General features: G+C 42.6%; 1 protein-coding gene across 2 annotated transcripts; it reads right to left on the bottom strand.

The window, feature by feature from the left end:
* Positions 1-32,486: 32,486 nt before the first annotated feature.
* On the bottom strand, positions 32,487-109,967 carry RAB30 (RAB30, member RAS oncogene family). Of its 2 annotated transcripts, none has more exons than XM_075266222.1 (5): positions 109,784-109,967; positions 43,298-43,398; positions 41,532-41,615; positions 35,027-35,210; positions 32,487-33,428 (listed from the first exon to the last, which is right to left on the bottom strand). In XM_075266222.1, the coding sequence occupies exons 2-5, from the start codon at positions 43,388-43,390 to the stop codon at positions 33,178-33,180; spliced, it is 612 nt and encodes a 203-aa protein (XP_075122323.1). In that variant the 5' UTR covers positions 43,391-43,398; positions 109,784-109,967; the 3' UTR covers positions 32,487-33,177. The 2 variants fall into 2 exon arrangements, with proteins under 2 accessions (XP_075122323.1, XP_075122324.1); XM_075266223.1 differs by lacking the exon at positions 109,784-109,967 and adding an exon at positions 62,812-62,963.
* Between the last annotated feature and the right edge of the window lie 34,212 nt (positions 109,968-144,179).

Below are 144,179 nucleotides of genomic sequence, written 5' to 3'. Positions count from 1 at the left end.
ATTATCAACGCCCATGACCAACATTATCTCCTTTTTGCCCCTGGTACCAGCCCCCACCCCTCCACTATCTTTAGTGGAGGTAGTAGTATAAGTAAAGGTAGTGGAGGGATGTGGGCTGGAAACGGGGTCATAAAGAAGGCCTTAACAAGAAAGAATGCCAGGACGACTCCTACGCAACTAAATTGCAGGAACCATCTCTTTTTGAAAGCTGGGAGCCCTGTAAAGGCCTCAATAGTTAAAGGGGTTTTCCCACGAAAGCAAGTTAATATGGAATACCTTGTGGATCATTAGGTGTCTGACCGCTCAAACCCCCCGATCAGTATCACTTCTTCCACCAATCCAAGTTCTTAGCATCTGTTATTAGTCAACCCTCCACTGATTCCAGCACAGTTGGCATTTTCTATCTAGCCCCCACCATTCCTGAGCAACAAGTACAGGTAGTTTTTGTGCCTGATGTACTATTTAAGCTCTGTAATGTGAGGTGGGCGGTGTCAGGCAGGGGGTGTGATTCAAAGCTCCAATCAGAGGCTGCTAGTGTCAGAGCTCAGAATCACACCCCTTGTCTGCTCCTGCCTGACACCAGCCCCTGACAGAACAGAGACTAAATAGTACATCAGGCACCAAAACTAACAGCAATGATTGCTCTGGAATGGCGGGGAGAAAAAAATCCAACTGTTCCAGAAATCAGAGGAGAGGCTGCTATTAACTTATGTAAAGAGCTGGACTTGTTGGAGATGGTGAAAAGTATTTACTTTTATTTTTGTGTTTCTTTTGCAGATTCCTGAAACTTTTGACAGAAGTGATTTCATTTCATACAGAAATTTGCAACAGAACGTCGTTGCGTGTCAGATTATTCTCCTTCACGAAGACCCAATGAGCTGCACTGTTCTAAGCTGTTATAATCAGATGGTGGAGTCCATAGTGGGCGGCGCCGTACAAACGAAAACTAATGTATCCGCCGCAGACACCACAAACCAAGATTTGAGTGATCTGGGGTTTTCTGAGAGCAGCCTTCACCAGAGCTGGAATCATTATGCTGACTACTGGCAGAAATCCCTTGGCTTGGTGTCTTCACCCGTGAGCGATACAATATCTCAAAGTGACTGTGGCATGGACGGGCAGGAACCGTCTCTGGAAGCTGTGACGCCTCCAAATACTACACTATGTATTCAGGGTACACTAAATAGTACAGAGGTAGTCACCCCTTCCTCCAGCATCAGTACTCCAAGTGTTAAATGTTCCACCTCGAAACCTATCCCCACTAATACCCGCAGTCCTCCTCGCTCCCCACACTTCCATAGTTTCCCTTCCAAAATAAAATCGGCTCTTGGACAAGAATCGTATTTGCTGAACGTTTGTAAGTCAGGAAGTCGTCGGAGCCAAAGCTGTTCAGAACTCACTATACAGCTCCCTCCCCAGACAGCTGAAATCCATCAAGCCAAGGAGGAAATTTGGGAAGATTTCCCGTTCTCTGAAAGCCTGAGCGAGTTTATTGCAAAAATTGAAGGTATGAGGCCGGACTGTACTGCTATAGAAAGCAAAACGGTTAGCAGTAAAGAGGAGAACTGCAAAAGATCATGCGATTTGATGAATTTTCCAGCTATACGGCGATCCCAGAATTATACAGACTTGAAAGAAGCGTCACACTGCAGCTTTGACAAAAACTATGAGAATGAATCCAATATGTGTGTCTCTAACCTTCCTTGTAATGTTACCAGAAGGGATGACACTGGTATAATTCATCTGAAAGAAGCGTCACACTGCAGCTTTGACAATAAATCCAAGATGTGCATCTCTAACCACCCCTGTAAAACTGCCAGAAGGGAAGACACTGGTTTAATTGATCTGAATGAAGCGGCGCACTGCAGTTTTGACAAGTACTCCAGCAATGAATCAAATACACCTGTCTTTAACCAACCCTGTAGAGTTACCAGAACGGATAACACTAGTATAATTGATATGAAAGAAACGTCACACTGCAGCTTTAACAATGAATCCAACATGTGCGTCGCTAACCTTCCCTGTAAAGTTAGCAAAAGGGATAACACTGGTATAATTAATCTGAGAGAAGCGTCACACTGCAGCTTTGAATCAAATACACCTGTTTTTAACCATCCCTGTAAAGTTACCAGAGGACATAGCAGGAGTATAATTGATCAGAGAGAAACGTCACACTGCAGATTTGACAAATGCTCAAAGAATAATCTGAATACTTGCGTTTTTACTCAGTCCTGTAAAGTTACCAAAAGGGCCAATAGAGATTTAATGGATCAGAAAGAAGTGTCACACTGCGACTTTCATCAGTTCTCTGGCAATGAATTAAACAGAGACATCTTTAACAATTCCCGTAAAGTTGCCAGAAGGGATGGTAGGGGTTTAATTGCTCGGAAAGAAGCGTCACACTGCAGCTTTGACAATTGCTTCAGCAATGAATTGACTACGTGCATCTTTAACCACCCCTGTAAATTTACCAGTAGGGATAGCAGGGGTATAACTGATCAGAAAGAAGCGTCACACTGCAGCTTTGACAAATTATTCAAGAATATATCCAGGAGCTGCACCTTTACCTCTAAAGTTACCAGTCAGGATGACACCAGTTTAGTTTTTCAGGCCTTCCCTCCTGAGGATTTAAGTGGTTCCCAAAAGTCTTCCAAGAACAGTCATCTAAATGAAGTTCTTTCAAGAGTCTCTACCAAAGATCAACAAAGTTCAACATATCTGAAGGTGCTTTCGAATGGCACATCCTTCGATGATAGTTTAGACTTGGGTAGTATGTTAGAAGATCTAGACAAGTCTGCAGTGTCATGGGGAAGGAAATTTTTGATTCATGGAGGTGAAGTATTTGTCAACGATGAACCAAAAAGTTCCAAATTGGACATGGCAAAAGTAACAAGTGAGGTAAAATCCGTCATAACTGGGGACATCTACAATGCATCTGCCGATCTCTTCGAAGCTAGCAATAATCCAGAAGATGATGGGACCTTCCAATCTCAACACATTGGACCTCAGAATAGAGGTCAACGAAGACTCCTGGTTTCTATAACCGATTCTCCCTGTTCAGTCATCCTTCCATATCAGCATCGAGAGTCCTTGTCTGAGAATTATGAAACCCAGAATAACTTGTCTACAAGAGACTTTTTTCCTTTCTTACAATCCACCCCAGTGCTAGGAAGAATTTCAGAAGCCAGGAGACTTAGCGTTGACTTCTTCAGTATGACTTCCAATGCCAAGTCTTCCACTGTTTCCATAAGAACTAGATCGAGTAGCACAATTAGACCTATGTTCTTCAAAAACATGAGGAAACGAAAATCGGGCATGTTTTATGGACTCTCTGAGAACGACCTGCTTTGTTCCCCAAATTTGTCCCCTTTTTTCGGTCATGAAGGGTCAACCACTGTGATCTCGAGAAGCAGAAGGACATTGTTGGCCCACCAGGCTCGGAAGGGAAGGACAGTTTTGGAAAATACAGAAAATTGTGATAACACAACACAAGGATGTAACCACCTCGTAGAGAGAAGTGACTGTAGGAACACTGGAGGGGAAGGATCGATCAAACATGGCGGTGACACCATGGATAACATGGAGAATCTGTCCCCCGTAAAAGGGGAAGATCAACTTTTTCTAGGTGACTGGTCACCAGAACTGTTCTCGGGAACGTCCAATATTTCACAGCCAAGTGACAGTATACAGAGGCGTTTATTTTAACTAAAATGGCTTAATATAGTCTATTTATTCCCATAAAATAAGTGAGGCCTCTAACCTGAAAATGTTAAATCCAGAGACTTTATATTATATCTTCATCACCTTTAAAAATAAATTTAAAAAATGAAATAAACTCGGAATATGAAAAAAAAAGCATACCGACTTACCTGACCCATTGTGAAAATCCTATCAAGCATCCTATTCTAGTTAGGACGCCATCATGCAACTTTGACTTGTAACCGTATTGAATTGTACAAGAAAACACAGTCTTAAAATTTAGGCTTGTGGCTACAATTCAGACCTAACTAAACTCCAAGATGCTCCATACCCCCTGAAAATAAAAATTCAAGATGTTTAAACAGCTGATCTGAGAGGGTGCCGTGTCTCAGAAATTCACAATCACATATAGATGATCTCTACTAAAGATAAGTCATCGATATATAGGTTTAGTAAATTATTTAATGCCTGTTTCTGGTAAAACCAGAAAGTGAAATCTCACTTTTTTCTAACCTGATTTTATTTTCTGCTTGTAGATTTTTTTTTTAAATTCTATTTTCTGTCCATGACTATGGGGGCGGCCATCTTGCCTGAGCTTCTTCTCTGCTCTGTTAACAGCATTTAGTGATCTTCTTTACAGCACAGTCACCGTCCCCAATGATTATGGGAGCGGCCATCTTGCCTGGGCTTCTTCTCTGCTCTGCTAAGAGCATTTAGTGATCTGCTTTACAGCACAATCACCGTCCCCAATGATTATGGGGGCGGCCATCTTGCCTGAGCTTCTTCTCTGCTCTGTTAACAGCATTTAGTGATCTGCTTTACAGCACAGTCATAGCAATGGGCAGCAATAGACTCCCTGAGTCAGAAAAAGAATGGGCCCCATAGCAAGCTTTTGACTGGGGCCTACCACCCAATTCCACCCAGTATAATACCAACTTTACTGGCCTACACACAGTATACCCCCCCCCTCCTTTACTGACCTACACACCCTATAATGCCCTCTTTACTCATGCCCCTGATGTTGCAGACATGGGTGTTATCTTCTATTGTAATCCTGTCTGTCATGTAAACGAGTTGACTGCTGCAAAGAAAACTAAACTGTTAGACAACTTATGATTTTCTTCCATTAATATACTTTATCAACAAATTTTGTCTCCTTGCTGTGAAATACACAGGGGGTGTTAAAACGTAGGGTTTGACACTGATTTGGGGGGCGGATTCTGTCCAATATTTTCATTGGGAGGCAAAGATCGCAGCAGGATGCTCAAAATTAATGTTCCTGCTCCGTCTTCTTTCATCTGGGCCTAATCAGTCTAAAAATATGATTAACATAAAAATAAATTAAAAAAAATAGGTCTGTTATTTGGAGCTCCCCCTAGTGGTGGCTGCAGACAGCTAGAATTCTATCATTTAACTCTATGATAGCAGAAGATCCAGCGCTCATGTCATAGAATTTGTGCTCTGACCCTTCCTAGAGCTTTATAGACAATCTAATTGTTTCCTTGCGTCGTTTCTCGGTACCGCCGCCGCGTCCCTGCTGCTTACATTCATTTCTAAAAATGAATTGATCCTCGTAAGCCAGATTCACAATGCTGCAGCGATTGTAGAGTGTTCGGGGATAGGAGGAACGTACGTCAGCCCTCCTATACTCTGCTGCCAATTTCTTGGTTTCTGCAAGCAGAACAATGCGGCTGGCGACTCCCCAAAAGAGGAATCCAGGGAGGTCCCTGAAACATGCTGGATGGGTATCATGCCAGGCGGCCTCGCCAAAAATCTACCCAGGCCCTATTATATAGAGTGATATAGAAGAGGAGCTGGAGCCCGCAGATGTCTGCACGTCAGAGCCATGAATTGGATCCATCTATCTATTAGAGCTTGTCGTATGTTTGGCGGGATGAGCTGCAGGTTCGTGAAGGGTTGGGCCAATTCTGTACGCGCTACTCTGTTGTTCCTCTTTGCCTGATACTTGAGACGTTCCTGGAGGTCTGTGGTCAGTGCAGACTGATAAGCCACACTTCAGATGCTTGGTACTTATCCACCCTCTAGACTTTGCACCTTCAGCTGATATATAGAATGCCAGGACTGCAGTGAAGACTGACTGGTGCTAATTCAGGTTCTTAAAGGGGCTGTCCAGGATCTGAAGATAACTGATACTAATGACCAATCCAAAGGCTAATTCATCAGCATCAGATTAGTCGTGGTCTGACCCCCGGGCCCCCACTGATCAGCTAATGCGGCCATCAGAAGCCATATGCCCTGTTCCTATGCAAGTGAATGAGAGCAGGGCTGCAATTCCCCAGTGCCACCACTACATTGTACGGCGCTCCGTGCACTATATACGGCTTCTGGTCTTGTACACTGTAGTGGTGGTGTCTGGAACTGCAACTCCCAGCTACATACATTGTATATGGGTTCCAGAGGCAACATGAGGTGTTGGCGTGGGATCTGGGTGTCAGACCTTGACCAATCTCATCCTGTGGATAGGTCAGCAATATAAATTATCTTCAGATCCTGGACAACCCCTTTAAGAACTTCTTGATAATACACATGGCAATCGGAGACTTTATTAAAGATATTCTATCATATTCTAGCATTCCCTTCGTTCAACGAAGATGCTCCCACGACGCCTCTGTCTTCTTCTGCCGACACCTCTCCACTGTGTCATCAGCCGGCGAGTCTGCGTTCAGGATCCAAATCCCACGCATCCTCAAGTTGCATTGGAAGAGCCGACTGCGCATGTCCATTCGGCTATTTTCCCGTGGCCAAACGAATGCTTGTGTAAGAGGCCACAGAAAAATGGCCGAACAGACATGCACAGTCGGCTCTGCCCAGGGCACCATGGCAAAACTGACTGAGCATGCACGGGATTTGGATCCAAACGCAGACTCGCCGGCTGATGACGCGGTGGAGAGGCATCGGCAGAAGAATACAGAGGCATCATTGGGGCATCTTCATTGACCACAGGGGACGCCCCCTGAACTTTCTGAAGACTCATCCTGTGGGGAGCATAAAAAGAGCTACTTGGCTCTCCATCAGTTCCCTATGGCTGGCAGACAGGTAGTGACAAGGGACATCACCAGGTTTGCCCTTCCATCTCATTCAGTTGCCTGGACGAAGTTTACCCACTGCCCTTATACGTTGGTGCAAATGCCGAAATAAGATCGACAACTCCTTTACCTTTTTTTCTTTTTCAATAGTTTGTGGCTGTGTCCCTGGAAATGGTCATTGAATCTCACAGGTAGACCTTGGATGGTGAAAAGTCGGCTGCTCAGTAGATAAATCCATTAGTTTTCTGGTCCATTGCTGCTACCACTTTGAAAAAACAAGTCTGATGTCTCCATCTATGCTGATGTGTCAGGGGCGTACTGTATATTAATGTCTGGATGCTGAAAATACATTTACAGCATTATCTCCTGATGCATCATGGCCAAGGCAGCCGATAGGTTGACATTATTGCATTGTGTTCTCACGCTGACCTTCAAACCGCATGAGTCAGACATAGACGTAGGATTCCTGGAGGCACCATGATGCTTTATGTGACATAGAAAGCAACCCAGAAAGGTTAATAGAATTTCACTTCAGATGCAACTATAAGGGAATTGATTATGAGGGGGAAGGTATTAGCTGTTAACACATTCATCCCCACCGCTCCGATATACAGAACCGCAATAATGAGACAGTGGGTGCTATAAAGAGAGAACTTTCTGCTTCATACTACATCATAAGATTATATATGATTATAACTATGATACTGCCTCCTATGTACAAGAATAAAACTACTATAATACTACTCCTATGTACAAGAATATAACAACTATAACACTTACCCCTATGTACAAGAATATAACTACTATAATACTGCCCCCTATGTACAAGAATATAACTACTATAATATTACTCCTATGTACAAGAATATAACTACTATAATACTACTCCTATGTACAAGAATATAACTGCTATAATACTGCCCCCTATGTACAAGAATATAACTACTATAATACTACTCCTATGTACAAGAATATAACTACTATAATACTACCCCTATGTACAAGAATATAACTACTATAATACTACTCCTATGTACAAGAATATAACTACTATAATACTACCCCTATGTACAAGAATATAACTACTATAATACTACTCCTATGTACAAGAATATAACTACTATAATACTGCTCCTATGTACAAGAATATAACTACTATAATACTGCCCCCTATGTATAAGAATATAACTACTATAATACTACTCCTATGTACAAGAATATAACTACTATAATACTACTCCTATGTACAAGAATATAACTACTATAATACTACCTCCTATGTACAAGAATATAACTACTATAATACTACCTCCTATGTACAAGAATATAACTACTATAATACTGCTCCTATGTACAAGAATATAACTACTATAATACTACTCCTATGTACAAGAATATAACTACTATAATACTACTCCTATGTACAAGACTATAACTACTATAATACTACTCCTATGTACAAGAATATAACTACTATAATACTGCTCCTATGTACAAGAATATAACTACTATAATACTGCTCCTATGTACAAGAATATAACTACTATAATACTGCCCCCTATGTACAAGAATATACCACTATAATACTGCTCCCTATGTATAAGAATATAATTACTATAATACTGCCCCTATGTACAAGAATATAACTACTATAATACTACCGCCTATGTACAAGAATATAACTACTATAATACTGCTCCTATGTACAAGAATATAACTACTATAATACTGCCCCCTATGTACAAGAATATTAGTACTATAATACTGCTCCCTATGTATAAGAATATAATTACTATAATACTGCCCCTATGTACAAGAATATAACTACTATAATACTACCGCCTATGTACTAGAATATAACTACTATAATACTACTCCTATGTACAAGAATATAACTACTATAATACTGCTCCTATGTACAAGAATATAACTACTATAATACTGCTCCCTATGTATAAGAATATAACTACTATAATACTACTCCTATGTACAAGAATATAACTACTATAATACTGCTCCCTATGTACAAGAATATAACTACTATAATACTGCTCCTATGTACAAGAATATAACTACTATAATACTGCCCACTATGTACAAGAATATAACTACTATAATACTGCTCCTATAAACAAGAATATAACTACTATAATACCGCTCCTATGTACAAGAATATAACTACTATAATACTGCTCCTATGTACAAGAATATAACTACTATAATACTACTCCTATGTACAAGAATATAACTACTATAATACTACTCCTATGTACAAGAATATAACTACTATAATACTACTCCTATGTACAAGAATATAACTACTATAATACTGCCCACTATGTACAAGAATATAACTACTATAATACTGCTCCTATGTACAAGAATATAACTACTATAATACTCCTATGTACAAGAATATAACTACTATAATACTACTCCTATGTACAAGAATATAACTACTATAATACTGCTCCTATGTACAAGAATATAACTACTATAATACTGCTCCCATGTACAAGGATATAACTACTATAATACTACCTCCTATGTACAAGAATATTACTACTATAATACTGCTCCTATGTACAAGAATATAACTACTATAATACTACTCCTATGTACAAGAATATAACTACTATAATACTACTCCTATGTACAAGAATATAACTACTATAATACTGCTCCTATGTACAAGAATATAACTAATATAATACTACTCCTATGTACAAGAATATAGCTACTATAATACTGCTCCCTATGTATAAGAATATAACTACTATAATACTGCCCCCTATGTATAAGTATATAACTACTATAATACTGCTCCTATGTACAAGAATATAACTACTATAATACTACCTCCTATGTACAAGAATATAACTACTATAATACTGCTCCTATGTACAAGGATATAACTACTATAATACTACCTCCTATGTACAAGAATATAACTACTATAATACTGCTCCTATGTACAAGAATATAACTACTATAATACTACTCCTATGTACAAGAATATAACTACTATAATACTGCTCCCTATGTATAAGAATATAACTACTATAATACTGCCCCCTATGTATAAGTATATAACTACTATAATACTGCTCCTATGTACAAGAATATAACTACTATAATACTACCTCCTATGTACAAGAATATAACTACTATAATACTACCCCTATGTACAAGAATATAACTACTATAATACTGCTCCTATGTACAAGAATATAACTACTATAATACTACTCCTATGTACAAGAATATAACTACTATAATACTGCTCCCTATGTATAAGAATATAACTACTATAATACTGCCCCCTATGTATAAGTATATAACTACTATAATACTGCTCCTATGTACAAGAATATAACTACTATAATACTACCTCCTATGCACAAGAATATAACTACTATAATACTGCTCCTATGTACAAGGATATAACTACTATAATACTACCTCCTATGTACAAGAATATAACTACTATAATACTGCTCCTATGTACAAGAATATAACTACTATAATACTACTCCTATGTACAAGAATATAACTACTATAATACTGCTCCCTATGTATAAGAATATAACTACTATAATACTGCCCCCTATGTATAAGTATATAACTACTATAATACTGCTCCTATGTACAAGAATATAACTACTATAATACTACCTCCTATGCACAAGAATATAACTACTATAATACTGCCCCCTATGTATAAGTATATAACTACTATAATACTGCTCCTATGTACAAGAATATAACTACTATAATACTACCTCCTATGTACAAGAATATAACTACTATAATACTGCTCCTATGTACAAGGATATAACTACTATAATACTACCTCCTATGTACAAGAATATAACTACTATAATACTGCTCCTATGTACAAGAATATAACTACTATAATACTACTCCTATGTACAAGAATATAACTACTATAATACTGCTCCCTATGTATAAGAATATAACTACTATAATACTGCCCCCTATGTATAAGTATATAACTACTATAATACTGCTCCCATGTACAAGGATATAACTACTATAATACTACCTCCTATGTACAAGAATATAACTACTATAATACTGCTCCTATGTACAAGAATATAACTACTATAATACTACCTCCTATGTACAAGAATATAACTACTATAATACTACTCCTATGTACAAGAATATAACTACTATAATACCGCTCCTATGTACAAGAATATAACTACTATAATACTACCTCCTATGTACAAGAATATAACTACTATAATACTGCCCCCTATGTATAAGTATATAACTACTATAATACTGCTCCTATGTACAAGAATATAACTACTATAATACTACCTCCTATGTACAAGAATATAACTACTATAATACTGCTCCCATGTACAAGGATATAACTACTATAATACTACCTCCTATGTACAAGAATATTACTACTATAATACTGCTCCTATGTACAAGAATATAACTACTATAATACTACTCCTATGTACAAGAATATAATTACTATAATACTACTCCTATGTACAAGAATATAACTACTATAATACTGCTCCTATGTACAAGAATATAACTACTATAATACTACTCCTATGTACAAGAATATAGCTACTATAATACTGCTCCCTATGTATAAGAATATAACTACTATAATACTGCCCCCTATGTATAAGTATATAACTACTATAATACTGCTCCTATGTACAAGAATATAACTACTATAATACTACCTCCTATGTACAAGAATATAACTACTATAATACTGCTCCTATGTACAAGGATATAACTACTATAATACTACCTCCTATGTACAAGAATATAACTACTATAATACTGCTCCTATGTACAAGAATATAACTACTATAATACTACTCCTATGTACAAGAATATAACTACTATAATACTGCTCCCTATGTATAAGAATATAACTACTATAATACTGCCCCCTATGTATAAGTATATAACTACTATAATACTGCTCCTATGTACAAGAATATAACTACTATAATACTACCTCCTATGTACAAGAATATAACTACTATAATACTGCTCCTATGTACAAGGATATAACTACTATAATACTACCTCCTATGTACAAGAATATAACTACTATAATACTGCTCCTATGTACAAGAATATAACTACTATAATACTACTCCTATGTACAAGAATATAACTACTATAATACCGCTCCTATGTACAAGAATATAACTACTATAATACTACTCCTATGTACAAGAATATAACTACTATAATACTGCTCCCTATGTATAAGTATATAACTACTATAATACTGCTCCTATGTACAAGAATATAACTACTATAATACTACTCCTATGTACAAGAATATAACTACTATATTACTGCTCCTATGTACAAGAATATAACTACTATAATACTGCCCCTATGTACAAGAATATAACTACTATAATACTACTCCTATGTACAAGAATATAACTACTATAATACTGCCCCTATGTACAAGAATATAACTACTATAATACCGCTCCTATGTACAAGAATATAACTACTATAATACTACCTCCTATGTACAAGAATATAACTACTATAATACTGCCCCCTATGTATAAGTATATAACTACTATAATACTGCTCCTATGTACAAGAATATAACTACTATAATACTACTCCTATGTACAAGAATATAACTACTATAATACCGCTCCTATGTACAAGAATATAACTACTATAATACTGCTCCTATGTACAAGAATATAACTACTATAATACTACTCCTATGTACAAGAATATAACTACTATAATACTGCTCCCTATGTATAAGAATATAACTACTATAATACTGCCCCCTATGTATAAGTATATAACTACTATAATACTGCTCCTATGTACAAGAATATAAATACTATAATACTACCTCCTATGTACAAGAATATAACTACTATAATACTGCTCCTGTGTACAAGAATATAACTACTATAATACTACTCCTAAGTACAAGAATATAACTACTATAATACTGCTCCCTATGTATAAGAATATAACTACTATAATACTGCCCCCTATGTATAAGTATATAACTACTATAATACTGCTCCTATGTACAAGAATATAACTACTATAATACTACTCCTATGTACAAGAATATAACTACTATAATACTACCTCCTATGTACAAGAATATAACTACTATAATATTACCTCCTATGTACAAGAATATAACTACTATAATACTGCTCCTATGTACAAGGATATAACTACTATAATACTGCTCCTATGTACAAGAATATAACTACTATAATACTACTCCTATGTACAAGAATATAACTACTATAATACTGCTCCCTATGTATAAGAATATAACTACTATAATACTGCCCCCTATGTATAAGTATATAACTACTATAATACTGCTCCTATGTACAAGAATATAACTACTATAATACTACCTCCTATGTACAAGAATATAACTACTATAATACTGCTCCCTATGTATAAGAATATAACTACTATAATACTGCCCCCTATGTATAAGTATATAACTACTATAATACTGCTCCTATGTACAAGAATATAACTACTATAATACTACCTCCTATGTACAAGAATATAACTACTATAATACTGCTCCTATGTACAAGGATATAACTACTATAATACTACCTCCTATGTACAAGAATATAACTACTATAATACTGCTCCTATGTACAAGAATATAACTACTATAATACTACTCCTATGTACAAGAATATAACTACTATAATACTGCCCCTATGTACAAGAATATAACTACTATAATACCGCTCCTATGTACAAGAATATAACTACTATAATACTACCTCCTATGTACAAGAATATAACTACTATAATACTGCCCCCTATGTATAAGTATATAACTACTATAATACTGCTCCTATGTACAAGAATATAACTACTATAATACTACCTCCTATGTACAAGAATATAACTACTATAATACTGCTCCTATGTATAAGTATATAACTACTATAATACTGCTCCTATGTATAAGAATATAACTACTATAATACTACTCCTATGTACAAGAATATAACTACTATAATACCGCTCCTATGTACAAGAATATAACTACTATAATACTGCTCCTATGTACAAGAATATAACTACTATAATACTACTCCTATGTACAAGAATATAACTACTATAATACCGCTCCTATGTACAAGAATATAACTACTATAATACTGCTCCTATGTACAAGAATATAACTACTATAATACTACTCCTATGTACAAGAATATAACTACTATAATACCGCTCCTATGTACAAGAATATAACTACTATAATACCGCTCCTATGTACAAGAATATAACTACTATAATACTTCTCCTATGTACAAGAATATAACTACTATAATACTGCTCCTATGTACAAGAATATAACTACTATAATACTGCTCCTATGTACAAGGATATAACTACTATAATACTACCTCCTATGTACAAGAATATAACTACTATAATACTGCTCCTATGTACAAGAATATAACTACTATAATACTGCTCCTATGTACAAGAATATAACTACTATAATACCGCTCCTATGTACAAGAATATAACTACTATAATACTACTCCTATGTACAAGAATATAACTACTATAATACCGCTCCTATGTACAAGAATATAACTACTATAATACTGCTCCTATGTACAAGAATATAACTACTATAATACCGCTCCTATGTACAAGAATATAACTACTATAATACCGCTCCCTATGTACAAGAATATAACTACTATAATACTGCTCCTATGTACAAGGATATAACTACTATAATATGTAAGTACTATGGTGAATTTCTCTTGTACGAGTATTTGGTTTGGTATTATATAGCACTGTAAATAATATATCTTAGCTGCAGTTATATGTTGCCTAGGATGAGTGAATAGTCTATCTTCTAGGTCTCATTTAAGTTCAGGTTACAATAAGTTCATTAAGGGTGGGAGGAGACATCTCGGAGATCTCTTCTATTTCCATAATCTAAACCGAATTGGTCACTCTTGGTCTCGGATCTCGGTCTCATTCTGTCTGCCAGTTTCCTGCAGTAAATGGAAATCACATATGGAATACTCTGTCATAAGACCAAGCAGTGCAGACATTGGAGGCCGTGGTTTTGCAGGCGATTGTCCTGGCTGAGGTTGTGCAGTGTCTGCATTTTGGGTTGTTTAATGAAGCTTTTCTAGAGGGAGTAAGGTCTGCATATTGGAGGATTTAGATTCTGCTGACGTGCTAAGCTCAGGAGGCTGCCTGCTGTCTTGCCTACATAGCAGGTGAACGGAGGGTCGGAGCTAAATCGAAGCCTGGAGGATATTTGATTTATATACTCTTCACTCATATGTTGGTCACCCCCAAGTCTTGCTCATCTATCTACAACTCTAATTCCATTTCTACAACCCTAATTCCATTGAAAATCTGATCTAACCATATTTTATTCACCATACAACACATATTAGAAGGTGAAAGTTACATAATAGAACTTAGAATAGAAATCTAGTCTAACTTTTACCTTTTGACATGTGTTCTACCCTGTTTCCCCGAAAATAAGTCATCTCCTGAAAGTAAGACATAGCAGAGGTTTTGTTGAATTGCCTAATATAAGGCACCCCCACGAAAGTAAGACATCCCCCAATAATAATAATCCTTCTGTGAAAAGTTTGTATGAAGAAAACATTGCAGCCGGCTGAACACTGTGTGCGGGTAGCTGGCTGCTGACACCGCTGCGATACGTTGTATCCACTGTTCCTGCTGCTGTAGGATGAGCTGGGAGATTCCCGCTGTGCATATACTAAGCATCATATGCGGTAGGCAGGGTCCACTCTCCCAGCTCATCCCACAGCAGCAGGAACAGTGGATACAACATACGGTATTACAGCAGCGGCAGACGACTTTCTTGTGCACACGGAGCACCGCACACAGCGTTCAGCCAGCTGCTATGTTTTTCTTCAGTCTTTGCACAGCAAACACATCTCAGTGTAGCACAGTGGTGGCAGCAGAAAAAAATAAAGTAAGACATCCCCTGAAAATAAGACATGGCATATCTTTTGGACCAAAATGTAATATAAGACACTGTCTTATTTTCAGGGAAACACAGTATTATATAACTTTCACCTTCTGATAGTTATTCCATGTTCTATTGTGTAACTTTCACCTTCTGATATGTGATCTATATTCGACTGTGTAACTTTCATCTTCTGATATGTGATCTATGTTCTATTGTGTAACTTTCACCTTATATGTGATCTATGTTCTATTGTGTAACTTTCACCATCTGACATGTTCTATTGTGTAACTTTAACCTTATATGTGATCTATTTTCTGTTGTGCAGCTTTCACCTTCTGACATATGTTCTATTGTGTAACTTTCACCTTCTGACATGTTCTATTGTGTAACTTTCACCTTCTGACATGTTCTATTGTGTAACTTTCACCTTCTGACATGTTCCATTGTGTAACTTTCACCTTCTGACATGTTCTATTGTGTATCTTTCACCTTCTGACATGTTCTATTGTGTAACTTTCACCTTCTGACATGTTCTATTGTGTAACTTTCACCTTCTGACATGTTCCATTGTGTAACTTTCACCTTCTGACATGTTCTATTGTGTATCTTTCACCTTCTGATATGTTCTATTGTGTAACTTTCACATTCTAACATGTTCTATTGTGTATCTTTCACCTTCTGACATGTTCTATTGTTTATCTTTCACCTTCTGACATGTTCTATTGTGTATCTTTCACCTTCTGACATGTTCTATTGTGTATCTTTCACCTTCTGACATGGTCTATTGTGTAACTTTCACCTTCTGACATGTTCTATTGTGTATCTTTCACCTTCTGACATATGTTCTATTGTGTAACTTTCACCTTCTGACATGTTCTATTGTGTAACTTTCACCTTCTGACATGTTCTATTGTGTAACTTTCACCTGACATGTTCTGTTGTGTAACTTTCACCTTCTGACATGTTCTATTGTGTAACTTTCACCTTCTGACATGTTCTATTGTGTAATTTTCACCTTCTGACATGTTCTATTGTGTAACTTTCACCTGACATGTTCTATTGTGTAACTTTCACCTTCTGACATGTTCTATTGTGTAACTTTCACCTTCTGACATGTTCTATTGTGTAACTTTCACCTTCTGACATGTTCTATTGTGTATCTTTCACCTTCTGACATGTTCTATTGTGTATCTTTCACCTTCTGACATGGTCTATTGTGTAACTTTCACCTTCTGACATGTTCTATTGTGTATCTATCACCTTCTGAAATATGTTCTATTGTGTAACTTTCACCTTCTGACATGTTCTATTGTGTAACTTTCACCTTCTGACATGTTCTATTGTGTAACTTTCACCTGACATGTTCTGTTGTGTAACTTTCACCTTCTGACATGTTCTATTGTGTAACTTTCACCTTCTGACATGTTCTATTGTGTAATTTTCACCTTCTGACATGTTCTATTGTGTAACTTTCACCTGACATGTTCTATTGTGTAACTTTCACCTTCTGACATGTTCTATTGTGTAACTTTCACCTTCTGACATGTTCTATTGTGTAACTTTCACCTTCTGACATGTTCTATTGTGTATCTTTCACCTTCTGACATGTTCTATTGTGTAACTTTCACCTTCTGATATGTGTTCTATTGTGTAACTTTCACCTTATATGTGATCTCTGCTCTGTTGTGTAACTTTCATCTCCTGATATGTGTTCTATGCTGTATTAGGAATCAAATAGGGTTAGATGAGATTCCAAATCATTGCAGGAGAGAATGAGGAGTCAATAACCAACACCGAAGCCAAGGCTGATACTGTACTAGGCCGGCACGGTACAGACGCCAGAGGCCGCCAAGCTTTTTACTAACCTACAGACAGTTCTGACTGCAGTGTTTTCATTGATCTTGAATATTGATGAGAATTACCCCTCTGGGATCCCCCACCTCTATGGAGGTCCCCTCAGTCACATATACACTGACCAGACATGGATGATGTAGCTATTCACCATCATGTTATTTAAAAATTCTTTTGTATCTAGATCTGTCTTCATGGTAACAGACTACAAATAAACCCTTTGTAGTCTGATGCTGCAGTCATTCTCCCTTTCATCTTTTACTTACTTGGTGATCTACAGACAGTTCTGACCGCAGAGCTTTCATTGATCTTAGATATTGACTCGCTCTGCGTTGTAGGCCTTGATGGAGCTCCCTCTGGTCATACCTGCACCGGGCAGAGATTGATGACATAACTATTCAATAAGACAATATTATGTTATGGCCTGTCTGTGGTTTGCCATGACAGTATGGTTGGTAGGAGATGACCTCTTGGTTCCAATCCTCATTTCTTGCCCATAGCAGAAAGCAGTGGCCAAGGGCGTCTTTCACCCCGGAGGATCTGTCCATTGGTTTGAATGGACACCGTGTAATACACAGTTTTGCCTGTGGTGGTGCTGCTGAGAAAGTGAGGACTTACATCCTGAGTAGCTCAGACGTTTGTGGAGAACCCCTTTAACTAGAGTAGCTCTACTGCCCCTTCGGACTGAGTGTGTGGGGGAGTATTTGGGTAGTCCCTAGAATATGCTATCACTTTCCATCATGGGAATACCGCCTTAGTTATAGTAGAGGACCCCTTTAAACTTAAACATCTATACCTGGCTCTATCTCCCTATATTATAAAAATGAATTTCTGTCTGTCTGTCTGTCCGTCTGTCTGTACTCTAATGCGAACCAAACGACTGGACCGATCTTCACCAAATTTGGTACAGAGATACTTCAGATACCCAGGAAGGTTTAAGACGAGACTCCAACTCACTCGGAAGTACCGTTGCTGAGATACAGCATTTCAAACACAGTGCCCCCCCCCCTTAGCCGATACAAACCTGCAAGACTTTCACTCATATTCCAACTGCAATACACACGGTCACTCCACATGCACAATACAACACTGATATCCAAACTGAGATACACGCATCAGAGGATTAGATACACAGATCAGCACACAGTATCACACTCCAGAAGATTAGTCGGGTCTGCACACAGTCCCACACACCAGAGAATTAAATACGCACTTCTGCACACAGTTCCACACACTGAAGGATTTGATACAGGCGTCTACACACAGTTCCACACTCCAGAGGATTAGATACGCGCGTCTGCACACATTTGTACACGCCATAGGATTAGATACACACATCTGCACAGAGTACCACATGCCTTAGGATTAGATACACGCATCTATACACAGTTCCACACTTCAGAGGATTAGATACGCGCGTCTGCACACAGTTGTACACGCCATAGGATTAGATACACGCGTCTTCACACAGTACCACATGCAGTAGGATTAGATACTTGCGTCTACACACAGTTCCACACGCCGAAGGATTAGATACGCGCCTCTTCACAATACCACACAGGGGAAGATTAGATATGTGTGTGTGCACACAGTACCACACTTTGGAGGATTAGATACATGCCTCTGCACACAGTACCACAAGCCAGAGAATTAGATACGCGTCTCAGCACACAGTACCACATGGGGGAGGATTAGATACGCGCGTCTACACACAGTACCACATGCGATAGGATTATATACACTCGTCTGCACACAGTACCACATGCTGGGGGATTGGATACATGCGTCTACACACAGTTCCACACACTGTAGGATTAGATACGCACCTCTTCACACAATACCACACAGGGGAGGATTAGATACACGTGTCTTCACACAGTTGTACACGCCATAGGATTAGATACACGCGTCTTCACACAGTACCACATGCAGTAGGATTAGATACGCGCGTCTACACACAGTACCACATGCCGAAGGATTAGATACGCGCCTCTTCACACAATACCACACAGGGGAGGATTAGATATGTGTGTGTGCACACAGTACCACACTTTGGAGGATTAGATACATGCCTCTGCACACAGTACCACAAGCCAGAGAATTAGATATGCGTCTCAGCACACAGTACCACATGGGGGAGGATTAGATACGCGCGTCTACACACAGTACCACATGCCATAGGATTATATACACTCGTCTGCACACAGTACCACATGCCGGGGGATTGGATACATGCTTCTACACACAGTTCCACACACTGTAGGATTAGATACGCACCTCTTCACACAATACCACACAGGGGAGGATTAGATACACGTGTCTTCACACAGTTGTACACGCCATAGGATTAGATACACGCGTCTGCACACAGTACCACATGCCGTAGGATTAGATACGTGCGTCTACACACAGTACCACATGGGGGAGGATTAGATACGCGCGTTTGCACACAGTACCACATGCCGTAGAATTAGATACGCGCGTCTACACACAGTTCCACACTCCAGAGGATTAGATACGCGCGTCTGCACACAGTTGTACACGCCATAGAATTAGATACACGCGTCTGCACACAGTACCACATGCAGTAGGATTAGATACGCGCCTCTTCACACAGTACCACACGGGAGGATTAGATACGTGTGTGCACACAGTATCACACTTTGGAGGATTAGATACATGCCTCTGCACACAGTACCACAAGCCAGAGAATTAGATACGCGTCTCAGCACACAGTATCACACGGGAAGGATTAGATACGCGCGTCTGCACACAGTACCACACGGGGGAGGATTAGATACGCGCGTCTACACACAGTACCACATGCCGGGGGATTGGACACGCGCGTCTACACACAGTTCCACACGCCGTAGGATTAGATACGCGCCTCTTCACACAATACCAGACAGAGGAGGATTAGATACGTGCATCTGAACACAGTACCACACAGGGGAGGATTATATACAGGCCTCTGCATACAGTACCACATGCCAGAGAATTAGATATGCGTCTCAGCACACAGTACCACATGGGGGAGGATTAGATACGCGCGTCTACACACAGTACCACATGTCATAGGATTATATACGCACGTCTGCACACAGTACCACATGCCGTAGGGTTAGATATGCACGTCTACACACAGTACCACATGGGGGAGGATTAGATACGCGCGTCTGCACACAGTACCACATGCCGTAGAATTAGATACGCGCGTCTACACACAGTTCCACACTCCAGAGGATTAGATACGCGCGTCTGCACACAGTTGTACACTCCATAGAATTAGATACACGCGTCTGCACACAGTACCACATGCAGTAGGATTAGATACGCGCCTCTTCACTCAGTATCACACAGGGGAGGATTAGATACGTGTGTGCACACAGTATCACACTTTGGAGGATTAGATACATGCCTCTGCACACAGTACCACAAGCCAGAGAATTAGATACGCGTCTCAGCACACAGTATCACACGGGGAGGATTAGATACGCGCGTCTGCACACAGTACCACACGGGGGAGGATTAGATACGCGCGTCTACACACAGTTCCACACGCCGTAGGATTAGATACGCGCCTCTTCACACAATATCACACAGGGGAGGATTAGATACGTGCATCTGAACACAGTACCACACAGGGGAGGATTATATACAGGCCTCTGCATACAGTACCACATGCCAGAGAATTAGATACGCGTCTCAGCACACAGTTCCACATGGGGGAGGATTAGATATGCGCATCTGCACACAGTACCACACGCCAGAGTCATTAGATACGCGCGTCTGCACAGTTTCACTTACTGGAGGATTAGATACGTGCCTCTTCACACAATATCACATGGGGAGGATTAGATATGTGCATCTGCACACAGTACCACACCAACAAGGATTAGACACTTGCATCTAAACACAGTACTACACGGGGAAGGATTAGATACAGCTTTACTCCAGGTATCCATAACAACTGATCACAGGTTTTTCACTGACATCCAAAATGAGATACACATAATCACATGACGCTTATGGACATACACACAAACCACATACAAAATACACCAGTGCAAAATTGGACAATTCTTATGGGGCCAGTACACAAACATAAATTGTAATATACCCGTGCGAAGCCGGGTCCTCCCTCTAGTATATATATAAGAACATTTGTTGTATAGGAGATGAGCAGCGGCGGAAAGACACTTGATAGACTCCTCAGGATGTCTTCGTTGTCCCCATTTCCTCATATTTCAGGGAGATGTTATTATGGAGCCGCCGTCCAGAATGGAAATGATAACCTGTCAATGAGCGGAAAATGAGCAGAATCTGCATTGTGGACAGATTTATTACCAGCATTACACACAATGTATTATTCCCTATTGATAGACTGTCGGGAGTCACGGATCATAGGAAGGATCGTAATCTCATAGGGGGCAGGGAACCAACTAGTAGCGTATCGTGTATCTCAGAGAAAGTGTTAAAAATAGGTAACAACCCCCTGAATGAGTCAGACTTTTGCATACGTTTGCGGCCGTGAGACTGGTGTAAAGCAGATCACTAAATGCTGTTAAAGGGAACCTATCATTAGAATCCCTTTTTTTCTAACACGTAGGCATAGCCTTAAGAAAGACTATTCTTCTCCTACCTTTAGATGTCTTCTCCGCGCCGCCGTTTGGTAGATATTCCGTTTTCCGTCTCTATGCAAATTAGTTCTCTCGCAGCACTGGGGGCGGGCCGCAGCGCTCATACAGCACTGGAGGCGTCCCCAATGCTGCGAGAGGATTTTCCAGAGACGCCTCCATCTTTTTCAGGAACCGGCCTCTACACGTCATCTTCCGGCCTAGCTTTCAATCTTCTGCGCATGCGCAATCGGCTCTGCCAGTGGGCCTCAGGCAGACCTGAGCGCGGCCATTTTTTTGTGACCGCTTACTACAAGAGCTAGCGTAAGCGGCCACAAAAAAATGGCTGCGCGCAGGTGCAGTCGGGTCTGCCTGTTGACAGAGCCGATTGCGCATGTGTAGAAGATTGAAAGCCAGGCCGGAAGACGACGTGTAGAGGCCGGTTCCTGAAGAAGATGGAGGCAGCGCTGCAGAGTCCTCTCACAGCTTTGGGGACGCCTCCAGTGCTGTTTGAGTGCTGGGGCCCGCCCCCAGTGCTGCGAGAGAACTCATTTGCATACAGACGAAAACCGGGATTTCTACTGAACGGCGGCGCGGAGAAGACATCTAAAGGTAGGAGAAGAATAGCCTTTCTTAAGGCTATTCCTACGTGTTAGAAAAAAAGTGATTCTAATGATAGGTTCCCTTTAACAGAGCATAGGAGAAGCTCAGGCAAGATGGCCGCTCCCATCATCATGTACAGGGAGAGAATAAAAAATCTACAATCAGGAAATAAAAACAGATTAGAAAAAAGTCAGACATGTATAATTTATTTTTAAACAAATTGGTGATACATTCTTCTTTAGATATCTCCTCTTTATGATGTTTTTGGCTTATTGTACACCCCTAGGGTTCCACTAGACCCCGGTGAAGTAAACTCTATATACCCCAAGCTATAGGAAACAGGAGTGTTACTGTCTGCAGACGCATAAAGTTTCGACGTGATATGCCAATCCGTCACAATTAGAATTTGTTCCCTCATTTCCCCGGAACGTCCCTTTAATTTAATGTTCGCGGCTCCATTTATATTCATGGACGCAGAGATCTGTAATTTATCCTTTCTGTATTCACGGGCAGCAGAAAACAAGCTTAATAGGACTCTAAATGGGATTAAACTGTGCGAGTGTCCGAGGCCGGCATGTTATATCGATCACATCTAAGTGACTGCGTCATTCGCTTCCTCTAATTCCAAAAAGTTACAGCATACGTAAACTTTTTGAAGACTTTTCAGAATTAGTGTCCCCAATGCTGCGAGAGAACTCTCCAGCGACGCCTCCATCTTCTTCAGGAACGACCTCTCCCTGTGTCTTCTTCCGTCGGTGGCTTCAAACTTCTAGGCCTCAGGCCTAGGGTAAAGCCGACTGCGTATTCCTGCCGGCCATAAGAAAATGGCCGCTTGCACAATATTGCCCAAGACCTAAAAGTTTGAAGCCAGCACCGGAAGAAGACGCGCAGAGAGGCCGTTCCTGAAGAAGATGGAGGCGGCGCTGGAGAGTTCTCTTGCAGCATTGGGGACGCCCCCAGTGCTGTTTGAGTGCTGAGGACCGCCCCCAGTGCTGCGAAAGAACTCATTTGCATACAGATGAAAACCAGATTACATACCAAGCGGCGGCCTGGAGAAGACTTCTAAAGGTAGGAGAAGAATAGCCTTTCTTAAGGCTATTCCTACGTGTTAGGAACAAAAAAAAAATATTTTTAATGATAGGATCCCTTTAATAGTAGCTGCAGCAGCCTCTGTTTGCCTTCTGCCCTTTTACCTCTCCGTAGACTTCTATGGGTACATGTAATTTGATTCTTCACTGAGCAGACAGTCTGTCTTGGGAGAAGAAGATGGATTCAGCAGCGATTTTTAGAGTGACTTTCAGTTTAGGAGGCAGGAAAGAGGAAGAGAGGCCAAAAAGTGGAGAAAGAAGCATTTTCTCTTATATTCACTTGTGTTATTGATATATCAATAATCACATATAATAGGACCTATGATAGCTTGATAAGATGTAGAGGTAAGAGGAACATGAACTGCAATACCGGCCTCAGCCTGAGAGCAGGAGCGGCACTGTGTTTGGAAAAGAATATAATTTTTTATAGTCTTGTACAAACCATTCACACAGCTGAATTTCTGCTAGCTTCACGAATTTGAAGCTTAATTTTTTCCAGGTAGGAAAGGTCATGAATAAGAGAACAGTGAGGGTCTAACACTCAGGACCTCCGCTGATCAGCTGTTAAAGGGACCACAGCACTTGATCACTGTGACCAAGCTCACCATCAGTTTCTTAGTGACCATGCGATGGAATTGGAGCCTTCTTCTATTCAATTTTATGCCACGTGACTGGAATTACATTGTGCAGCCAAGGCCCGTAGCCCTTTACAGAGCTGATCAGCAGGGGTTCTCGGCGTCAAGTGATCTCAACTAATAATAACAATAATCAATAACAACCCCTTTAATACACAACCAGTCTATACCCTTAAGCACTATTCTAATCAGAGTGTATCAGTAACCTTTGGCTTTACGGCAGCCTCCTGGCACAAGGTACCACAATCGTTCGATTAACAAAAATTCAACAAGAGACACGATCAGACAAACTTAATTGTGATTGTTTTTTTTTAATTTATATATAAAAAAAAAAGGACAAGTGTGATCCAAAGCTCCTAAATAATACAGCTTTAAGGAACAGACAAATACATATCAAATACATTCATAATAAATGCAAAATAATACAAAGGATTTAACAGCCCCGCCTCTCGGAGTCCGTCGCTCTCCGCGCGTTACTGTTAAATCGGTCGTTACATAAGCTCTAGGGTTCTAAAGATGATTACGGGGTTAATGGTCCGGACAATGTCAAGTGATAGGTAAGAAAAGAGGTCATCCATGGGAAGACGACATTGCGGAAGGTTTCGGGGGAACGCTGGCCCCATGCACTAGGGGTAAATTCTAAAAAATATTGGAGAATGGGGCAAAATTTACTTGTATGTAGCGCTCACGCGATCTCACCTTCGCTCTTTAGACACCCCAATGCCATGACATCATAGGTTCTGGCGAATGTCGGATGCAGTATCAGACTGGCCCACCAGGGTACCAAAGGACACCAGAGAGTCCTCAAGTGGGCCCAGGCTCTAACACAATAATGGGCACCCTAATATGTACGGTACTATAGTTTATTGTCTAGAGGTCCCCAGAATCATCTGGTAGGCCCAAGGAACCTCAATCTGACACTGGTTTGTTGCCTTGACAGAACATGGTCAGTGGCTCAGAAGCTGGAAAGTGGACCCCATAATGACTAATCTGTATGGGTGCTGGATTTGTAACATTTTTGTGTTCGTGTCACCCGCCATGGAGACCCCTATGGTTATCTAATTGTAGAAGATGTGGCCACCAACACGTCCTTCTCACTACAATTTGCAAGACAAGACCATGCCCAGTAATGGAACCCAGAAGAATTTTTTGAAATGTATTTAGTGGGAGAGTCTTGAACATTAGTCTCAAAAATGACCCAGTACCGTTCCAGATTTCAATGTAGAGGTGGCCATGTTCATAGACAGATGACTTAGAGTTAGGGAACGTTCTCTTAGTCTCACCAAAGTAGACCCGAGGATAGGACATCAAAATCAGAATGACGTAGGTTCATCTCCAAGAACCCCACTAGTCAAAGATGAACGGCAATACCAGGGAAAGCCAGTACTCGCCGGAGCAATGGGGCTTCTTGGTGGGAACTGGACTGGTCAGCAACCTGTGATATCCTAAGGAAAACCCCTTTTAATGGGAACCTCAAATCCAATTTTTTTCAGGAGCTCCTATCTATGGATGGTCTGTGGGAAAGGTTGACAAGTCAGGGTGAGGGTTGAGCTATCATTTTTGTGGTGGGATCTGTTTGCTCTCGAGATCAGGCTTGGTTCCACTTGCAAGGTCCTATTAGGGTTGAGCCAACCTTGAGATTTCAGGATCGATTTTAAAATCTGATTTCCGATCATTTTCCAGCCGATCCCGATTGTGAAATTTGCTTGATCGCCAATCGGGATCTGATCTTTCCCAATCCCGATCACTCAACCCTAACTGTATATTATATATACAGTAACATTGAGCCAATCTTGAGATTTCAAAATCCGATTTTTGATAATTTTCCAGCCGATCGCGATCATGAAATTTGCTCGATCGCCGATCGGGATCCAATCTTTTCCGATCCCGATCGCCCAACCCTAGTCCCCATTCATATGAAGTCACAACGGGGGAACATTTATCGACCCTGACGTGAAATCATTCCAATTTCTCATTGGTAGAAATCTAAGCATCTCAACCTGCTCCCGAGACCAACCCAGTCTGCCAGGAACATCCATTTTGGGCTAAATTTGCCGGGATTGTCTTTGAAAATTTGTCCAGTCCCGGCAAATCTGGCACCGTAGACAAGTAGGGTACAATGTCCCAATTGGGGCATATCTAGTTTGAGGTCAAATTTCTACAACAAATTGGGACAAAATTTTGGCACAGAGGCCATGTCAAGTTGGGGACAACATAGTCCTGCAACCCCGACTTTTGCATTTGGCAATGCCAGGGAGAAAACGGGACCCGTTAGAGGTCAATATGGTCTTTTGGGATCCATTTTTGTTCATTATTCAATGGATCCATCTTTATTGTTTAACCTGTTCTTCTGATCCTACGAAGGACCCAACGGACGAATCGAACAACACAAATGTGAACGCAGCCCAAGCCAAGTAATAGGTGGTAAAGACTAGACTAGAGCGCTGGTTGTACAATTGGGACTGCCAAGGGGTATATATATTCTGAAATAATAGGACAAGCACGGACCTATTACTAAACAAATCATCTCAACAAATAGTATGTAGGGTTGAGCCGATCTTGAGATTTCAGGATCGATTTTAAAATCCGATTTCCGATCATTTTCCAGCCGATCGCGATCGTGAAATTTCCTCGATCGCCGATCGGAATCCAATCTTTTCCGATCCCGATCGCTCAACCCTAGTCAATGCTTCTCTATGGGAAAAGTCACTTTTAGGGTTGAGATTTCAAAATCCGATTTCTGATCATTTGCCAGCCGATCACGATCGTGAAATTTGCTCGATCGGAATCTGATCTTTCCCGATCGCTCAACCCTAATCATATGAAATCATACATTAATGCACGGCCATGAAGAAGACGAAGATTACGTGACGATCAATGACATGGCGTCGTAAGCTTACGTGACGATCAATGACATGGCGTCCGCTTGTGACATACACCAATGTGGAAAGCTTCCTTACGCATATAGTGCTGGTTTATGGCTTATGTTGGTAATATAGAAGGATTTCCCCATTGTTCAGGCATGCATGAAATGATCCAACATTATCGTAAAACCCATAAGGGATTGGCTAAAATTCCATGAGGCTGCAGTACTCGTAAACAGTCTGTAGGTGGAGCTACTCCGTAGAAAAGAGATTTCGTGAACGTGCGGCGGTAAGAGTTGCGCTGACCTGATATAGGAACTGTAAGTAGAGGATTATGGACCCTTCATAATGCATAGTGTACAACATAGACAAAACACAGTAGCAGGGCTGAGTTCGTAACTTCAAAGAAGGTGTGTTAATATCCATAAGACTGCAAGTAAACTCAGAATATTTTCTTAAAGGGGTTTTCCGGGACTTTCATATTGATGACCGATACTTAGGACAGGTCAGAAACCGACAACTTGGACACCTGCCATTCAGCTTTGTGAAGAGGCCGTGGTGCTCATAAGCACTGTGGTCTCGATCATCGGTCACATGGTACGGCAGCGGCTCAGTCCCATTCGAGTGATTGGGGCTGAGTAATACCAAGCACAGCCACTATACAACGTACGGCACTGTGCTTGCTATTCAGTGAAGAAGCCGGAGTGCTCTCCCAAATGCTGATCTTTGAGGGTACCAAGTGTCAGAGACCCCCACTGATCAGTTATTGATAACCTATCCTAAGGATAGGGCATGAATATGTAAGTCTTTGAAATCCCTTTAAAGAACAGTTCCATTCAAGTATGAGAATTATCAGTTTGTTGCAATATTCCCGTCCATAGGGGGCAGCAGTTACTTATAGTCTATATTCCTGCTCGACTTGTCAGACTTAAGGCAGAAGTGACAACCACTACAATCCAAATTTTTAGCTGTCCTTTCTTCCCTCTACTATTTCTGATGTTCACAGCAGGGGGCGACAGACAGCGCATGAAAAATAAGCTCCTCCCTGTGGAAAAAGAATATGGAACCTGTGCATCCTGAGGCATGATTTTTTTAAAACTTATATAGAAAATAATAATGAATAATTACTGCAGTAGGGATGTCAAGGTCAACAAGTTCATGAATTGCTCTTTACAGATTTAGAGCTCCTCGGGGGCGGGGCTATGATGCTTTTTTTTTTTCCTAAGGCTTTTTAAAGATCTACAAAGTACCATTGTCAATGCTGAGTGCTTCCAATTGAGCCGTGGCTGGGCCGATCAAAAAAACAGTCATGGCTACGAAAAAAACTAAGTAGTATGACCACTACTTTATAGTCCCTCCCTCTAGAAGCCTAAAGTATTAAAAATCCTAATACCAAAGCTCCTCAGTACAGTCCTCATAAGCTATTTGTTTACTCAGTCACCTCACTCTACATGGCTCCATGACCAAGCTTCCTACATGGACAAGACCTGTAGTCCACAAAATCTAGTTCTACCGACCTCCTAGGTACTTTTGACAGATAGTTCATTTTGAGTCCTTAAAGGGATTCTATCATTGGATACCTTTTTTCTGACTAACACGTAGGAATAGCCTTAAGAAAGGCTATTCTTCTCCTACCTTTAGATGTCTTCTCCGCGTCACCGTTCGGTAGAAATCAGGGTTTTCTTTGGTACGCAAATGATTTCTCTCACAGCACTGGGGGCGGTCCTCAGCGCTCAAACAGCACTTGGGGCATCCCCAATGCTGTGAGAGAAATCTCCAGCGATGCCTCTATCTTCTTCTTGAACGCCCTCTCCCTGTGTCTTCTTCCATCCTGGGTTTCAATCTTCTAGACCTCGGGCAGAACCGAATGCGCATACCCGCGGCCACAAGAAAATGGCCGCTTACACCAGCTTACTGTGTAAGAGGCCACAAGAAAATGGCCGCTTACACAGCTTACTGTGTAAGCGGCCATTATCTTGTGGCTGCTGGCTTGCGCAGTTAGCTCTGCCTAAGGCCCGATGGCAGAGCCGACTGCACATGCCTAGAAGATTGAAACCCAGGATGGATTAACACACAGTAAGCTGGTGTAAGCGGCCATTTTCTTGTGGCTGTGGGCATGCGCAGTCGGCTCTGCCCGAGATCTAGAAGATTGGAACCCAGGACGGAAGAAGACACAAGGAGAGGGCGTTCCAGAAGAAGATAGAGGCGTCGCTGGAGATTTCTCTCACAGCATTGGGCACGCCCCCAGTGCTGTTTGAGCGCTGAGGACCGCCCCCAGTGCTGCGAGAGAACTCATTTGCGTACCGAAGAAAATCAGGATTACTACCAAACCACGGTGCAGAGAAGACATCTAAAAGTAAGAGAAAAATAGCCTTTCTTAAGGCTATTCTTACATTTTAGTCAGAAAAAAGGGTATCCAATGATAGGATCCCTTTAACACAAATAAATTCTTCATTGTATTCTAGTTTTGCATGATTTGAATAAAATTACAAACATTTTTCCAAAAAAATCATGGAGGCAGCACATTGCATAGGTCTTTCGACTCTCTATTTTTGATTCGCTTCTGAAGCACATCACCAACAACAATATGGTTGCAAGCTCCTCTAAGGCTGAGGTTATGGTATCTTCTAAGATGGACTGGTGATCAACGGAAACTCAATCTCCTTAGTATTGTCCACGGGATTGGCTTTGGTTCGTGCTGTGAAATGTGCAGCTCACATGTATATTAGAAATTAGGTTACGGGGCAATGATCAATGGTGGCTTATGAGTGTTGAGTACTAGAAGACTTGTAAGGATGAGTTTATGGTAGCCAATAAAGGTTGAGGCCTAGAAGACATGATCGATGGTGTCACATGAGCCTTTTTAATGAAGTACAAATCAATTGAAGCTTATGAGGCTTTGAAGACTGAATCCTGAAGACATAGAAGGTTGAAGCCTATCCTGAACTTATCTTAAAGAACATATGAAGATTCTTAGAGAAGAATCTTAGAAGATTTATATGTCCGTGGTAGCCTAAATAGGTTGAAGCCTATGATGAACCTATCTAAAAAAAAACATATGAAGATGTATGAATCAATGGTGGCTTATGAGCCTACGAAGAGTCCTGGATGACTTATGAAGACATACATCTAAAGTTATGAGTCTTTGAAGACCGAATCTTAGAAAACTAATGAAGACATTTATATCTATTGTAGACTAAGAAGACCGAAGCCTATCATGAACCTATCTAAAAAAAAAACAAACATATGAAGGTGTACGTATCAATGGTGACTTCGAAGACTGAGTCTTATGCATACATCTATAATAGCCTATGATGAACCTAAATTAATGGCGGATTATGAGTCTTCCAAGACTGAGTCCTGGAAGACTTATATTCCTACCGTGGCCTCAGAGGATTTAAGCCTATCATGAGCCTAAAGACTCTATGAGGAGATCCAGTGGACACAGTGACAATGCTTCCTGGGAAAAGTATGAAAATGAGCTCCAAAATTTTTTTCCTCTATAGTGCCACCTCTAGGTAGCTACCCTGAAAGTCAATGTCTGACGTATTTAACAGCATTAAAACATGACTAGGGGTATATAGCCAAGGCAGAGGTGAGAACAGTGTAGGGTTTGCTTGGTCCAGCTGGTAGAAGACATGAATCTAGGGGTATAAAGCCAAAGCCAAGGTGAGTACAGAGTAGGGTTTGCTTGGTCCAGCTGGTAGAAGTATGAATCTAGGGGTATAAAGCCAAAGCCAAGGTGAGTACAGAGTAGGGTTTGGTTGGTCCAGCTGGTAGAAGATATGAATCTAGGGATATAAAACCAAAGCAGAGGTGAGTACAGAATAGGGTTTGGTTGGTCCAGCTGGTAGAAGACATGAATCTAGGGGTATAAAACCAAAGCCAAAGTGAGTACAGAGTAGGGTTTGGTTGGTCCAGCTGGTAGAAGTATTAATCTAGGGGTATAAAGCCAAAGCCAAGGTGAGTACAGAGTAGGGTTTGGTTGGTCCAGCTGGTAGAAGTATGAATCTAGGGGTATAAAGCCAAAGCCAAGGTGAGTACAGAGTAGGGTTTGGTTGGTCCAGCTGGTAGAAGATATGAATCTAGGGATATAAAACCAAAGCAGAGGTGAGTACAGAATAGGGTTTGGTTGGTCCAGCTGGTAGAAGACATGAATCTAGGGGTATAAAACCAAAGCCAAAGTGAGTACAGAGTAGGGTTTGGTTGGTCCAGCTGGTAGAAGACATGAATCTAGGGGTATATAGCCAAGGTGAGTACAGAGTAGGGTTTCGCTGGTCCAGCTGGTAGAAGATATGAATCTAGGGGTATAAAGCCAAGGTGAGTACCCAGTAGGGTTTGGTTGGTCCAGCTAGTAGAAGACATGAATTTAGGGTTATAAAGCCAATACCAAGGTGAGTACCGGGTAGGGTTTGGTTGGTCCAGCCAGTAGAAGACATGAATCTAGGTGTATAAAGCCAAAGTCAAGGTGAGTACAGAGTAGGGTTTGGTTGGTCCAGCTGGTAGAAGACATGAATCTAAGGTGGCTTATGAACCTACAAAAATTGGAGGCTATTAGGCTAGATTTTACAAAATCATGAAACCATATGAATGTATCATGGATTACATACGTCAATGTGTGGTATCACGTGGACCTATGATGACCTATGGATCAATGGTGGCTTATGAGTCTATAAGCCTATGGCCTAGAAGACATGACTATGGTGACCTACGAGCCTATATAAGTAAAGCTATACTCAAATATATAGGCTATCTGGTAGCATGTGAGGCCATATGTTGGCCTATCGAGAAAATATTTATAGTTTGCCATACTGCTAAAGTTTATAGTTATCACCAAACCATGCATGCCAGATAAATATTTCCTCTATATTAGTGGTAAGGATCAACGACCATACAAGGGGGAGGTACCATTGTAAAATAGAAAAAAAAAACATTACAATGCATATTCTGCTTTGACTAGTCAGGCTTTGAATATCCACCCCATAAAACCATAGATGCCACCACCATAACCTTACCCCCTACCCCTCCATCCCATATTGTCGAACAACACAACGGCTCCTCTACTGAAAACCATCCACGAAAGACCATTTTTAATTCTTTTTGGCAAAATAAAAAAAAAATCGATACTGACAGCCGAGATTTTACGCTGGAGATCTTTTTGAAGGGTTAAAAATGCAAAATAAGAACCAAGGCCCACTGAAAACCGCTGTTCCTTCCATCACCGTCCATGGAAACAAAAATCAATAACATTTTAGTCAATAAAATCCAAGAGAAATTCCCAACTGGGTCAACAACGGTCAACCTCCATCTCAAAAAGTTGCATTGAAAGTGGAGCTAGCATTCCAAATAATTGTCATCGGAGTTATAAAAAGTTCTCTGTGGAGTCATAGTCTGATCATCCTACTACGGCCGACGTCTTCCGCTTCCTTGAAGATGCTTTTCTATCTACTAGAACGGAACTAAAGAAAAACCAAAAAGTTGGACATAAACCCAGCGTGGTATGCAGCATGTCGTTCTATATATGTATATAAGGGGGTTTTATGTTCCAAGTTGTCCCCAAGACTGGTCGACGGGGCTCACAACTTTGTGTCCTCTTCTTGGCCCGCCCGCCACCAAATTTTGGTGGCTTCCATATTGGTCCTCTGTTCGCGATGGCCGGAAATGTAGCAACATCAACCAGAGGGAATCCATCTGGTAAAAAAGGCCTTCAGCCCATAGTGAATGTTTTTGTTTTTCCCGTCCACTAGTTGAAATTACAACAGTTCAAGTAACTGATGGTTTTTCCTTCTCCGGGCAAAGAGGAGTCTACATTGTTCACCAACGCGTTTTGCCTGGCCTCGCTGATGAGGCGACAGGCCAAGTCCAGGAAGAGTTTTTCCACGTTGTCTGACTCTTTGGCAGAGGTTTCTAGGTAATACATGTTTTGGGATCCGGCGAATTCTTCAGCTCTTTGTTGGGAGACCTCCCTCCTCTCTGCCAGGTCGATCTTGTTCCCTGTAGGTAGACAACAAAGTGGGTAAGTCACATGGCGGACTTTTCTTCACAGGAAGTGACATCACGTCTGTTGGTCACATGGCCATGCTGCAGTCTCATTCATTTTAATAGGACTATGTTGTAGCGTGGCCATGTTGACCACCGGACGTGGTACTGAGTGTACCGCCATATAGTGCTATAGCTCTGTAATCCATCATGCCATGAAGAATACCCTAAAGTCTTACCAGTCCATGAAACATCTTCTAGGAGACATTGGTGGCTCACAGAGCACCATATGGCGGCACATTGAGTCTTTATAGGCTCATGAACAGGGCAATATAGGCACAGTCAAAGTCTGAGGAGTTACGGAAAATTGAATTCAAGCCGTGACAGATCCATCGGTACAAGTCAAGAGGATCTTTTAGGCACAATTGTTTTCCGTCATGTGATGAATATGTTGGGTCCAAAGCCTAAGGTATCTGTGCATACTTATATCACGTTATACCTCCCAACCGGAGAACAGGAGAGGGTGAGTATTAGTTATTGTTTTTGTGCCCTTTTTGTGAGTACCACATAGTGGGTGACATTTTAAAGTGGCGCCCACGTGGAGAAGGACATTATAATATGAGGGTCACATGGATGGGGACATTATACTCTGGGGGCTATAATGAGGGAGGCCATTTTACTGTGACGGACATAATAAGGGGACATTATAGTGTGGTGGACACAATAAGGGGACATTTTACTCTGGTGGCCATAACGGGGGGGAGGGGGGTAATATACTGTGGTGGCCACAATAAGGTTGTATTATACTGAGGGAAACATAATTGGGGGGGGGGGGGGGCAATATACTATGGGGTCACAATAAAGGGCCCACTATACTGTAGTGGCCACAATAAGGATACATTATACTGTGGAGATCATAATGAGGGTGCATTATACTGTGGAGACCATAATGAGGGTGCGTTATACTGTGGAGACCATAATGAGGGTGCATTATACTGTGGAGACCATAATGAGGGTGCATTATACTGTGGAGACCATAATGAGGGTGCATTATACTATAGAGACCATAATGAGGGTGCATTATACTGTGGAGACCATAATGAGGGTGCATTATACTGTGGAGACCATAATGAGGGTGCATTATACTTCAGAGAACATAATGAGGGTGCATTATACTATAGAGACCATAATGAGGGTGCATTATACTATAGAGACCATAATGAGGGTGCATTATACTATAGAGACCATAATGAGGGTGCATTATACTATGGAGACCATAAAGAGAGTGCATTATACTGTGGAGACCATAATGAGGGGGATATTATAATATGGGGCCACAATAAAGGTTTATTATACTGTGGTTGCATTAATGAGGGGGGCATTATACCATGGGGGCCACATAAAGGGTACATTATACCATTGGGGCCACAAGTATGATACCATGCTGGGGTCATTGATTGGGCATTAAGAGAAATGTTTTGGATTGGGCAGAGTCAAATAGGGCAGGGTTTAGAGGTGTGGCTTATTATACCCAAATTCACATTTTGTTCCTCCCTGAAACGTGGGAGGTATAAGTTTTCCAGCAGATTCAGGGTTAAACCATCCCGACTTACCCACAAGCACAGTGATGACTTCATTATTAGCATATTGTTCGATTTCCCGCAGCCATTCCGGGAGACATCGGAAAGATTCCTCGCACGTTATATCATAGGTTAAAATCAATGCGTTGGCACTACGGTAATAACTTTGGGTGATGGAACGAAATCTCTCTTGGCCGGCCGTGTCCCATATCTGGAGCTAAGGAACCAAACAATAAGGAAATAAATGGAGGCGTATTAGCATTTCCGAAATTCACGGCACAACTACTTAAGAGGGTCTGTTCAGAAAAAAAAATCCACTCTAAGCGTCTACAGACTCCAGCTGGCAGATCCTTCTCCGAGCGATTCAAGATTTATAATCAAAGAGTGTCCGTGATAATATGATCCAGCTGCTCGGCCCCGAAAGCTGCAAGATTTGTGGTGACGCTTACAAAAAGCAATTTAGGTCCCGCTCAGCAAAACAACCGGCGGCTCCGTCCTGATGTGCGCAGGAAGGATCCTACAAAAACATGACGCAAAGCCTAATCCTGAGAAAGCCTGACTATATGTAAAACCCATAACCGTGCCCTAAAAATGAAGAGTCCACAAGAACTTTGGATGACAAGATTAAGAATCTGGTCAAGAAACAATGGGGATAGGTTTGAACAGAATGGCGTTACCCGTGTCGGGGGCAGATACGTACATTGATTTATTATGTGGGTTGTAGGAATGGGTCTCTACACGTATACTAGTCCATGGAAGAGTAGATTGAGCTTTACTAGTGGCATACTGGTCCCTTGTGAGGACTATCTAGGCCCAAGTAAAGGTATAGACGGTAAAAGGCATAATGAACCTGTGTAATGGCATACTGGACTTGTGTAATGGCATACTGAACCTGTGTAATGGCATACTGGACTTGTGTAATGGCATACTGGACCTGTGTAATGGCATACTGGACCTGTGTAATGGCATACTGAACCCGTGTAATGGCATACTGGACCTGTGTAATGGCATACTGAACCTGTGAAATGGCATACTGAACCTGTGTAATGACATACTAGACTTGTGTAATGGCATACTGGACCTGTGTAATGGTGTACTGGACCTGTGTAATGGCATACTGAACCTGTGAAATGGCATACTGAACCTGTGTAATGACATACTAGACTTGTGTAATGGCATACTGGACCTGTGTAATGGCATACTGAACTTGTGTAATGGAATACTGAACCTGTGTAATGGCATACTGGACCTGTGTAACAGCATACTGAACCTGTGTATTAGAATACTGGACCTGTGTAATGGCATACTGAACCTGTGTAATGGCATACTGGACCGGTGTAATGGCATATTGGACCTGTGTAATGGCATACTGAACCTGTGTAATGGCATACTGGACCTGTGTAATGGCATACTGAACCTGTGTAATGGCATAATGAACCTGTGTAATGGCATACTGGACCTGTATAATGGCATACTGAACCTGTGTAATGGCATACTGGACCTGTGTAATGGCATACTGGACCTGTGTATTGGCATACTGGACCTTTGTAATGGCATACTGGACCTGAGTATTGGCATATTGAACCTGTGTAATGGCATACTGAACCTGTATAATGGCATACTGAACCTGTGTAATGGCATACTGAACCTGTGTAATGGCATACTGAACCTGTGTAATGGCATATTGAACCTGTGTAATGGCATACTGGACCTGTGTAATGGCATACTGAACCTGTGTAATGGCATACTGGACCTGTGTAATGGCATACTGAACCTGTGTAATGGCATACTGAACCTGTGTAATGGCATATTGAACCTGTGTAATGGCATACTGGACCTGTGTAATGGCATACTGGACCTGTGTATTGGCATACTGGACCTTTGTAATGGCATACTGGACCTGTGTAATGGCATACTGAACCTGTGTAATGGCATACTGGACCTGTGTAATGGCATACTGGACCTGTGTAATGGCATACTGGGCTATTCTGATGTCTTATTTCACCTTAAAATAGGCATATTGGACCTGTGTATTGGCATACCAAGTGGTAGTAGAGGCATATTAGACTATTGGACTACTTGGCTATTATAGTGGCTTACTTCAGCCTAAAAGAAGCCCACTAGACTTGTGTATGGGCGTATTGGACCCATATATGGGCATATTGGACTTATATATGGACATACTAGACCTGTTTATAGGCATACTGGGCTATTGTAGCAACGTAATTCACTCTAGAAGGGGCATACTAGACTTGTGTATTGATATACTGGGGATAGTACAAGTATACTGGGCTGAGTATTGGTATACTAGGCATAGTAAAGGTATATTGGGCTGTGTATTGGTATAATGGGCATAGTAGAAGTGTATTGTGTATTGGCCTGTGAATTGGTATACGGGGCATAGTAGAAATGTATCAGCCTGTGTAATGGCATCCTGGGCATAGTAGAAGTATTCTGGACTGTGTATTGGTATACTGGGGATGGTAGAGGTGTAACAGCCTGTGCATTGATATACTGAGTCTAGTAGAGGTGTACCCGGATGGGTATTGGTATACTGGGGATAGTACAAGTGTACCAGCCTGTGTGTTGGCATACTGGGCATAGTAGAGGTGTAACAGGCTGGGTATTGGTATACTGGGCATAGTAGAGGTGTACTAGGCTGGGTATTAGTATCCTGGGCATAGTAGAGGTGTACCAGGCTGGGTATTAGTATACTGGGCATAGTAGAGGTGTAACAGACTGGGTATTGGTATACTTGGACATAGTAGAGGTGTACCAGGCTGGGTATTAGTATACTGGACATAGTAGAGGTGTACCAGGCTGGGTATTAGTATACTGGACATAGTAGAGGTGTATCGGGCTGAGTAATGGTATACTGGACATAGTAGAGGTGTATCGGGCTGGGTATTAGTATACTGGTCATAGTAGAGGTGTACTGGGCTGGGTAATGGTATACTGGGCATAGTAGAGGTGTATCGGGCTGGGTATTAGTATACTGGGCATAGTAGAGGTGTACCAGGCTGGGTATTAGTATACTGGACATAGTAGAGGTGTACCAGGCTGGGTATTAGTATACTGGACATAGTAGAGGTGTACTGGGCTGGGTAATGGTATACTGGACATAGTAGAGGTGTACCAGGCTGGGTATTGGTATATTGGACATAGTAGAGGTGTACTGGGCTGGGTAATGGTATACTGGACATAGTAGAGGTGTACCAGGCTGGGTATTGGTATATTGGATATAGTAGAGGTGTACCAGGCTGGGTATTGGTATATTGGATATAGTAGAGGTGTACCAGGCTGGGTATTGGTATATTGGATATAGTAGAGGTGTACCAGGCTGGGTATTAGTATACTGGGCATAGTAGAGGTGTACTGGGCTGGGTAATGGTATACTGGGCATAGTAGAGGTGTATCGGGCTGGGTATTGGTATACTGGGCATAGTAGAGGTGTATCGGGCTGGGTATTAGTATACTGGGCATAGTAGAGGTGTACTGGGCTGGGTAATGGTATACTGGGCATAGTAGAGGTGTATCGGGCTGGGTAATGGTATACTGGACATAGTAGAGGTGTACCAGGCTGGGTATTGGTATACTGGGCATAGTAGAGGTGTACCAGGCTGGGTATTGGTATATTGGATATAGTAGAGGTGTACCAGGCTGGATATTGGTATATTGGACATAGTAGAGGTGTACTGGGCTGGGTAATGGTATACTGGGCATAGTAGAGGTGTATCAGGCTGGGTATTAGTATACTGGGCATAGTAGAGGTGTATCAGGCTGGGTATTAGTATACTGGGCATAGTAGAGGTGTACCAGGCTGGGTATTAGTATACTGGACATAGTAGATGTGTACCAGGCTGGGTATTGGTATATTGGATATAGTAGAGGTGTATCGGGCTGGGTATTAGTATACTGGGCATAGTAGAGGTGTACTGGGCTGGGTAATGGTATACTGATCATAGTAGAGGTGTACCAGGCTGGGTATTGGTATACTGGGCATAGTAGAGGTGTACCAGGCTGGGTATTGGTATATTGGATATAGTAGAGGTGTACCAGGCTGGGTATTGGTATATTGGATATAGTAGAGGTGTACCAGGCTGGGTTTTGGTATATTGGATATAGTAGAGGTGTACCAGGCTGGGTATTAGTATACTGGGCATAGTAGAGGTGTATCAGGCTGGGTATTAGTATACTGGGCATAGTAGAGGTGTACCAGGCTGGGTATTAGTATACTGGGCATAGTAGAGGTGTACCAGGCTGGGTATTAGTATACTGGACATAGTAGAGGTGTACCAGGCTGGGTAATGGTATACTGGACATAGTAGAGGTGTACCAGGCTGGGTAATGGTATACTGGGCATAGTAGAGGTGTATCGGGCTGGGTAATGGTATACTGGGCATAGTAGAGGTGTACTGGGCTGGGTAATGGTATACTGGGCATAGTAGAGGTGTATCGGGCTGGGTAATGGTATACTGGGCATAGTAGAGGTGTATCAGGCTGGGTATTAGTATACTGGGCATAGTAGAGGTGTATCAGGCTGGGTATTAGTATACTGGACATAGTAGAGGTGTACCAGGCTGGGTATTGGTATATTGGATATAGTAGAGGTGTACCAGGCTGGGTATTAGTATGCTGGGCATAGTAGAGGTGTACTGGGCTGGGTAATGGTATACTGGGCATAGTAGAGGTGTATCGGGCTGGGTAATGGTATACTGGGCATAGTAGAGGTGTATCAGGCTGGGTATTAGTATACTGGGCATAGTAGAGGTGTATCGGGCTGGGTATTAGTATACTGGACATAGTAGAGGTGTCTTATTTATTGACATACAGGGTTCTTCGAGGTGTACCGGTGTACCGCCATATCTGGTCTTAGTACATGTACTTAGTGCACATATTCCCACATGTTATTCACTTCTGACACTAGTATAGAGATGATTTTATTCTTTAATTCTTATTTTTATAGATTTTCTCCTGAAATATACTGACAATAATAAAAAGCGTGTCTGGTGTAATCATCAATTCATCGGCAATAATCCTGTAATCTGCGCCGCGATTATCCCGACGGCTGACAGGCGTCTTTATGATGGTGCCTGGTAACAGCTCAACAAGGAGAAGCAATGACATTCTCAAGTCTTCTTATGAGAAGTATCAAGAGGAACGTCCTCCTATGCATAGTCTGCAATGTTAGTGGTCGCAGTGGTGCAGATATAGGCTGCGGTTGCGACTAGGCCTGGAGACAAACCGCCCTTGACCACATAGAGAACTAGAATATTCTGACACGTCATCGGTGAGGTTCAGAAGCTTGAACTCACATCTATGGAGATCGCTTTTCAATTCTTCCAAATCTTAAGTTACAGGCCCAGAAGCCTGAGGCTGCACTACTCAATGACACTTCCTGCAGTGTTATCATGGAAACCTTGTGTACATTCATACTGATGTCTACACAACTACCGTTGGTGTTGTATGCATGTGTGGCGCCTTTAAGAACATCCTTGCCGTGCCTAATATACAAAGCTTGGTGGAGTGGGTGGTACAATATGGAAAAAAAATCCGATATGCAAAATAAATTTGCAACTCTTTTATGTATATAACACACTGCTATCACATGCACATAAATAGCGGTACTATACTGTACACATTAATAGTACTGACATACTATAACTGGCATACGAAGCATTCTAAATCTTCCCTGTAAATTGTACCGCTATATTATGTACAAATATAACACTGCTATCTTATATACATCCATAGTACTGTTATACTACACACATAAACTGTACCACTATGTCATATACTGTACATACATAACACTGGTATCCCATACACATAAAGGTACCATTATACTATACACATAAAGTGTACCGCTATGTCATATACATATATAATATAGTTATCCCATACACATATATAATACCATTAGATCATACACATACATTATAAAGGTATATACAATCTATGTATGTATATACAATTTGTGTGGATAAACAGTATTATATATGTATATGATATAGCAGTACATTTTATGTGTATAGTATATTTAATTATAGATGTATACAAGATAACAATATTATATATGTATATGATATAGCAGTACAGTTAATGTGTATTGGATAGCAGTGTTGTACCGCTATGTTATATACATGTGAAATAATGATATCCCATACACATTATACTATACCCCTAAATTATACCACTATATCATATACATATATAATTTTGGTATCCCATACACATAAATAATACCATTTTACTATCCACATAAATTATACCGCCATAACATATACATATATATTACTGCTACCCAGAACACATAAATAGTACAACGATACTGTACACTTACTGTAAGTAGTAATGCGCATGGGATGTGTCGAAGTCAATGAACTTTTGTGACTATACACCCCATGGACAGGTGTCGGCAGTGTCTCCGTACAACCCGTTTTCCCATGTTTAGGACCCCCCTCCCCACTTGTTAGACCTGGACAGTGCACGTTATACTGGATAATAATGGACGCAACATTTTCATCAGTGATCTCACCTTTATTTTCTCTCCCTTTATTTCCACGGTTTTAATCATAAAATCTACCCCAATGGTGGCCCCCTGGCCTGGAGGGAAGAGACCCTGTGAACGCAAAGAGACAGTCAGTGACAGATTATACCCCCGCCTCAATATGCACCCATGTTATTTTCTGTTGGACTGTGGTCAGATCATCAATATGAAAAGTCCATTTAGGGCTGGACATCCCCTCTAAGCTTTATAGTCTGAAGATTGACCATAAATACCTGATCAGCGGGGGCGCCTGGACACCCGTCCTGTACACAATAAGGCTGATCAGTCTGGGGGCCGGCTGTCATCCCTCCACCAATCAGGTATCTATGGTCTATCCTTAGTATGGTATCCGTCCTGTACACAATACAGCTGATCAGTCTGGGGGCCGGCTGTCATCCCTCCACCAATCAGGTATCTATGGTCTATCCTTAGTACGGTATCCGTCCTGTACACAATACAGCTGATCAGTCTGGGGGCCGGCTGCCATCCCTCCACCAATCAGGAATCTATGGTCTATCCTTAGTACGGTATCCGTCCTGTACACAATACAGCTGATCAATCTGGGGGCCGGCTGTCATCCCTCCACCAATCAGGTATCTATGGTCTATCCTTAGTACGGTATCCGTCCTGTACACAATACAGCTGATCAGTCTGGGGGCCGGCTGCCATCCCTCCACCAATCAGGAATCTATGGTCTATCCTTAGTACGGTATCCGTCCTGTACACAATACAGCTGATCAGTCTGGGGGCCGGCTGTCATCCCTCCACCAATCAGGTATCTATGGTCTATCCTTAGTATGGTATCCGTCCTGTACACAATACAGCTGATCAGTCTGGGGGCCGGCTGTCATCCCTCCACCAATCAGGAATCTATGGTCTATCCTTAGTACGGTATCCGTCCTGTACACAATACAGCTGATCAGTCTGGGGGCCAGCTGTCATCCCTCCACCAATCAGGTATCTATGGTCTATCCTTAGTACGGTAACCGTCCTGTACACAATACAGCTGATCAGTCTGGGGGCCGGCTGTCATCCCTCCACCAATCAGGAATCTATGGTCTATCCTTAGTACGGTATCCGTCCTGTACACAATACAGCTGATCAGTCTGGGGGCCGGCTGCCATCCCTCCACCAATCAGGAATCTATGGTCTATCCTTAGTACGGTATCCGTCCTGTACACAATACAGCTGATCAGTCTGGGGGCCAGCTGTCATCCCTCCACCAATCAGGTATCTATGGTCTATCCTTAGTACGGTAACCGTCCTGTACACAATACAGCTGATCAGTCTGGGGGCCGGCTGTCATCCCTCCACCAATCAGGAATCTATGGTCTATCCTTAGTACGGTATCCGTCCTGTACACAATACAGCTGATCAGTCTGGGGGCCGGCTGCCATCCCTCCACCAATCAGGAATCTATGGTCTATTCTTAGTACGGTACCCTACGCCCGGACGACCCCTTTAAATTTCTAAGGGGTCCGCGGATGACTCTACAACATGTCCACTTCCTACCGGACCGTCCACACAGGCCGCTACGAACTCGCCGCCACATGTCTGAAGATGAGGGTTGTCCACTTACGACGGGGATATCAAGACTGGTATTTAATATGCCAGTCTTCATATAAATATCCCATTCACTCCTGTTTTTAAAACCGCCATCATGTGTCACGTGACTAAGACCTTAGTCGAATAGTCGTGATGTGACCTGACGTGGGTGTCGCGGCGTCCCCCAGAGGATGATGAGACTTCCTTACCTGAGTAAACCTCCGCACCAGACAGGTCTTCCCCACGCCCGCGTTCCCTATGAGTACGATCTTGAATAGAAAGTCATAATCTTCCATACTCATTTACACAGCTGTGGAGAGACAGAGAGTTGCGGTCAGTATACGGCTACGGGCGACTAAGAAGCGACTACCTCCTGCGGACGGCGACTACAATCTCTGAGCCCGGGATGTTGTCACCGGGGAACTTTATCCTCCCAAGTAAACAGGACAAAGGTCTCCGGCGATGCAGACGTTGCAGCGTCCACCATAGGATTATGTCACTGGCACAGATCCGGCCTCGCGAGGTTTATAACATTACAGGAAACTTCCAGCATCACAAATGTAATTACAGGGAAAGCTGGGTGACAGCCAATATGGCCGCCATTACAGCTCTGACTCGAATCGCAACCCAGCTTTCCTAGAATCCAGAGTGGTAAATCGACTGTTATTCAGCTATAGGGAGTGTTGGATATATTTCCACATGACGAGGCAAATTTAAGGATCCTGGGAGAGCTGGGTGACAATCATTATGGCTGCCTTTAAAGCTTTGATTGGGAACATAACCCAGCTTTTCTAGAGACCAGAGAGGCAAATCTACTTAGTTATTCAGATATGGGGGTGTTGGATGTATTAGCACTAAACTAGGCATATTTGCTGTTTAGGAGCCTGGGAAAGCTGGGTGACAACCATTATGGCTGCCATTAATGCTCTGATGGGAATCACAACCCAGCTTTCCTAGAAAGCAGAACATCCATTCTACTTAGCTAAAGAGCTATAGGGGGTGATGGATGTATTATCACAAAAGAAGGCATGTTTGCTGTTTAGGAGCCTGGGAAAGCTGGGTGACAACCATCATGGCCGCCATTAGAGCTCTGACCCGAATCACAACCCAGCTTTCTTAGAATCCAGAGTGGTAAGTCTACTTAGTTATTCAGCTATAAGGAATGTTGGTTATATTTCCACATGACTAGGCAAATTTGCTGTTTAGGAGCCTGGGAAAGCTGGGTGACAATCATTATCGCCGCCTTTAAAGCTTTGATTGGAAACATAACCCAGCTTTTCTAGAGACCAGAGAGGCAAATCTACTTAGTTATTCAGATATGAGGGTGTTGGATTTTTTAGCACTAAACTAGGCAAATTTGCCTTTTAGGAGCCTGGGAAAGCTGGGTGACAAACATTATCGCTGCCATTAATGAACTGATTGGAATCACAACCCAGCTTTCCTAGAATGCAGATTGTCAAATCTACTTAGCTAAAGAGCTATAGAAGGTGATGGATGTATTATCACAAAAGAAGGCATGTTTGCTGTTTAGGAGCCTGGGAAAGCTGGGTGACAACCATCATGGCCGCCATTAGAGCTCTGACCTGAATCACAACCCAGCTTTCTTAGAATCCAGAGTGGTAAGTCTACTTAGTTATTCAGCTATAAGGAGTTTTGGTTATATTTCCACATGACTAGGCAGATTTGCCGTTTAGGAGCCTGGGAAAGCTGGGTGACAATCATTATGGCCGCCTTTAAAGCTTTGATTGGAAACATAACCCAGCTTTTCTAGAGACCAGAGAGGCAAATCTACTTAGTTATTCAGATATGAGAGTGTTGGATGTATTAGCACTAAACTAGGCAAATTTGCCGTTTAGGAGCCTGGGAAAGCTGGGTGACAACCATTATGTTAATGCTCTGATTGAAATCACAACCCAGCTTTCCTAGAATACAGAACGTCGAATCTATTTAGCTATAGAGCTACAGGGGGTGTTGAATGTATAATCACAAGACGGGGCATATTTGCTGTTTAGGAACCTGAGAAAGCTGGGTGACAACCATTATGGCTGCCATTATACAGCCGTACTAGAGTATATTAGCGATATAAGCCATATGTCTCAGTTACACATGCAAAACTTATTGCTCAGGAGTCTAGGAAAGCTGGGTGCAAGAGATATCTGGTTATGCAGCTATCTGGCGGTATAACTATTCAACACCCAGCTTTCCTAGGTAACAGAGGGGCAAATCTTAAGAGTTATAGAGCTATATGGGAGCCTCAGTTGCATTACCACATGGTTAGGCCAATTTACTGTTCAGGAATCTGGGAAAGCTGAGTGACAAACAATACGACCACCAACTGTTGTAGATAGGAATACGCGATATGTAAGTGGGGGATGTATCTATCACATTAGGCAAATCTGCTGATCAGGGATTCGGGAAAGTTGTGTGACTATGGGGTGAAGCCGCAATACCAAGTACAGCCACCATGGAATGTATGGCGCCATTCAGTGAAGAAGCTGCGACCTCTACAACCAGCTGATCTGCGGGGGCCCCCGGGTGTCAGACCCCCACCAATAGGTAGGTCCGAGGGGTGGAGCATGAGACAGGGATTCTAGGAAAAGGAAATCAATGGCAACCAATCAGATTCCAGCTTTCATTTCCAGGATGTCGTGAAAAGTGAATGAATGTCCTCATTGGCTGCTATGGGCAACAGCTCCACGTTTCCCTTGCACCAGTTTTGATAAATCTCTTGCACCCGTTGCTGCGAGTCTGGTTCTTAGCCGCCATGATTGTATATAGCGCCAGTAATAGGAAGAGACAGACTCCTCATCAGGATGCCGCCCGCTAATCCCGCTCCATCGGATTTCGATTAGTCCGCTAAGTAAATAGTTTGTTTTACTCTGTCGCTGTGATTAGTCTGATGAAGTACACCGCGCGCCCCTGTCATCGTATACCGCACATGTCGCCCCTCCGCAGGTAACCCTGATAACAGCAGTGACATCAGTGACAGCCGATGACATCATCAGAATATAATCAATAAAAAGACGATAGAAGTCCAGAACAATGACGTAATAATAACCGAGAGATAGATAGATAGATAGATAGATAGATAGATAGATAGATAGGAGATAGATAGATAGGAGATAGATAGATAGATAGATAGATAGATAGGAGCTAGATAGATAGATAGGAGATAGATAGATAAATAGATAGATAGATAGATAGATAGATAGATAGATAGATAGATAGATAGGAGATAGATAGATAGATAGATAGATAGATAGATAGATAGATAGATAGATAGATAGGAGCTAGATAGATAGATAGATAGATAGATAGATAGATAGATAGGAGATAGATAGATAGATAGGAGATAGATAGATAGGAGATAGATAGATAGATAGATAGATAGATAGATAGATAGATAGATAGGAGCTAGATAGATAGATAGGAGATAGATAAATAGATAGATAGATAGATAGATAGATAGATAGATAGATAGATAGGAGATAGATAGATAGATAGATAGATAGATAGATAGATAGATAGGAGCTAGATAGATAGGAGATAGATAGATAGATAGATAGATAGATAGATAGGAGATAGATAGAGAGATAGATAGATAGATAGATAGATAGATAGATAGATAGATAGATAGGAGATAGATAGATAGATAGATAGATAGATAGATAGATAGATAGATAGGAGCTAGATAGATAGATAGGAGATAGATAGATAAATAGATAGATAGATAGATAGATAGATAGATAGATAGATAGATAGGAGATAGATAGATAGATAGATAGATAGATAGATAGATAGATAGGAGCTAGATAGATAGATAGATAGGAGATAGATAAATAGATAGATAGATAGATAGATAGATAGATAGGAGATAGATAGATAGATAGATAGATAGATAGATAGATAGGAGATAGATAGATAGATAGATAGATAGATAGATAGATAGATGAGCGATAGATAGATAGATAGATAGATAGATAGATAGATAGATAGATAGATAGGAGATACAGTAGATAGGAGATAGATAGATAGATAGATAGGAGATATATAGATAGATAGGAGATAGATAGATAGATAGATAGATAGATAGATAGATAGATAGGAGATAGATAGATAGATAGATAGATAGATAGATAGATAGGAGATAGATAGATAGATAGATAGATAGATAATAGATAGGAGATAGATAGATAATAGATAGATAGATAGATAGATAGATAGATAGATAGATAGATAGATAGATAGATAGATAGATAGATAGGAGATAGATAGATAGGAGATAGATAGATAGATAGATAGATAGATAGATAGATAGATAGGAGATAGATAGATAGATAGATAGATAGATAGATAGATAGATAGATAGATAGATAGGAGATAGATAGAGAGATGGATAGATAGATAGATAGATGATAGATAGATAGATAGATAGATAGATAGATAGATAGATAGGAGATAGATAGATAGATAGATAGATAATAGACAGACTACTACACTGATCACCCATAACATTAATCCCCCTGCCTAATATTGTGCAGTTCCCTCTCCTGATCCCATTCCAGCTCTCGGGGTCCGCACTCTTCTCTCTTTCCCTCCCCAGGACTAGGTGAAGGTCAGGGAATGTTCTAATCTGATTTTCCGGGCCGCAGACAGAAGGTGTCGGGCCTGCTCCTTGGCCTCCTTGTGTGACATTCCCCTCTGTCCATCCATCTGTCCCCGCCATGTCCCTGCCTTGCTCCTCCTGTCTTGTCTGCGCTATTACACGGCGGGCTGTCATGCGGATGTCATCATCGTTACTAAAGAAATTACACGTTGTTCAAAACCACTTATTCCTCCGCAATATTTCTCCCTGGAAATTGTTGGATATCGCACAGAATTTCCTTCAATCTGTCTGTTACTTCTGCTGGCCTCCTTCCTATCTGGCCGGCTATGTACTTGTGATATGTAGCCAGACATTAAAGACGATTTGTAAGGAATCTCAATAACATTCATTGTCACCACAGACACTACCTGGGCTTCTGGCTCCTTTGTTACAGACACAGTGCCCCCACTGGTCCATAGGTCCTGTCTGGTATTACACCACAGCTCTACTTAAGTGAATAATACTGAGCTGCAATACCACACACAACCTGTAGACCAGTGTGGCACTGCCAGGATTGAACTTCAGAGGGAGCTGAGCTACAGTGCCTGGCCACTATACAGGGTGTGGAGATATCTCCTTCCAGCACTGTATACTATGCAGACCAGGTATACCTCTGAACAGCTACGTAGGGCTATTGTGAACTACTAGATATTTGAGATTACGGACTGATGTGCCCTTTCTCTTGGCTGGACAAGTCCTGACGTTTGTGTCACAAGAAGTTTTTGGCAGTACTCCCATCATTCTATGGACAATCCCTTTAATACCTTCTACTATATACTTAGATCTCTGTGTCTGGATCTACCAGACGTTCCAGATTCTGGCCGTACAAATGTATCCTTCCTCTTGACTAGACATTATCATGAGATAACCAGCTTTTCAAAGCAACATGATTTTGTGATATTATGTCACAAGATAATATGCTATATGTGTCTAAATACTGGCACCCAGTGGTCGGATTTTAAACTGCAGCCTGTCTAGGATTTTGCTACTGTTTTGAACTTGTTTCATGACAAGGAGAGTCCTAAACCAAACTTGATCTAAGATAAATTATTTTTCATCTAGGTGGACCATTGGTTATCAGACTAAATTCATTTCTCAAATTTTTTGGCACAATCATTTCATGGACAATCCCTTTAATACTTTCTACTATATACTTAGATCTATGTGACTGGAGCATTGTGAACCACCAGACGTTCCAGATTCTGGCCTTAAGAAGTATTCTTCCTCTTGACTGGACAAGACCAGATATTAGTGTGATGAGATAACCAGCTTTTCAAAGCAACATGATTTTGTGATATTACGTCACAAGATAATAGGCTACTGTATGTTTCTAAATACCGGCACCCAGTGGTCGTATTTTGAACTGCAGCCTGTCTAGGATTTCGCTAGCATGTCCTGATACTATATTGAACTTCTAAGGTGGACCATAGGTTGTCAGATTAAATGAATTTCTCAAATTTTTTGGCAGAATCATTTCATGGACAATCCCTTTAATACGTTCTACTAGATACTTAGATCTATGTGCCTGGAGCTCCGAATTGTGAACCAGATTCTGGACTGATGTGTCCTTCCTCTTGGTCTGGCAATGTGTCATAAGATGACCAGCTTTTCAAAACAACATGACTTTGTGATATTATGTCACAAGATAGTATGCTATATGTGTCTAAATACCAGCACCCAGTGGTCAGATTTTGAATTGCAGCCTGTCTAGGGTTTTTCTAGGATGCAGACCCAGATGCCGAACTCTACAGTGTACAGACAGGAAGCTATATACAGTAGAGATGAGCGAATAGTATTCGATCGAATACCTCTCTCCCATAGGAATGCGTGTAAGCGGCCGAACAGCAAGGGGTTAAGCGCATCAAATATTCACTGCGCTTCACCCCTTGGTGTTCGGCCGCTTACACGCATTCCTATGGAAGCGAGTTATTCAATCGAATATTACTTGCTCATCTCTAGTATACAGTGTATGGCTCTGTACACTGTAGTGGTGGCGCGGGGAACTGCAGCTCTGCTCCCATTCATTTCAATAGGAACTGGTATACAGAGTTGTCAGACTAAAGGAATTTCTCAAACTTTTTGTCAGCCCTTCCATCACTTCTCCATTGTACAACTCTCATCCTAGACAATCCGTTCTCTTCCCTCCTTCTCGCTCGCCCAGGGCTGATTATGAAGGAGCCGGAGGGTAAATTATCCAGACTTATTTGGAGATAAGCGCGTCTATAATAGACTGGAGCTCGTACACGGCGATGAGCAGTGAGCGGCGCTCCCAGCTGGGACGTGAAGCATCTGATGTCTCCGTTAATGAATCAATGAAGCATTTCACAGAGCAAAGCGTTTCAGGGTATAAATATCTTCCCGTAATTGCTAAACTGTTTCATTTAGCTGAGCGTGCAGCGCGCCGATTATGCCTTGGGTGCCGCCATATAGTTACCCGTGATGAAAGCTGCATTAATATAGCTAAGTGGAATAAGCGGAACCGGCAAGGTGATGGCGCGTTGGAATTTTGTTTGACTGCAGTACCGGTCTCAGCCACACAACATAGAAGGCGCTGCAGCTGATTTGTTGAGCTCACAGAGCATTGTCTACACTGCATTGAATTGCCTCCACATAAGAAACCCCATTTATAACATGGACACATTGTAGGGAGGGGAGGGTGATCAATCACGAGCACTCGTTTAGGTTGAGGCCCCACATAGGAAGCGCTGTGAGAAAAATCGTGGCGGAAACGCATCAAGCATTTTCCCTGCAACGCTTTTCATAGAAAGTCCGTGGAAGTTTTCAATTGCGACTTTCTGTTTCAATTCTAACTGTTGGCGTTCCTGTAGGTATAATAGACATGCTATGGCTTACAAAAATGAGAGTGTTTTGGGGGCCCAGGCCTTAAAGGGGAGTTTTCACCGCCTCTATCAACTTCACCTTTTTGCATCCGCCAATAGGTCCTGATCCACTGAACTCAGCGCAGTTGGAATTTTTTCTCTAGCCCCCACCGTTCCCAAGAAATCCTTTGTTATTTTCAGCATACTTATATTCCCTGCTGTCAGGTGGGCGGTCCCTGTCTGACTGCACCAGTCAAGGACCGCCCCCCTCACAGTAAAGAGTCTGATTGTGCTGAAGGTAACAGAAGTGATTACTTGGGAATGGTGGGGGCTAGAGAAAAAATTCCAACTGCTCCAGAATCAGTAAGGCGGGACCTATTGGATGATAAGATTATTTGACGTTGGTTTAAGTAATGACGGATCCCCTTTAAAGGGGTTTCCCCCCCACAAACAATGTATTACAATTTACAGCATGTTTGGTGTGGATCCAACCATTTCCCCTTTCAACAGGACATCACATAATGGCATGTGCAATCTTGTATCATAACCAGGGAGACTGACTTCCTGTTACGTCATGTATTCCTATGGTGGTCACCCAGACAGGAAGTCACCTGGTTACCAGTCTATTTGGAGTGAGACAGCCCATAGAGTGACTGCAAGGACAGGGATAAGGATGGATCCTGCCCAAGTATATGATGCTGAATAACCTGGCAGTATACAGTTCTATCAGTGGAGTTACACTTTAATAACTCCGCACACATACATAATGAACACTAGGGGTTAATCTGAGTATGTGTCATGTTTACAGATATAAGTGAAAGCCCTGTCGTAGTGTGGGATAAAAGCCTTCATTTATTAGGGTCTTCATTATACCTCACCGTACTCGCATCCTACCTTATAATTATTCTTCCGCACAGAGTGATCTCATTACAAAGTTGTTGCCTGGATACACACACAATGCCGTATGTTCTCCACAATAATAGGAACCTCGTACCGCGCTCTTAAAGGAGTCAGCGAGCTCTATATGATGGAGCCTAGAGATCCTATGGCAATATACTGTACTTGGAGATATCACACCCAGATATTACACCCTATTACATCCTGATATAACACCCCAATATCACACCCATATCAATACCATATTACACCCAAATATTATACCCTGATATTACAACCCAATACTACACCCTAATATTATACCCTTTTACATCCTGTTATCACACCCTGATATAACCCTGCACTATCACAACCTAATATTACGTCCCGATATCAAACCCTGTTATATTCTTGTACATAGGAGCAGTATTATAGTAGTTATATTCTTGTACATATGAGGTAGTATTATAGTAGTTATATTCTTGTACATAGGAGCAGTATTATAGTAGTTATATTCCTGTACATAGAAGCAGTATTATAGTAGTTATATTCTTGTACATAGGAGCAGTATTATAGCAGTTATATTCTTGTACATAGGAGTAGTATTATAGTAGTTATATTCTTGTACATAGGGGCAGTATTATAATAGTTATATTCTTGTACATAGGAGGTAGTATTATAGTAGTTATATTCTTGTACATAGGAGGTAGTATTATAGTAGTTATATTCTTGTACATAGGAGTAGTATTATAGTAGTTATATTCTTGTACATAGGAGTAGTATTATAGTAGTTATATTCTTGTACATAGGAGTAGTATTATAGTAGTTATATTCTTGTACATAGGGGGTAGTATTATAGTAGTTATATTCTTGTACATAGGAGTAGTATTATAGTAGTTATATTCTTGTACATAGGAGTAGTATTATAGTAGTTATATTCTTGTACATAGGGGCAGTATTATAGTAGTTATATTCTTGTACATAGGAGCAGTATTATAGTAGTTATATTCTTGTATATAGGAGCAGTATTATAGTAGTTATATTCTTGTACATAGGAGCAGTATTATAGTAGTTATATTCTTGTACATAGGAGTAGTATTATAGTAGTTATATTCTTGTACATATAGGTAGTATTATAGTAGTTATATTCTTGTACATAGGAGCAGTATTATAGTAGTTATATTCTTGTACATAGGAGTAGTATTATAGTAGTTATATTCTTGTACATATAGGTAGTATTATAGTAGTTATATTCTTGTACATAGGAGTAGTATTATAGTAGTTATATTCTTGTACATAGGAGTAGTATTATAGTAGTTATATTCTTGTACATATAGGTAGTATTATAGTAGTTATATTCTTGTACATAGGAGCAGTATTATAGTAGTTATATTCTTGTACATAGTAGTATCATCGTAGTTATATTCTTGTATATAGGAGGTAGTATTATAGTAGTTATATTCTTGTACATAGTAGTATTATAGTAGTTATATTCTTGTACATAGGAACAGTATTATAGTAGTTATATTCTTGTACATAGGAACAGTATTATAGTAGTTATATTCTTGTACATAGGAGTAGTATTATAGTAGTTATATTCTTGTACATAGGAGCAGTATTATAGTAGTTATATTCTTGTACATAGGAGCAGTATTATAGTAGTTATATTCTTGTACATAGGAACAGTATTATAGTAGTTATATTCTTGTACATAGGAGCAGTATTATAGTAGTTATATTCTTGTACATAGGAGCAGTATTATAGTAGTTATATTCTTGTACATAGGAGCAGTATTATAGTAGTTATATTCTTGTACATAGGAGCAGTATTATAGTAGTTATATTCTTGTACATAGGAGTAGTATTATAGTAGTAATATTCTTGTACATAGGAACAGTATTATAGTAGTTATATTCTTGTACATAGGAGCAGTATTATAGTAGTTATATTCTTGTACATAGGAGCAGTATTATAGTAGTTATATTCTTGTACATAGGAGCAGTATTATAGTAGTTATATTCTTGTATATAGGAGCAGTATTATAGTAGTTATATTCTTGTACATAGGAGCAGTATTATAGTAGTTATATTCTTGTACATAGGAGGTAGTATTATAGTAGTTATATTCTTGTACACAGGAGGTAGTATTATAGTAGTTATATTCTTTTACATAGGAGTAGTATTATAGTAGTTATATTCTTGTACACAGGAGGTAGTATTATAGTAGTTATATTCTTGTACATAGGAGTAGTATTATAGTAGTTATATTCTTGTACATAGGAGCAGTATTATAGCAGTTATATTCTTGTACATAGGAGTAGTATTATAGTAGTTATATTCTTGTACATAGGAGGTAGTATTATAGTAGTTATATTCTTGTACATAGGAGCAGTATTATAGAAGTTATAGTCTTGTACATAGGAGTAGTATTATAGCAGTTATATTCTTGTACATAGGAGCAGTATTATAGTAGTTATATTCTTGTACATAGGAGTAGTATTATAGCAGTTATATTCTTGTACATAGGAGTAGTATTATAGTAGCTATATTCTTGTACATAGGAGTAGTATTATAGTAGTTATATTCTTGTACATAGGAACAGTATTATAGTAGTTATATTCTTGTACACAGGAGTAGTATTATAGTAGTTATATTCTTGTACATAGGAGGTAGTATTATAGTAGTTATATTCTTGCACATAGGAGGTAGTATTATAGTAGTTATATTCTTGTACATAGGAGCAGTATTATAGTAGTTATAGTCTTGTACATAGGAGCAGTATTATAGTAGTTATATTCTTGTACATAGGAACAGTATTATAGTAGTTATATTCTTGTACATAGGAGCAGTATTATAGTTGTTATATTCTTGTACATAGGAGTATTATAGTAGTTATATTCTTGTACATAGGAGCAGTATTATAGTAGTTATATTCTTGTACATAGGAGGTAGTATTATAGTAGTTATATTCTTGTACATAGGAGTAGTATTATAGTAGTTATATTCTTGTACATAGGAGGAGTATTATAGTAGTTATATTCTTGTACATAGGAGCAGTATTATAGTACTTATAGTCTTGTACATAGGAGCAGTATTATAGTAGTTATATTCTTGTACATAGGAGTAGTATTATAGTAGTTATATTCTTGTACACAGGAGTAGTATTATAGTAGTTATATTCTTGTACATAGGAGGTAGTATAATAGTAGTTATATTCTTGTACATAGGAGGTAGTATTATAGTAGTTATATTCTTGTACATAGGAGTAGTATTATAGTAGTTATATTCTTGTACATAGGAGTAGTATTATAGTAGTTATATTCTTGTACATATAGGTAGTATTATAGTAGTTATATTCTTGTACATAGGAGCAGTATTATAGTAGTTATATTCTTGTACATAGTAGTATCATCGTAGTTATATTCTTGTATATAGGAGGTAGTATTATAGTAGTTATATTCTTGTACATAGTAGTATTATAGTAGTTATATTCTTGTACATAGGAACAGTATTATAGTAGTTATATTCTTGTACATAGGAGTAGTATTATAGTAGTTATATTCTTGTACATATAGGTAGTATTATAGTAGTTATATTCTTGTACATAGGAGTAGTATTATAGTAGTTATATTCTTGTACATAGGAGTAGTATTATAGTAGTTATATTCTTGTACATATAGGTAGTATTATAGTAGTTATATTCTTGTACATAGGAGCAGTATTATAGTAGTTATATTCTTGTACATAGTAGTATCATCGTAGTTATATTCTTGTATATAGGAGGTAGTATTATAGTAGTTATATTCTTGTACATAGTAGTATTATAGTAGTTATATTCTTGTACATAGGAACAGTATTATAGTAGTTATATTCTTGTACATAGGAACAGTATTATAGTAGTTATATTCTTGTACATAGGAGTAGTATTATAGTAGTTATATTCTTGTACATAGGAGCAGTATTATAGTAGTTATATTCTTGTACATAGGAGCAGTATTATAGTAGTTATATTCTTGTACATAGGAACAGTATTATAGTAGTTATATTCTTGTACATAGGAGCAGTATTATAGTAGTTATATTCTTGTACATAGGAGCAGTATTATAGTAGTTATATTCTTGTACATAGGAGCAGTATTATAGTAGTTATATTCTTGTACATAGGAGCAGTATTATAGTAGTTATATTCTTGTACATAGGAGTAGTATTATAGTAGTAATATTCTTGTACATAGGAACAGTATTATAGTAGTTATATTCTTGTACATAGGAGCAGTATTATAGTAGTTATATTCTTGTACATAGGAGCAGTATTATAGTAGTTATATTCTTGTACATAGGAGGTAGTATTATAGTAGTTATATTCTTGTACACAGGAGGTAGTATTATAGTAGTTATATTCTTTTACATAGGAGTAGTATTATAGTAGTTATATTCTTGTACACAGGAGGTAGTATTATAGTAGTTATATTCTTGTACATAGGAGTAGTATTATAGTAGTTATATTCTTGTACATAGGAGCAGTATTATAGAAGTTATAGTCTTGTACATAGGAGCAGTATTATAGTAGTTATATTCTTGTACATAGGAGTAGTATTATAGCAGTTATATTCTTGTACATAGGAGTAGTATTATAGTAGCTATATTCTTGTACATAGGAGTAGTATTATAGTAGTTATATTCTTGTACATAGGAACAGTATTATAGTAGTTATATTCTTGTACACAGGAGTAGTATTATAGTAGTTATATTCTTGTACATAGGAGGTAGTATTATAGTAGTTATATTCTTGCACATAGGAGGTAGTATTATAGTAGTTATATTCTTGTACATAGGAGCAGTATTATAGTAGTTATAGTCTTGTACATAGGAGCAGTATTATAGTAGTTATATTCTTGTACATAGGAACAGTATTATAGTAGTTATATTCTTGTACATAGGAGCAGTATTATAGTTGTTATATTCTTGTACATAGGAGTATTATAGTAGTTATATTCTTGTACATAGGAGCAGTATTATAGTAGTTATATTCTTGTACATAGGAGGTAGTATTATAGTAGTTATATTCTTGTACATAGGAGTAGTATTATAGTAGTTATATTCTTGTACATAGGAGGAGTATTATAGTAGTTATATTCTTGTACATAGGAGCAGTATTATAGTACTTATAGTCTTGTACATAGGAGCAGTATTATAGTAGTTATATTCTTGTACATAGGAGTAGTATTATAGTAGTTATATTCTTGTACACAGGAGTAGTATTATAGTAGTTATATTCTTGTACATAGGAGGTAGTATAATAGTAGTTATATTCTTGTACATAGGAGGTAGTATTATAGTAGTTATATTCTTGTACATAGGGAGCAGTATTATAGTAGTTATATTCTTGTACATAGGAGCAGTATTATAGTAGTTATATTCTTGTACATAGGAGCAGTATTATAGTAGTTATATTCTTGTACATAGGAGTAGTATTATAGTAGTTATATTCTTGTACATAGGAGTAGTATTATAGTAGTTATATTCTTGTACATAGGAGTAGTATTATAGTAGTTATATTCTTGTACACAGGAGTAGTATTATAGTAGTTATATTCTTGTACATAGGAGGTAGTATAATAGTAGTTATATTCTTGTACATAGGAGGTAGTATTATAGTAGTTATATTCTTGTACATAGGAGCAGTATTATAGTAGGTATATTCTTGTACATAGGAGGTAGTATTATAGTAGTTATATTCTTGTACATAGGAGCAGTATTATAGTAGTTATATTCTTGTACATAGGAGCAGTATTATAGTAGGTATATTCTTGTACATAGGAGCAGTATTATAGTAGGTATATTCTTGTACATAGGAGGTAGTATTATAGTAGTTATATTCTTGTACATAGGAGTAGTATTATAGTAGTTATATTCTTGTACATAGTAGTATCATCGTAGTTATATTCTTGTATATAGGAGGTAGTATTATAGTAGTTATATTCTTGTACATAGTAGTATTATAGTAGTTATATTCTTGTACATAGGAACAGTATTATAGTAGTTATATTCTTGTACATAGGAGCAGTATTATAGTAGTTATATTCTTGTACATAGGAGCAGTATTATAGTTTTCTCTAGTTGTCACCAGTTTTAACAATCCAGTAGGGGGCAACAAAAGATCACTTCTATTCAGAGGTCGTATCCCAGGAATGTTTACTGCATTATTGTTGTGACTGGATCTGCCCTTTAAGAACTTAACCTCTTTGATTCATTATGGCAGGAGTTGTCCCCACCATGAGGGTCAGTACATCTCATGATTCTGGGTGCGGATAGAAGGATTTTTTAAGCATGACAAAATCTCTTAGTAAAGTGAACCGTCAGCATCCAGAGAGTCTGTAAATCTTATCTTCTGCCAGCGATGGCCACATTCCTGATTCTACAAGTATTTCACCAGTGGCTACAGCAGAACATGGAGATCTCCTCTGTCCTACATTCTTCTACAAGCCCAATCATGGCATGTGGACCTCTGCCTGATCTTCTCCACATTATACCGTTATCATCCCACAACCCAGGGCCTCATTTTGTGAGTCGTGATGCTAACAATGCAGTCTATGACATACTCGGCTCTGCTACATCTGTATGTAAATCCCTTCTCCATAATTCTTTATGGGTTATACTTTGTAGCATAGCCAAGATAAGTGACCTCACGGAGTCCTCAGGATGTCCAGGCATTAGCCGCTCGCTCGAGCGTTTGATTGTTACCTGCGCATTCGCTCCTTGGAGAAGTTTCACCATTAAACACGTGAAAATGACCTGTCAACACGCTCAATATTCACTCACTGCAGAGGATTGATCTGCGGTGGAGCAGGGGCTACTGCAGAATAGAACACGTCCTTAAAGCTGCTGACACTTTTTGCAACAATCTAATGTTTCTTCCTTTTTTTTTTTTTCTTATCCGATTCTGGGAAAGCTGAGTGGCAACCAATAGGAGTACCAATACAGATTCCCAAAAAAAGTTGTCACCCACCTCTCCCATCAAATCCTCTAACTGTGAGTCAGGAGACAATAGGAATTGTGAGGGGCGGGGGGGGCGGGGGGGGGGGGCCGGCACATTATGAATCCACATCACCAAAAGGGGGCGTGGCTGTGTTGAAAAGGAGGGCGTGTGCACCCTGAAAACTTTCACGCCACACTCCACATACCGCTAAACCCTTACCACCCCCAATTCGGAACCTATTGTTAAAATTTTGAATCCCTGCCTGCTTTTATGTTGAAGAATTGGTTCCCACATTGGCTTCTGGGACTGAATGGGTTAAATGATTTGGACGCTGCTGCGGTTAGCACGCAACGTGCCAAGGGATCGATACAGAAAATCAATAGACATTTCCCTGCATTTGCAGGCCGGTCACGAATGAGAATGGAAATGACAGCTTTCCCTGCGTACCGTGTTGTGCAAATTACAATTAGATACATTTACATATATGCAAATAATCTGCTTATCAGCTCATAAACCATCTTGTTATATCGTATAACGAACCCTATTCATTGCTCGTTGCAGCCTGAAAAAGGAAGACTAAAATGTAATACCAGACCTAGCCATGGACAGAAATGGCGCTGTTTCTGAAAAATAAAGCAAACCATGTTTTCTCATGTCAGACACAGAGGGCATGTTGTGTACATTAAAAATGTGAAAACCATTTTTTAATATCATACTTCTACGCTGAGATATGATCATTTGAAGTCATAGGCCCAAAGCCTAAGGCTGCACCACTGAGAGTTTAATAATTTCAGTTAAACTAAGTTCAGTATTGTAATGCAGACCTTGGCAGGATCCTACTCACCAAATATAACAATATTCACACATTTAACCACAACAATTCACACCATGTTGGATTTAGACATCGGTGTGATTGATGACATCAGAATCTCTCAGTAGTACAGCCTCAGGCTTTTCGGCCTGTATATTCAAGTGATCATATCTCAGCATGGGAATATGATATTATGAAATGGTTTTCACATTCTGAATGTATGTGAAAGGGCCTTTTTAACTTTTTCTGGCAGGTCTCCCTTCACAGGAAAAGATACGGCTGTCATCTGACAACTGTAGACTACCATGCTTCAACTCCACCATATCATTCATAAGCCGTGGCTCCATAGTGGTTTTTGCCAAAGCTCTGGTCCATGTCTTTTATAAAAGGTTATATATTTTTATGGCACAGGAGAAAGTTAATAAAAAAGAAGTCGAAAATAATTGTCATCGGCAAAGTAAAGGACACATGGAAGAAATTCCATAAACTATAAGATGTAACGTATTTCCTGTAGAGTGGAGAGTCCTTGGTGCAGACCAAATTGGGCACTGGAGGACTGGTCAATGCTTTAAAGAAGATGGCCAAGATTTACTGATAGTTAGATTTATCACAGTGACTGATTGTAAGTCTGATACAATCAGGCACTGTGATAAATCAGGTATAGTATCAGACTTACAATCAGGCACTGTGATAAATCAGGTGTAGTATCAGACACAATCAGGCACTGTGATAAATCAGGTATAGTATCAGACTTATAATCAGGCACTGTGATGAATCAGGTGTAGTATCAAACTTACAGTCAGGCACTGTGATAAATCAGGTGTAATATCAGACTTACAATCAGGCACTGTGATAAATCAGGTGTAGTATCAGACTTACAATCAGGCACTGTGATAAATCAGGTGTAGTATCAGACTTACAATCAGGCACTGTGATAAATCAGGTGTAGTATCAGACTTACAATCAGTCACTGTAATAAGTCAGGTGTAGTATCAGACTAACAATCAGGCACTGTGATAAATCAGGTGTAGTATCAGACTTACAATCAGTCACTGTGATAAATCAGGTGTAGTATCAGACTTACAATCAGGCACTGTGATAAATCAGGTGTAGTATCAGACTTACAATCAGTCACTGTAATAAATCAGGTGTAGTATCAGACTTACAATCAGTCACTGTGATAAATCAGGTGTAGTATCAGACTTACAATCAGTCACTGTAATAAATCAGGTGTAGTATCAGACTTACAATCAGTCACTGTGATAAATCAGGTGTAGTATCAGACTTACAATCAGGCACTGTGATAAATCAGGTGTAGTATCAGACTTACAATCAGGCACTGTGATAAATCAGGTGTAGTATCAGAATTACAATCAGTGGCTGGGGTGTCATGTCAAAGTTGCAGGTAAGTTACGATGGAATAATTGCAAATAATTGAGACTGTAAAATCACAGCGTAGCAAACAGATCGAGCTATGGAAGTTCTCCGCCTCAAGGGTGGGGAAATAGTATCATCATCCTGGGGCATCTTAGAATCCATACGGCATCCTAACTTGGTGGCTAACCCAGAATAATGGCTAGCCCTTTGTTTTGGTCTCCTTGATTAACCCCTGGCCTATCTACTTACGATTGCCCTTCCCCCATTCCCACCTCCAAAAACAATAGCAGTAAAGGTAACTGAAAAAAAAATACAAAATGGTCTTTTTACAATTCTGAGATCACATGACGTAAAATTACAAAAAAAAAAATCCAAGCTTTGAAGGAACCGAAACAATGTGGGGGAGAAGTCGAGTCTTGTCTTATCTGAGGACTTCAGGCATTAGGGGAAAGGACGCATAGAAGAAATTCCATAAACTGTAAGATGTAACGTATTTCCCGTAGAGTGAAGAGTCCTTGGTGTAGACCAAATTGGGCAATGGAGGACTGGTCACTGCTTTACAGAAGATGGCCAAGAGTTACTGATTTATCACAGTGACTGACTATAATTCTTATACAATCAGGCACTGTGATAAATCAGGTGTAGTAGGTCTGATAGTGAGTGCAGCTCTGAGGTATAATACAGGATGTAACTCAGGATCAATACAAGATAAGTAATGTAATATATGTACACAGTGACTGCACCAGCAGAATAGTGAGCGCAGCTCTGGAGTATAATACAGGATAAGTAATGTAATGTATGTACACAGTGACTGCACCAGCAGAATAGTGAGCGCAGCTCTGGAGTAGAATACAGGATAAGTAATGTAATGTATGTACACAGTGACTGCAGAATAGTGAGCGCAGCTCTGGAGTATAATACAGGATAAGTAATGTAATGTATGTACACAGTGACTGCAGAATAGTGAGCGCAGCTCTAGAGTATAATACAGGATAAGTAATGTAATGTATGTACACAGTGACTGCACCAGCAGAATAGTGAGCGCAGCTCTGGGGTATAATACAGGATATGTAATGTAATGTATGTACACAGTGACTGCAGAATAGTGAGCGCAGCTCTAGAGTATAATACAGGATAAGTAATGTAATGTATGTACACAGTGACTGCACCAGCAGAATAGTGAGCGCAGCTCTGGAGTATAATACAGGATAAGTAATGTAATATATGTACACAGTGACTGCACCAGCAGAATAGTGAGCGCAGCTCTGGAGTATAATACAGGATAAGTAATGTAATGTATGTACACAGTGACTGTACCAGCAGAATAGTGAGCGCAGCTCTGGAGTATAATACAGGATAAGTAATGTAATGTATGTACACAGTGACTGTACCAGCAGAATAGTGAGCGCAGCTCTGGAGTATAATACAGGATAAGTAATGTATGTACACAGTGACTGTACCAGCAGAATAGTGAGTGCAGCTCTGGAGTATAATACAGGATAAGTAATGTAATGTATGTACACAGTGACTGTACCAGCAGAATAGTGAGCGCAGCTCTGGAGTATAATACAGGATAAGTAATGTAATGTATGTACACAGTGACTGTACCAGCAGAATAGTGAGCGCAGCTCTGGAGTATAATACAGGATAAGTAATGTAATGTATGTACACAGTGACTACACCAGCAGAATAGTGAGCGCAGCTCTGGAGTATAATACAGGATAAGTAATGTAATGTATGTACACAGTGACTGCACCAGCAGAATAGTGAGCGCAGCTCTGGAGTATAATACAGGATAAGTAATGTAATGTATGTACACAGTGACTACACCAGCAGAATAGTGAGCGCAGCTCTGGGGTATAATACAGGATATAACCCAGGATAAGGCTTTCAGGACACATGGCACCACTTTGTAGATCCCTTTTCCTCCTTGTTGCCCCTTCCCAGCGCTCGGTAAGTACGGTGCTAGTTGGTACCTACAGATACAGACGTATACAGATGACACTGGTGCAGGGCTGGGCGTGTGATATCATATTCAGTATTTCTCCGTCTTCACACATTATATACAAGCCCCTGCTGTCTTCCCCTGCATTGCAGGCCCATTACTGTGCGATGCTCCCGTTGCAGTCATTAATATTACATGTGCTGTAGACAGGCAGAGTCTTACATGCGGCGTCTATGACAAGGGCCCCATCTTGCTCTCAGGAGCCTCTCCCCGTACCTCGTGTCATCTGCTGTGATGTAACCGGCCCCGACACCTCTAACACATGGATTCCTTCTTCTCTTCTCTCTCCCTTTCCGCAGTGTCAATGCAATTACCGCACAATGCTGTAAGATAGGACATCGCAACGCAGCGCTGCCACAAAGTGACGGCTCTCGGGCCACGCTCACAATCTGCACCATTAAAGGGAAACTGACATGGATACACTAAATGGAATGTAACGTGTTCTAGCGGGAAATGGGAGGGTGGCCATGTGACACCTTCAATGACACGGACGATGGCGTGTTAACTCTTAATCTCCTGCTACTGATACACAGCTTCAGGTTATGAGGACCCTACGTTGCGAATACGCAGCGTTTTGGCTGTGGCTTGCTACGTCCATAGGAAAACTCTGCGGACTTTACGTGTAAAGTATTGCAAAAAAAAACGATGCGGTCTTATCCACAGTGATTTTTGGCTGCCAGGAATTGTTGGAGGGGAGACCCCTTAGAATCCTTTTTTATGCAGGCCCAAAGAACCTCACCCCGACACTGTACTACCGTAAGTGTTATCTATAGCGGTGTTATCTTCTATTGTAATCCCGTTGTAATTTAAATTGCAAAGAAAACTCTGACAAGCACCTATTATTAGGCTTAGTGGTCAGAGTGAAAATTGCAGGATAAAGATAAATAGGTAGACAGAAAAAAAATCATCAAAAATTCTAATTTTGGTTTCAAAAAGTAGATTTTTTTTCAGGTGATATTTCCGCTTTAAGACCTCGGCAGTGCCCCAAATGACCACAATATAGAGGATGATCGCACCGGCGGTGAGTGGTGGGTGCAGTGTCACAGCGGAGCGTGGGCGGACAGACAATAACACGGACAGCTCGCCCAGCAACCACCGGGTACATGACGTCTGCAACCGACAGCCAACGCCACATCCAATACCCCCTCCATATAACAATGATGAGAGTTATTGTTCCAACCTTTTGCATTTTAACCCCTCGTGATCTCTTCTTGACCTTGCACAGCTGAGGGTTTGTTACAAGCGTCTCCCATCCAGACAACCTAAGCCGATATTCCTTCCTGCTCTGATAGTTTGTTACAATGTATCAGTCTGGCTGTTCCAGGATTGTCTTGTCTCTTGTTTCGAGCGCCGGCGGTCTCTAGGACACAATTTCACCCTTTATCATGGAACAGCAATGAGGTGTTGACAGATGCTCGTACATTTTCGGAGCGGCCTATAATAGATGTCAGGGCTAATGAGGACATCAGCGCTTCTTGTTTTTTTTTGTACTGCAACATCTAAAATAATTTCCTTTTCTCGGAAATAGGTGTAATATATGGCGGCAGATAATGTCGGAGCAGGTCCTGGCGTACAAAGGCAAACTGCAGGTGCAGGACTATAAACATATATATATATATACTGTGTGTGCCCTGTATATACAGAAGGCAGCAATCCTTGAGTGTAGGGTATTAGTTTTTTAGGCTCTATGGGACTTGTTTCTAATGGTTGAGTATTACGGTTGTGTTAATCAGGACTATAGAGTCGCAGTCATGAGTCCTGCTCCCCCCACACACACATAGAGAAAGCCTGTGAGTCCTGCTCCCCCCCCCCCACTCATAGATAAAGCCTGTGAGTCCTGCTCCCCCCACTCATAGAGAAAGCCTGTGAGTCCTGCTCCCCCCACCACTCATAGAGAAAGCCTGTGAGTCCTGCTCCCCCCACCACTCATATAGAAAGCCTGTGAGTCCTGCTCCCCCCACCACTCATAGAGAAAGCCTGTGAGTCCTGCTCCCCCCACTCATAGAGAAAGCCTGTGAGTCCTGCTCCCCCCACCACTCATAGAGAAAGCCTGTGAGTCCTGCTCCCCCCACCACTCATAGAGAAAGCCTGTGAGTCCTGCTCCCCCCACTCATAGAGAAAGCCTGTGAGTCCTGCTCCCCCCACCACTCATAGAGAAAGCCTGTGAGTCCTGCTCCCCCCACTCATAGAGAAAGCCTGTGAGTCCTGCTCCCCCCACCACTCATAGAGAAAGCCTGTGAGTCCTGCTCCCCCCACTCATAGAGAAAGCCTGTGAGTCCTGCTCCCCCCACCACTCATAGAGAAAGCCTGTGAGTCCTGCTCCCCCCACCACTCATAGAGAAAGCCTGTGAGTCCTGCTCCCCCACCACTCATATAGAAAGCCTGTGAGTCCTGCTCCCCCCACCACTCATATAGAAAGCCTGTGAGTCCTGCTCCCCCCACCACTCATATAGAAAGCCTGTGAGTCCTGCTCCCCCCACTCATAGAGAAAGCCTGTGAGTCCTGCTCCCCCCCACCACTCATAGAGAAAGCCTGTGAGTCCTGCTCCCCTCACTCATAGAGAAAGCCTGTGAGTCCTGCTCCCCCCACACTCATATAGAAAGCCTGTGAGTCCTGCTCCCCCCACACTCATATAGAAAGCCTGTGAGTCCTGCTCCCCCCACACTCATATAGAAAGCCTGTGCGTCCTGCTCCCCCCCACCCCCCCACACTCATATAGAAAGCCTGTGGGTCCTGCTCCCCCCCCCCCCACTCATAGAGAAAGCCTGTGAGTCCTGCTCCCCACACTCATAGAGAAAGCCTGTGAGTCCTGCTCCCCCACCACTCATAGAGAAAGCCTGTGAGTCCTGCTCCCCCCACTCATAGAGAAAGCCTGTGAGTCCTGCTCCCCCCACCACTCATAGAGAAAGCCTGTGAGTCCTGCTCCCCCACCACTCATATAGAAAGCCTGTGAGTCCTGCTCCCCCCACCACTCATATAGAAAGCCTGTGAGTCCTGCTCCCCCCACCACTCATATAGAAAGCCTGTGAGTCCTGCTCCCCCCACTCATAGAGAAAGCCTGTGAGTCCTGCTCCCCCCACCACTCATAGAGAAAGCCTGTGAGTCCTGCTCCCCCCACCACTCATAGAGAAAGCCTGTGAGTCCTGCTCCCCCCACCACTCATAGAGAAAGCCTGTGAGTCCTGCTCCCCTCACTCATAGAGAAAGCCTGTGAGTCCTGCTCCCCCCACACTCATATAGAAAGCCTGTGAGTCCTGCTCCCCCCACACTCATATAGAAAGCCTGTGCGTCCTGCTCCCCCCCCCCCCCCCCACTCATATAGAAAGCCTGTGGGTCCTGCTCCCCCCCCCCCCCCCACTCATAGAGAAAGCCTGTGAGTCCTGCTCCCCACACTCATAGAGAAAGCCTGTGAGTCCTGCTCCCCCCACTCATAGAGAAAGCCTGTGAGTCCTGGCCTTCTCTGAGCAACCATAGACCTCTGATGGCTCATCTGCCCCCATTGTAAGTCTTGGAGCTGCAGATCCTGGGATGATTCAGGCCCCACATACGTTGCACACACTTCATCACATCATCACGGGTCTGCTGATTTGTGTCCACACATGACTCATAATTTACTGCCTGTTCACACAGCACTTACAGATGGGAAGACAAGCTCATCCATTAGATCACTTACAGGAGGTTCTGCACCTTCCTTACTGCAATCCTCTTGTGTCAGACACCGCACAGCTGAACAGTGTAATAAACATACAAAAGCATATAAACTCCACCATCAGATGCCCAGACCTGAAAGGGGCGCCCACTTTGGAAAATTCCTTTTTATTAGAAGGGCCTCCTGACAATAAGTTGACCACAGAGGACCTGAAGTGATCGGCTCTAATCTGTGAGGGTATCTGGTAACAAGTGTTCACTTTCTCTGCAGTGCCTCCGGAGGAGATATGGAGTATTACACCACAGAATGGAGAACACAATGTTTCTTAGACCGATCGAGCAAATTTCACAATCACGATCAGGATCAGCTGGAAAATGATCGAAAATCGGATTTTGAAATCTCAAGATCGGCTCAACCCCACTGTATATATAATATACAATTAGGGTTGAGCGATCGGGATCGGGAAAGATCGGATCCCGATTGGCGATCGAGCAAATTTCACGATCGGGATCGGCTGGAAAATGATCGGAAATCGGATTTTAAAATCAATCCTGAAATCTCAAGATCGGCTCAACCCTAGTCACCTGACCTTACGCGCCGTTTCTCTCCCCTCTCCATTTTTTTGGGCCTGTGAAGTAATACCTTTCACGGGGACCCACCACAATAAGACGAGCAGCACGTAAGCAGTGTGAACACAGGCATGTCATGCTTCATAAACTACAATACAAGCACCTCACGGACTTGGCGGCTGTGGGAAGGCGCAGAATATTTGGCTTCATTTCCGGTAAAACCGTAGGGGTCACTAATTATTTCTACTCATCCATGCAAAACTTTAAATAAAATAGCGTCACAACAAAGCCAGAGTCTTATTGATTCCCTTCACGGAGCCAGAGAAACCGCCGTGTAGATCCCACGCTGGGAAGAGCCGAGGCACAGACCGGTCAATGGCTAACAATACTTTCTGCCAAACCACCCCAGGGGGCATTTAATAAAGTGAGGCCGCCCCTCCCTTGCAGAATTGCACTTTTCAACAGCATTTTCACAACACAGTGTGAGATATTCTCTGTTCACATCCAAAGCTGAAGCCTTGCCAGTTTCCTGTTATTAGAGAGTAGCGCACCATGGGAGCTGGCAACAAGACAGGACATGGCTGTAAGGTGACATAGCTGGCAGCCAACAGGAGGAGGGGCTCACTTTATGTATGTTTATATTGATATGCAATCAGCTCCCCCTTGTGGCTGTGGCAGGAAGGCAGAATTTTATTGATCTGTCTGAATAATGGATGACCAACCTATCCTGAGGATAGGTCATCAATTAAAGACCTATCTTCTTCACAGTGGCCCCCACAAACTGCAATCTGCTCCACAGTGGCTCCATTCAGTACAATCTGCTCCACAGTGGCCCCACACAGTACAGTCTGCTCCACAGTGGCCCCATACAGTACAATCTGCTCCGCAGTGGCCCCCACACAGTACAATCAGCTCCACAGTGGCCCACACACAGTACAATCTGCTGCACAGTGGCCCCCACACAGTACAATCAACTCCACAGTGGCCCCCACACAGTACAATCTGCTCCACAGTGACCCACACACAGTACAATCTGCTCCACAGTGGCCTCCACACAGTACAATCTGCTCCACAGTGGCCCCACACAGTACAATCTGCTGCACAGTGGTCCCCACACAGTACAATCAACTCCACAGTGGCCCCCACACAGTACAATCTGCTCCACAGTGACCCACACACAGTACAATCTGCTCCACAGTGGCCTCCACACAGTACAATCAACTCCACAGTGGCCCCCACACAGTACAATCTGCTCCACAGTGACCCACACACAGTACAATCTGCTCCACAGTGGCCCCCACACAGTACAATCTGCTGCACAGTGGCCCTATACACAGTACAATCTGCTCCACAGTGGCCCCCGCACAGTACAATCTGCTCCACAGTGGCCCCATACAGTACATCTGCTCCACATTGGCCCCCACAGGGTACAATTTGCTCTACAGTGGCCCCATACAGTACAATCTGCTCCACAGTGGCCCCACACAGTACAATTTGCTCCACATTGGCCCCACACACAGTACAATCTGTTCCACAGTGGCCCAACACAGTACAATCTGCTCCACAGTGGCAGCTGCAAAGTACAATCTGCTCCACAGTGGCCCACACACAGTACAATCTGCTCCACAGTGGCTGCTGCAAAGTACAATCTGCTCCACAGTGGCCCTCACTGAGTACAATTTGCTCTACAGTGGCCCCCACACAGTATAATCTGTTTTACAGATGGGTGCCCACAGAGAAGTCACTATAGTCATCTCCTTCTTAGCCTGAAATGGCTGATAACAGGGAGCAATGGATGATATTCACAGTACACGGTCCACAGCCGATAGTTCGTCCTCCTGACTCCCCCGTCCAACCACTCCATCCTTCTCCCCCCACCATTTGTCATGGACAGAGCAGGGTCCATGTGCTGGTCGTACTTCCCCTTTAAGTGATCATCTATGAATAGATTTCATTAAAGCACAAGGTAGGAATAAATCATGTCCCGGTGGATTCCAGTAGCAGGCAGCGCTATGAGATGACACAGCATGCCTAATGAGCGCGCTCCGTCTCTACAACCATCTGACTGTAATGTTTGGGCGGCAGGACTACACGTTCCATCCATATTCTTCCCAGAAGTGATGACCGGTGTGGAGATGACTCAGGATCCTCACGTAGCTGGTCCTCTTAGTGCATCATCTAATGTTTCTGATAAATAGAGCCGATGTCCTAGAATTGGAACAAACTGTCTGAGGGACTGTCTGATTTACAGGTACCCTATTAGGATGGGGGTCTCCTACATTCAGATCCTAGTCAGAGGTGAATATGGCTATACACGTGTTATGGAGAACACAACATGACTGTGTATTACACAGACAGCCCATTAATTTTAATACGTACTTTGTAATACTTCATTTCCCCTGCGGGGGAGCTGCAGGGAAATTGTATCACACCAGATTGACTGGAAAATGCCATCTAAAGGGGTATCCTGATATTACATGTTATCTCTGATCCATTTGATGTCTGATCAGTGGGAATCTGACCACTGGGACTTCCACTCACTAAAGGGTTAAAAGCCAGTTACTGTCCCACAACTAGCCCCAAAGGCCTACTACACCTGATTGGAGACTTCCCATATGGCCATTGTTACGTAAGGGTCACTATTCTCGGATAACCAAGATGTCCGCTCAACATGTTGCTTCTTTCCACCCTCGAAACCTGCCATGTTCTCGTGCACCTCTACACTAGTTCAAGGCCGGCGACTACTTTGCTCTGTGACTTTGCACAGGTCTACTATTATCTGACCACCTCGGACATGTCTTCTTCTCTGAGTCCACTAGGGTAAGCTCTGATCTACTGGAAAACTATGAATGTCTCAAAAAAGTAAAATATTTATATAAGGATCCGTATTATGGGATGCCGGGCAGAGCTAGGCAGACTCGCCCTATGGCTCACCATACAGAAGAGGGCGCTATCATTCTGAACTCACATACAGGGCAGCAGTCCTGGCTCTTACCACCACCAAGCCTGGCTGAGCCACAGAGCCCTGAGCAAACTCGACACCCCCCAACCAAGCATCAGCCATCCGCCAAGCCAAAACCCCCAACATGCCCTGAACAAGGCTCAAATAAAAGGAGTCATTGAGAGAGACAGAGAGCGGTACATCGAGGAATGGAGAAGCGCAATAAATAACTCCAAGAAACTCACCGTGTACCAGTCACTGCAAAGGGCCTACACCATGGCCACCTACCTGGAGAGAATACACCACCCCAAGCACAGACAGACCCTGAGCCGGTACAGACTGAGCGCCCACAACCTAGAGATAGAGACGGGGCGATACAGGCAGACGTACAAGCCACGGGAGAACAGACTGTGCCAGCACTGTGACCAGGGGGCCCTAGAAGACGAGACCCACTTCCTGCTACACTGCACCAAATACTCAGCTGTGAGGGCCGTCTACTACCAAAGACTCTCTGCCCACATCCCAGACTTCATATCTGCAGACGAGAAGAGGAGGCCACTGTGGAGATCGCTGCCAAATACGTGTCCAGCTGTCACCAAAGAAGAGGAAAATGAGACTCCACGGACTGTTATACCCCAAACCAACGCCCCACCCCCCCATATAGCAGTCACCAACTAAGAGGAAGAGACTCCACAGACTGTTATACCCCAAACCACCCACCCCACCCCACCTCCCCATATAGCGGTCACCAACTAAGAGCAAGATGAGACTCCACGGACTGTTATACCCCAAATCACCCCCCCCCCCCCCATACAGCCGTCATCAACTAAGAGGAAGATGACACTTCACGGACTTTTATACCCCAAATAACCCCCCCCCATACAGCTGACACCAACTAAGAGGAAGATGAGACCCCACAGACTGTTATACCCCAAATTACCCACCCCCTCATACCCACCATTCTCCCCCCCCCAACCCCAACTCTCCCCCCACACACACACACACACACTTTACTAGCTTTGGCAATGCCAAATATCTATTCGGACGTGCCAATAAGGCTTGTTTGATTCTTGATTATGCAGAAGGACCAGCTCCAGCCACATGTGGGTCCTTAAGCAACAAAATCATAATGCCCCTCAGTCTACCTTGGCCCTCAACCCAAGAAACCTCCAACTTCTGCCCAGGTTTTCCAGTTGCAATCACAGTCCTACAGGGGTGGTCACCATTTTTAACACCAACACCGGAATTCAACCATTAGCCAATGACTGACTACAGAAGGGACTTGCCAAACCAATGGTTGGCTGTGCGGCATTTCCTGTGTGTTTAGAAGGACCAGGAGGTGGTAGAGCCTGGCAGAGGACCCCCAGAGCAGATGGATAGATGAGTATCCTATTAATATTATAAATGTGAAAGTTTGTGGGTTTGTGGGTTTGTGTGTTTGGATGTTCGGATGTTTGTTCCTCAATCACGGAAAAACCGCTCCACCGATTTGGCTGAAATTTTCCACAAACATAGTTAATACACCCGATTAAACAATAGGCTACTTTTCGTCACAATAGCGCACATACGTTTGTGCCAGGACCCCCACAAACCCCAAACTCACACCACCATCTCTGCAATCTCACACACTTTGGACCATAGCAAGCCCCAAAATTCATATTGCCCCCTACAGCCTCGCCCCTAACCCCACACAATCTCATATACATATACTTTACCACTTTGCCCCTCACCTTACCGATACTCCAGGAGGCGCTCTTTAACGCTCCGGAGCAGCCATGTTTGCCGACCCCCACCGCTCTGACAATCCGCGACACCGCCCACCCATGTCAATACCCCTAGGCGGTCTAATAAATGCAAAAAAAAAAGTTTAAAAAAAGTAAAAAAAATATAAAAAAAAAATTAAAAGGATTAAAAATTCAAATCACCCCCCTTTCCCTAGAACACATATAAAAGTAGTTAAAAACTGTGAAACACATACATGTTAGGTATCCCCACGTCCGAAATCGCCCGCTCTACAAAGCTATACGAATATTTTTCCTGTTCGGTAAACGCTGTAGCGGGAAAAATGGTCAAAAGTGCCCAACCGCCGTTTTTTCACTGTTTTGATTCTGATAAAAATTTGAATAAAAAGTGATCAAAGCAATAACATTTCCCGAAAATGGTACAACTACAAAGTAAACCCATTCACGCAAAAAAAGACGCCCTATACATCCCCGTACACGGACGTATAAAAAAGTTATGGCTGTCGGAATATGGCGACTTTTCAAAAAAAAAATTTAAACACAGTTTTGGATTTGTTTTTAAGGGGTCAAAATGTAAATAAAACCATATAAATTTGGTATCCCCGGAATTGTAACCAAACACAGAATACAGGGGACATGTCATTTTGGTTGCACAGTGAACGCCGTAAAACCAAAGCCCGTAAGAAAGTCGCAGAAATGCATTTTTTCTTCAAATCCACCCCATTCAGAATTTTTTCCCTGCTTCCCAGTACATTATATAGAATAAATAATGGTGGTATCATGAAGAAAAATTTGTCCCAGGAAAAATTAAGACCTCATATGGCTCTGGGAGCGGAGAAATAAAAAAGTTATGGGGTTTAGAAGGAGGGGAGTCAAAAACGAAAATCAAAAAATGCCATCGGCGGGAACTTCAAATACTTGTGTCCCAAAGTCACTATGTAAAGTTTCTCACAACACCGTATATATAGCAGCTCAAATACAAAGTAACTGCAACACAAAAGTCTCACGTATTCTCTGAATTACAGCAACAACAAGATACAAAGTTACATTTCATATCCCATCCCTTATACACAGTACGAAAACCTTACCCGCGCCTGTATATACCCACTGCTACAATCACCTCAGACCAAGTCGCGGGTACCAGCTAGTTATTTTTATATATTTAACCCTATGACTATGGGATTTGGAACACTCCGACCCCTTCAATGAAAAATTACCTACGATTTCATGTTAAACATTTTTTTTTTTATTCCAAGCAGTCATTTTTTAATTATTTTTTTTTTAATTTTGATGGACAGAGCCATAGGTGGGCTTATTTTTTTTTTTTCTTTTCTTTTGCAGGACAAGTTGTATTTTTCAATGACACGGTTTAGCAGAACTTTTAATTAACTGCGAATTTTTGGAGCATACCGCTCACAGAAAATAGTATCCTGGCGGTCTACATAGACCACCATTGTAAGGGGGCGGATTATGATGTGGATTACGCACCCTATTCCGACCCCTCTGTGCCCGTGTGAACGGTCCCTAAAAGGTCAACATCATTTTAATCCAAACAATGTTTATCTTCTTTCCTGACTAAGGAAATACGGAGACTTCTCCACTGAAGACGTCTTCCAATTTCTCTCCTTCTATTCCCAGGACAGACTTTACTTCATATTGGAGCAATAAAAAGACTCATTTCCTAGATGTTTATACAGAGTGAGGCGAGGACTGGGCCTCATTCTCCGGTAGCCGAGTTACAATCACAAAACCCGACGCAACATCAATCTTCTACAATAAAATACACAAGAAAAAAAAAAGCCCGAGCAGGAGACAAAAACAATCTCACCCAACCGTGAGAATATCAACATTAGCCCAAAAGTAGCCAACCGGAACCGCTGCTCAATGGGGACTATGTACAGAGCGGCCGTCATCTGATGTCATGTGTTTGTCTGCGAGAAAAGAATTGGACATGGACTGAAGACGTTTATTTTACTGAGAGTTACTTAAGGGGAACCATAGGCAACGTCAGCGCCAACTTCACTTCCATCCGGGACAAAGACTGACGGTCCCCACTGACTATAATTCGGTCCGCCGGGTGGTCAACATGGAGAACAAAGTCCTCCGTACAGGACTTTTCTCCCCACTGATTTTTGGTGGTTTCTGCAATGGTATCTCCAGTTGAGTGCATGTTCACACTTAGGAATTTAAAGGGATCCTATCATTGGACACCCTTTTTTTCTCCCTAACACGTAGGAATAGCCTTAAGAAAGGCTATTCTTCTCCTACCTTTAGATGTCTTCTCCGCGCCACCATTCGGTAGAGATACGGGTTTTCTTTGGTATGCAAATGAGTTCTCTCGCAGCACTGGGGGCGGTCCTCAGTGCTCAAACAGCACTAAAGGCATCCCCAATGCTGCGAGAGAAATCTCCAGCGACGCCTCCATCTTCTTCAGGAACGGCCTCTCCCTGTCTCTTCTTCCGTTCTGGGTTTCAATCTTCTAGACCTCGGGCCTTGAGCAGAACCGACTGTGCATGCCCGGGCCACAAGAAAATGGCCGCTTACTCCAGCTTCCAGTGGCCATTTTCTTGTGTGCCCAGGCATGCGCCTGAGGCCTAGAAGATTGAACCCCAGGATTGAGGAAGACACAGGGAGAGGCCGTTCCTGAAGAAGATGGAGGCAGCGTTGGAGAGTTCTCTCGCAGCATTGGTGTCGCCCACAGTGCTGTTTGAGTGCTGAGGCCCGCCCCAGTGCTGCGAGAGAACTCATTTGCATGCCGAAGAAAACCCGGATTTCTACCGAACGGTGGCGCGGAGAAGACATCTAAAGGTAGGAGAAGAATAGCCTTTCTTAAGGCTATTCCTACGTGTTAGGGAGAAAAAAAGGGTATCCAATGATAGAATCCCTTTAATGCTGAATTTAAGGAAGAATCCTCTTTAAAATCTGCCTCAAATTCAATTTGATGGGAGGCAACAGAAAAATAAGCGTCCTGCTCATTCCTCAGGTAGATTCTACCTGAGAACTTCCATTGAAATGAATGAGAGGTGGGAAATACACCTTTTCCCTCCCTGCGGAATTTGGGCTTGCCCAATAAAGACAAAATACATTGGCACTTCAAATTCCACTTCAAATTCAGCGTCAAAATCTCCTTCGGTTTTTGGCAAGCATAAACAATCTGCTTCGAATTCCAGCCAAAATTTTCTGCTTAACAAATTTAGCATCAAATTCGCCTTACCCATCTGTCACCCCATCAGCACCCCCATGACATGGTGCCAATGGGTTGCCACAACGCTCAATGCCATCGATTGGAGCGGAAACATGACTTCGCCTAAGTAAAGTCTTGCGACAGGGATGAATGGGTACGCAAGGACCAGGACACTGCACTCTGGTGACCCGTGCAAGTCAATGCAAGTCTGACCTGTGATAAATGCTTCGGGATGGAGTACCCCTTTAACAATACACAATACATTTGTTATCCCGCCATTCATAATAACCCATAAAATATCATACAAAAAAAAAATATCATACTTAATTCAATATGTAATTCATCCTGCAAAAAACAAGCCCCGATATGACCTCATACAGTACTTTCCAAATCCGCTCCTTCTTCTCAGTGCTGATACGGTACGGGCTACCGACTACCGACTACGGACTGACTACCGACTGGCAACTTTCCAATCATTTCAGGGCACAAAAAAAACAAAGACACCATCCAATATCCAATCTAAGGAAACTATTAAGTTGATTTATTTTTCCCTTCCCGGAGATTTGAAGATGAAAACAGAAGTGCGGCCTGGTCAGGATCTCGTGTCAACGTCACATTCGTTCTGCCAGTAACAAGAAACCGTGGCCTCCTACCAGCGGGCTGCAAAAACAACGTGAGACTCGGGGACGTGATTGTTCACATGGCCAGCAGCTCTGCGTGGCGTCTACTCCGAAAACACTGACAACAAATACAAGAAGGAAAAAACAGGGACCCAAGGAGCAAGCGAAAACGATCAAGTAATATTTATAGGTATATGACGGTATTATACCATACAAATGCTCTTCTAGTCCTGGCTAGGGAATCTAAGCTTGCACTATATGTAGGTTCAGCTTTATGGGGTGATAATATAGTTAGGGCTCCTTTCCTTCCTTATATCTAGGGGCTCACAACTATAGAGGCAAACTAAAACCACCCAGTACTATTCAGCAGTGTACAGTATTACGGTATAATTTAGTGGCCATGATGGAAAATGTTTGTAATTCAAGTTGGCAACTTTATTTGGGCTCTTACAGGGTATTAATTAGATACGTAATTATATTTGGTCACTATATGGCGGTATTATTTAGTGGTCACTATACGGCGGTATTATTTAGTGACCATGATAGTATTGTTTTGAATTTGAATTGATTGTGTAGTATTATAACCATATGGCAACATTATTTGGGCTCTTACGCTGTATTATTTAGATATAGAATTGTATTTGGTCACTATATGGCGGTATTATTTAATGTCCATTTTAAGTATGGTTTGGAATCCGAATTGTAGTATTATGTGTGAACCATATGGCAACATTATTTGGGCTCTTATGCTGTATTATTTAGATACGGAATTGTATTTGGTCACTATATGGCGGTATTATTTAATGTCCATTTTAAGTATGGTTTGGAATCCGAATTGTAGTATTATGTGTGAACCATATGGCAACATTATTTGGGCTGTTATACTGTATTATTTAGATACGGAATTGTATTTGGTCACTATATGGTGGTATTATTTAATGTCCATGATAGTATGGTTTGGAATCCAAACTGCAGTATTATGTGTGAACCATATGGCAACATTATTTGGGCTGTTATGCTGTATTATTTAGATACGGAATTGTATTTGGTCACTATATAGTGGTATTATTTAATACCCTTTATAGTATGGTATGGAATCCAAATTGTAGTATTATGTGTGAACCATATGGCAACATTATTTGGGCTCTTATACTGTTTTATTTAGATACGTAATTTTATTCGGTCACTATATGGCGGTATTATTTAATGTCCATTTTAATTATGGTTTGGAATCCAAATTGTAGTATTATGTGTGAACCACATGGCAACATTATTTGTGCTCTTATACTGTATTATTTAGATACAGAAATTAATTTGGTCACTATATGGAGGTATTATTTAATGTCCATTATAAGTATGGTATTATGTGTGAATCATATGGCAACATTATCTGGGCTGTTATACTGTTTTATTTTGATACGGAATTTTATTCGGTCACTATATGGCGGTATTATTTAATGTCCTTTATAGTATGATATGGAATCCGAATTGTAGTATTATATGTGAACCATATGGCAACATTATTTGGGCTCTTATACTGTATTATTTAGATACAGAATTTTATTTGGTCACTATATGGCGGTATTATTTAATGTCCATTTTAAGTATGGTTTGGAACCTGAATTGTAGTATTATGTGTGAACCATATGACAACATTATTTGGGCTCTTACACTGTATTATTTAAATACAGAATTTTATTTGATCACTATATGGCAGTATTATTTAATGTCCATGATAGTATGGTTTGGAATCCGAATTGTAGTATTATGTGTGAACCATATGGCAACATTATTTGGGCTGTTATGCTGTATTATTTAGATACGGAATTGTATTTGGTCACTATATAGCGGTATTATTTAATGTTCTTTATAGTATGGTATGGAATCCGAATTGTAGTATTATATGTGAACCATATGGCAACATTATTTGGGCTCTTACACTGTATTATTTAGATACAGAATTTTATTTGGTCACTATATGGCAGTATTATTTTGTCAGGTACTATCATGTGGGCTGAAATTATGTGCTAGTGGGTAGGGATCGCTGCTATACTAAAATACCTATATCGAGCCCCCATTAAGACTAACCCATCAATAGCTTCATGGTCCAATACTATGCGTCCTCCTTGGGAGACCCAAGTTTTTTTCCGATTTTGCCCAACCCACCTGGCCCATCAGATCCAACCGAGCCCTGGCACACACAACTTTAATAGCAAATTTTGTTCTATTTAGTGTTCTACAATGCGAGAACAATAGGGCATGTCTCCGTGCCGCCATTATGACTCTTTTCTATATAAGCCGCCACGTTGTTTGCCCGTAGAACTGATGATTCATGTATTTAATGAATCTCTCTGCTAGCCTCGGCACAGGCTGCTGACGCACACGAAACATACAAACGAGAGGGAAGATTTCACTGCACAGCAAAAAATTGCTGCAAACACGAAATTACCGCCGCCATAAAAATAAGGCGAACAAAAGGTATCCGTAAATATTACGCCACCCATTGTAAGTCTGCCATATACAAAACTTTCATGACTAACAAAACATAGCAGAAAAATCACGAATAAACTCCTCCAGACTCTTCAGCGTTTGCTGGAAAAAGTTCATTTCCTGCCAAGATAAGTGGCCTGAACCTTAAAGGAAGCAATAAGAAAGCTGAAGGAAATTCTTAAAGGGGATGAACATTTGGGTCATACTTTGGACTGCCCTGTGCCGACGCATCGGCTGCTTCTGCTGAAGAGGGTGCCACAGATGGAAAAATCTTAATATGGATTGTATAGCAGTATTATTTAGACGTTATATGGCGGTATTACTAGATAACGCTATGTATGTAGGAGTATTTGGTTACTATATGTTCATATTATTTCAGCACTGTCTGGCGGTACAGTATGGCACAGTACAGTAGGTTTTTTTTTGGAGCGTGCGGTTTCAGCACTGTATAACGCTGTTATTTCTTTAACTATATGGTAGTATTATAGAATCTGTCTATGATAGTATTATTTGGGACCCACACAAGTCTCTGGTATGAGAGTGGGGCATAAAGGGGTTTTAAAAAAATGCATTACTAATTTTTTTTAATTTAAAAAAAAAAAATTAATTAATTAATAATTATTTATTAAAAATAATTCAATTTTTTTAAAATAATTTTTTATAATTATATTAAAATTTAAGCATTAAAAATAATTTTATTTATTTATTCACCAGATAGTGAAAAATTTACTTTTTCAATTCTATTTTCTGCACATTATTACGGGGGCGGCCATCTTGCCTGCTGTTAACAGCATTTAGTGATCTGCTTTACAGCACAGTCAGGCCCATAGAGCAATAGACTGGAGCCGACTCATTGAGGTCTATGGGAGAGTCTTCTAGACATGCTCTGTGCAGAGAGGGGGAGGAGATAAGCATATGATATCATATAATGATATGTAATGATGGGTCAGGGGTGTTAACTTCTATAGTAATACTGTCTGTGATGTAAATGAGGTGACTGATGCAAAGAAAGTCCCTACCCCTATTGATAAGTAGAAGTCCGTTATTAGGCTAAGTGGTCACAGTGAATGCTGCAGGATACAGTACTGTAACAAAAACAAAAAAAATACATAGTGACACGGAAAAACAAAATTTTACTGTTATTTACATACAGTGAATCTCTGGATGAACTACATTTCCCATAATTTATCTGCCTGCTCTGGCTCTCCTTTCACCACTCTCACATCCAAGGTCACAGGCTGCTGTGATGTTTCATTTGCTGGGTGTACTGCTCACAGGGAGGGGTAGTGAGCTTGCAAATGAAACCTCACAGTTGAGGTCAATGACCCGGGCAAAAATCAGACAAACGGAGCTGAATATAAACAGGATTTATATCTTAGAAAGTATTTTGTATTGATGTGTCCTGTTATTTGGCCCCTATTTTTTAGAAATTGGTTAAACCCTTTAAGTCCATGTAGTGATGGACTCCGACAGGAAGTGACATGGTTGCTTGGTAAACTGATTTACTATGGCTATAACTTGTGACAGCAGGCAGGAGGCACAGCGAGCCTCACGTCTCTTTGCATGCCCATCCCTGGGTAAGCTATGCCATACTGCAGTATTCGAGCCCCCAGCACGTGGATAAGAATCCTAGCGTTTCTGAATTAACCTTTACTTTAAATACAATATGGTCCCAATTTGCTGCGAATAATGGAGCAGAACAGAGACTGCAGACAAAAAGAAGACGCGCGGGAATGGCGAGGACATCTGGAAGCCATTAGCTCCAGCACATTAGATAGCAGCAGATATATACACAGCTATGGTCAGTGCAGACGTTAAAGGGAAAGAAGTGGATCTTCTCTATCTCTGGAAGATGCCACTGTCATGAGGGCAGTGTAGGTGGCATTATTATGGGGCCAGTATTATGAGAACACTGCGGCTTGCTCTGTTAAGGGGCACTATGACTGTCCCTGTGATGGTGGACTATGGTTATCATTGTTATGGGGCACCAGTTCTGTGTTATGGACAGAACCTTCCACCAACTCCAGCTCTTTGCATCCTATGCTGCCGCTCCACTGATTCCGACGCAGTTGGAATTTTTTTTCCAGCCCCCACCGTTCCTGAGTAATCATGTCTGTTAGTTTCAGCACAGTTATGCTCTTAACTGTCAGGTGGGTGGTCCCTCTCTGTCTTTATGCTCCTCCCAGGACTGCCCACCTGACAGCAGAGAGCATAACGGTGCTAAAACTAACAGCACAATTGCTCCGGAACGGTAGGGGCTAGAGAAAAAATTCCAACTGCTCCGAGATCAGAGGACTTGCACCTATAGAAGGATGAAAAGAACTGGAGTTGGTGAAAGTTCCTTTAAGTGACTCGGTTACGTGGCACCATGGCTAGTTACATTATGGACGTGCCTCGTGAGTCACTCCTATAGTCTGCGACCCTAAATAGCGACAATTCGGACAGCTCTATTATACAGTCACCAGGACTGGCTCTTGCTTGGGTCAGTCATGGGGGAGTAACCTGGTTATCATAGTTATGGAGGACTTGAAGTGTTGACACTGTAGATAGTTCTGTTTTTGTGCGGTATGCCTGGCTCTGTTATGGGGGCACTGTTGTCGGTGCTATTATGGGTAACAATCTCTGGATTTGTTATGGGGAACCTGTTGCTGTTATTGGAGACTCTACATGGCCATGGTGAGCTCTGTTATGGAGTTGTATGACCGTCACATTTATGGGGTCCCTATGCCTGACACAGTTATGGGGGTACTATGGTAGCCTAAAAGGTGTAAGTGCAATTGGCTGTATTATGGGGTACCAATGCCGTGCCTGGTACTGCTATAGGGGTGCTGCACCAGTGCCAATCCGATTTCCTATCTGTATAACCTGCTGACTGTCTCCACGTCCCTTTAAGCCCAACACGATCCTTTAGCAGGGACGAGACCAGCACAGGGATTATTGATGGTTGCATGTCTAAGTTCTTAAATATCTGGGTTAATAGCAGAATACCAGGGCCCTGCTGTGACGTGACGGGCTGGAAAGCAGTTCTGAAAATCGTTACGACACGGCGCGGTCACACAGATGCTAATGATTTTTGGCACATCACTGTTTGACCATGTGACCTTGACAAAAGAGCAAAAAAAGAAAAATTCAGAGATGCAATATAGCAAAAGAGAATCTGGTCTCATCTATGGTCGCTGAAAAAAACCCCAAATAGGTGGAACTGTGCAAAAGTTTTAGGCATGTGGTGGGGGGGGATGCTGTAAAGTAAGAATGCTTAAAAAACATGGAAGTGAATGAAGAAAAGCGAAATGTAAATCCCACCAATATCGGTGTGAAAATAATAAAATAAAATATTTAATAAAAAAAATAATATATATATTTTTTTTTAATTGAATTTACAACTATTGGACAAAAAATAGCCCTTAAAGGGATCCTGCCAGGCTGTTTAGAACTGCTAAAATTAAGGTCCCAAACCTTGGTATCCTCACCACTGGTATCCTAAACATGGGATGAAGATTCTGGTGTGCATTGACATGAGTCCACTGAGGGATTCCAGCGCATGCGCATTGTGCCGTGAAGTCATGGTAGGTACACCTCGCTTCATTTCTCATGTGTCTACACATGAGAAGTACGGAACGTGCGCAGTGAAGAGAGGTGCACGGACCTCAGCTTTATGTACAAAGTGCGCATGCACCACAGTCCCTCAGCAGACTCATCTCATCAGAAATGACGAATCTCCAACCTTTGATCCTTGAGGATACTGGTGGTGAGAAGAATTGTCCCTGTCCCTTGAATAGAGAATAAATGTCCTTAATGGCACAACCCCTTTAATGGGCTAACAAAAAATTCAGTCATTAGCCCATAAATTTCCACACAGATCATGAGTACCAGCCTGCTATGGAAAAGATTCTGGAATTTTAGAATTTTGAGGTATCTCCCGCTGTCCTATGAAAGACAAGTTCCCTCGATATGACCACTGAGAACATCTTGACGGCACATGTGAATGTGGATGAATATGTCATTTACAACTTCAAAGGCAACGTTCTCAGGGGATGGCGAGGAATGACAGATTATCAGCAGGTCCTGGTCATGTTTGGCCCTTTGGGGGTTGGAGTGCGAAAGATTGGGAGTGATGAAATTGCATGTGTAATATCAGTATGATAATGATCTACAAAGGCAGAGACTCTGATAACACCACCTGCCCTACTGTCACCACAACACAAACCAGTCAATTATGTAAAGAGCTCAATATAAGGAGGTGAAAAGAATTATTTCTGAGAGTTTTAAGAACTTCGTAAGAAACAAAAATAATATTATTATCATCATTATATTAAAGAGGACCTTTCACCATATCTGGGCACAGGCAGTGTTATATACTGCCAGAAAGCTGACAGTGCGCTGAATTCAGCGCACTGTCGGCTTTCCCGATCCGTGCCTGGTGTAAAGCGGTAATGGTCCCGGTACCGTAGCGCTTTACAGTCAGAAGGGTGTTTCTGACCATTAGCCAGAGACGTCCTTCTGCCTCGCGGCGCCAATCGCGCTGTGCTGTGGAGCCGGGAGGAACGCCCCCTCCCCTCCTGATAATACTCGTCTATGGACGAGCTGTGTGAGCAGAGGGAGGGGGCGTTCCTCCCCGCTCCACAGCACAGCGTGATTGGCGCCGCGAGGCAGAAGGACGTCTCTGGCTAATGGTCAGAAACACCCTTCTGACCATAGAAGAGCTACGGTACCGGACCGTAAGCTCTTCACACCGGGCACAGATCGGGAAAGCCAGCTTTCCAGCAGTATATAACACTGCCTATGCCCAAAAGTGGTGAAAGGTCCTCTTTAAACCAGTCCTTCATGATTTTTAAACTCCTTTTTTGCCCCTTACTATATAACTACTATAATACTACCTCCTATATACAAGAATATAACTACTATAATACTACCTCCTATATACAAGAATATAACTACTATAATACTGCTCCTATGTACAAGAATATAACTACTATAATACTGCTCCTATGTACAAGAATATAACTACTATAATACTGCTCCTATGTACAGGAATATAACTACTATACTACTACCTCCTATGTACAAGAATATAACTACTATAATACTGCTCCTATGTACAAGGATATAACTACTATAATACTACTATGTACAAGGATATAACTACTATAATACTGCTCCTATGTACAAGAATATAACTACTATAATACTACCTCCTATGTACAAGAATATAACTACTATAATACTACCTCCTATGTACAAGAATATAACTACTATAATACCACCTCCTATGTACAAGAATATAACTACTATAATACTACTACTATGTACAAGAATATAACTACTATAATACTTCTCCTATGTACAAGAATATAACTACTATAATACTGCTCCTATGTACAAGGATATAACTACTATAATACTACTATGTACAAGGATATAACTACTATAATACTGCTCCTATGTACAAGAATATAACTACTATAATACTACCTCCTATGTACAAGAATATAACTACTATAATACTACCTCCTATGTACAAGAATATAACTACTATAATACTGCTCCTATGTACAAGAATATAACTACTATAATACTGCTCCTATGTACAAGAATATAACTACTATAATACTACCTCCTATGTACAAGAATATAACTACTATAATACTGCTCCTATGTACAAGAATATAACTACTATAATACCACCTCCTATGTACAAGAATATAACTACTATAATACTACTACTATGTACAAGAATATAACTACTATAATACTTCTCCTATGTACAAGAATATAACTACTATAATACTACCTCCTATGTACAAGAATATAACTACTATAATACTGCTCCTATGTACAAGAATATAACTACTATAATACTGCTCCTATGTACAAGAATATAACTACTATAATACTACCTCCTATGTACAAGAATATAACTACTTTAATACTGCCCCTATGTACAAGAATATAACTACTATAATACTACCTCCTATGTACAAGAATATAACTACTTTAATACTGCTCCTATGTACAAGGATATAACTACTATAATACTACTATGTACAAGGATATAACTACTATAATACTGCTCCTATGTACAAGAATATAACTACTATAATACTACCTCCTATGTACAAGAATATAACTACTATAATACTACCTCCTATGTACAAGAATATAACTACTATAATACTGCTCCTATGTACAAGAATATAACTACTATAATACTACTCCTATGTACAAGGATATAACTACTATAATACTACCTCCTATGTACAAGAATATAACTACTATAATACTGCTCCTATGTACAAGAATATAACTACTATAATACTACTCCTATGTACAAGAATATAACTACTATAATACTGCTCCTATGTACAAGAATATAACTACTATAATACTACTATGTACAAGAATATAACTACTATAATACTGCTCCTATGTACAAGAATATAACTACTATAATACTGCTCCTATGTACAAGAATATAACTACTATAATACTGCTCCTATGTACAAGAATATAACTACTATAATACTACTCCTATGTACAAGAATATAACTACTATAATACTACTATGTACAAGAATATAACTACTATAATACTGCTCCTATGTACAAGAATATAACTACTATACTGCTGCCCTCTATGCACATACTGTATATACATATATACTTAGACATTACACCTCTCCTCTCATATTAATATAATAGCAGTCTTTCTCTTTTCTTAGCTCCCGGTTTCTAGGATGAGTTTTCGGTCCGTCCTCCTCCTGCTGCTTCCCCATTATCAGTGAGAATGAGCCCTTCCTGCCAATAACTGCGCCTCAAATCATTTCGGCTGCCAAGACTGTATTTTGACTCTGGATTTATTATTCACAACCTTCTGAGAAAGATCTAATTAAGCAATTAGTCAGAGCACTAACGATTAACAAAATGGAGGAGGAGAGACACAGGGAACGCAGCAGGAATATTCTTCATCAGGTGGAGGTGACTCTTAGCCAAAGGGCACAGACAGACACTTCGAGGATTCGACGGAATCTTGGAATCACTGGATATGATAATACATTGATACAGGTGACCGATGCACCGAATGTTCCCATTGTAACATGTGGCTCCATCCTGGTCCAGGTACTCCCACCATTCTTAAAGAAGTTGTCCAGCCCCAAATCCAATTTTCATACTGATGACCTAGGCACAAGGAACACAATGGGACTGTCCAATGAACAATGGTGTCCTGCCTTAGAGCCACGCATGAGATCTGTAGCCTATATGAAGCTTACAAGATGTCTTCTTCTGGCCCTTCACATTCAGTGGACAATGACTGGCTAGACTGAACACAAATTGGATACCCCAGGGGAATGGAGCCACTTTGGGTAACCACATCAACGAGAGAGTCTTGCTTACTTACTGCCAGAGGGTCTTCCACTATGGGGCCTCCATGATGGTCAAATTGGTTGGACCCCTGCGTATCGGACATTGGTGGTACATCAAAGTAATATATTACCGATAGAAACTCAAGGATCTACATCGCCTACATGTAAGAGCTGGATCTCCATCTCCAGCCATGGTCCAGCCATGGTCCTCATGGCCTGTCGATAGTAGATGTTTGTATCCCACAACTTCCATGTGTTCTCTTAAGAACCTGCTCACTGTATATTGGGAACACATGCTCCACCCCGTCTACTGCATGTAAACACATAAAGGAACTATAAAGTTTTACTAAAACATGGAAACCTAAAGAATGTCAAGTAGAGAATAAGCCTCGACATACCCGGAGCAGATGTTCTCTCCGCTACTGAAATACTGACATACCAGTACAAATGTACAGCACATGTCACCCCCGTACACACATGGCAGTAATCTACCCCAGTCATTGGCTTATTTTTTCCATTTTTTTCTGCCCCTTTCTAGCTTTTTGTGCACTTTTATTGTGCAGTAAATTTCCATCTATGGTAATTTACTGAAATATACATAATGTTTACATACATTACATTACTTATCTTGTACTGATCCTGAGTTACATCCTGTATTATACTCCAGAGCTGAACTCACTATTCTGCTGGTGCAGTCACTGTGTACATACATTACATTACTTATCCTGTATTATACTCCAGAGCTGAACTCACTATTCTGCTGGTGCAGTCACTGTGTACATACATTACATTACTTATCCTGTATTATACTCCAGAGCTGTGCTCACTATTCTGCTGGTGCAGTCACTGTGTACATACATTACATTACTTATCCTGTATTATACTCCAGAGCTGCGCTCACTATTCTGCTGGTACAGTCACTGTGTACATACATTACTTATCCTGTATTATACTCCAGAGCTGCGCTCACTATTCTGCTTGTGCAGTCACTGTGTACATACATTACATTACTTATCCTGTATTATACTCCAGAGCTGCGCTCACTATTCTGCTGGTACAGTCACTGTGTACATACATTACATTACTTATCCTGTATTATACTCCAGAGCTGCGCTCACTATTCTGCTGGTACAGTCACTGTGTACATACATTACATTACTTATTATGTATTATACTCCAGAGCTGCGCTCACTATTCTGCTGGTGCAGTCACTGTGTACATACATTACATTACTTATCCTGTATTATACTCCAGAGCTGCGCTCACTATTCTGCTGGTACAGTCACTGTGTACATACATTACATTACTTATCCTGTATTATACTCCAGAGCTGCGCTCACTATTCTGCTGGTACAGTCACTGTGTACATACATTACATTACTTATCCTGTACTGATCCTGAGTTACATCCTGTATTATACTCCAGAGCTGCACTCACTATTCTGCTGGTGAATTCATCTGAATCACTATATACCTACAGCTCTATAATAAAGCAGTGTACAGTTGGCTCCCTCTAGTGGTGACTACAGGCAGATAGAATTTAAAAATGTTCCTTTACATTTATGGCAGAGATTTGTTATCACTCGGCACAGCTGTCCTGGTGTTAATAGGTGGACATCCACTTAACGTTTGGGGTGGAGTTGTCCTTTGGATCAAATTTCAAGAAAAAAACCCAAAACTGTGAAACTATAAGCTGTATCTGGCGCACAAATAGTTAATGTCTGTTTTCCTCTCATAGGAAGCCAATGTAAATTCCCTGCTTGTTTTTCGTACAGGCAATTTTCCGCTAAATTGGATCATTTTCGGCAACAAACCCCCTAGACCAAATTAAAGGAGAATTACGTGGAGTTGCTCCCGGTGGTCTTCATTAATTTTCAAGTAATTGTAATTTGTCTGCCGTTCTCTGATAAAAGGCTGCAACCTGCCGGCGCTCGGAGCATATACCGAATAGATAAAATGAGCCCTAATGATCACCGTGTGACACCGCACCTCTGTATTCCTGCCTCGTAATTGGGTGGCGCTGCTTTTGGAAATACTGCGATTTCCAAAAATGTGAAGGTTTTTGAAATCAGAGCATTTCCAGTGCAGATTTTTTTCTGTAACGTGTGGATGGGATTTGTAAAAAATCCCATCAACGTGGCAGATAATGTAAAAAACTGCCATACAAGGCACAATAAATCTGCCGCACTGCATTTATATCTGAGGGTTTTTTTTCTGATCTAGAGAAAGCGGATGATTTTAAATTAAAAAAAAATTCTAATTCATTTTTATCATTTTTTACATTTTTTTTTTTTTTTTACTTCTACCATTAAAATCACATTTTTTCTTTATCACATGTAGGGATAGCCTTAAGAAAGCATATTCTTCTCCTACCTTTAGCTGTCTTCTCTGCGCCGCCGTTCGGTAGAAATCCCGGTTTTCGTCTGTATGCAAATGAGTTCCCTCGCAGCACTGGGGGCGGGCCCCAGCGCTCAAACAGCATTAGGGGCGTCCCCAATGCTGCGAGAGAAATCTCCAGCGCCGCCTCCATCTTCAGGAACAGCCTCTCTGCATGTCTTCTTCCAGAGCTGGGTTCAAACTTCTAGGCCTCAGTAAGTAAGCGGCCATTTTCTTGTGGCCTGTGGGCATGCGCAGTCGGCTCTGCCCAAGGCCTAGAAGATTGAACCCATCTCCGGAAGAAGACACAGGGAGAGGGCGTTCCAGAAGAAGATGGAGGAGGCACTGGAGATTTCTCTCACAGCATTGGGTATGCCCCCAGTGCTGCAAGAGAACTCATTTGTATACAGATGAAAACCGGGATTTCTACCGAACGGTGGTGTGGAGAAGACATCTAAAGTTAGGAGAAGAATAACCTTGCTTAAGGCTATTCCTACTTGCGATCGACAAAAAATTAGATTTTAATGGTAGAGTCCCTTTAAGACCCCCTGAGGGATTTGAACCCTATGTTGTCTGGACAACGGTACACTATATTGCGGTATATTAAGTAGCCCATTCACTTCTATCACATGCCACCTATGTCTAGTAATCATGGCCTTCAATAGGCTCCCAGCTGTAATGGAAACGGATCAACGCCCCCGAATCTCGTTCCGAGAGGCTGTGATCTGGAAGATCATGGCGGTGGTCAGATGACTAGTTCGGAATGGAATCAGATGGGTTAATGCCCGCCATTGCTGTTGGGTCTCCACTGTGTTATATGGCGGCTATGGCGCCCTCTCCGGTTCTGAGCTGGCACCAAATTGATCATACAGACTATAATGGCAGAGGTTGGGAAGCGATTAAAGTAATTTCATATGACGCTTCTCACCATGATATAGTTATATAGCCTTAACATTCTGCTCAGTGCTGTTCCTCTGCTGTTCCTCCTGGAAATTTATCAAGTAGGACCAACAGAGGCACGGTAACATACAAGTATATACTGTATAGTTCCCATGGTGTATGTCAGCGATAGCAAGTTCTTTGTCCCCACGACCACTACTTTAGGTCTCAGACCTGTCGTAAATATTGACACATATCTACCGCCCCTTTAAATTTCTTCTTCCTTAATAATGCCGTATTTACAAACATAGGATTAAGAAGGAAAGTAAAGATCAAATAAAGGAAATGACCCGGAGCACAAGGTGAAGAGACAGCCCTGATTTCTTCTGTTGTGTACAAGTAGGAAAGGAAGGAACTGGGGATGTCTTTGTAAGAAGGGAACATTGCCTGCAGCCGCTGTTTATCCAGAATCAACAGATATAGGAACATTCCCCTCCAACCCAACCCCCAACCCTGACCCATGAAGGGCCGCAACCTACCAGCACCTCTACAAGCAGCGCATACTGAACGATTCCTGTCCTGACTACTGGAGGAGCCTCAGGGGAAGCCGGATAAACATTTATCAATTATAAGTCAATTCAATATTGTCTGACATAAGAAGTCACTCGCTCCAGGCCTAAGAGAGCAACCTCAGCCACGGGTCACACTAATATCCACCAGGACCAAGCATCCTACATGACATGAGGAAGACAAGGCAATAATAGTGATCATAGGTTAATAAAACAATGTAACTATTATATAATATTATATTACTGCCTACTATGTACAAGAATACAACTGCTATAATACTGCTCCTATGTACAAGAATATAACTACTATAATACTGCTCCTATGTACAAGAATATAACTACTATAATACTACTCCTATGTACAAGAATATAACTACTATAATACTACTCCTATGTACAAGAATATAACTACTATAATACTACTCCTATGTACAAGAATATAACTACTATAATACTGCTCCTATGTACAAGAATATAACTACTATAATACTGCTCCTATGTACAAGAATATAACTACTATAATACTGCTCCTATGTACAAGGATATAACTACTATAATACTGCTCCTATGTACAAGAATATGACTACTATAATACTGCTCCTATGTACAAGAATATAACTACTATAATACTGCTCCTATGTACAAGAATATAACTACTATAATACTGCTCCTATGTACAAGAATATAACTACTATAATACTGCTCCTATGTACAAGGATATAACTACTATAATACTGCTCCTATGTACAAGAATATGACTACTATAATACTGCTCCTATGTACAAGAATATAACTGCTATAATACTGCTCCTATGTACAAGAATATAACTACTATAATACTACTATGTACAAGAATATAACTACTATAATACTACTCCTATGTACAAGAATATAACTACTATAATACTACTATGTACAAGAATATAACTACTATACTACTACTCCTATGTACAAGAATATAACTACTATAATACTACTCCTATGTACAAGAATATAACTACTATAATACTACTATGTACAAGAATATAACTACTATAATACTACTCCTATGTACAAGAATATAACTACTATAATACTACTATGTACAAGAATATAACTACTATACTACTACTCCTATGTACAAGAATATAACTACTATAATACTACTCCTATGTACAAGAATATAACTACTATAATACTGCTCCTATGTACAAGGATATAACTACTATAATACTTCTCCTATGTACAAGAATATAACTACTATAATACTACTCCTATGTACAAGAATATAACTACTATAATACTGCTCCTATGTACAAGAATATAACTACTATAATACTGCCCCCTATGTACAAGAATATAACTGCTATAATACTGCTCCTATGTATAAGAATATAACTACTATAATACTACTATGTACAAGAATATAACTACTATAATACTACTCCTATGTACAAGAATATAACTACTATAATACTACTATGTACAAGAATATAACTACTATAATACTACTCCTATGTACAAGAATATAACTACTATAATACTACTCCTATGTACAAGAATATAACTACTATAATACTACCTCCTATGTACAAGAATATAACTACTATAATACTGCTCCTATGTACAAGAATATAACTACTATAATACTCCTATGTACAAGAATATAACAACTATAATACTGCTCCTATGTACAAGAATATAACTACTATAATACCGCTTCTATGTACAAGAATATAACTACTATAACACTGCATCTATGTACAAGAATATAACTACTATAATACTGCTCCTATGTACAAGAATATAACTACTATAATACTGCCCCCTATGTACAAGAATATAACTACTATAATACTACTATGTACAAGAATATAACTACTATAATACTACTCCTATGTACAAGAATATAACTACTATAATACTACTATGTACAAGAATATAACTACTATACTACTACTCCTATGTACAAGAATATAACTACTATAATACTACTCCTATGTACAAGAATATAACTACTATAATACTGCTCCTATGTACAAGGATATAACTACTATAATACTGCTCCTACGTACAAGAATATAACTACTATAATACTACTCCTATGTACAAGAATATAACTACTATAATACTGCTCCTATGTACAAGAATATAACTGCTATAATACTGCTCCTATGTACAAGAATATAACTACTATAATACTACTATGTACAAGAATATAACTACTATAATACTACTCCTATGTACAAGAATATAACTACTATAATACTACTCCTATGTACAAGAATATAACTACTATAATACTACTATGTACAAGAATATAACTACTATAATACTACTCCTATGTACAAGAATATAACTACTATAATACTACTATGTACAAGAATATAACTACTATAATACTGCCCCCTATGTACAAGAATATAACTACTATAATACTGCCCCCTATGTACAAGAATATAACTACTATAATACTGCTCCTATGTACAAGAATATAACTGCTATAATACTGCTCCTATGTACAAGAATATAACTACTATAATACTACTATGTACAAGAATATAACTACTATAATACTACTCCTATGTACAAGAATATAACTACTATAATACTACTATGTACAAGAATATAACTACTATAATACTACTCCTATGTACAAGAATATAACTACTATAATACTACTATGTACAAGAATATAACTACTATAATACTACTCCTATGTACAAGAATATAACTACTATAATACCGCTTTTATGTACAAGAATATAACTACCATAAAACACTGCATCTATGTACAATATAACTACTATAATACCGCTTCTATGTACAAGAATATAACTACTATAACACTGCATCTATGTACAAGAATATAACTACTATAATACTGCTCCTATGTACAAGAATATAACTACTATAATACTGCTCATATGTACAAGAATATAACTACTATAATACCGCTTCTATGTACAAGAATATAACTACTATAACACTGCATCTATGTACAAGAATATAACTACTATAATACTGCTCCTATGTACAAGAATATAACTACTATAATACTACTCCTATGTACAAGAATATAACTACTATAATACTGCTCCTATGTACAAGAATATAACTGCTATAATACTGCTCCTATGTACAAGAATATAACTACTATAATACTACTATGTACAAGAATATAACTACTATAATACTACTCCTATGTACAAGAATATAACTACTATAATACTACTCCTATGTACAAGAATATAACTACTATAATACTACTATGTACAAGAATATAACTACTATAATACTGCTCCTATGTACAAGAATATAACTACTATAATACTTCTCCTATGTACAAGAATATAACTACTATAATACTGCTCCTATGTACAAGAATATAACTACTATAATACTGCCCCCTATGTACAAGAATATAACTACTATAATACTACTCCTATGTACAAGAATATAACTACTATAATACTTCTCCTATGTACAAGAATATAACTACTATAATACTGCTCCTATGTACAAGAATATAACTACTATAATACTGCTCCTATGTACAAGAATATAACTACTATAATACTGCCCCCTATGTACAAGATTATAACTACTATAATACTACTCCTATGTACAAGAATATAACTACTATAATACTTCTCCTATGTACAAGAATATAACTACTATAATACTGCTCCTATGTACAAGAATATAACTACTATAATACTGCCCCCTATGTACAAGAATATAACTACTATAATACTGCTCGTATGTACAAGAATATAACTACTATAATACTACTCCTATGTACAAAAATATAACTACTGTAATACTGTTCCTGTGTACAATAATATAACTACTATACTACTACCTCCTATGTACAAGAATATTACTACTATAATACTACCTCCTATGTACAAGAATATAACTACTATAATACTGCTCCTATGTACAAGAATATAACTACTATAATACTACTCCTATGTACAAGAATATAACTACTATAATACTACCTCCTATGTACAAGAATATAACTACTATAATACTACTCCTATGTACAAGAATATAACTACTATAATACTGCTCCTATGTACAAGAATATAACTACTATAATACTGCTCCTATGTACAAGAATATAACTACTATAATACTACTATGTACAAGAATATAACTACTATAATACTACTCCTATGTACAAAAATATAACTACTGTAATACTGTTCCTGTGTACAATAATATAACTACTATAATACTGCTCGTATGTACAAGAATATAACTACTATAATACTACTCCTATGTACAAAAATATAACTACTGTAATACTGTTCCTGTGTACAATAATATAACTACTATAATACTGCTCGTATGTACAAGAATATAACTACTATAATACTACTCCTATGTACAAAAATATAACTACTGTAATACTGTTCCTGTGTACAATAATATAACTACTATACTACTACCTCCTATGTACAAGAATATAACTACTACAATACTGCTCCTATGTACAAGAATATAACTACTATAATACTGCTCCTATGTACAAGAATATAACTACTATAAGGGTGCATTCAGACTACGTAACGCCGGGCGTGTATGAGAGCCGTACACGCCGGCATTACGGCAGACTGCCGAACACTTCCCATTCACTTCAATGGGAGCGCTCGTAACAGCGGCGTTTACGAGCGCTCCCATTGAAGTGAATGGGAAGTGTTCGGCAGTCTGCCGTAATGCCGGCGTGTACGGCTCTCATACACGCCCGGCGTTACGTAGTCTGAATGCACCCTAATACTGCTCCTATGTACAAGAATATACCTACTATAATACTACTCCTATGTACAAGAATATAACTACTATAATACTACTTCTATGTACAAGAATATAACTACTACATCAGGAATTTTGGGGCCCCATACAGCCTAAGTGTCTGCCCCCCCCCCCCCCCCCTGGCTGCCGCCATTTTAAAACTACTTTATTTTGCGACATACCAATTCTGTATTACATTTCCCTTTATTTAGAAGCATTACAAGGCTTAATCAGATTCTATTTGCAGATACAATCTGCTCCGTGTGACAGCGCCTATAGAGAGCCATCACCATCTATAAGAGCCCTCCTAATAAATCCTCAGGGCTTATTCACATTGCGTTTTTGGCCTCCCTTACCGGGATACTTTGGTAACCAGTCAGAATCAGCTGTCAACTTATCCCTGCACGAAGAACTGGCCATTTAAAAAAAAAGGGGGGGCCTGCAGTTCTCCGTGCAGGGATAAGTGGGGAGCTGATTGTGACTGGTTACCAACGTATCCCGGCAAGGGAGGCCAAAAACGCAATGTGAACACTCCTTTAAAGTGAAAGTCCCACCCCCAAACAGGCTGCTATGCTAGTAGTATAGCAGCCTACATCATTATTAATACAAAGCACACATATTAGCCCCAAATTTAGCCCCACCCACCGTTATGTTGACTCCACCCATTCTCATTAATTTTTCATGTGCCCGCACACAGTATAATCCTCCTACAGTCACCCGTACATTATATGTCCCCCCTCTATCTCTCCCCCAGCTTCATATACACCCTTCATCTGCACCCAGTTTCATGTCTCCCACCCAATCTCTGCCCCCAGATTCATGTCCGCCCATCCATTTCTGCCCCCAGTTTCATGTTCCCCCCCTCCATCTCTGCCCCCAGTTTCATGCCCTCCATCTCTGCCCCCATATTCATGTCCCCTCCATCTCTGCCCCCATATTCATGTCCCCTCCATCTCTGTCCCCATATTCATGTCCCCTCCATCTCTGCCCCCATATTCATGTCCCTCCATCTCTGCCCCCATTGTCATCTCGTCCTCTCCATCTCTGCCCCCAGTGTCATGCCGTCCTCTCCATCTCTGCCCCCATATTCATGTCCCCTCCATCTCTGCCCCCAGTGTCATGTCGTCCTCTCCATCTCTGCCCCCATTGTCATGCCGTCCTCTCCATCTCTGCCCCCATATTCATGTCCCCTCCATCTCTGCCCCCAGTGTCATGCCGTCCTCTCTCTGCCCCCAGTTTCACGTTCCACATTACACTCACTGACTTACCTTCTCCTTCGTTCCCCCGCGGCTCTCTCCGCGCCTCTCTCTCTCACACTGGCGCACAGTTATAGACGCGATGTGACGTCACCACATCGCGTCTACAAGCCAGTAGCGGAGGCGGCGAAGCGAGGAGCTGACACAGGTCAGCTCCTCGCTTCAGCCGCATATATGACAGCGAGAGAGGCGTGCAGCGGCGAAGCAAGGAGCTGACCTGTGTCAGCTCCTCGCTTGGCCGCCGACTACTGGCTTGTAGACGCGATGGCTGAAGCGAGGAGCTGACCTGTGCCAGCTCCTCGCTTCGCCGCTGCCGCCGGCTACTGGCTTTTAGACGCGATGTGATCACATCGCGTCTACAAGCCAGTAGCAGCGGCGGCGGCGAAGCGAGGAGCTGACACAGGTCAGCTCCTCGCTTCAGCTGCATATGTGTCAGGGAGAGAGGCGCGCAGCGGCGAAGCGAGAAGCTGACCTGTGTCAGCTCCTTGCTTCAGCCGCGTATGTCTTCAACTCAGATCTGCGTCCTCTGGATGCAGATCTGAGTTGAAATAGGACATACACAATGACTGCTACGGGCGCCAGGGGGCCGGCACACGGTGACGGGCCAAAACCGCCCCCCCCCCCCCCATTTTTCAATTTGGCCGGGCCCCTGACGCCAGTACCAGTAGTACTGCCCTATTGGCGGCCCTGCTGCCCCCCATAGATACAGTATAATTTAAGTCCAATGTTTTTGCACTGCTGCACACCTGAGTACAGATGCAGTTACATAAATCTACAATACACAGTATATACAGTGCCTACAAGTAGTATTCAACCCCCTGCAGATTTAGCAGGTTTACACATTCGGAATTAACTTGGCATTGTGACATTTGGACTGTAGATCAGCCTGGAAGTGTGAAATGCTCTGCAGCAGAATGTTATTTCTTTGTTTAATTTTTTTTTAAATTGTGAAAAGTTTATTCAGAGGGTCATTTATTATTCAACCCCTCAAACCACCAGAATTCTGTTTGGTTCCCCTAAAGTATTAAGAAGTAGTTCAGGAACAAAGAGCAATGAGCTTCACATGTTAGGATTAATTATCTCTTTTTCCAGCCTTTTCTCACTATTTAAGACCCTCCCCAAACTTGTGAACAGCACTCATACATGGTCAACATGGGAAAGACAAAGGAGCATTCCAAGGCCATCAGAGATAAGATCGTGGAGGGTCACAAGGCTGGCAAGGGGTACAAAACCCGTTCCAAGGAGTTGGGCCTACCTGTCTCCACTGTTGGGAGCATCATCCGGAAGTGGAAGGCTTATGGAACTACTGTTAGCCTTCCACGGCCTGGACAGCCTTTGAAAGTTTCCTCCCGTGCTGAGGCCAGGCTTGTCCGAAGAGTCAAGGCTAACCCAAGGACAACAAGGAAGGAGCTCCGGGAAGATCTCATGGCAGTGGGGACATTGGTTTCAGTCAATACCATAAGCAACGTACTCCACCGCAATGGTCTCCGTTCCAGACGAGCCCGTAAGGTACCTTTACTTTCAAAGCGTCATGTCAAGGCTCGTCTACAGTTTGCTCATGATCACTTGGAGGACTCTGAGACAGACTGGTTCAAGGTTCTCTGGTCTGATGAGACCAAGATCGAGATCTTTGGTGCCAACCACACACGTGACGTTTGGAAACTGGATGGCACTGCATACGACCCCAAGAATACCATCCCTACAGTCAAGCATGGTGGTGGCAGCATCATGCTGTGGGGCTGCTTCTCAGCCAAGGGGCCTGGCCATCTGGTCCGCATCCATGGGAAGATGGATAACACGGCCTACCTGGAGATTTTGGCCAAGAACCTCCGCTCCTCCATCAAGGATCTTAAGATGGGTCGTCATTTCATCTTCCAACAAGACAACGACCCAAAGCACACAGCCAAGAAAACCAAGGCCTGGTTCAAGAGGGAAAAAATCAAGGTGTTGAAGTGGCCTAGTCAGTCTCCTGACCTTAACCCAATTGAAAACTTGTGGAAGGAGCTCAAGATTAAAGTCCACATGAGACACCCAAAGAACCTAGATAACTTGGAGAAGATATGCATGGAGGAGTGGGCCAAGATAACTCCAGAGACCTGTGCCGGCCTGATCAGGTCTTATAAAAGACGATTATTAGCTGTAATTGCAAACAAGGGTTATTCCACAAAATATTAAACTTAGGGGTTGAATAATAATTGACCCACACTTTTATGTTTAACATTTATTAAAATTTAACTGAGCAACATAACTTTTTGGTTTGTAAGATTTATGCATCTGTTAATAAATCCTGCTCTTGTTTGAAGTTTGAAGGCTCTAACTTATTTGCATCTTATCAAACCTGCTAAATCGGCAGGGGGTTGAATACTACTTGTAGGCACTGTATAGGGTATCTATACGTTCAGCCTCAGACTCTATAGATACATCTTCTTTGATGACATGGGATAATTGATACCAGTCCTGTGGAGTATAGATGGCGGTGACTCATATGGATCTACTAATGTAATGTAAGAGGAGACTTCAAGCGATACATCTCATGGATAATTTCCTGGATAAACTTTACCATTGTCATCTAAATCCTTGGCCTCATCAGTAAATAGACGTCTTGATTCATCCGATCCTTTCAAGTTACTAAGATCACAAATCTTACAAAAATAAATTAGTAAAGGAACCCTTAAAACATCTTTAGACATGTTAGTCGAAAATGCTACTAGTAGGCATCTGTGAGCTAAGACCACTTCTGGCCATGTATCCAGCCATGAAATACGACTGCTCATGGACCTCATGGGCACCGATAAACCAAATCACTAAGCCTACAATTGAATATTTGAGTCCAGTAATGGACTAGTCCAACCGTGTTCCACCACTAGCCATATAGGTCATGTTGTCATCGGAAACTAGTTCAACATCAGAACATCAGCCCATAGAAGGTTGACTACTGCTGGACCTCAAAGGCCTTAATGTGTCTACATTTCCCACCATCACATTAGAAACTAGACCCATAAGCTCATCCTTAGGTCCTTTGGTGGCCCAGTTCTACGGTGAGGGCCTGTCCAACCACTGCTGAATCTTATGAGCCATATTGTGTTACAGCCCCATTAACAACTTCATAACCTGGGCCTATAGGAGCCTTCTTGATTTTTTTGGTGTCCCAGTCGTATCCTGCATAACCTCTGCTGGGCCTATGAGAGGATCTGTGCTGTTCTGGTGGGTCTTCTACTAGACATCATGGATCGTGGTTTGGCTGGAGGAACTTCATTATCAAGTCAGAACCTGGGCTTGTAGAAGGATCTTTGGAAGGCCAGTCCATCTCCAAGACCGTGCCCTGTTGTGGTAGAACCACTATCAACATCAGAATGTGAACCCCTAGGACCATCCATGGGTCCTCTGATGGCCTTCAACAGGAGGACCAAAGGTAAAACTGTTTATACAAAACCCAATCTCCAAAAAAATGAATCATAGTTTCCTGGTGTGATCTGAGGCCTTTTTTTGTCTTAGAGATCACAGTGCACTATCGTTAGTGCCGAGCACCCTGCGGAGCTTCGTAACGAACCCACGTGGCATTCTATCATTTCATTATACATAAAATACAGGCAGGTAACATTAGAAGCCGCCGCAACGCAACAAGCTCGGCAAAGGTTTCTAACATCACAAGTCTTAGATCCACGCTGTCATCTGCTGCAACGTACATAAATCTGACAACACAAAGTACTTCAAGACATCCGACAAATCACAAAACGGAACGTCTTGTTTTTGCTCTTCAAGTGATGAAAAATTAAAAGGGAATTCTAGTTACCTTGTAATGTAAAAATATTCCGGAACATTACACGGTGTTTCACTCATCTCTACTCTGCTGGTCCATCATTTTGACGTGTTTTTTGTTTTCTTGCCATGGGTTTGTGTGTTGCGATACCTGTCTTCGTTGAGGCACAACCTGGTCACCATCCCCATCATACCATGTATTGATCACATGACCACATACATGTAGAGTCAACCTCCATTGGGCTACAATATTGGGTCAGGAGATGATCAGTCGGAACCCAACCAGGTCATCATGGCCTTGAACAAAAAGCCTAAACAACACAAGACTCTTGTATTTTTTCCAAGACATCACCGCTCTAGAAACTGTTCCAAACCAAGAATACCAAAGGCCACTTGGCCTCGAAATGAAATCCTAAGCAACACAGCCAGTTGGATATTTTTTCCAAGATGTCACCACTCCTGAGACCATGCCAAACCAAAAATATCAAAATTATCAGGGCTCCATCACCAAACAAAACCTTAGCAAACCGGTCTCTTGGACTTTTCAAGACATCGCCAGTCTGGAAAGTCTGCTAAACCAAAAATGACAAAGACACCGTGGCCTTGAACTGATATACTAAGCAGCACAGCCATTTGGACTTTTTTCCAAAACACCATCATTTCTGAAACCATGCCAAACTAAGAACAACCAAGTCATCGTGGTTCCATCACCATGCCGCTGAACAAAATAAAAATCTAAGAACCATGGCCTCTTGGACTTTTTTCTCAAAACACCACCATTCCTGAAACCGTGCCACACCAAGGATGCCAAAGGTAACACGGCTCCTTACATCTTGCTTTGGTGGTGGTTCCAGTGGTCTGATCTCTGACCAGTCAGAGATTGATGTATCTAATCGATCTGCAACCATACCATGACCTCATTGTATCTCCAAGTTCTTTCTTCTTTAAAAACAGTTTTTTTCAACTCCAGCTTTTGATCGATAGAATTTGAGGACATCCCATAGAGAGGACAACTAAAAACACTTCTACAAAAACTACAAACATGACCTGTTAGAAGTACTTGAGGACCAGAGTTGAGTTAAACTGTCCTAGATTGAAGACATGGCTGTAAATTTAAATTAACTGGCCAGAACTGGCCAGCTATCTAATGTGTATGGGGCAGATGTCATGGTGGATTTCTACACCACTGATCCTTTATTCCCAAGGTAAGTCATCAGAGGAACCCATATCCTCCTCAGCCAAACCAAGAATCCAACAACGAGGAATATTATAGTTGATGATAAGTTGATCCAAGATTTTACACTGATTGCCGAATTTGGAGTTGCGATGGATTTTTCCACCCAACATGGGGCAATTGGCATTAGTCTCATGGTTTTTCTTTTGCCTTCTTCTAGGTCAACACTGTAGGCTTATAGGTTGGACTTGGTGGACCAGTGTCTTCATCCAACCTCATCTATTATGTGACTAGTTATGGCAACATCTTTGGCAGATGACAATTATACTTTATTGATCTGGTGGAGTCATCTTACTTACCTAGTTGTCTATCTGTAGTGGTCTTACAATGCTGACAATTCAATGATCTGCGACAAAAAGTCCATCAAAAGATCTCATCGAAATCTTGTTTGATGGCCATAGTCATGTGGTGGTCCCGCCCTAGGAAATTTCTTTATTATAGTCATGTGATACCAGCTTTCTGGTTCTCTGAGGAACCTTTCATGGTTTTAGGCTATATTGTCCATAGTGTTTTTGACCTTATTTTTCACTCCGAGGTCATGTATTTCAGAAAAAAATGGACACGGTCATCTTCTATAAGACAGTGACCCCAGTGTTCCGACCAAATCAGATCTACTAGAGATGACTTCAGTTCCTCACATCTCAGCTTCCTAGGGCTCTGACATGGATAAATCAGGAAATCGGGCTAGAGTCAATTTTTTAAAAAATCTTTACGTAATGTAGATCGTAGAGTTTCTCTTGGTTTTGGGCAGCAGGTTCTACACCTCAAGTGTCATTCTTGTTGGTCACCACATGTTTCCTGAGGTCGTCTGTGGTTTGCCACTAAAACACCCGCTAATCACAACGTCCCTGAAGAGTTTCCTGAGGAGCTACAATTAGAAACCAGGAAACATGTTGGATAGGGATTAAGAACGTTACGCTAGGCGCTTAGGTCATGTGACTGGCGTCTCAAGTAATTATATATATCTGCTCCTTCTTGGAAGAAATTTGGCCATAGGAGCTAATGCGACCACATTCACGTGTGATGTTTTTGTTTCCCTTACAGAGGTTTTGGTGTGATTTTTCTAGCTTTTTTTCCCTCCCTGGCTGCCATAGATTATCGATGCACTGAGAGAGGAGGGTCTATGCTTATCTATGAAGCCTAGGTGACCCTGTGACAGAAATCTAGCGCCATAGATTCCAAAATGGCTGCTATCATTTTTTAATACTTCCTGGACCCAACTAGAAGAAGACAAAGTGGTGAAGGGCATAAATGGTTGACATAGGAGTAGGGTTGAGCGATCTCCGATTGGCGATCGAGTAAATTTCACGATCGCGATCGGATTCCGATCCCAATCTTTTCCAGCGGCACCGAGGTCGGAGGTTATCTCAAGATTGGCTCAACCCTAAAAGTGACTTTTCCCATAGAGAAGCATTGACTAGGGTTGAGTAATAGGGATCAGAAAAGATCGGATTCCAATCGGCGATCGAGCAAATTTCACGATTGCGATCGGGATCGGCTGGAAAATGATTGGAAATTGGATTTTAAAATCAATCCTGAAATCTCAAGATCGGTTCAACCCTACATAGGAGTGAGTAAGAAGAGTTCTCCGCACAGTTAAAGGGAATGTTTCACTATAAAAAGACCTAATTCTAAGCCAAGCTTTTAAGTTATACACATTTTTTAAGAATTTTTGATTATTTATTATATTAAATTTCCATTAAAAAAATAAGGTACTATATCCTGCAATTTTCACTCGAGCCGCTAAGCCTAATAATAATCTAACACTTGGAAATTATGTAGTCGTTTTTTAATTTTACAGCACAACCAGGATTACAATAGCAGATAACACCTCTGTAGAGAACATCATTGCATCCACTACTGACAAGAAATGATGACATAGCTTATCTGCTCAAGCTCAATGAGACCTGGATGAGTCGGCTCCAGCCTATTGCCATCTATGGCCATGACTATGCTGTAAAGCATATCACTAAATTCTGTTCCCAGCACAGTCATGGGCTGACAACTCCTTTCAAAAATGAGGTCTGGCTGGAGACCAGTCCCTGAAATCACCAGTGATCGGCTGTAATTTACCTGTGCATTTCTTCTGCAGCGGCCACTAAAGGAGAAATACGGTACTACAAGCCATCCACTGAAATGAATGGGTAACGTGTCTCAGTAGGTCCTCCAAAGCAGAAGCTACTCTAATAGAGAGTAGATTTGAGGATCGTACCCTCCTTTATGATATTCATATGCCCCACACAAGGCAAACAGACAACCCCGAAAATTTTGAAATTTTTTAATTTCTACTTACGGTAAAAGGATTTCAAAAAATTCCTTGTATCAACACAACGTGAGCACAACCTCGCTCCCGTTGCCCAATATACTGGAGCAGAATATAACAGACGTTCCTCCTTTATCTCTCGCACTTCACATCTGTGTATACAAGAAGGTAGCACGTGTTTCGGGATCCCAGCACCTATGTGTCCCGCCGTGTCCTGGCAAGAAATTCTGTTTAGAATAGCCTCAGTATGATTTGCTGAAAGCCGTCCATTAAAATTCCACAAGGCCTACCTCAAGATATTTAGGGAGGGGGCGAACACTAACACTACTGCGCACCGACAGATGGAGCAGAGCTGAAACGGACACTTTGGGCCTAGTCAATGGGAACGGCGGACAGCAACGGACATGACAGATTACATGGGGGTCCATTACCATCATGGGGGTGGCCTTGCCATGTAATACAAGGACGGGATGGACAGTAGGGTGATCTGAGCTTGCCGTGTCCGCCTGACAAGCGACGCCTGTATTCACACTGTGCAGATCAATACGGTCTCATCGTCTGATGAATTGGTTACTCGATTTAGCAATGTCATTTTACAAGCCCTACACGAAACCGCTCGTACTTGGTACCCGGCGCCTGCTCGCTTCTTATACAACAAAGGTGGCCATTTTGAAGGAGTAGACAATGGACATATCCAGGGCAACCATACCTCCCAACCGTCCCAATTTCCGCGGGAGGTGGAAGGTTGTCCCGATTTCAACTCATCTGCGTCCAGAGAGGGAGAACGGCATGAAACTGGGCAGAGACGGGGGACATGAAATTGGGGGGATATGAAACTGGGGGCAGAGATGGAGGGGGGGGACATGAAACTAGGGGCAGGGTGTATATGAAACTGGGGGAGAGATAGAGGGGGGCATATAATTTATAGGTGACTGTAGGAGGATTATACTGTGTGGGAGCACATGAAAAATTAATGAGGATGGGCGGAGTCAACATAAAGTGGACGTGGCCAAACTTGCCACACCGCGCTGCGCGCGCCGCACATTTTATTCCTCTCTCTACCCTTCAAAAGTTGGGAGGTATGATGGCAACCAATCAGATTCCGACCTTGATCGATTCCATTCAGGATAGAAAGTGAAAGTAATGACTTGATTGGTTGCTATTTACAACACTGTCACTGTTTATTTACTCACTAGGCCTAGTGTGCCGACAGTCCCAATTTCCGCAGCCAAACAAGGCCAAAAGAGGGAGGGGTTTAATTTGTGTTAATTTGCATTAAAGGGGTTGTACCCCCTCGAATGGATAGGGTGGGGATAGGAGTAGGGCGCCCCCCATGATCCCGAAAACAGGGACCTAGTTCTCCCATCGCGATAAATGTGTCAGTCTGAGCATGCGCCGTTCCGCTCCATTCATTCTCATTAGGAGAACCGGAGCTAGAACGGCAGGGCCCGACCTCGGCCTGTCAATCCAACAGAACAGGAGACCCGCACCCCAGTTCCCAGGATCAGTGGGGGGGTATCGGGGCTCCCACTGGTCATGGACTTATCCCCTATTCTATCAGTATGGGATAGCCTCAAAACTTGGCTCCACCCCTTTCTTAAAGGGGTATTCCTTAGTAAAAAATTTTTAAAGGGGGTGTACTCATAGATGGAAAGGGGCGAGTATATAATAATTCTACATAAAAACTAGTTTTTGTTACCCCCCCCATTCTAAATTTCTTCCATTTTTATACGTAGCTGCGTCCACATTTTTACTGGTCTCCCTTGGAAACAGACAACAGTTGGCTCCACCCGCTGTCAGACATGTGACCTAAAGGAATTCCCACAATGCATTGCTGTCTAGTTAAAAGCAATCCACCAGACTTCTGAATTCTGCTTTGGATGTGAATGGAGGAGAAAGTATCAGATATCTGGTACAAGACCTGCTGTAATTTCTATGGAATGTGACGTTCGAGGGGACGGCAAGGTTCATTCTACGGCAGACCTCCCACCATATGGCCGGGGATGGGAGATTATTCCGCAGCAAAACCTTCAGGGGGTTAATTGGTTGCAGATTTTTTGAGCCGTATACAGAAACATTCCAAATATTGCGAAATAAGTGACTGATCGCAACGGCCTAGTATGTGCAGGCCCAATATAACTTATGGGAAGTGTCCCTATATATAGAAACGGACAAAACGATATAATAGGTTGTACATATGGCGGGTTTTCTTATGACGATGATGTATTGAGCTCACAGGAGATCACATTGACAGTGAGATAGTCAGGATTTAGCTCTTGGCTCTGACTGATATCTGAAAGAGCGCCACACTCATGACTGTGGCTGTGCCTGGTACTGCAGATCAGTCACATTCCTAACAGCTATGGTCCCATCATCATTGGGTTTCTGGGGTTATACTCCCACCAATGATGGCCTACAGATAAGCTGGCGAAACCAAATGTGAACCGACGTCTAAAGCTAAATGCAGATTTTCTAATTTCCTATTCACCAGAGAGTAAGTCATACATATGGCGGGTTACATTATTGCGACGATCACAGAGATTGTGCAGGATATCACATTGATGGCCTGTCCTTAGGATAGCCGGAGTTTAACCCTTAAGACCCTGAACAAACTGGACCGCTTCATTGCAATATCTGACATAGCGCCACTCTCACCCATGTGGCTGTGCTTGGTACTGCAGATCAGGCCCATTCACGTGAACTGCTGTCTGATTCCAAGGGCACCCAGAGAAATTTAAAGTGCAGCTCTGGATGTGAATGGAGAAAACCAGAAATTACTCAAAATACACAATAATAAGACAAGGTTCACAACTGCGCCCGCTCTCTGCCCGTTTATAGTCTATGGGGTCGGCGGTTTTCCATGGGTAACCACTTTTAAAGAGGATTGGGTTTATGTTTTTTGGGTCCCCATGCGGACAGTAAAAACAGAAACCCAAATACAAGTATGACCCTAGTGTAAATGATACATATGGCGGATTATATTATTATGGAGATGTCCTTAGGATAGTCAGAATGTGACCATTGAGGGATCACTTCACTACAATATCTGACACAGCGCCACTCTCATCAGTGTGGCTGAGCCTGGTACTGCAGATCAGTCCTATTCACATTCATCATTATTGAGGGTTATACACCCCCCCCCGTCACACAACAATGGCCCATCCCCAAATGTGACCTGACGTCTACAGCTAAATGCAAATTTTCAAGTTTCCTGTTGCCCAGAGAGCATTGCATTGTGGGAGCTAAGCTGATAGGAGTAGGGTCGATCTTGAGATTTCACAATCGATTTTAAAATCCGATTTCCGATCATTTTCCAGCTGATCGTGAAATTTGCTCGATCGCCGATTAGGATCCGATCTTTCCCGATCCCGATCGCTCAACCCTAATTGTATATTATATACACAGTAGGGTTGAGCCGATCTTGAGATTTCAAAATCCGATTCCCGATCATTTTCCAGCCGATCCCGATATTTGCTCGATCGCCGATCGGGATCCGATCTTTCCCGATCCCGATCACTCAACCCTAGTCAGGTGACATGATTGACAGCGGAGGCGGAGATGAACTGCAGACTGTTTCCAAGGGCAAATTTGAAGTGCAGCTCTGGAGGTGAATAGAGAAAAACAACCTGAAATGACTGAAAAGCCATCCAAGAATAGCAGCGTCTATGGAATGTTAACCCCCGGTCACAGCGAATACGAGACACATATTTTCCTCCTAAACTTGCAAAATCTCCCGCCATATTGGAGTTCACCCTCGGGCGGCAGCAGATCGGAGCCAGACCACATATTTCTACCATCAGGGCCATTAAATTCTCAGCTTTTATACCGGCGATCTATTCTCCTCTGCCTGGCAGCGCCCAATAACCCAACACCTAGGATGGCTGCCAGAATAAGGGAACGTTACTGTATATCCGGCACGTTCCCAGACACCGCTGTTCCTACATACGTGTGCCACAGGTACCGGTACACGCAGCAGAGACGAGTTTGTCGCCCGGCACGTGTCACAATATGTTCTCTCTCTGCTTTTACCTAGGACTGCTGCTACACATACAGAAGCCTACAAAGTTAACTCTGCTACATCTCCTATCCTATGGACTATTAGACGGCCCTCGCAGGAATTGGAAGGATTGAAACTAGGCAATGTAAACTGGGTTAAAAATAAAAGTCAGATCTCGGGGGCCACTGCCCTGGGGAAGGGGGATGGGCGGTGTAGTGTTTGTTTGTCTACGCAAAGCATGCATAGAGATCACATAGCAGAGCTGAGTTTGCAATGGTTTCCTATTTGCACCTTGGTCAGAAGGTTTACCTGCAGTCCCATGTAAAACATGTCATCTCCACTACTGGACATCTGTACGGACTGGATCCTAGAGCTACTGGGACTGGTTTTGAGGGATGGAAGGGACTGAGCCTATAAGATCCTTAAAGGGTCGGTCACATCGGCTGCTTCGGACGTGCGATGAATGACTGTAATGTATGGGCGACATGGACTTGTACAGGGCTCTATGTTGTGGCTTTCGGACAGGGGCCCCCATATACCCCGGCATATAGATAGGGGTGTAACGAAAGGTTCATGGGCTCTGATCACCTGAATCAGCTCGGGCCCCCTGAATAACTTCTGCTATGTCTCATCCATCCATATTTGCAGCATTTACATCTCCCTTTCCTTCTCTATATGGCCCAGACCACCATGATGACTTCTTCACACCATGTTTGTTCCCATCCCCTGTAAGTGACCCCCTTGTGTCCCTTTTTGTGCCACAGTCTCCCCCACAATCAATCAATCAACCGCCATGAAACCGTTACTCTCCTCCTTTCTGACAGTGGAAGGCTGTGTATCATAAATACAGTGCACCAGAGGACAGGGGGAATACATGTATGATGCACAAACTGTCCGCCATCAAAGGGAGATCAAAGAGGTTTATGCAGTCCTAGTGTGGTCCTAGTGTGGTGAGGGGGGATCCGCGGCCCTCTTGGGCTCTGGGCCCGGACACAGACTTGACCACTACAGGATACAGGACAGCTATACAAGTCCTACTACTAGTCTTACCTGTCATAACTCACCGACTTGTTAAAATTGGAGCAATTTTTGTAACTAAGCTGCACCAAACGAGACAACGAAGCCACGTCCCAATATTCCCAGCTCTCGGTGGGTGTCAGAAATATGGAAGTTGGGTATAATAACTTTGGCGCCGAGCCACTCTGTATAATATAGTTGTACTATAAAGTGGTGTCATGGCATTGATGAATTTACCCCGATGGGTACAAAGTGCAAAAATCTAAAAATAATAAAAAAAAAGGGGCCAAAAAATTGATAATAATAAGATATTAGTGGTTGTAGTGTAAGGGTTAGTTCACACGGGGAGCGGTAGGGCAGATTTTGGCGCCGAGAGTGATGCGGGGAGCCTGCCACGACTGTTGTGGTTTCCGACAGTTGCGGCTTCCCTCTCCGACTCAGGAGGTTGCTGCCGCCTGGAGAAAGGGCAAGCCGCTTCTTTTCCGGAAAAAAGTAGCCTGGTGGTCTCCATAGACCACCATTGTGAGGGGGCGGATTATGCCGTGGTTTACGCGCTATAATCCGCCCCCTTAGTGCCCGTGTGAACGAGCGCTAACATAACCGTGACATAGCGGTGACCAAATCTGCTGGATGTCTGGTGGCAAGTTGCGAGCGACTGAGACTTTCTTGTGAGGCTGAGATTGCGTCCCGGCCTCCGTTCTGCAGGTTTCCGTCTCCTGCCCGAAACTGGACAGGAGACGGAAACCTGCAGGCATTTTTCAAACCCATTCATTTGAATGGGTTTGAAAAGTGTCCGGCCATGAGCGCCCGCGAGCGTTTTGTGCTCTCCGCAGCGAAACCGTTTTTTTTTTAACCGGACACAAAGTCGGACATGCAGGACTTTGTGTCCGGTTAAAAAAAAGACGGTTTCACCGCAGAGAGCATAAAACGCTCACGGGCACTCATGGACGGACACTATCTGTCAGGTTTCCGTCTTCTGTCTGCAGATGTGAACGAGCCCTGACCTGGCTGCCATTTTTTTTTTTTTTTTTTTTTTTGAAAGAGCCAAATCTGAAAATTTCTCCCAAGTCACCAATTTCTTGGCACTTGCTCAAGACTTGTCCCACGATGTTGTGGGACCAAAAATGCCACCCAGCCCTATCCTAATGATCATAAGAAGGACAAGAATAAAATAATAGAAATGGCTAAAAAAAAAATAGATAGAAAAAAATACAATAATAATAATAATAATAATAATGATAATAATAATAAAATATAATAATAATAAAATCTAACAATAATAAAATATAATAATAATAATAAAAAAATATAATAATAATAATAATAATAATAATAATAATAATAATAATAATAATAATAATATAAAGATGAGGGGAGATAATTGTAGTAATATAAAATAATAAACAATAACAATAGCTATACTTCTAATATTAATAATAAAATAAGGTTAAATAATTGTAATAATAATAATAATAATAATAATAATAATAATAAATTAGGCAAAATAATTGTAGTAAAAAAAAGTAGTAATATAAAATAAAAAGTAGTAATATAAAATAAAAAGTAGTAATATAAAATAATAATAATAATAATAATAATAAAAATAATAATATAAAATAATAATATAATAATAATAATAATAATAATAATAATAATAATAATAATAATAATAAAAATAATAATATAAAATAATAATATAAAATAATAGTAGTGATAATGGTGTACAAAATAATAAGTAATAACAATAGTAATAATAAATTCGAGGTAAAATAATGATAGTAATAAAATAAACAAAGAATAATCCAATAATACAATAAGCCAAAAAAATCTAAAAATTATATTAAATATTTAAAAAAAATCATGAAAATAATAACAATAATAATAACAAAAATAATCGTAATAAAAGTAATCGCCATAGTCGGTATCGCCTAAAGTATCACAGTGGGTAGTGTCAAAAATATTAGAAACGTAAAGCGTAAGAACGGCGGTTATCTGTTCGTCATCCCAGTCACTGGCCCGATATAAACAGAAAACAAGATGCAAATATGAACAATAATACTAGTGCACCTATATACGCGCCCCCATCCCTGGAGCAGCATGTCCATGTGCAGATGGAGAACCCCCCTTTAACTCCAGTGACCCCACACATGATTCCGCCATCCCCCATACATGCTACATATTGTGTCCATAACACATGACGTACAGTTTGGCAGTACAGGTCATAGCAGCGGGTACCACCAATAATAAGAATGTGACAGCCCAAGGATCTCCAGATGCTGCTCTCCTCCTGCCTGGCAAGGATCCTGCAGCCAAATATTTCTGCGCTCGGTGAAGGGAACAGCGGCCAGCCCCATGATACGAGTGGCCGAGGATTGCAGAGGGCAGCAGCTGGATGGAGGAAGTTGCCAGGCATCTGACTGACCAGAATGACAAGCCTGGCAAGGGCAACTTAGTAGCATCACCGCATGCCAAATACGGCAAGACAAAGCCAGGCATGACTCACCTTGAGTGGGATGCATACACGATGAGAAGAACGGGGCGTAAAAAGATGGGGTCAGCGGCTCATGGGGCGACAAGGAGGCTCCTGCCTAACAGGGACAATGCTGTATTGTCAATGCGGTGCAAGCCCAGTCCTCGGCTCCATGCACAATGAATGCTCTGGAGTTCTCTGCCTCTCTCTCTCTGCTTTCTTGTAATGACATCATTCCTCAGGACCACAGGCCAATCGTGGAGCTAAGGGAGAGACCTGCCGCAAGGCATTGTGGGAGATGTAGTTCTGCTGACTGGAATTCCTAGCCTTGCAGATTGGGGGGTGGCTAGTGGAAGACTACAGCTCCCAGGGGAGGCCATGTTGGCGATGTTCAGCATCCTGACAGCAGGAGGAGACCATGGAGATTCGGAACTGGGAGGGAGAGCCAAGCCGAAGGGAAAGCTAAGAAGTTTCCTGATACAGAATAACGATGGAACGAAAAGACCTGAGGATATATCGATGGAAGGGATTGACGGACACGGCCTTTAACTTTTCCAGGCCCCGGGCAATTTACCTTTTTTCATTTCTGTTTTTTCCTTACTACTAGGATTGAGTGATCGGGTTTGGAAAAGATTGGATCCTGATCGGCGATCGAGCAAATTTCACGATCGGGATCGGCTGGAAAATGATCGGAAATCGGATTTTGAAATCTCAGGATCAGCTCAACCCCACTGTATATATATTATACAATTAGGCTTGAGCGATCAGGTTCGGGAAAGATCGTATCCCGATCGGCAATCGAGCAAATTTCACGATCGGGATCGAAATGCTGATCCCGATCTTTTCCAGCAGGATCAAGGTCGGAGGTCCTCTCAAGTTCGGCTCAACCCTAAAAGTGACTTATCCCATAGAGAAGCATTGATTAGGGATGAGCGATCGGGATCGGATTCTGATCGGCGATTGAGAAAATTTCACGATTGTCTGGAAAATGATCGGAAAACGGATTTTGAAATGTCAAGATCTGCTCAACCCCACTGTATATATGTATACAAACATATACCACATATAGGTACAATCTCTGGTGTAATTTAAATAGAAAATCATAAAAAACCACCAGGTACAAAAGTTTAAGCAAAAGTGAAAAAAGGCTTTATTACATAAAATCCACATATAACAATACAACGTGTAACAATACAAAAAAGATACAAAAAAGGGGGGGAGGGGGCAACTGAATTACCCAGTAAATAAGAGTGAAGATGGGAAAAGTGGAAAGTATGCACATTAAAGATGGATTGATATAAATAACATAACCATAGGCCCACAGATGTATATAAAGCAGCAGATATAAAACAAATGCAGCTGAAAAGGGACAAAGTGTATTGCTATAATAGCAGAAGCCACATGCCACAATTGTTAATCTCCTACCAAAGTGTGATAAACATATAGGCCCATGGATGGTGCAGAAAATACATAAATATAATAACAATAGCATACAGACCGTGTAGGCCCGAGGGCCAAATATCCCACTCCACTCCACACCCGACGCGCGTTTCGCCCGTTAGGGCTTTGTCAAGGGACAAAGGTAAGGTAAGAGACGAATAACCTTTCTAAAGGCTACTCCGACGTCTTATCCACAAAAAAAAAGGTTTTCATGGTAGAATCCCTTTAAATTGCGTTCCTTGAAGGTGATGCACTGGGAAGATTTCTGAGTCCTATGAGGGCTTATTTTTTTGCGTAACAGACAAATGGTGACCTGGAGTTTTTGTGTTTTAAAGCTGTAAAAGCTGAAAAAAAATTGAAAGATAGAAATTTTGGGGGACATTTTTGTGTCCCCCCCATTCCTAGAGTTATGCATTTTTAATAGAGCTGTAAGAGGGCTCATTTTTTGTAGGATGTTCTACTGCAATACACCTGTTACTCCAGCCTTGCAGTATATTGTAATGTTCCTTCACTTCTATTACCCAAGTAGTGCAAGGCCTGGCAGCAATGAGCAGTACCAATATGGCAAAGCCCTTTCATCATTGCCCCTTGGGTGCCACGATAACAACTTGCCGCAGCTTCTAAAGGGTTACTAGTCACGATATTTGAAGTCTTGTTAAAAATTTTATACTTTGCCCCAGAGCTCTTCGTATGCCTTTAAGTTCACTCATTCGGTTTGGCGGTTTCTTAGTTTTATCTATTTCTGGGAAAGCTGGGTGACAATCATGATGGCTACCACCATTACTGGGTTATCACTCATCTTTACTAGAGGCAGATAGGCTCCCTTTTCAGGGTCCAGAGAACCTGCTGTGGCAGCTGCAATTGTGGCCATATCACCCAGCTTTCTAAGATACAGCACAGTCTTGCAGAATACTTGCCTGCAACATTCGAAACCAAGATGTGCCACCTACTGGTCTGACATGATTATAGCACTGAATAATCATAGAGTGGACATGGAAATGTGCCACATGGTATACAGGTCTCATAGATGTGTGCACTGTATAGAAGTATTATGTGTGCACTATATAGATGTATTATGTGTGCACTGTATAGATGTATTATGTGTGCATTGTATAGAAGTATTATGTGTGCACTGTATAGAAGTATTATATGTGCACTATATAGAAGTATTATGTGTGCACTGTATAGATGTATTATGTGTGCATTGTATAGAAGTATTATGTGTGCACTGTATAGAAGTATTATATGTGCACTATATAGAAGTATTATGTGTGCACTGTATAGATGTATTATGCGTGCATTGTATAGAAGTATTATGTGTGCACTATATAGAAGTATTATGTGTGCACTATATAGAAGTATTATGTGTGCATTGTATAGAAGTATTATATGTGCACTATATAGATGTATTATGTGTGCACCATATAGATGTATTATGTGTACAATGTATAGAAGTATTACGTGTGCACTATATAGATGTATTATGTGTGCACTATATAGATGTATTATGTGTGCACTATATAGAAGTATTATGTGTGCACTATATAGATGTATTATGTGTACACTGTATAGAAGTATTACGTGTGCAACTATATAGAAGTATTATGTGTGCAACTATATAGATGTATTATGTGTGCAACTATATAGATGTATTATGTGTGCACTATATAGAAGTATTATGTGTGCAACTATATAGAAGTATTATGTGTGCAACTATATAGAAGTATTATGTGTGCACTATATAGAAGTATTATGTGTGCACTATATAGATGTATTATGTGTACACTGTATAGAAGTATTACGTGTGCACTATATAGATGTATTATGTGTGCACTATATAGATGTATTATGTGTGCACTATATAGAAGTATTATGTGTGCAACTATATAGAAGTATTATGTGTGCACTATATAGAAGTATTATGTGTGCACTATATAGATGTATTATGTGTACACTGTATAGAAATATTACGTGTGCAACTATATAGAAGTATTATGTGTGCAACTATATAGATGTAGTATATACTCACTGTATAGAAGTATGATGTGTGCACAGTACAGAATAGTATGTATTATATGCCCTCTCTATAGCAGTATTTTGTGGGTACTAGAAATCTGATAGTGGCACTGTATAGCACTATTATATGGGCAGTACTATGTCAGTATTTCAACCTAGAACGATTTTAAACCAATCATTGATCTACTACAAGCAATAAGACATTACTTTTGGTCTGAATCCTGATGTCCTATGTAAATGTCTTGAGATTCTCCGCATCGGAGACTCCTGGGATAACATAGTGATCATGGGGGGAGGGCTCTCTTTTCTTGTTTTTCCCCATCAGGAACTCCATTGAAGATCACTACAATGAGTCTCTCTACAGCATGAAATGGCTGATAACAGGGAACAATAGACACCATGTAACTGAGGGGCCAAAAGGGACACATTAGGTTAAGAAGTTCTATAAGGAGTTAAAGAAATCAAAGACATGGGGGCGGAAGACAAAGTTGTTTGATGGGGAAGACGTTTGATCTAACATGGCTGACGTCTGCAATATTTCTAATAGGCAGCAATCTGCCTGATGAAGGTCTTATCTCATGATGTCATTTTAATAGAAGACGCTGATATTTATCTGCGAGACGTCTGAAGACGGCCAGATCTGAGCGCCAAGGAAATTAATAGGGATCCTGATAAGACGCCTCAGGTCACATTAACACAACTAGTTTTTATCTTAGCCGAGACGTATCACGTGAGATTTTGGATCTGGAAGTTTCTCCTCCATGTTCTGTATTGATGACCCTGAAAATTACAATTATTGGTTTTAAGGTTGTTTTAAATGGGTTTCTAGGACTTTAATAACCACAGCGTATCCTTAGGATAGGTCATCAATATCAGATCGATGGAGGTCTGACACCCGACAAGACCACTGATCACATGATTGAAGGGGTCAGGGCACCACAGCGCGGTAGGCTGAGTAGTGGCCATGAATGGTACTGCAGCTCAGTCCTATCCACTTGAATATGAATCAGGCAAAGCCACTACTCATTGTACAGACGTGGTCCTTTCAATTGGGGGTGGAGAGGTGGGGTGTGTCATCTCCCCTAAGAATCAAAGGATCTGGCAGGTAAATTTCGACGTCCAATCTTTCTTACCCCCATCAGAAATCAGAAGTCTTACTTCAGGAAAAACAGAACATTGTAGGGCGGCTTCTATACTTTCCAAAGATGTCTTCTTATTCTGCATTGCCGCTCCATTTACATGGAAATCAGCATTGTATTCGTATGCAAATTAGAATAAAAGGGATTTAGGGGCGTGTCTTCTCCTGCCAGGGCTGGTTATCTAGAGCAAGGGACGGCAACCCCCAGCATGTGTGCCAAAAGTGGCATAGGAGGCCTATTTACCTAGCAGAGAAGCCTGAGTCCTTGAGGGGGCGGCACTTGGGGCGCATCACAAAGACCCCAAACCAGAACCCCTAACTTAATACACACCACAGACCAGTCCCCTAATCTAATGCACAGACCCCCAACCAGACCACTAAACTAATACAGACCCCAGACCAGACCCCTAAACTAATACAGACCCCAGACCAGACCTCTAAAATAATACAGACCCCAGACCAGACCTCTAAACTAATACAGACCCCAGACCAGACCTCTAAACTAATACAGACCCCAGACCAGACCTCTAAATTAATACAGACCCCAAACCAGACCCCATAACTAATACAGACCCCAGACCAGACCTCTAAACTAATACAGACCCCAGACCAGACCCCTAAACTAATACAGACCCCAGACCAGACCTCTAAACTAATACAGACCCCAGACCAGACCCCTAAACTAATACAGACCCCAGACCAGACCTCTAAATTAATACAGACCCCAAACCAGACCCCATAACTAATACAGACCCCAGACCAGACCTCTAAATTAATACAGACCCCAGACCAGACCTCTAAACTAATACAGACCCCAGACCAGACCTCTAAATTAATACAGACCCCAGACCAGACCCGTAAACTAATACAGACCCCAGGCCAGACCTCTAAACTAATACAGACCCCAGACCAGACCCCTAAACTAATACAGACCCCAGACCAGACCCCTAAACTAATTCAGACCCCAGACCAGACCCCTAAACTAATACAGACCCCAGACCAGACCCCTAAACTAATACAGACCCCAGACCGGACCCCTAAACTAATACAGACCCCAGACCAGACCTCTAAACTAATACAGACCCCAGACCAGACCCCTAAACTAATTCAGACCCCAGACCAGACCAGACCAGACCCCTAAACTAATACAGACCCCAGACCAGACCTCTAAACTAATACAGACCCCAGACCAGACCCCTAAACTAATTCAGACCCCAGACCAGACCCCTAAACTAATACAGACTCCAGACCAGACCTCTAAACTAATGCAGACCCCAGACCGGACCCCTAACCTAATACAGACCCCAGAACCCTAAACTAATACAGACCCCTAAACTAATACAGACCCCAGACCAGACTTCTAAACTAAAAACTAATACAGACCCCAGACCAGACCCATAAACTAATACAGACCCCGGACCAGACCCCTAAACTAATACAGACCCCAGACCAGACCTCTAAACTAATACAGACTCCAGACCAGACCCCTAAACTAATACAGACCCCAGACCAGACCCCTAAACTAATACAGACCCCAGACCAGACCCCTAAACTAATACAGACCCCAGACCAGACCTCTAAACTAATACAGACCCCAGACCAGACCCCTAAACTAATACAGACCCCAGACCAGACCCCTAAACTAATACAGACCCCAGACCAGACCCCTAAACTAATACAGACCCCAGACCAGACCCCTAAACTAATACAGACCCCAGACCAGACCCCTAAACTAATACAGACCCCAGACCAGACCTCTAAACTAATACAGACCCCAGACCAGAGCCCTAAACTAATACAGAGCCCAGACCAGACCCCTAAACTAATACAGACCCCAGACCAGACCCCTAAACTAATACAGACCCCAGACCAGAGCCCTAAACTAATACAGACCCCAGACCAGACCCCTAAACTAATACAGACCCCAGACCAGACCCCTAAACTAATACAGAACCCAGACCAGACCCCTAAACTAATACAGACCCCAGACCAGACCTCTAAATTAATACAGACCCCAGACCAGACCTCTAAACTAATACAGACCCCAGACCAGAGCCCTAAACTAATACAGAGCCCAGACCAGACCCCTAAACTAATACAGACCCCAGACCAGACCCCTAAACTAATACAGACCCCAGACCAGACCCCTAAACTAATACAGAACCCAGACCAGACCCCTAAACTAATACAGACCCCAGACCAGAGCCCTAAACTAATACAGAACCCAGACCAGACCCCTAAACTAATACAGACCCCAGACCAGACCTCTAAATTAATACAGACCCCAAACCAGACCCCATAACTAATACAGACCCCAGACCAGACTTCTAAACTAATACAGACCCCAGACCAGATCCCTAAACTAATACAGACCCCAGACCAGACCCCTAAACTAAGACAGACCCCAGACCAGACCCCTATTCTTTTTTGCCCCGCTGCCGGTCTTCACACATGCAGAAGACGGAAACCTGAGAACGGAGAGACGAATGCTGGTGTGAACCCAGTGTCAGTTGCTGCAGAACCTCTTTGGGAACTTTGCATCAGTCACTGATTAGATTACAATAATGGCAGCGTAGATGTTTATTGGTGTTTCCTCCCTTCAAGGACCAGCCACAACATGAAGATTTTGGTCCCCCTAAACGGTAACGGGGGACCCGTGTACTACGTAATATATACAATACTAGTGTCTTCTTATGTGGCCTTTGGGCCCTCTCAGGCACTGAGGGCCCCAGTGTGATGGCTACCTCTGCACCCCCTTTTAGGTATGCCTAGCCGAACGCCTCCTCATACGGTGCCCTAAAACACATAAAAATTCAGACTTTTGGACCCACAGCTACAAAAAACATCCAGCTTTATACAACCCCGAACGGCACTTGAATCAGAAAATGCTCCTTTTCTGTCTCCATCTGTCCTCCTGCTCTCCCTGTGTCAGTCTTCACTTTGCCCTGGCATTCTATTCCAGACCCAGCTCATCTATAGCTCCTTTCCATATAAGAAGATGTGGAATTACAGAAGGACAGACAGAAGTAGTCTCGCCGCCGCCGCCGCTGTGGTCGCACGCTTGGAAGACCATTTATCAAGAGGGATTGACAGTGCCGCCCTTTGCATTTCTAAAAATAAAAGGTATAAAAAATAACTGGGGATTAATTCTCTTTGAGACGGCGACTTTCCTTTATCTCGGGAGTAAACGCTCTCCAATTAGTGGATTTGCCGGTGACTGTGTTTGTCTCGTGAAGCGCGCAGTGAGATCCCTGAAGCATGGGACACTTGTTCTGCTGAAGACGTAACACTTCCTGAGGATTAAACGTGCGGCCGCCGCGCTGATAGCAGAGGGAAAGTAATTGGAGTGCTAGTAGGGGAGATTGAAGGGATATTGTGAAGCAGGGGGGCAAAAAATTATGGAAAAAACCCCAAAAATTTCACAAAAAGAATTTACCTGTAGGACTAGGCTCACACCTGCGTCAGAGTTTGCGTTGGAGACTCCATTGCAAAACGTCTTGCACGCCACCTTCAAAGCAATTGTCACCCAATGGACCCGTTATAGTCAATGGGCGTCCACCGGGCTCTGAGTGTAATCCCTGTTTGTAGTGGTCCGGCTCTCCATTGTTGGGGACCCACAACACTGGATTGTGACAGTACATTGGTCAGGGCCGCTACCAGGGTTGGTCTGGCCATCAGGGGCGTGCTGTGTAACCCTCCTAAAAATGACCGCTCCCCAGTCTTCACCGAGGTCCTGACATTTCCAAACACATTGGCGCCCAGAGTCATAACTTGAAGCTTCTGGGACTCTATGAAAAATCTGGGCACCGCTTATCATGCGCTTGGGAACCCTGGATTACATGATAAGGTTCAGTGTACCTGCCTCTACCACTAGGGGCGCTCTGCATACTGGTTTATACAACTTCCTTTTAACGCTATAGTAAAGTTATATGCAGTAAGCTTCACCTAGTAGAGGATGAAGATGAAGGATGAGGATGAAGATCTGAGAGGGGGTCTCCATGAACTTAGGACAACCCCCACCACCCCTTCCACACATTGTGCTCCTCCATACAGGTGGTCCGAATAGGGACAACTATGATGCCCTAGGCCTTGGACAGACCTCAGCCAACAATACCAAGATGATCCTTGCCCTCATCTTTAGACATAAGGACTTATAATGTCAACTATATTTCTAGGCCCAAAGGCCCAGGTGGGGGATATAAGAGGACACCGCTATTATAAATGGCACATAGAGAGGCGAGGACTTGTTATAGATTGTGTATTGGGGCCCAGGAATCCCATTATGCCCTTCGGTACCTATAACTACTTTTTGAGCATCTTGTATTGTCCTACAGGGCCTTGGGAGATGTTTTATCCTATGCTAGTCCACACTTCTCCATATGTGGATATGTATGTCTAGACCCCAAGACCCACCTGGAATTCAAGAAGACACCGATAGTATAACCAGCCAACGTAATGTGGGGGCCCAGTTACTGATGTGGAGACAGGGGGCGTAACTAGAAAGATTAAGCTCCATAGCAAACTTTTGACTTTACTGGCGCCCACATAGAAAAATGGTCCAATGACACACAGTATAATGTCTAATAGAGGTCTTCATACAATATAATTTCCCACAGTGGCCTCCATACAATATAATGCCCCACAATGGCCCCTTCACCAGGTATAATGTCCTATAATAGCCCCTCTGCACAATATAATGTCCCATAGCGGACCCTCCAGACAGTATAATGTCCAACAGTGACCCCTCCACACTATATAATGACACCTGAACACTGTATTATAAACCATAGTGACCCTTCCACATAGTATTATGTCCCATAGTGGCCCATTCACACAATTTAATGCCCCATTGTAGCCCCTCCACACAGTATAATGTCCCATGGCGTCCCCTCCACACAATATAATGTCTAATAATGGCATTATACTGTATGGAGATGAATCTCTCAAGGTTCGCTCAGGAGGTCCCACTCGCCCTCTGGAGGGCTGAAGGGGAGGTCAAGGTGGCTATGGGCAGGAGAGGGTAATGGTAAGTGGGGCTGCATTATTTGTTGGGCGAACCTAAGGATTCAGGCCCTGCTATGGTGGAAATTCTGCCACGGAACATCTGTATCTCTAGACCCAAAGGGCCATTCTTGTACAGTAACTGGCGCATGGAGATCTGATACCCTGCTACCGATTTTCTTGTAGGGCCCAGGAGCATCAACGAAAGTCTTTGGGTAACTACTTGGTAACCTTCTTCTATCATCCAACTGAGCCTTGGGGGGAATTTTTTCTTATGCTATTCTCCATATGTGTAGAATCTTGGAGATTTGGCGGCGTCCTTCATTCTGGTACACATCTCAGATGTCTTGAGTTCACAGCCATAACCTCAGGCTGTCTTGGACTCTGGGGAGACAACAGTTTAACCTCCTGACCATTTCACATTTCAGCAGCTCATATCCTGCGCGGAACGTGCCGGCGAGACTGGAGGACAAAACGTCTCGAATGCCAGAGAAGATATCGGGAAGCACATGCAGCTTGTTCTGTGTCAATCACGTTGGCGGACGACTGAACGTTTTTGCAGTGAAGCTTCCCATGCCAAGGCTCTCTTGCCAAAAGTTGGCAAATATGGGTCTTTGATGGAGGTTAAGCCTAACCGTGGAAATGCAAAGGCATTTGTCACGCTCGGGCCCTCGTGTCTGAGGGACCTCAAAGGTCCCGCATGTTAAGAAGAAGACACAGTGTGGTAAATGGCATATGGTAGGTTTGGGAGCCTGTCACCGATTTTGCATTGGGGCCCTGGAACTTCAACCTTGGAGAAAGGGTGCAATGGTTATCAACAGTGTCGGGGAATGTTTTTGGAAGTCTCTCTAGATTTTTGAGGCCTATCACATGCAGTAGGATCTCTCTACAGCTCTGGCCGGGCGCACATGACAGCGTGTACGCCATTGCTGCATTGCAGAGGACACTTATCTAAATTGCCTTCAGTTTAATGGGAGATCTTGTTACTTGTGACTAATCCCAGATCATCTCATTGTTAATAAGTAAGTTTATCGGCTTCTCCCGCGTAGCCCCGAGCAAGATGCGTATGATCAGAATTTAGATGAGGTGATTATTCTTCTTATCCAGACGACGGTAATTCAGTCTTCTGTTTCTGATAGAAAGATGATGACATCGATCTCTTCAAATGTAGAAAAAATATGGATGGAATGAAATTATGATAGGAGGAGGGAGAGGAGATAAGATGTCCACAAAGTGCAGTTAGGTCAGTACAGGATAACATTGGGGTAGGTTACTAGAGGATAGACCATGACAAGATCACACTGGGGTAGGTTACTAGAAGATAGGCCATGAAAGGACCACACTAGGGTAGGTTACTAGAGGATAGGCCATCATAGGACCACACTGGGGTAGGATACTAGAGGATAGGCCATCATAGGATCAGACTGGGGTAGGATACTAGAAGATAGGCCACGATAGGATCACACTGGGGTAGGTTACTAGAGGATAGGCCATGATAGGACCACACTGGGGTAGGTTACTAGAGGATAGGCCATGATAGGATCACACTGGGGTAGGTTACTAGAGGATAGGACATGATAGGATCAGACTGGGGTAGGTTACTAGAGGATAGGCCATGATAGGATCACACTGGGGTAGGTTAATAGAGGATAGGCCATGATAGGATCACACTGGGGAAGGTTACTAGAGGATAGACCATTACAGGATCACACTGGGGTAGGTTACTATAGGATAGGCCATGATAGGATCACACTGGGGTAGGTTACTAGAGGATAGACCATTACAGGATCACACTGGAGAAGGTTACTAGAGGATAGGCCATGATAGGACCACACTGGGGTAGGTTACTAGAGGATAAACCATGATAGGATCACACTGGGGTAGGTTACTAGAGGATAGGCCATGATAGGACCACACTGGGGTAGGTTACTAGAGGATAAGCCATGATAGGATCACACTGGGGTAGGTTACTAGAGGATAGGACATGATAGGATCACACTGGGGTAGGTTACTAGAGGATAGGCCATGATAGGATCACACTAGGGTAGGTTACTAGAGGATAGGCCATGATAGGATCACACTGGGGTAGGTTACTAGAGGATAGACCATTACAGGATCACACTGGAGAAGGTTACTAGAGGATAGACCATGATAGGATCACACTGGGGTAGGTTACTAGAGGATAGGCCATGATAGGACCACACTGGGGTAGGTTACTAGAGGATAAACCATGATAGGATCACACTGGGGTAGGTTACTAGAGGATAGGCCATGATAGGATCACACTGGGGTAGGTTACTAGAGGATAAACCATGATAGGATCACACTGGGGTAGGTTACTAGAGGATAGACCATGACAAGATCACACTGGGGTAAGTTACTAGAGGATATGCCATGATAGGACCACACTGGGGTAGGTTACTAAAGGATAGGCCATGATAGGATCACACTGGGGTAGGTTACTAGAGGATAGGCCATGATAAGATCACACTGGGGTAGGTTACTAGAAGATAGGCCATGATAGGACCACACTGGGGTAGGTTACTAGAGGATAGGCCATGATAAGATCACACTGCAGTAGGTTACTAAAGGATAGGCCATGATAGGATCACACTGGGGTAGGTTACTAGAGGATAGGACATGATAGGATCAGACTGGGGTAGGTTACTAGAGGATAGGCCATGATAGGATCACACTGGGGTAGGTTAATAGAGGATAGGCCATGATAGGATCACACTGGGGAAGGTTACTAGAGGATAGACCATTACAGGATCACACTGGGGTAGGTTACTATAGGATAGGCCATGATAGGATCACACTGGGGTAGGTTACTAGAGGATAGACCATTACAGGATCACACTGGAGAAGGTTACTAGAGGATAGGCCATGATAGGACCACACTGGGGTAGGTTACTAGAGGATAAACCATGATAGGATCACACTGGGGTAGGTTACTAGAGGATAGGCCATGATAGGACCACACTGGGGTAGGTTACTAGAGGATAAGCCATGATAGGATCACACTGGGGTAGGTTACTAGAGGATAGGCCATGATAGGATCACACTAGGGTAGGTTACTAGAGGATAGGCCATGATAGGATCACACTGGGGTAGGTTACTAGAGGATAAGCCATGATAGGATCACACTGGGGTAGGTTACTAGAGGATAGGCCATGATAGGATCACACTAGGGTAGGTTACTAGAGGATAGGCCATGATAGGATCACACTGGGGTAGGTTACTAGAGGATAGACCATTACAGGATCACACTGGAGAAGGTTACTAGAGGATAGACCATGATAGGATCACACTGGGGTAGGTTACTAGAGGATAGGCCATGATAGGACCACACTGGGGTAGGTTACTAGAGGATAAACCATGATAGGATCACACTGGGGTAGGTTACTAGAGGATAGGCCATGATAGGATCACACTGGGGTAGGTTACTAGAGGATAAACCATGATAGGATCACACTGGGGTAGGTTACTAGAGGATAGACCATGACAAGATCACACTGGGGTAAGTTACTAGAGGATATGCCATGATAGGACCACACTGGGGTAGGTTACTAAAGGATAGGCCATGATAGGATCACACTGGGGTAGGTTACTAGAGGATAGGCCATGATAAGATCACACTGGGGTAGGTTACTAGAAGATAGGCCATGATAGGACCACACTGGGGTAGGTTACTAGAGGATAGGCCATGATAAGATCACACTGCAGTAGGTTACTAAAGGATAGGCCATGATAGGATCACACTGGGGTAGGTTACTAGAGGATAGGACATGATAGGATCAGACTGGGGTAGGTTACTAGAGGATAGGCCATGATAGGATCACACTGGGGTAGGTTAATAGAGGATAGGCCATGATAGGATCACACTGGGGAAGGTTACTAGAGGATAGACCATTACAGGATCACACTGGGGTAGGTTACTATAGGATAGGCCATGATAGGATCACACTGGGGTAGGTTACTAGAGGATAGACCATTACAGGATCACACTGGAGAAGGTTACTAGAGGATAGGCCATGATAGGACCACACTGGGGTAGGTTACTAGAGGATAAACCATGATAGGATCACACTGGGGTAGGTTACTAGAGGATAGGCCATGATAGGACCACACTGGGGTAGGTTACTAGAGGATAAGCCATGATAGGATCACACTGGGGTAGGTTACTAGAGGATAGGCCATGATAGGATCACACTAGGGTAGGTTACTAGAGGATAGGCCATGATAGGATCACACTGGGGTAGGTTACTAGAGGATAGACCATTACAGGATCACACTGGAGAAGGTTACTAGAGGATAGACCATGATAGGATCACACTGGGGTAGGTTACTAGAGGATAGGCCATGATAGGACCACACTGGGGTAGGTTACTAGAGGATAAACCATGATAGGATCACACTGGGGTAGGTTACTAGAGGATAGGCCATGATAGGATCACACTGGGGTAGGTTACTAGAGGATAAACCATGATAGGATCACACTGGGGTAGGTTACTAGAGGATAGACCATGACAAGATCACACTGGGGTAAGTTACTAGAGGATACGCCATGATAGGACCACACTGGGGTAGGTTACTAAAGGATAGGCCATGATAGGATCACACTGGGGTAGGTTACTAGAGGATAGGCCATGATAAGATCACACTGGGGTAGGTTACTAGAAGATAGGCCATGATAGGACCACACTGGGGTAGGTTACTAGAGGATAGACCATGACAAGATCACACTGGGGTAGGTTACTAGAGGATAGACCATGACAAGATCACACTGGGGTAGATTACTAGAGGATACGCCATGATAAGATCACACTGGGGTAGGTTACTAGAAGATAGGCCATGATAGGACCACACTGGGGTAGGTTACTAGAGGATAGGCCATGATAGGACCACACTGGGGTAGGTTACTAGAGGATAAGCCATGATAGGATCACACTGGGGTAGGTTACTAGAGGATACGCCATGATAGGACCACACTGGGGTAGGTTACTAGAGGATAGACCATGACAAGATCACACTGGGGTAAGTTACTAGAGGATACGCCATGATAAGATCACACTGGGGTAAGTTACTAGAGGATACGCCATGATAAGATCACACTGGGGTAGGTTACTAGAAGATAGGCCATGATAAGATCACACTGGGGTAGGTTACTAGAGGATAGGCCATGATAAGATCACACTGCAGTAGGTTACTAAAGGATAGGCCATGGTAGGACCACACTGGGGTAGATTACTAGAGGATAGGCCATGATAGGATCAGACTGGAGTATGTTAACAGATGATAGACCATGATAAGATCACACTGGGGTAGGTTACCAGAGGATAGACCATTACAGGATCACACGGGGGTAGGTTACTATGGGATAGGCTTATTACAGGACCATTTTGGGGTTGGTTACTAGAGGCAAACCCAAGACAGGATCAAACTGGGGTAGTTTACTAGAGGAATGGCCAATGCAGGATGTCGCATGCATTTGGTTACCAGAGGATGCTACAGCGGGATGGGATATTATAGTATCATACTGGGGTAAGGTATGAGAGGATCCGCACATTGGATAGGTTATTAAAGGATGCCATGCTAAGGTAGGTTGCAGGGGACACTGCCATGGTGCATGCTATTATAGGATTCCAAATTGGGATAGATTATCAGGGGACACTGCCATGGGGCATGCTACTATAGGATTCCATACTGGGATAGGTTACCATGGGACATTGCAGTACGGTAGGTTATTATAGGATCATACTGGGGTAGGTTACCAGAGGGCACAATCATAGGACAGGTTATTTTAGGATGCCATACTGGGGTAGGTTACTAGAGAATACTACTATGGTCCATGTTACTAGAAGTTGTCATACTGAGGTAAGTTACCAAAGGTCGCTGTAGTGGGAAGGGTTATTACTGGATATTATACTGGGGTAGATTATTTTAGAATGTCATACTGGGGTAGGTTATCAGAGGACACCATGCTAGGGTATGCCACTACCATAGGAGATTTTAGTGGGATAGATTACAGAGGATCGTCCTGGGGTAGAATACCATTGGGTGTTGCAGTGGGATAGGATGTCAAACTGGGGGAAGGTTATCATTGTGCGCTGCAGGAAGATAGGTTATTAGACGATTATATTGCATACCTCCCAACTGTCCCAGATTCAGTGGGACAGTTCTGGATTCCGGGTCCTGTCCCGCTGTCCTGGTCAGCGGGAGGTTTGTCCTAGCTTAAACTCATCTGCATCCAGAGAACACAGATGAGTTGAATACAATGGTGAGGCAGGAGACATCCGCTTCCTGCTTCATCACTGTGCCCCTGTATGCACCAGCCCCATATAATGACATTGCTCACATCGTGCCTACAGCTCCTTGAAGACTCTGGGACCAGAGACTTCAAGGAGCAGCAGGGGAGCGAGGAGAGTGGAGTATCAGTTCTTTTTTTGTTCAATTTTGGGAGAAGATGAAGGGGAAACATTAAAATGGGGGGCAGATAGAGGGGGACATTAAACTAGGGGGGCAGATGAAGAGGGACATTAAACTGGAAGCAACTCAAGGGGGGGCAATTGGAGGGGCAACACTGTAACGTGTAGGCATATAATGTTAGGGTGGAGCATTATACTGTGTGTGCATAAAAAGAAATGAATGGGAATTGGCGCAGTCAATGTAAAAGCGGGCGCAGCTAAATTGTATGCATTCGGCTATGCGCTGTGCCTCTTTCTGTCTTTTAAAAGTTGGGGGTGTGATATTGGGGTAGGTTACCACAGGGTGTTGCAGTGGATAAGTTATCACATGATATTATACTGGGGGAAGTTACCATAAAACAGCAATTATGGAGGACTGAGGCATGACAGAGTCCTGGAAATTGGGCCGAATGGGACTAGTGGCAATGTCATTGAGGCTGCAGGGGCCGCTGATAGGAAATATGGTGCGAAAGAATTGTGACAATCTCTATATCAATAGTAATCCAAGCGCCTCTGGGAAGCCTCCTGGGAGGAGGTAAGTTCCTTTTGGGCATTGTGCCCCCTCTCAGACAGACTGCAGGAGCGTCATTATAGGAGGTCCAGATGTCCCATGGGACCCTCTAGTCACCAGTGTGATAAACGGCACATGGTCGGCGGGGGTCCTGGTACCCATTTTGCATTGGCCCCACTTAAAGATGGTGACAGTAGCACACTGTATACTATATACTGTACTAGTCCTTTTTACAAAGTACGCTTTTAAAAATGTAGACTTGTGAGGATTGGGAATTGGTATACGGCAGCAGGCCCGAGGTTCTCAGTCTCCGCAGAGAAACCGAGCATTGCTCTTGTGTATTTTTGCTCACTTTCTGCGCGGCGGTGCCACGAAGCCTCAGGCGAAATAACTCTATAAAACAAACACGGATTAAATACACAAATGCATCAAAGCGGCTGAAAGAGAAGCAGAAAGCGATGAAGGAACGCACTTTATAAGACAACGCGCCAGCAGACGGCAAAGATCTAGGATTACTCTGCCTCCTAGTGGTCATATGAAAGATGACAAGTACAAGGTAACGAATACGTAGCTGAGCGTTACTTCTCGCTGTAAGAATCGAGACAAATCGTAAAAGCGTTTTTTAATATATTTCATTAGCATTGCTCGATGTGATCCTGCTCACACAGCTGGGAGTTGGTTGCAATGTATTGGTCAACGTCCTTTTTCTGATTTGATACGTTTTTATACTGCATGGCCCTGGAAACTTCATATATGACTGATTTATGTAGAGGCTCCGGCCCGGGCGCTTGAAATGTTTCCATAAGTCTTGATCTGATGGTTGGAACATGCGGTCAGCTATTCCTAACTTGGCCATGAATACCCCTTTAATGTATCTGTCTATTATATGTATCACATATAGTCATACAATGTATATGTACTAAATGCTTAGATTCTAGAAGAAATCCACTGTAATTCCAATAGTATGTGAACCCCTGACCATCACGCCAATATGGGCTTGTAGGGCACCCCACTCCAAAATCATGGTTGATAATATACCGCAGCGTCACTTACCGATCCCGCCCCTGCCAAGATCGGTAAGTAAATAGGGCCCGATACGGCCTATTAAGAAAAAAAAAAATCACAGTGGTAGTGGCTGTCAGCGGGCCCCTAATGTCCCGGGCCCTGTGGCAGCTGCTACCCCGGTAGTTACACCACTGGAAACTCTGTATCTTACAATTTACATGAACGGCCATTACAATTTTCTTGCAAGGGACTGGGCCAGATCAGAAATTCTACAATTTAACCTAGAAATATAAGACATACAAATTACATACTCGAGTATAAGCCGAATTTTTCAGCACAGTTTTTGTGCTGAAAATGCCCCCCTTGGCTTATACTCGAGTCAGGAAAAAAAAAAATATATATTTTTTTTTTTTAGGGGGGGGGGGGGGGTGTCTATGACCAGGTGCAATATCAATGTATAGAATCTCCCATAAAATGGCGGAAAAAAAAAAGAAGCTTTGAAAAAAATAAAAAAATTAAACGTTGTAAATCCCTCCTTTCCCTAGAATAGATACTAAAGTAGAGAATTACTGACACACATACACATTAGGTATCCCTGTGTCTGAAAGTGCCCGGTCTACTGAATATAGGGGATCTGCAGTGCTCCTGTTCCGTCGGGAAGGGGTTAATAGGAGCACTGCAGATCCCCTATATTCAGCCAGATCGAATTCCAAGTGAGGGGAAAAAATAAACAGTCCTCGGGCTCAGGGAAGGGGCAGACAGAAAACCAAAACACCCCCTCCCCTTCCCCTTCCCCACTGCACCCAAAAACTCCGACCATTTTAATTTTTGAAATTTTCCAGTAGCTGCTGCATTTCCCCCCTCGGCTTATACTTGAGTTAATACGTTTTCCCAGTTTTTTGTGGTAAAATTAGGGGCCTCGGCTTATATTCGGGTAGGCTTATACTCGAGTATATACGGTATATTGCAGAGTAATGTCCATGTTTGAAGGCTGTGAAGTCTGTGTTTGATTATTTGTGTGTTTCACATTTACCCTAACAGAGATTGACCACAATCATACATGGGATGGAACGTGCAGACCTGGGATGGAATTAAGGATCACATCCGAGGCCCCTATAAGGTGTTGGGTTGACTCCTTTACTCTTAAGAACTGGAAGGATCTATAAAGCGGCTCAGATACATAAAGACTCAGATACATAAAGGCTCTATTATATAATCAATGACTTTATTAACTTCATATAATGTGCCAAAAGTAGACATTTACATTAGAAGTCACAGCAAAAGACTTAGATGTGGCCCTGAGGATGATGAAGGGCCCTTGGCTTGAATCACTTAGAGGTTAGTCGATCAATGTCTTAGCTATTGGCTGAGAACAGATCAAGCTTGAAATCTGTCTCGGGATGCAGCAGAGCTTCGTGAGTCCATCTAACTTCAGAAAGTGGCCATTGCAGTGAAACCCACAAGCTTCATGATCACATTTGGACTGCAGAAAGTGGCCATTGCAGTTGATGCAGCAGATAACTCAGTTGACGTGTGAGTACATCTTAATGCGGGAAAGTCCAGTGAAATTACTTGGCCATTACTTGAGGACAGAGACCATGTTTGGAATCTGTCTCAGGACACAGCAGGCTTTGTGAGCACATCTGGACCGCAGAAAGAGGCCATTGCGGTAGTTAGAGGACAAAGTCCATGTGTGGAATCTGTATCTTGGTGCTTCAGGAACCTCACATATTTCGTGAGTATATTTGACAGCAGAAAGTGGCCATTGCTTGAGAGGTCTGGATTGTGTCTCTTCTTGTACAGGTCTGTAGTCTGGAGAGTAGATGTAGAGGTATCAGGATCATACAAGGACAGGAAATCTTGGTCTGATGCTCATGATGTCATCAAAAGGCTCTTCTGGAACTTGATGGTTTTCACCCACTGACATATTGGGGACATATGACTCTAGAGCGGACATGTGACTGTTCACTACCTCCTCCAGATCCTGTGCAAGGTCTCCGTCACGATTGTGCCAAATGTTCTATCAGGAGAAATAATTCTGATATAGAAATAGGGAACATCAGTGGGGTTGTCTTAATGGGAAAACACCTTTAGGTTTGCCCTGCAGACCCATCAGCAGACTATAGATGACAATCATTGAACGGACCCCGCCCTACATTCTGCTGACAGATTCATAGGACAATGCAGAGAACCTTAATAAGCCCCTGCACCCCCAGTTACATTGACTCACCTGCGATGGTGTTTTAAAGGTTCTTTTATTGGCTTTATGTCCTGCCATCTGTCATTGAGAAATGGGAATCCTCAGAAGAGTTGTTGATCTCTTTTGGCCTCGGTGAAGGACAAGACAATTTCTATTATCTCTATTTTCTTGGATGTCATCACTGCTACCTGTGGAGAGAAGATACAAGAACCGGGGCTCAAAAAAACAATGACCTGCACTACTACCACCATCATCTCTGCATCATATACTTACTACTGGTACTAGCAATGGTGGACAAGCTCTAGATCCCTCTATGTCTGTCCGCTTGATGTCTCTGAAAAATAGATGATCCCTGATGTTATTTGCAGCTACCAGCCGACTCTCTGGTGACTTGTGTAACAGCTGAAAATTACAACGAAAGCACGAAATGTTACGTCAAAGTCTCCTGTACGATATGTACGAGATGTCCAAACCAATATCTGGCTACTCTTAGCAACATGGCACTATTACACCAGCAATGGAGGACAAAGGATAAGAACATCTATACTCACCCCCTCTATCATGTCTTTGACTTGAAGGTCAAGTCCTTGAGTCTTGTTCTTTGCAGGTAATTCACCAGCATAGGTAGGATATTTACTTGTAAAATATCATGCCTGCGGAGAACCAGTCCACTGCCGCGTTGTAGGGCTTCTCCTCTGTGGAAATATCCAATATTCATGGTGTACAATACCTAGAAGACTCCGATCTGCTGGATGATGGGTCTAGAAGATGGCATGAGCGCGGGTAAAGAGTGGGCTCTTCCCAGACACCTCCAGGACCAGTCGCTCAATCAGGACGTTTTCTCGGGAGCCCTGAAGTAGGCGCCTCTTCTTCATGGATGTGAGGCCAACATGACCTGGAGAAGATAGAACATTAGACCTGAAGGAAAGGCCTGTCCTGCCATGAAACGTGATGAGAAGACACGAAGCCTGAGATCCCACCTCACACACCAGGGAGACGTCACAACAATTCCTAATACTTAGATTGCCAAAAACGCCCTGTCCAAGGATGTTATGGAAGGTGAAGCTTTCCAGTCCAGTCACGGTGATGGGGGATTTTGCTGAGGTCGTCTCTGGTGGAGAGAGGAGACATAAGACTTCATGGGAGGCAGGGGTGAACCTAGCCTTTGTGCTGCCTGAGGCGGACGACAGAAAGCCCCCCCTACAACCCACCAAAAAGGCTAGGTTCACCCCTGACTCTACACAGCATGTAGTCCACAAATTGTTTCAATTTTTGGACCCCACGCTGTGTAGTGATTAACCCCCTCCCCCCCACCGGTGTCCGCTTACCTGCAGCTCCCTGTTCTTCTTGGTCCGGTCCGGTCTTCAGAGCGCCCCCTACGGAGGACGCTGGCACACGTCGGGTGCGGGCCTGATTACGTGGCCACGTCACCCGGCGTGTGGGAAGGATGGGGCGGAGCGGAGGGGGTGGGGCGGGCGGCTTTAGCAGGCAGAGAGCAGGCAGGGAGAGGACCTGCTCTCTGCGAAGCATGGGGGGCGGCCTCTGGAGCAGCGCTGCGTCCAGAGGGCCGCCCCAATCCACCGAGATGGTGACGCTAAGCCAGTCCAGGACAGCTTGTCCCGGACTGGCTTAGGTCAGTAAAAATGCCGCCCCCCGAAGCCCCGGCATAGCACCGCCTGAAGCGGTCGCTTCAGGTCGCCTCATGAGAGGTGCGGCGCTGATGGGGGTGTTATATTCACTTTTATTTGCATTGCTGTAATTTGCGCCAAATTTATCAAATGTCTCACGGTGACGTCTAACCCTTCTGTCCTAAGATGTTCACCACCGTCACCGAATTATTGGAGTGAGATTGTGACAATTGATCGATCTGTTGTACAGACAACTAGACGCTAGGAGACGCTCGCTTTACTACATACATTTCAAAAGTGGAAAATTTGGCAAAATTTTTGTACAAATAAGATCAAGAATCTGCAAATCTCTACTTTGCAAATTTTTCCACCAGAATTCTGGAGCGCTGAGTGTCAGACATTTCTCCCAATATTCCTATGTGCGGCCTCCAATAGTAATAACAATACCACGGACAACAATATTAGGGGGATCGACTGGACCTCCTTTATCAAAATTATCGATAAAACCCCATCTTTGTTGCCCATAGCAACCAATCACGCCAACCAATCACAGCACAGTTTTGTTCTTTTAGACAGTTTGAGGAATCGGCCCAAACACCTTTGTGCAATTTTATAGACCTTCTAAGTGAAAAACTCTTGAAGGGGGGGGGGGAGAAGGGCATGACACTGGGGCAGATGAAGGGGGGAGACATGAATCTGGGGGCAGATGAAGGGGGGAGACATGAATCTGGGGGCAGAGATGGAGGGGGGACATGAAACTGGGAGAGATATAATTTACAGGTGACCGTAGGAAGATTATGCTGTATAGGGGCACATGAAAAATGAATAAGAGTGGGCGTAGTCAACATAAAAGTGGGCAGAGCTAAGTTTGCTACGGCGCTCACGCCACGCATATTTTGTCCCTCTCTCAGCTCTTCAAAAGTTGGGAGGTATGCATTGATGACCTATACTTAGGATATTTCATTGGTTGGGTCTGATATCCCAGGACCCCCACTGATCAGCTGCTTGAAGAGTTTATGGTGCTCACGAGCACTGTGGCCTTTGACCTGATGATGTCCCGTTTATCGGTCACATGGTACAAGCAGAGGCATAGCTAGCAGCGGTGCAGAGGGGTGGCCTGGGACACAATGACTCTGGGGGGACAACCCCAGGGCCCCCACCTCGCAACTTACACATACAACTGCATCGGTGCCTGCATGACATCAATACAGTTGAAATGTATAGTAGAGGAGGAGGCCGCTCACTTCCTACTCTACTGTAAATCAACTCATAAGCCTCAGGCTTGCGGCTTGCAAGTTGCCTTGAGATGTCTGCGTAACTGTGGTGTGCCTTCCGTGCTAGGACATCCTTGTCACCCTGGTGCTATTCAGCATTGACAGTCGCAGCAACTGCTCGTCCTCATGGCTCCAGGGGATCAGAGTTAGGTGCCATTTTTATAGAAGGGGCATTTTACACATAACAGGTCAGTGGGGGCAGTATGAATATAAAAGGTAATAAAAATATACTGTAAGTGTGCACTGGAGGACGCCGATGAGTTGCTGACAGTAATAAAGTAGGGAGTCGTCCGCTCCCTGCTTCACCACCCGGCTGCGGTCTTTGCTACCGGTGTCCTGGGAGCAGGAGATGTGATGTGGGGACGTCAGGGGGACCTGACACTGTGGGGGCAACCTGAAGGGGGACATGATAGTGTGAGTCCAACTTGGGTCTTGGGTGTATATGACAATGTGGAGGCAACCATGGGGTTGAGTGATATGAATCTGTGAGGGGGACATGAAAACGTGTGGCAACCTGGAAGGGGACATTGGGGGGGGGGGCATTATCGGGCCACTAGGGAGGCATTAGCCACTGAGGGGCATTATACTAGGTGGGGGCCATCAGAATTTGTGCAGATCAGATATTTCTACATGGTGGTGATGGGGGGCCACTTATGAAACACTTGAACAGGGCCCACCAATGTATTAAAACCATCCTGGAATGGGACCCAAACCTACAAATGGCCCATGAATATTTTCATCCCAGAAAGCCAGTAAATAAGATATGTTGGCTTCGGGCACCGCTAGGTTATCGATCCTTTTAGGGTAAATAGGTAAGAAGATTTCTGTACATCAGCCTGATTTCCCAGCCCAAACCCAGGCAGGAGGCCGGGACTCTTTGCATCCTAGTGATATTCCATACTGTATATAGTATTGGACAGTAGCCAATGTTCCCAGCACTAGATGACCTGATTTTGGGGCAGGATTCTTCATAGCATTTCTGTGACCTATTAAAAGTCCTCCCTTGAGCCAAGGAGCCAATGGGGCAAAGCTACCATCTGTGGGATTATGATTGAACACCTTTAATCCAGAATCCCCCCCCCCCCCTAAACGTGACGATACTGCAGTGCCGAGGAGCCCAGATTGTCCATACATCACTATGATGCAAGAAATCCTGGTCTCCTGAGTGGGCTAGGGCTGAGAAATCCGGTGATGTATAGACCACATTTTCTGGTCGAGACCTCCTCATGTGCATGGGAACTTTATCTGGATCATTACCCTGAGATTTAAAAAATTTGTGAAAAATTAATGGGTTTAATAGGGTATGGGCTGATCACCCTAATGCTGGAACCATGAACTACGATTGTACCAAGTGGTCATATCTCCTGCAGCTCCACCACAGGAGAAATGAGGCATTACATAATTTCCTGTTGAATTCATTGGAGGATCGGGTCCTCCACAGTGAGACACGCTCTTTGTATCCAAATACTATACATGGGGTTTCTGAACGCTCCTCATCCCCCTGTAAACTTACAATCACCTATAAAGGTCACAGAAAGAAGGTTTTATAAACCAGACAATCTATTTCGAGAAGAACCTTTACGTCTTAGCCTTGTAGGCCACATTGTTCACTGTATTTAGCCTCCGAATGGGTCCCTGGTTGGTCATGTGACCAGCAGAATGACTTGCCGATTCCCACATCACCCATGGTTCTTGGTATATTTATTATGAATTTATTTTAGGGTTATAGATATGATTGAAGTAGCTATTTCTCTTTGATATGTTCTAATTTCTAGTCTTCATGTATTTTTGCTCTGTCGTCCCGTCTTCGTGGACCAAGAGATTTTTATGCTCCTTCGGTTGAGGCTCCTCCAAGCTTCTCTTGGTCCGCTTTTCCTGTCCGCCAGGAGCACCCCGCCGTCCGCCAAACTGTGCATCAACATTTTGATGATGCCTAAACCTGGGTGACACCACCTATGGCCAGGGAGACTAAATGATACAACCGATTGCAACGTGAAGATCACGGCACACACTGAATGTTCCTGACGATAGGCCAACGATATTAGATTAAAATTGCAAAAACATTCCCGATTATCGGATTCCGTATTAAAGGGATTTCACTGTATTTTGTGTCTTTCCAGTCTTGTCATTTTATTAATTTGATGATTTCTTTATTCTAATGTTATGCAAAAACCGCAGGACCCCGCGCAGCCCCTAGCGGGGAATTTCCCAGACTCCTTGGCATATTCATGCTGTGACGCTATAGGGTTCTGTTCACACAATGTGTTATGTAAATGTGTCTTGAAAAGCCGAGGAGATTATGGAAAACGCCTTCTATTTTATTAGAATGGCGACCATAAACAGAGCAGGGGCTGCGGACAATAAGGACATTCTCATTGCAAGCCTTCCATTATGTGGCCACCACTTTTATTGATGTGTTTTTCATTTATTCGCATGCGTTTTTTGGATGGGTTTTCCATAGTGTTTCCTAAACGCCCGAGTCTATTGCTGAATCCCGGTTCCCGCATGCATCGCTTAGTGATCTACAGACAGGCGTCTTGTGCTGGTTGTATCTGTGCAGGAAGGGGCGCCCCCTGCAGGACCTGCTACCGACACCCCATAATATATCACCTATACAGTGCCAAAACCTCCCCCTCCTCCTTGTACCTGTCCATGCACATGAGCGTGTGCCTTGTCAGTGTGTTCTTCATGACCCATGAGCGGCGTAACATGAGGGGGTGCAGAAGGTGCCGTCGCATCAGGGCCCAGGAGCACTGGCATCAGTATTGAGATTGCAGCTTCCATCCGGCCCATAAACCAAGGAGACCCACAGATTACCCGACCACACTAAGGGGGATTAAACTCCTTAGCACCCGTAACCATCACTATCAAGAATTCACTGTAGGGATGAGGTAGGGGGCCCCGGACAAAAGATTGCACTGGGGTCCACAAACAGTTGCGTACTCTCTGACGGCTGAGATCCCCACCGATTCTGAGAACAGGAAGTGTTGGACTCACATTGTGAATGTAGCCGCAGTGAACGTAGACACTATATGGGGCCCCCCTGCGCCCATACACTTAAATAGAAGCCCCAAAGTTCAGTCCTCGACTATCTCTGGTGCTCCCATTCTTCACACAGTATTATCCCCCATAGTGGCCCCAGCACACAGTATTATCCCCCATAGTGGCCCCTGCACACAGTATTATCCCCCATAGTGGCCCCTGCACACAGTATTATGCCCCATAGTGACCCCTGCACACAGTATTATGTCCCATAGTGGCCCCTGCACACACTATTATGCCCCATAGTGGCCCCTGCACACAGTATTATGTCCCATAGTGGCCCCTGCACACATTATTATCCCCCATAGTGGCCCCTCCACACTAATATGCCACATAGTAGCCCCTGCACACAGTAGTATGCCCCATAGTGACCCCTGCACACAGTATTATGTCCCATAGTGGCCCCTGCACACAGTATTATACCCCATAGTGACCCCTGCACACAGTATTATGTCCCATAGTGGCCCCTGCACACAGTATTATTCCCCATAGTGGCCCCTGCACACAGTATTATGTCCCATAGTGGCCCCTGCACACAGTATTATGCCCCATAGTGGCCCCTGCACACAGTATTATGCCCCATAGCGACCCCTGCACACAGTATTATGCCCCATAGCGACCCCTGCACACAGTATTATGCCCCATAGTGGCCCCTACACACAGTAGTATCCCCCATAGTGGCCCCTGCACACAGTATTATGCCCCATAGTAGCCCCTGCACACAGTATTATCCCCCATAGTGGCCCCTACACACAGTATTATACCCCATAGTGGCCCCTGCACACAGTATTATGCCCCATAGTGGCCCCTGCACACAGTATTATGCCCCACTGTGGCCCTTGAGAACAGTATAATGTTCCATAGCGGCCCTTCCACACAGAATAATGTTCCACTATGGCCCTTGCACTCAGTATTATGCCCCATAGTGGCCCCTGGACACTCAGTATTTTGCCCTATAGTGGGTCTGTAGGGGTCTGACTGCTGAGATCTCCACCGATTCTGAGAACAGGAAGTGTTGGACGCACATTGTGAATGTAGCCGCAGTGAGCGTAGACACTATATGGGGCCCCCCTGCGCCCATACACTTAAATAGAAGCCCCAAAGTTCAGTCCTCGACTATCTCTGGTGCTCCCATTCTTCACACAGTATTATCCCCCATAGTGGCCCTTGCACACAGTATTATCCCCCATAGTGGCCCCTGCACACAGTATTATGTCCCATAGTGGCTCCTGCACACAATATTATGTCCCATAGTGGCCCCAGCACACAGTATTATACCCCATAGTGGCCCCTGCACACAGTATTATGCCCCATAGTGGCCCCTGCACACAGTATTATACCCCATAGTGGCCCCAGCACACAGTATTATGTCCCATAGTGGCCCCTGCACACAGTATTATCCCCCATAGTGACCCCTGCACACAGTATTATATCCCATAGTGACCCCTGCACACAGTATTATATCCCATAGTGACCCCTGCACACAGTATTATATCCCATAGTGACCCCTGCACACAGTATTATATCCCATAGTGACCCCTGCACACAGTATTATATCCCATAGTGGCTCCTGCACACAGTATTATGCCCCATAGTGGCCCCAGCACACAGTATTATGTCCCATAGTGGCCCCTGCACACAGTATTATGCCCCATAGTGGCCCCTGCACACAGTATTATCCCCCATAGTGGCTCCTGCACACAGTATTATGCCCCATAGTGGCCCCTGCACACAGTATTATGTCCCATAGTGGCCCCAGCACACAGTATTATCCCCCATAGTGGCTCCTGCACACAGTATTATGCCCCATAGTGGCCCCTGCACACAGTATTATGCCCCATAGTGGCCCCTGCACACAGTATTATGCCCCATAGTGGCCCCTGCACACACTATTATGCCCCATAGTGGCCCCTGCACACAGTATTATCCCCCATAGTGGCTCCTGCACACAGTATTATGCCCCATAGTGGCCCCTGCACACAGTATTATCCCCCATAGTGGCTCCTGCACACAGTATTATGCCCCATAGTGGCCCCTGCACACAGTATTATGCCCCATAGTGGCCCCTGCACACAGTATTATACCACATATTGGCCCCTACACACACTAATATGCCACATAGTAGCCCCTGCACACAGTATTATCCCCCACAGTGGCCCCTGCACACAGTACTATGCTCCATAGAGGCCCCTGCACACAGTATTATCCCCCATAGTGGTCCCTGCACACAGTATTATGCCCCATAGTGACCCCTGCACACAGTATTATGCCCCTTAGTGACCCCTGCACACAGTATTATACCCCATAGTGGCCCCTGCACACAGTATTATTCCCCATAGTGGCCCCTGCACACAGTATTATGTCCCATAGTGGCCCCGGCACACAGTATTATTCCCCATAGTGGCCCCTGCACACAGTATTATGCCCCATAGTGGCCCCTGCACACAGTATTATGCCCCATAGTGGCCCCTGCACACACTATTATGCCCCATAGTGGCCCCTGCACACAGTATTATGCCCCATAGTGGCCCCTGCACACAGTATTATGTCCCATAGTGGCCCCTGCACACAGTATTATGCCCCATAGTGGCCCCTGCACACAGTATTATGCCCCATAGTGGCCCCTCCACACAGTATTATGCCCCATAGTGGCCCCTCCACACAGTATTATGCCCCAAAGTGGCCCCTGCACACAGTATAATGTCCCATAGTGGCCCCTGCACACAGTATTATGCCCCATAGTGGCCCCTGTACACAGTATTATGTCCCATAGTGGCCCCTGCACACAGTATTATGCCCCATAGTGGCCCCTGCACACAGTATTATGCCCCATAGTGCCCCTGCACACACTATTATGCCCCCATAGTGGCCCCTGCACACAGTATTATGCCCCATAGTGGCCCCTGCACACACTATTATGCCCCATAGTGGCCCCTGCACACAGTATTATGCCCCATAGTGGCGCCTGCACACAGTATTATATCCCATAGTGACCCCTGCACACAGTATTATATCCCATAGTGACCCCTGCACACAGTATTATATCCCATAGTGACCCCTGCACACAGTATTATATCCCATAGTGACCCCTGCACACAGTATTATATCCCATAGTGACCCCTGCACACAGTATTATATCCCATAGTGACCCCTGCACACAGTATTATATCCCATAGTGGCTCCTGCACACAGTATTATGCCCCATAGTGGCCCCAGCACACAGTATTATGTCCCATAGTGGCCCCTGCACACAGTATTATGCCCCATAGTGGCCCCTGCACACAGTATTATCCCCCATAGTGGCTCCTGCACACAGTATTATGCCCCATAGTGGCCCCTGCACACAGTATTATGTCCCATAGTGGCCCCAGCACACAGTATTATCCCCCATAGTGGCTCCTGCACACAGTATTATGCCCCATAGTGGCCCCTGCACACAGTATTATGTCCCATAGTGGCTCCTGCACACAGTATTATGCCCCATAGTGGCCCCTGCACACAGTATTATGCCCCATAGTGGCCCCTGCACACACTATTATGCCCCATAGTGGCCCCTGCACACAGTATTATCCCCCATAGTGGCTCCTGCACACAGTATTATGCCCCATAGTGGCCCCTGCACACAGTATTATCCCCCATAGTGGCTCCTGCACACAGTATTATGCCCCATAGTGGCCCCTGCACACAGTATTATGTCCCATAGTGGCCCCTGCACACAGTATTATGCCCCATAGTGGCCCCTGCACACAGTATTATGCCCCATAGTGGCCCCTGCACACAGTATTATGCCCCATAGTGGCCCCTGCACACAGTATTATGTCCCATAGTGGCCCCTGCACACAGTATTATGCCCCATAGTGGCCCCTGCACACAGTATTATGCCCCATAGTGGCCCCTCCACACAGTATTATGCCCCATAGTGGCCCCTGCACACAGTATTATGCCCCATAGTGGCCCCTGCACACAGTATTATGTCCCATAGTGGCCCCTGCACACAGTATTATGCCCCATAGTGGCCCCTGCACACAGTATTATACCTCATATTGGCCCCTGCACACACTAATATGCCACATAGTAGCCCCTGCACACAGTATTATCCCCCACAGTGGCCCCTGCACACAGTATTATGCCCCATAGTGGCCCCTGCACACAGTATTATGCCCCACTGCGGCCCCTGAGAACAGTATAATGTCCCATAGCGGCCCTTCCACACAGAATAATGTTCTACTATGGCCCTTGCACTCAGTATTATGCCCATAGTGGCCCCTGCATACAGTATTATGTCCCATAGTGGCCCCTGCATACAGTATTATGTCACATAGTGGCCCCTGGACACATAGTATTTTGCCCTATAGTGGGTCTGTAGGGGTCTGACTGCTGAGATCTCCACCGATTCTGAGAACAGGAAGTGTTGGACCCACATTGTGAATGTAGCCGCAGTGAGCGTAGACACTATATGGGGCCCCCCTGCGCCCATACACTTAAATAGAAGCCCCAAAGTTCAGTCCTCGACTATCTCTGGTGCTCCCATTCTTCACACAGTATTATCCCCCATAGTGGCCCTTGCACACAGTATTATCCCCCATAGTGGCCCCTGCACACAGTATTATGTCCCATAGTGGCCCCAGCACACAGTATTATACCCCATAGTGGCCCCTGCACACAGTATTATACCCCATAGTGGCCCCAGCACACAGTATTATGTCCCATAGTGGCCCCTGCACACAGTATTATCCCCCATAGTGACCCCTGCACACAGTATTATATCCCATAGTGACACCTGCACACAGTATTATATCCCATAGTGACCCCTGCACACAGTATTATGTCCCATAGTGGCCCCTGCACACAGTATTATCCCCCATAGTGACCCCTGCACACAGTATTATATCCCATAGTGACACCTGCACACAGTATTATATCCCATAGTGACTCCTGCACACAGTATTATATCCCATAGTGACCCCTGCACACAGTATTATATCCCATAGTGACCCCTGCACACAGTATTATATCCCATAGTGGCTCCTGCACACAGTATTATGCCCCATAGTGGCCCCAGCACACAGTATTATGTCCCATAGTGGCCCCTGCACACAGTATTATGCCCCATAGTGGCCCCTGCACACAGTATTATCCCCCATAGTGGCTCCTGCACACAGTATTATGCCCCATAGTGGCCCCTGCACACAGTATTATGTCCCATAGTGGCCCCAGCACACAGTATTATCCCCCATAGTGGCTCCTGCACACAGTATTATGCCCCATAGTGGCCCCTGCACACAGTATTATGTCCCATAGTGGCTCCTGCACACAGTATTATGCCCCATAGTGGCCCCTGCACACAGTATTATGCCCCATAGTGGCCCCTGCACACACTATTATGCCCCATAGTGGCCCCTGCACACAGTATTATCCCCCATAGTGGCTCCTGCACACAGTATTATGCCCCATAGTGGCCCCTGCACACAGTATTATCCCCCATAGTGGCTCCTGCACACAGTATTATGCCCCATAGTGGCCCCTGCACACAGTATTATGTCCCATAGTGGCCCCTGCACACAGTATTATGCCCCATAGTGGCCCCTGCACACAGTATTATGCCCCATAGTGGCCCCTGCACACAGTATTATGCCCCATAGTGGCCCCTGCACACAGTATTATGTCCCATAGTGGCCCCTGCACACAGTATTATGCCCCATAGTGGCCCCTGCACACAGTATTATGCCCCATAGTGGCCCCTCCACACAGTATTATGCCCCATAGTGGCCCCTGCACACAGTATTATGCCCCATAGTGGCCCCTGCACACAGTATTATGTCCCATAGTGGCCCCTGCACACAGTATTATGCCCCATAGTGGCCCCTGCACACAGTATTATACCTCATATTGGCCCCTACACACACTAATATGCCACATAGTAGCCCCTGCACACAGTATTATCCCCCACAGTGGCCCCTGCACACAGTACTATGCTCCATAGTGGCCCCTGCACACAGTATTATTCCACATAGTGGCCCCTGCACACAGTATTATGTCCCATAGTGGCCCCGGCACACAGTATTATTCCCCATAGTGGCCCCTGCACACAGTATTATGCCCCATAGTGGCCCCTGCACACAGTATTATGCCCCATAGTGGCCCCTGCACACAGTATTATGCCCCATAGTGGCCCCTGCACACACTATTATGCCCCATAGTGGCCCCTGCACACAGTATTATGCCCCATAGTGGCCCCTGCACACAGTATTATGTCCCATAGTGGCCCCTGCACACAGTATTATGCCCCATAGTGGCCCCTGCACACAGTATTATGCCCCATAGTGGCCCCTCCACACAGTATTATGCCCCATAGTGGCCCCTCCACACAGTATTATGCCCCATAGTGGCCCCTGCACACAGTATTATGTCCCATAGTGGCCCCTGCACACAGTATTATGCCCCATAGTGGCCCCTGTACACAGTATTATGTCCCATAGTGGCCCCTGCACACAGTATTATGCCCCATAGTGGCCCCTGCACACAGTATTATGCCCCATAGTGCCCCTGCACACACTATTATGCCCCATAGTGGCCCCTGCACACAGTATTATGCCCCATAGTGGCCCCTGCACACAGTATTATGTCCCATAGTGGCCCCTGCACACAGTATTATGCCCCATAGTGGCCCCTGCACACAGTATTATACCTCATATTGGCCCCTACACACACTAATATGCCACATAGTAGCCCCTGCACACAGTATTGTCCCCCACAGTGGCCCCTGCACACAGTATTATGCTCCATAGAGGCCCCTGCACACAGTATTATCCCCCATAGTGGTCCCTGCACACAGTATTATGCCCCATAGTGACCCCTGCACACAGTATTATGCCCCTTAGTGACCCCTGCACACAGTATTATACCCCATAGTGGCCCCTGCACACAGTATTATTCCCCATAGTGGCCCCTGCACACAGTATTATGTCCCATAGTGGCCCCTGCACACAGTATTATGCCCCATAGTGGCCCCTGTACACAGTATTATGTCCCATAGTGGCCCCTGCACACAGTATTATGCCCCATAGTGGCCCCTGCACACAGTATTATGCCCCATAGTGCCCCTGCACACACTATTATGCCCCATAGTGGCCCCTGCACACAGTATTATGCCCCATAGTGGCCCCTGCACACAGTATTATGTCCCATAGTGGCCCCTGCACACAGTATTATGCCCCATAGTGGCCCCTGCACACAGTATTATACCTCATATTGGCCCCTACACACACTAATATGCCACATAGTAGCCCCTGCACACAGTATTGTCCCCCACAGTGGCCCCTGCACACAGTATTATGCTCCATAGAGGCCCCTGCACACAGTATTATCCCCCATAGTGGTCCCTGCACACAGTATTATGCCCCATAGTGACCCCTGCACACAGTATTATGCCCCTTAGTGACCCCTGCACACAGTATTATACCCCATAGTGGCCCCTGCACACAGTATTATTCCCCATAGTGGCCCCTGCACACAGTATTATGTCCCATAGTGGCCCCGGCACACAGTATTATTCCCCATAGTGGCCCCTGCACACAGTATTATTCCCCATAGTGGCCCCTGCACACAGTATTATTCCCCATAGTGGCCCCGGCACACAGTATTATCCCCCATAGTGGTCCCTGCACACAGTATTATGCCCCATAGTGACCCCTGCACACAGTATTATTCCCCATAGTGGCCCCTGCACACAGTATTATGCCCCATAGTGGCCCCTGCACACAGTATTATGCCCCACTGTGGCCCTTGAGAACAGTATAATGTTCCATAGCGGCCCTTCCACACAGAATAATGTTCGACTATGGCCCTTGCACTCAGTATTATGCCCCATAGTGGCCCCTGGACACTCAGTATTTTGCCCTATAGTGGGTCTGTAGGGGTTTGAATGCTGAGATCCCCACCGATTCTGAGAACAGGAAGTGTTGGACCCACATTGTGAATGTAGCCGCAGTGAACGTAGACACTATATGGGGCCCCCCTTGCACCCATGCACTTAAATAGAAGCCCCCAAAGTTCAGTGCTGGTCTATCTCTGGTGCTCCCATTAAAGGGAAAGGTCGCCAGGGTGCGTCTGCCTCCACGGGGGGTGCTCCTGTATTTGCAGGGGTGACATTCACAATAGGGGTAAAACACTCCCTGTTCTCGGAGTCGGTGGGGTCCCAATGTTTGGACCCTTCCCCCAATCAACAATTTTTCCTCTATTCGGAGGATAAATATTTCTCATGACGTCCCCCCCTCTTCCTTCCACCCAATTACTTGGAATACCAACTACTGAAATACAGGAGCTTTTGTTCTCATACTTTCAATGTGTTATATTACATTATTGCACTATTACCTTATTGCCTTTTTGCGTTTACTAGGCTCTCATATTTTGTTCTTTATCATATGTCTCGACTACATTATTCCACAATTTTGTTATTTTGTATTATTTCTGCCTTGATACTGACACTTTCTCATGGAAAATTGTAAAACCTTGCTCAAAATAAAGTATATATATAAAAAAAAAAAAATATTTCTCATGACGTAACTCTTTTAATATCTGTAAAAGAAACGGATCAATGGCGTCCAAAAAGACAGACCAACGCAATTCATCAGAAATTTTAACAGTCCATTAAAAGATGGATGCAAACGGCTATAGAAAGTGGAACCTGGCAACCAAAATGGCGTTC

This window comes from Leptodactylus fuscus, chromosome 2, assembly GCF_031893055.1.
Source record: "Leptodactylus fuscus isolate aLepFus1 chromosome 2, aLepFus1.hap2, whole genome shotgun sequence".
Taxonomy (NCBI): domain Eukaryota; kingdom Metazoa; phylum Chordata; class Amphibia; order Anura; family Leptodactylidae; genus Leptodactylus; species Leptodactylus fuscus.
This window is presented reverse-complemented; position numbering and strand designations above follow the sequence as displayed.

Bases quoted from the DNA above. Each gene is read 5' to 3' on its own strand.
- RAB30 (XM_075266222.1), bottom strand. From the start codon at position 43,390: ATGAGTATGGAAGATTATGACTTTCTATTCAAGATCGTACTCATAGGG. The intron at 41,616-43,297 runs GTAAGGAAGTCT...TTGCGTTCACAG, and splicing joins TGGTGCGGAGGTTTACTCAG to GGTCTCTTCCCTCCAGGCCA. The intron at 35,211-41,531 runs GTGAGATCACTG...TTGGTTCCTTAG, and splicing joins TAAAGGGAGAGAAAATAAAG to CTCCAGATATGGGACACGGC.